This window comes from Felis catus, chromosome D2 (genome assembly GCF_018350175.1).
Source record: "Felis catus isolate Fca126 chromosome D2, F.catus_Fca126_mat1.0, whole genome shotgun sequence".
NCBI classification, from domain to species: domain Eukaryota; kingdom Metazoa; phylum Chordata; class Mammalia; order Carnivora; family Felidae; genus Felis; species Felis catus.
Genome location: NC_058378.1, coordinates 78858623 through 78981799, shown reverse-complemented (window position 1 = coordinate 78981799; position 123177 = coordinate 78858623). Strand labels below are relative to the sequence as shown.

Below are 123177 nucleotides of genomic sequence, written 5' to 3'. Positions count from 1 at the left end.
TTTCACTGAACCCCATGCGTGTCCCTGCCACTCGTTCCACGGAGACTAGCACATCGCCTGGCCCTCCCCTCCTTGGCCCCACTATTGGGTTTGTAGGATGATTTCTGAAATCACCTCTTGAAGGAAAGCCTCATTACCCAGTGACATGTTGTAATCCCAGCCAATGCTTCCAGAAAAGTTTCAATGTCCATTACATTAGCTAGCCTTAAAATGGAATACAAATCCATTTTAATCAATATGTTGTAATAAATAGATATTAAGGCGCCATAGCACTAATGCACAGGTAGACTAATTAAAGCGCCCACATGTGCAGAGCTCACATACCTCAATTTTCTCTACAAAATCCTTATTGAACCACTACTTTAAAAAAAAATAATTGCATTTGCAATTAGAAACACTGAAGTTACATTATCGATTTTCTGCTAAAAACCTTTTTAGTAAACAAGCACAAACTACATTCATTAAATGTAAGTGCTTGGAGCTATGGTGTGAAATTCAATTCAGCCATTATCATGAATTACGCTGATTATTGCTGTAATTATTTTCTCTTGGATACAACTGCATTTCTGTCCCTTGCTAGTTCTGTTGGACATATAACCATGTTCATTTTATAGCTAATAATACTCAACTGTAGTCCCGGCAATTACTATCACTTATACAAATCATTAAGTTAAGCTACGGGGTACCTAGTAAGATTCAAAAAAATTAAGTAAAACATCCTTTTTTACCCTTGAAATAACTAATAGCATTAGAGAACAAGGAAAATTACAGATGTTAACTGATTGACGTTGCAAGCTTTAATCACCTGTACTTGACTTGTCAGAAATGTCTGCTGTCCTAAGCACACATTTTGAGAAGAAATTCACCAATAGAGGTTTTGAGGCGGGGGGGGGGGGCAGTTTTTTGCTTTTGGTTTTGGTTTTTAGAAATGAAGAGTCGATGGACTGGATTCTGTGTCTGCGGCATTCTCAGGGAGGAAAAAAGCCAAGATCATCCGGCATGTTGCAAGAAAATAGATTCTATACTTTAATCAGAGAAAAAAAGACCCAACAGCCTTACATTTTATGCGTTTGTTTGCTTAAGACTCTTATTAACTAACCAGATTTTAAGAGAGAAAACTCACCTTTACTTTTTTTTTCCAGAGGCAGCTGCAGCTTTATACAGTCTTAAAAGTGAACCCTCTAGGGGAAGAAGGTATTTTCAAAGGAGACCTCCCTTTCTCCCCTGGGGAGAGGGCATTGCACAGATGGGGCAAGATGCCATGCATCTGGGCAATATTCCCTCAAAGCAGATGTCGTCTCCGAGGGTCCTGAGGAGGAACACCCTCAGTAGGAATAGTGGCAGGGTAGAAAGAGGGAGGGAAGGGATGGGGGAGTAGACTGTGACGTTTTCAAATTCGCGTGTACATGCATGTAAACGGAGATGGAAACAGCATAGGTTGTTGCCACAAGAGGGTTTGCAGACTGGGATCTACCCACGCTCGCCAGCCTGTAAGGCTCTTGTCCCATTTACCAAGGCCACGCTCCAGAAACCTCTAGAAGTTATAGCAGAAATCCTTCCTCCCATTAAGTTTAAGAGTCCTTTGGAAAGCGAGATTTCTGGGCCTCCTTGCTCAGCAGCCCTCAGGCTCCTTATCATCCGCCTGTATTTTTTTTTACTGTGCTCATCCCCGGGCACTGGAGGGCCCACCACTGGGCGAGGCCCGGAGACAAGATGTAAATGAAGCAGAGACCCCCAGGTGGGAGACTTCACCCCCGGGTAGAAATGGGAGTCACCTTCTGGGGAACTTCACCATTTTCTCAGTAAGCAAATTTGCAGGAACACACGCCATGTACCTCGTTCATTTTCTAAAATGTGGAGGAGAGAGGGAGGTGGCTTATAGAAATCCATAAACAAAATTTTAACGAATAAGAGTGAAGTTAAGGGGAAGTGGTGTGGATTGGAATCCAGAGGTGGGGTTCATACTCCTGGGTAAGCACCATAGGGTCCTACAAGTTGCTAAAAGCCAGCCACAATTTTGGCCCAGAGCTTCCTAGTGGCCAAAGCAAAATGGAAAGCACAACCTGACAGACATAAGACTCACTGTTTCCAAACAACGAAGACATATATTTAGAAATAAGTAAAAATCTGAAAAGTCTGAAAAGAAAAAAAGAAAAAAAAGTCTGAAAGGAAAAATGTGAACAAAACCCGATGTAAGATTCAGAAACCAAGAATTAAAGGCATCTTTTTAAGAGCCAGATATTACTTCTTTCCTAATTTTGCTTGGTGGTTTCATGTAATATAAACCTCTGAAGTGCATCAGTGGAAATTCCGATGCTATTTTTAACGATAAGGAGGATAAAAAGAAAGAAAATAGGACAAAATAGTGTTGTTGGCACATCTTAAAAGCTGAGCTTTAGTGTGTGTTCACAAGATTGCAGCAGATTTAAATAACTCAGAATTAACTGATTTATGCCACCATTTTGGACTAACTGGAATTTTTCCAAAGCAGATAAACGAATTTTCTGACCATTGTTGGTCATTTAAAGTATTAATTGGTATTACACGTTCAGTACAGAGAAGTCATCTTACATTCTTAAACATTTTTAAGAATATTTTTTTAAAGAATATTTCTTGCAGGGCGCCTGGGTGGCTCAGTCAGTTAAGTGTCTGACTCTTGATTTCTGTTCAGGTCATGATCTCACGGTTTGTTGAGATTAAGCCCCACGTCAGGTTCTGTGCCGTCAGCTCACAGCCTGCTTGGGATCCTCTCTCTCTGCCTCTCTCTCTCTGTCTCTCTCTCAAAAGAAATAAATAAACATTAAAAAAATATTTCTTGCTGCTTCTGCTATTTGAGGAACTACCTGCAATAACTGAATATAACTTTTAAATAATCAGAAGTCAGATTTTTCAGCACCCTCCTTTTATCAATTTTAAATGAATGGGCATTCTTTAATTAATGCGATTGAGAGCAATGATATACATATATCAAAGGAAGCAGTGAAAGGAAGAGACAGGCACCACTCGAACACAGGCAGGGGCGCGCACGTGTATCTTGCACCCCCAGGGAAAAAGGGATTTTTTTTTTAAATACTAACAATTTGGCTCCATCCGGTTATCTGTCTGGCTTTGGGCGTCTCCTGGGGAAACCACACTGAAGATTTCAATAGGTGGGCTTGAAAATTCAGAGCAGCAAAAATTAAATTCCTGGAGAGAGTCAAGAAGAACTTACTCATAAAGAGCCTTTTCCGCAGGAGCTCGGAAGCATGTAATATGACCTTCAAAGTAAAAACGGTTTGTTGCATTAGTTCTGCTCAGCTGACCATGAATACTAATTGCAGGAAGAATTGACTGTGCCCAATACCTGGGGGCAGGAACACACAAAAGTGGCTGGGCGAGGCAAACAATGAAGAAGGTAAAAAACCAGTATCCACACTCCTATTCAACTCCACGTGATCTGCACCCACACCCGGAATTACAATGAAGCCAGTATCTGCCTCTGGCCCCCCGGAGACTAGAGGAAAGAAGAGAGGCAGGCCGCAGAGGGACTGGGTTTGGGGGGATAAAAAATCATGCATGCTTTTGCTCCTGTATCTCTTGTTCAGACTTTCTTCTTTTACCCCCCTTTCTCTATTCGCTGTGAGGAGGGATTGTTGCAATTCCCACACAGGGTCAGGAGCTGGACTACTGCTGGCAAAGTTTTTTGGCACAGTTTATCTCCACATGAGAGACAACTGGTTGGTGGAAAGAAGCCTCGGGGTAAGATGGGCTTGAATATGAATTTCAGCACAGTAATTTAAATTGACACTGTAATTTACATCTGGAACCTGAGCCAGTCACTAAACCTCCCTGGGCCTCAGTTTCCTCATCTGTAATGTGGACACAAGAACGCCCAAGTCACAGAATTCTGAAGACAAGAAGAGAAGATGTGTTTACGGTGTCTGGCACATAGTAAGTCTTGAACAGACACTACCTTCTGAATATTTCCCACAGAAATATTCTGTGGAATATTCTGGCAACATCCCTGCCCCTTCCTGGAAAGAAGAGCCTCCAATCCACCCCCAGCCACAGCTGACTGGCCAAATTAGAACAGACTCAACCAACTAGATCCCGGCTTCCTGGAAGGTGGAATTGGGCTTGAGGTCCTTAAGGAGTCCTTGTAGGAGAGGGAACTGGGGGTGGGGGGCCGGGGGGGGGGACCGCTGCCTTGTGTTCCACAATAACGTGGAAAAAACCTGGCCGTGCGCTGGAATCAGTTCATACGTGCTAGCTCACGAGAGCTGATTATTAAATCATCGGGGATTTTGCGAGCAAAATTTGCTAACGCGACCACTATTAAAAATTAAATTATGGGGGCTCCTGGGTGGCTCGGTCAGTTGCACGTCCGACTCTCGATCTTGGCTCAGGTCATGATCTCGCAGTTCATGAGATCAAGCCCTGAGTCGGGCTCTGTGCTGACCGTGCAGAGCCTGCTTGGGATTCTCTCTCTCTCTCTGCCCCTCTCCCACTCTCTCTCTCTCTCTCTCTCAAAATAAACTTTAAAAAATTAAATTACGTAAACATACGATTAATAAGCCATATTAAAAACAAAGGTATTACTCAAAAAAACTCATCACTTCCTAATTACTTGACCTTATTATTACTTTACATTTCATTAGTATCTGTGCTCCCGAGAGCCCGGTGGAAATGCCGTGCATTTCCAAATGCTGTTGGACACCTTTGCCCAACACCGCCTTCGTGGGGGTGGCTGCAGATCAGCCGTGGTGGGAAGATTTGCGTAATGGGAACTGGCAAACGCTCCGAATCCGGGCTTTGTCCGCCCCAGAAAGCGGGTCGGTGGACATCAACCGGAACAGTGGAAACAAACTTGTACACAGAGGGAAAACGGTGAGGCAGCGGCTCCGTGGGGAAGTGAGACAGCAGATGCAGAGTGAAGGCGGCAAGCTCTCCTATTCCAGGGCAACTCCTTCCCAGGGATCCCGCGGCACCGTTCTTGGGTTCTAGAAAAGCAGCCCTTCGTGCTCACAGAGAATCCTTTGTGAGGCTGAAACTCGCTCAGGTTGGTTTCTGCATCCCAGTCTTAACCAATGAACAAGACATAAAATCAACGAGAACACTGCACTCTCTTTTGGGGTCATTTTAATCTGTCCTTGGCTAAGCATAATAATAAAGCCCTAATCACTAGTCAACCACTGTTGAGATATTTTTTTTTTTAAATCTCTGTATAATACACCACGTATCCTGGAGATATTCTTGCTATTTCTTCCTCATCGCCAAGAACAATCGTGCGAGAGTCTTGCTGGCTGGATCTCACAAGCCCTCTCTGACTTCCCAGCAGGACTTGGTGCTGCTCACACAGACATTTATGTGACTACTCCAAGCGGTGCGTTAATTATTGTGACACCACACCAATGATCCAATTAGGCCCTAAATGTTTACTTAAGAGAAAGCTCTGTTCCTCAAAGAAAGATTGGGTGGCTGGGGGGAAATCTGAACGTCTGGCATGCTAGGGGATCCAAGAGCTTCCTTTTTCACAGATCAGGTGGGCCAATTACATTTCCCAGGAAGAAACAAAACACACACACACACACACGCACATGCACACACACAAAGAAAGAAAAAACGCTTTTAATCTTCAATGTTTCCTTCAAAGAAGCAGGGGCATCAACAGCTTGCTTGTTTCTTCGTCTCTGCCTCCCCCACCCCAACTTTCCCCCTTTGCTAAATTTTTGCTCGCTTTTCATAATGGTTCCTTCAAGAGTGAAGTCTGCAGCCTTTCAAACCTGTTGGTTTTCAAGATATTGAAATGGCAGGTGCCCCCTAAATGGAAAAGAAATGGTGATGGCAGGAGCCCGTGCAGAGTGGTTCTCCTCATTGAGCATGGCGGGCGGGCTGTCTTGTGCCCGCACAAGGTAAACTTGAATACAAACAGCTCATGAAGGACACACAGAGATTGAAAAACGCATCGCCGCCTCTCACACATACCACACGCTCCTACCATTAACTAATGCCTTCTGAAGCAGGCAGAGGTAGGAATTGCTAAAAATGTACATCTCGGCGGCAAAGTCAAGTTCAACTTTCTATCTCATCAAAATCCTAAATACGTTCAAATTCCCATTTGCTCATACGCCTGAATTAAGATTTGGAAAACGAGCTATTTAACCTGCCGTTTGACCTATTCAGTCGTCTGAAAACAGGTGCGCCACCACGGAAATCATACATTAAGTATTTGGATTAATAGATGACAATCCATTTCTCAAGAGTCATTAGGGTGACCACAGTTAAAGGCAGCTCTGCTAAAGCTCACTTTTTCCCCCTGCAAGCTTATTATTTTTCATGTACGATTTCTATCCAGCTACAAGTTAGGGTTTTTCTTTATGACGAGGGTCAGTAAACCACAGCCCCAGGCCAAATCCGGACTTGCCACCTGGTTTTGTATGTCCTACGAGCGCAGAACGGGTTCTAGTTTTTGCCTTTTTTAAAAGCTTTCTAGGGGCGCCTGGGTGGCGCATTCGGTTAAGCATCCGACTTCAGCCAGGTCACGATCTCGCGGTCCGGGAGTTCGAGCCCCGCGTCGGGCTCTGGGCTGATGGCTCGGAGCCTGGAGCCTGTTTCCGATTCTGTGTCTCCCTCTCTCTCTGCCCCTCCCCCGTTCATGCTCTGTCTCTCTCTGTCCCAAAAATAAATAAAACGTTGAAAAAAAAAAATAATAAATAAATAAATAAATAAATAAAAGTTTTCTAACTACCAAAAGAGTTTCCGAGGACATATGGAAATCACATGAAATTCAATTCTCAGTATCCCTAAGCAATGTTTTATTGAAACACGATCCCATTCCCATTCGTTTATGCGTTATCTGTGGCTGCGTTCACACTTCAGTGGTAGAGTTGAGGAGTTGAGACAGAGATCGTATGGCCTGCCAAACCTAAAACACGGGTCATCTGCCCTTTACAGAAAAAAGGTTGCCAGCCCCCGCTTCAGGACATAGAGATTGGCCTGCACAAACCAAATTTGCACTCAAAGGGCCGATGACACCGTGAAAGCATTACATAGCTTTTCCGCATTTCTTTCTTTTCCTAGGCTAGACTTGTTTCTGAATGGAGGGGCAGAGGTAACTTTTTGTGTGAGGAGTCTTGAAACAGGGCCAGTGCACAGAGGGTACGAAATAAATACTCTCATGTGGCCCTCGCTCCCTGCCTTCCTTCACAAGGGGTCACCCGCACTTGTGTTTTACTCGTGTATTTTCGTGTTTGTCCTGAGCCAGCACTTCTGGTCATGAAGCCTGTCCCGACCCAAGATCTGATCGCTCTCAGCTTGGCAAAAGGACCTTGTCATGAGCCGGGCAAATATCACTGTAGAGATACCAACCAGTGTTTCTTTGAAACCTAACGTGGATCACAGAAGATTTGGGGGGAAAAACCCCAAAACACTCTGATTTTTATTGAGTGTAAGTATGTATGGTAACACACTTATTGGTCAGATTTTGACCAAATAAACCTCTGGAGTTGGGTAAACTCCTAAAGAGCTGACAAATGTTGAGCCCAGATACCTGCAGTAGTGAGAGGGAGCAGCTGATCCGTAAGAACTGGGAAGTTTTTTGAACTCGAGGCTTTTCTGAAGCCCACGGGATTTGCTGAGAATGACAACATTCCCACACTGGGAATGAGAACTCCTGAGCGCAAATGTATACAACAATGACAGATGGCAGACGGTGGTCTTCCGTGGCCTTAGGAAAATCACTTCGCTTCTCTGAGCCTCAGAGTCCCTGGATGTAAAATGGGGTAATGATGGTCCCCACCTCTTAGGGTTTCCTTGAGGATGAAAGGTAGTCACTCATACCCGTTAAACCCCAGAGCAGTGTCTGGCATAGAAGAAGCACTTAGTAAGTGTTGGCTGTCGTCACTGGAGTTGTTAGCGTTAAACTGAGGTCCAGGGATGAGCCCGCGTTACTGGGTCTGTCGTCCAGCGTGGCTCCCGTGCTAGACATAAAAAGATCGAGAGTGGAGCAAGGTTCATCTCAGCATCCCCAGTGCCTGGGACACCAGGGGACCCATTAATGTCTGGCGAACAAACGTAGGGGTGGTCAGAAAGTGTGTAACTGAACTGCAATAGATTTGTCTCCACCAGTAAGCCAGCAGGTAGTAGGGGTGAACTTCCTGCACCCAAGCAGAAACGGAGAGTTCACGGCCTTACCTGCAAAGGGCAGAGATGAATACACCTCACAAACATTAGTGAAGAGGGACGGCCACTCCCTCCGTTTCCTGGATACGCCACGTCACAGCTGCTATCCCTGTGGGGGGCATTCAACTCCCGGGCCGGACATCAAGTCAGACCTTGAGTGACCACTAGCTAGGGAGCGTACCAAGCTCACAGTAAGCCTGCAAGGTAAGAACTTGCATCAGCCCTGGTTTGCCAAGTGAGGAGACCGAAGCACAGAGAGGGTCAGTAACTTGCTTGCGGTCACACAGTGAATAAGTGGCCGAGGAAGGCTTCAAACTTGGAAGAGCCTGGCTTGAGAGCCCAAGACCTTGAAGATTACGTTACATGGGGCCACTTGTACAGCAAGTGCCTGGGGAGCTGGGTCATGTCTTAGTCATCGCTGTACGATCAGAGGCTGGCCCAGGGCCTGGAACACAGGAGGGTATCAACAACTGCTTATTGGTTAAGCAGGATCAGAGTATATTCACCTTCAGCCTAAAATGGGATCAGTTTCCCCCACCTCCACGCCTGTCCGCTGCCCACCACACCAGCTTCAGGTTCATGTGAGAGAGACAGCCCCCAGGCTCCAACACTACCCCTCACATCGTCTCATGTCTCGGCAAGCGTCTCTGAAAACAATTTGGCACAATATCCTGACCAGCCCTCGCTGGCGAGGACGGCGGGCATATCTGTCACCAACGAAAAAGCTGTATTTATGTCTTGGCAAAATCCATTAATTTCCTTTAAGTACCGGGAATGCTCCAGGGAGTGTCACAGAGCCACCTAATGCAGCCGGTTCTCAGCTTTGCAGCTGAGTCTCTGACTTGGCAGACAGATGTGGAAACTCACTGGTAATCCCAACAGCCAGGACAGGCAGATAAATCCCAAGTGGCCCATCGGAGGACCAAGGGTATAAGTTCTAGCGGTTGAGATCAGTGGAACTCAGACTCCCAAGGTCCCCCTGGAGGCCCTCTTTAGCTCTCCGTGGTAATCACGACTCCAACAATGCAGAAATGTTGGGGGTTTCACGGCTTCACCCCCTGGGTGTCTCACGCAAAGGAGCCCAACAGACCTCTTCCTTCCACGCGGACAGCTGTTAGGAGCCAAGCTCCTAGGCCCTATGGAATGAGAGTTGGCGCAAAGAACCACACGGCACTCCGACGTCGGCAGAGAGTCTTTACTGGTGCACCAGGGCTCCCCAGTGTTAGAAAGCGGGAGAGCCCCGATAAACGGGGTCACAGGTCTTTTATGCTATTTTGAGTCTTATTTGCATACAGGCTGGTGGTAGGCTCTCTGCTCGGTGATGGTTAGGGTTGTGGGTAGTTTCGTCCCGGGGAAGCTTGGGAAATGAAGTTTCTTTTGGCTGATGCAACTTGGAGCCCGGGCTGCGAAGCGGCTAGGGACCTTTCAGTTAGGGTTGGGCGCGTAAGCAAGATTACTATGGTTGGGCGTGTAAGCAAGATTACAGAAGCGAGAGGAAAGCGGTTATCTATGTAGCAGCCTGTACAGCTCCCCCGGTGTCCAGATGTCTAACCGCAGAAATCCTGTTTGTTAACTAGTGGGAGTACAGGCTCTGCGAGTGAGGCGTTTACAAAGTTGAAGGTAGGGTGGGGGTGTTTTAGTAAGCTAGACCAGGGGTCTCTCATTCCCCCATTTTCTTTTGGCATCGAATGAAACCTTTCATTCAATTGTATCTGGCCTTTCTGCGTCAAATTGTCTTAGTTGGTGGTACTGTTGGGTTAGAACCAAGGCCTGGATGACAGAGAGTCTTTCTCTTATGAACTGTACCAAGCGGTTAAGGATGCAGGGTCCGAACACCAGTATTAATAGTAGGAGTATTAAGGGGCCCATGAGGGAGGAGACTAAAGTGGTAAACCAGGGGGATTTGTTATACTACCCCTCAAACCAGCCTTGCTGAGATTCGAACAGCTTTTGCCTTTGTTTGAGTCTCTCCCTCAGCTTGGCCATGCTATCCCTTATTATCCCTGTGTGATCAGCATAGAAGCAGCACTCTTCTTTGAGGGCAGCACATAACCCGCCTTCTTGTAAGATCAACAGGTCAAGTCAAGGTGTAAACCTGATGTGGGTTCCCCTCTTTGACAATTTTAGCTCCAATTCCCGCCCCCAAGCTTGTGAGGACCCACAGAAAGACCATTCCCGCTGGGGGTTTCATTTTGGGTTCGGGCAGGGACAGGGTGGATTAGCAGTCAGACACGGGAGAGTCTTATCTTAAGAGGGTTCTCCGAACGGTGGAGCTTCCAGGTTTTGGGAGTTTCTGGTCCAGGGGTTTTTGGGGCTGCTTTGGCGTGCGATGCGTGAATCCAGGCGGCAATCCCGTCAACCTTTATGGCGGTGGGCGTGGTCAGCAGGACGATGTAAGGTCCCTTCCAACGAGGCTCCAATCCTTGAGAGCGGTGCCGCCGGACGTACACGGAGTCTCCTACCTGAAATGGGTGGCTAGTTTGTGGATGTCCTGGCCGGTACAGTTCGGCCAGGGGGGTCCAGATTTGGGCCTGCACCGCTTGCAGCCCTTTTAGTCGGGCTTGTAAATCAGTCTTAGGATCGGAGGGGGAGAAGGAATTGAGCAAGGTTGACAAAGGGGGGGTCCCCCATAAAGGATTTCATATGGGGTGAGCCCGAAACGGTTGGGTGTATTTCTGGCTCTTAACAAGGCCAGAGATAGGAGGCGTCTCCAATCTTTTAAGCCAGTCTCTAAGGTCAATTTAGTAAGGGTCTCTTTTATTGTTCTATTCATTCTTTCTACCTGTCCTGAGCTCTGGGGCCTATATGCACAGTGTAATTTCCAATTAATCCCCAGTGTCCTGGCGAGCCCCTGACTTACCTGGGAAACGAAGGCCGGCCCGTTATCTGACCCGATTACCTTGGGAAGTCCAAATCTGGGGAAGATTTCTTCTAAAATCTTCTTGGCTACCACGTGTGCCGTTTCTTGTTGGGTGGGGTAGGCTTCTACCCATCCTGAAAAGGTGTCTACAAACACTAATAGGTACTTATACCCCGCATAGTGAGGCTTTACTTCAGTAAAATCTATTTCCCAATAGACTCCTGGGCGGTTACCACGAGTCCGTTTTCCTTCCGGCACTCGGGTAGCCCCAGCGTTTACCTGTTGACAGACCTTACAGGCGGAGGTTACCTGTTCTATGAGGGTGCCTGCCTTAGGGATTAAGAAGTCAGTTTTTTCAATCAGTAACTTCAGCTTCTGATTACTTAAATGTGTCCAGGCGTGCATTTGTTGGATCATTGCCAGGGCTTCCTTTCGGGGAAGGACTATCTTTCCTTCTTTTTCCCAGTCTTTAGTGTCCTGATTCAGTACAGCCCCTATGGCCTTTGCCTCTTCCTGGTCATCTGGGGTGTAAGCATATTTGTTGGTCGTAAGATCGGTTTCTTCAAGTTTTGTGGTCAAGGTCAACGTTTCTGCCACAGCGACTTGCCTGGCTACTTGGTCTGCCTGTCTATTTCCTGTTGCAATTGGGCCTTGTCCTTTCTGATGCCCGGGGCAATGAATTATGGCTACTCTTCGAGGAAGAAAAAGGGCCTTTAATAATGCAATGATTTCAGCTTTGTTTTTAATTTCTTTTCCTTCTGAGGTTAGTAGGCCCCTTCTTTCATAAATATTCCCATGTGTATGAGCCGTTGCAAAGGCATATCGGCTATCTGTGTATATGTTAGCCTTTTTCCCTTCGGATAGCTCTAGGGCCTTGGTGAGCGCTATCAGCTCAGCCTTTTGTGCAGACGTGCCAGGAGGTAGTGATTGTGCCCATATGATGTGGTGGCCATCTACTACCGCTGCTCCCGCCCTCCGGGTACATGAGTCGATGTAACTGCTCCCGTCCGTATACCAAGAGTGATCCGCATCTGGGAGCTCTTGATCTTTAAGATCTTCCCGTGTCCCATGGGTCTCAGCCAGTACTTGCCGGCAATCGTGTGCGCTCTGTTGGTCTTCCAGTGCCGGTAGCAACGTGGCAGGGTTCAAGGTAACCGGAGGTCCAAATTGGATGCGGTCTGTGTCCAGTAGGAGGGCCTGGTAGTGAGTTAGGCGTGCGTTGGTTATCCATCGGTCCGGTGGCTGCCGCACTACGGCCTCTAAAGCATGCGGGGTGATAACAGTTAGTGGCTGTCCAAGGGTTAATTTGGCAGAGTCCTTGACCAGCATAGCAGTGGCTGCCATGATACGAAGACATGGGGGCCACCCCGCTGCCACAGGGTCCAACTTTTTGGACAGGTATGCTACTGGTCTCTTCCAGGGCCCTAGTTTTTGGGTTAGAACTCCTTTGGCAATTCCTTGTTTCTCGTCTATGAAGAGGGTAAAGGGCTTGGAGGTGTCTGGCAACCCGAGAGCCGGGGCGGAAAGGAGGGCCTCTTTTAGGGCCTCAAAGGCTGACTGATGTTTTTCCTGCCAGGTGAAGGGTGCACTCTCTTTTGTGAGGGCATAGAGGGGGGCGGCTAGCTCAGCGAACCCAGGTATCCATAAGCGACAGAACCCAGCAGTTCCCAGGAATTCACGTACCTCTCTGGGGCTCTGGGGTGGCGGAATGCGAGCCACAGTTTCTATTCGCCCAGGGGTGAGCCATCTTTTCCCCTCACTCAGTATGTACCCCAGGTAGGTTACCTTGGTTTGGCAAATCTGGGCCTTCTTGGCGGATGCCCGGTATCCTTTTTCTCCTAATTCCCGGAGCAGATGTCTGGTACCTAGTATGCAGGCTTCTTTTGTGGGGGCGGCCAGAAGAAGGTCATCCACATATTGGAGTAGAGTTACTTCTGGATGTTGAGTCCGGAAGTCAGTTAGGTCCCTGTGAAGAGCCTCATCAAAGAGAGTGGGGGAGTTTTTAAACCCTTGGGGTAAGCGGGTCCAGGTTAATTGGCCTGAGATTCCTCTTTTAGGGTCCCTCCATTCGAAAGCAAACAGTTCCTGGCTCTGGGGGGCCAAGGGTAAGCAAAAGAATGCATCTTTTAGGTCCAGTACTGTGTACCAGGTACGGTCTGGGCTCAGGGTGCTGAGCAAGTTATAGGGATTGGGGACCGTAGGATGGATATCCATAGTCCTTTTGTTGACCTCCCTTAAGTCTTGGACAGGCCTGTAGTCCCAAGTACCAGGTTTTCTCACTGGTAAGAGAGGGGTATTCCAAGGTGAGCGGCAAGGTCGCAGGACCCCAAGCTCTAGAAATCTGGTAATGTGTGGCTGAATGCCCATATGAGCCTCCTTGCTCATGGGATACTGCCTGATAGATACAGGCATTGCCGTGGGCTTTAGGTCAATTATGATTGGGGCCTGGCATTTGGCTCGACCGAGCCCTCCCGTTTCTGCCCAGGCCTGGGGAAAGTCCTGCAGCCAGGCTTCGAGGAGGTTAGTGGTGACCGGGGTTTCAAAAAGTCTGTGTTCGTCTTGTAAGGACACAGTTAAGACTTGGATAGGCTGGCCATCCCGGTTTAGCACTTGGGCCCCCGCTTTGGAGAAGTGGATCTGAACTCCAAGCTTGGTTAGGAGGTCTCGTCCTAAAAGGGGGTATGGGCATTCGGGTACTACCAGAAAAGAGTGTGTCACTGTCCCTTGCCCTAAATCAACCGTACGGTAGTTAGTCCATTTGTGAATTTTTCTTCCTGTCGCTCCTTGAACCCAAGAGGTACGAGAGGACAGAGGCCCGTTTGCCTTGGTTAGGACCGAGTGCTGAGCTCCTGTGTCCACCAGGAAGGTGGTGGGATGCCCCCCTACAGATAAAGTTAGCTGGGGCTTGGGGGGGGCTCCAGAGCCCTGACATCCCTACTCGCTCTCTTCGCCCAAGGTGAGTACGGGGGTAGATTTCTTTGAGTCTCTAGGGCGCTTAGGGCAGTCTTTGATCCAGTGCCTGCGCTCTTTGCAATAGGCACATTGGTCTTTTTTCTATTTTGGGCCGCCTCTTCGTTTCCCCTGACTTTCCTGTTCTATTTTCTGTCACTACAGCTGCCAGGATTTTTGTTAGATGTTTATCTCTCTTTCGATCTCTTCATTCCTCCCGTGCTTCCTGCTCTTTTGCTAGCCTAGCCTCCTTTTCTTCTGGAGTCTCCCTCTTGTTATATACCTTTTCTGCCTCCCTAACTAGTTCCTGCAACCCATAGGTTTGAATCCCATCTAGCCGTTGGAGCTTTCCTTTTATATCAGACGCTGCCTGATCTATGAACGACATGGCCACGGTAGCCTTATGTTCTGGAGCTTCGGGGTTAAATGGAGTATACATCCGAAACCCCTCTAGAAGCCGTTCCATAAAGGCTGCGGGGCTTTCCTCTTTTCCTTGAATTATGGTCCTTACCTTGGCCAAATTGGTGGGCCGTTTCCCTGCCCCCTTGAGACCCGCCAACAGAGCCTGGCGATAGATTCGGAGACTCTCCCTACCTGGAGCCGTTTCATAGTCCCAGTCCGGGCGGGTGAGGGGAAACCCCTCATCTATTTCGTTGGGGAGCTGGGTTGGAAACCCTCCAGGAGAACTTGTTGCCTTTCCTCTGTAGTCAAAAGGACCTGTAGGAGCTGCTGGCAGTCGTCCCAGGTGGGCTGGTGTGTGAGGAGGATAGATTCTATCAGTGAGGTTAGGGCCTGGGGTTCTTGGGAAAAGGAAGGGTTATGAGTTTTCCAATTGTAAAGATCAGATGCAGAAAATGGCCAATACTGGATAGTCCGGTTGACAGTCCGGAGAGGAAACAGGGAAGATTGCCAAGTGGGAGGGCCGTTCGGGTCGTCTGATCGCCGGAGACGGAGGCGGGGGAAGAAATTGGGGAGGGGGAGGAGGAACTGGAGGCAGGAGGGGAAGTAGGGGCCACCGGGGTCAAGGCGGGGGCCAGGGGCGGATTATAGGGTGGAGGCTGTAAGAGGGGGTTGTGGGGCGGCAAGGACAAAGCGTCTAGGAGAAGAGGGTCCTTTTGGGACTCATCAGGAAGAACTGGTTTGGGCGGGTCTGAAGCTTGGGTTGAGGCACGGTCTTTTGAGGTTTTCAGGGGAAGAAGGGTAGATTGAGATAGGGGGCAGGAAGGGAGGAAGGGTTTCACCCATGCCGGAGGATTCCGAATGAGATCCTCCCAAGTGAGGATATAGGCTACTTGATCTGGATGACCTTGTGGTCCGGGATCCATTACCTTCGTCTTAACCTGTAATATAATAGAGAGGTCAAAAGTCCCATCCCGGGGCCACCCTACGGATAGGGTGGGCCACTCTGATGAACAATAAGTTCGCCATCGACCTTTCCGAACCTCAAGGGAAAGATTGTGAGCTCTTGCTTGGACGTCCGAGAAATGAGTCAGAGTCAAAGTTAGAGGAGTAGTCAATGTCTGTCCCATGGCTGTGTCGTCCTGTCCTGTCCACGCGTCCACACCAGCACACTTACACACACATACACAAAGATGACTACAATGTCGACACAGACCAGACAACACAGACTAGACAACAACCAAGGAGCCGCGGCCAGTATTCAGATTCAGATGGCAGGGGAGGCCTGCCTACGGATTTGGGGAGTCTGACGAACTTGTCAGTTCTCCCCTACAAACACCACCGAGGCGTCCCTCGGGGCTGGGGTGTGAAGGTTCAGGACACGTCTGTCCTCCTTCAACACTCCTACTGAGGTGGCCGGCCGGCCTCAGAATTCACAGTTCAGAGACAAAACATAGAACACAATACCTGTGTGTAGACAAAGGCACAGAAGTCTGTCTTCAGTCAGTCCGTCAGTGGCCCGGGCCGGAGAGTCATCCACCGACGGGGCCGGGGTTCTCTTGCCTTCCCTCGGGTTCCCGGCCAATGCACCAAATGTTAGGAGCCAAGCTCCTAGGCCCTATGGAATGAGAGTTGGCGCAAAGAACCACACGGCACTCCGACGTCGGCAGAGAGTCTTTACTGGTGCACCAGGGCTCCCCAGTGTTAGAAAGCGGGAGAGCCCCGATAAACGGGGTCACAGGTCTTTTATGCTATTTTGAGTCTTATTTGCATACAGGCTGGTGGTAGGCTCTCTGCTCGGTGATGGTTAGGGTTGTGGGTAGTTTCGTCCCGGGGAAGCTTGGGAAATGAAGTTTCTTTTGGCTGATGCAACTTGGAGCCCGGGCTGCGAAGCGGCTAGGGACCTTTCGGTTAGGGTTGGGCGCGTAAGCAAGATTACTATGGTTGGGCGCGTAAGCAAGATTACAGAAGCGAGAGGAAAGCGGTTATCTATGTAGCAGCCTGTACAGCTCCCCCGGTGTCCAGATGTCTAACCGCAGAAATCCTGTTTGTTAACTAGTGGGAGTACAGGCTCTGCGAGTGAGGCGTTTACAAAGTTGAAGGTAGGGTGGGGGTGTTTTAGTAAGCTAGACCAGGGGTCTCTCACAGCCACTGCTTCCCAATCTGGCCACTGTTTCCACACTCCACATTTGGCTTTTCCTCCACACCCCGATCGTGCTGCTCACTCACTTAGAAGGTTCTTTGCTCTCTTCCTTCTCTTTTCTTGGGTGTTTCATGGCAGCACCTTTCCTAGACATCTGTTCGTAACCTCGATCAAAGGTCACCTCCTATGAGAAGCCTTCCTAGATTCCCAGAAACCTTACTAGAATTACTTTCTCAGATCATGGAGTATATACCTTTATTATAGCAGATATCAGTCCATTCTGTAATTATTGATTTACCTGCCCTTCCTCCCATCTGTGAGTCCAGCACCATAGCCCCAGAACCCAGGTTGGAGCCTGAAGCGGGGGTGGGGGGGGGCGTGCAACAAGTACATGCTGAGTGCATTAATGTCCACAGCTTCCCTGAACCTCACATGCATGCGGCTCCTTTATAAGCACTCACCATTCTCTTAAACGGCAGATGTGAATGCGTGCTGCCTCTTGGACTGGACCACAAATTCCTCAGAGAAACGATCAGGTCTTTCTTTTTCTTTTTCTTTTGTAATGTTTATTTATTTTTGAGAGAGGGTCAGAGTGCGAGTAGGGGAGGGGCAAGAGGGAGAGGGAGACGCAGAATCCGAAACAGGCTCCAGGCTCTGAGCTGGCAGCGCAGAGCCCCACGCGGGGGCTCGAACTCACGGACCGTGAGATCATGACCTGAGCCGAAGTCGGACGCTTAACCGACCGAGCCACCCAGGTGCCCCATTATTAGAGTGTTCTTAGGGTCACAGGGGATGGAGGTGGTTCCCAGGAAGCAGGAAAATACAGAGCACTCACCCTGATCCGTGCAGCAAGTCAGGGGTGGGGTCTGGCCAAAAAAAAAAAAAAAAAAAAAAGAAACAGAACAATTTTCCAAGGTTATTTTTTACCCATTCGATTATGCTGCCTGTTAAGAAAACATTGATCCCGGACAGACTGTTTAATTAATGACCTTTCTGTTAACTACCTTTGTTTCTCCTCAAACCACAGAGCCCTGAGGAATAGAAAGTGTTCGCTCTAAACTGTCTCTTTTGGAAACAAAAAGGATGCATTTCTTTGGAAATGTGCCTCCTTTGGAAAACTGGACCACGCTGATGGCAGTTGGGGTAAAGCACACGGGCGGTTAAACTCCACCTCAGGGACACCAAAGGACTCCACGCTGTGTGTCAGAATATGACACTCTGTCAGAAATCACTGCCAGATCTTCAGAATCTGAAGAAGTGTTGGCCTTGGGCTTCCGTGGACAGCAGCAAGGAGAGAGGAGGTCGTCATGCCCGCGTGACCCTAAACCCGCATCGTGTGGTGGGCCAGCGCTGTGCAGAGACTGCGGCGGAGGCTGGGTGGGCCGACCGCCCACCACGCATCCTCCAGGTTAGAGAGGCAAGTGGGACGAAACAGGCTCTCTGAAAAGAAACAAATAGGAATGGCCTGATGTACAGATTCCCGTGGTGTAAATAACTCCACTGTGCCAATTCACGCTGCCCACGTGGAGCCCCGGACTCGGAGCTGGGCAGGGGCGCTCAGGATCGGTTCTCACAAGCCAGTGTGAGCTGCGATGAGCCAGTACCAGCTGGGGGTGGGCGGACACGAGTGGCTCCCGACCCCACTGGATGCGCCCTGCAGCCCGACAAGGACTCTGAGCATGACAGAAGTCCCTTGAGAAAACATCAGACCCACACTTGGAGCAGCAGGGGCCCAGGGAGGTCTGTGGAAGGCAACTGAGTCCTGAAGGCCACACAGGAGGTAATCAAGGAAAGAAAAGCAAGGCGGTGAGGAAGGGCATTCCAGGCAAAGGGAACGGCATAGACGAAGACCACGTGCAGAGGTAACAGAGAGCGTCCGTGTGGATTTCGCCACCAGTCGGGAGGCACGAGAGAGAAGACCAAGGAGAAGCAGCTTGCAAGGTGAAGACGAGTTCCCCTCATCTTCGGACGGGTGAGGATAGCGGCGCCACCCAGACATTCAGGCGGAAATGTCTAGGAGGCATCTGGGTCTACATGTGGAGAACTCAAGAGAGGGACCCGAGCTGCAAGCACACAGGGGTAATTTAAGCGCCAGAGGAGAGCCACGGTGGCAGGGCAGGTGTGGAAGGGAGAAGAAAAGAGCAGAGGAGACACCCTGCAGAGCCAAGTGACAGAAAGAGGATGTGCATGTTGCTAAGGACCCATTTGGTTGGCGGCGACACAACAGTCAACTCAAACAATGAAGGAAAATCCATGAGGCCGAAAGAAATCCACGAGGCGCCAAGGCTTGACGAAGGGACTGGGCCGGGTCTGCGGCGACCCCTTTTCTTTCCATCACTCAGCTCGGCTTTCCTCGGTGTTGTTCCCCCAAAGGCTGGCTCCTGGAGCTACATCTTGCCTCAACAAAGAGAGAGCATCTCCGCCCCAGTGCAAGCCCTGAGTCCTTCCGTTTGAACGGGCTTGGATGGACGCCGACGCGTGAACCAGCCGCCCTGGCCGGCGGCACAGGAGGTGTTGATCGGCTTAACCTAGGTCATGGGCCCCACCCTTCAGGACTTGGGGTGGTATCGGCCTCTCCTGAATTTTAGGACTCCAAGGAAACTAGAGCTGGGAGAGAAAGGCAACTTGGTGCTCAGGGGCACAGAAAAGAGATCAGACTTCTAGATCCTAGAGGCCAGGGCAGAGAGGGGAAGGGGGAGGAAGGGGTCCAAAGGAGGTACGAACTTCCAGTTGTAAGATAAATGTAAGTACCAGGGATGCACTGTATAACATGACGGCATGCCCAGCTGGGTGGTACATAGGAAAGTCAAGAGGGGAGATCCCAGGGTGCCTGGGTAGCTCAGTGGGTTAAGCATCCGACTCTGGATTTCAGCTGAATCTCACAGTTCAAGGGTTCAAGCCCTATGTCGGGCTCTGCACTGACAGTGCAGGGCCTGCTTGGGATTCTTCCTCTCCCTCTCTCCTGCCCTCTCTCTCTCTCCCTCTCAAAATAAGTAAATAAACTTTAAAGAAAGAGAGTGGATCCCAAGAATTCTCATCACAAGGAGAATTTTTTTTCTTTTCTTTTTATTGTATCTGTATGAGATGATGGATGTTAACTAAATGTATTGTGGTGATCATTTCACAAACATGTATCAATCAAACCATCGTACTGGATGCCTTACGTATACAATGAGGCATGTTCATTATTTCTCAATAAAAGTAGGGGGGAAGTTATTAAAAATGCACAGGGAGCCCCCAACAAATGTCCATTGTCAGTGAACTAGCAGAAAGGAGGTTGGGATAGAAGACCCAAGGCCTAGCAAGAGAACCAGCCGAGAACAAAAAGTTCAGAAACCAGGGAGGAAAGGGTTTCAGGGAGAAAAGTTGTTACAAGGGCTCTGTGCCACCGAGAGGTCAAATAAGGAATAGGGATTAGAAGGTCTCCCGGGTCTGCTGATGAGGAAGGTAAGAACCTGCTTGCCAATCAGCAAATACTTCTCAAGACCCAACCCTTGCCCAACCCTGTACTAAATCCTGGGACAGAGTGGTGACCAAGACTAGAGTCTGGTGGGGAGGCAGACACGAACACGGAGGTAAGCACGGTCATCGAGGTGACGTGAAACATTTAGCAAGGACACCTAACACAAGCTGGAGGACGCGGGAGAGAGTTACCAGAAAAAAAGTAGCAGGTCAACTAACATGTGAGGGATAGTAGGAGTTGGGCGGGCAGAGGACAGAGAGTAGAGGGGTGGACTGGGAGTCAGGCTCGAGGCAGAAAAAGAGCGTGTGCAAAAAGCTCAGAGTCGAGAGGAAGGGTGTTATTGATAAGGAGCTGCATGAAGCTAGGTATGGCTGGTGCACAGAGGATGGGTCAACCGTGCCCCCATCCAACGCCCTGGATGGAAGAGACCAGAGCCTTTGGTACATCTCCAGAGGCCCGGCCCACCCAGGCCACAAATCATCTCTCCTCGTGTAGAGTTTCAAGTCAACCTGTGGTGCCAGTTGTCCCAGGGATCTCAAGGGAGGAGATGCAAGGCATTTGACGGTAACCTCCCCAGAGACAGGGGTCATCCTCTCTTTCGCCCATTGTCACATCCCTGGCACCTAGGAGGGTGCCAGAGACACAGTAGGCTCTCAGCAAAAAATAAAAAATAAATAAATAAAATAAAATAAAAATAGTGGGGTGAATAAAGGAAGCAAACAAGGAAGGAAGGATACCATTGACTTCCCTGCCTGGGTCACCCTTGCGGTCACCCTATCAAAAACAATAAATAACACAGGTTAGTGAACATACCTGGTGATCACGTTATTCCTAAAAGGTCCTAAGTTACCCTTGAGATCCTGTGTGGACGCTTTCATTTTGTTGGAAGTGTGGCCTTCGTTTGCCTGTCTCCCTTCATAACGAGGCCTCAGAGCAGGCAAGGATGGGGGTGGGAGAGGACGAAGATCTCATCTCCAAGCTCCACGTGATGCCTGCTATCTCCACGTGCTTTTTTCCACCTAATAAGAGTATTGTATCTTGAAATGGAGCTGGTCAGGATCTTTCCACCTTCCCTTTCAATGAGGCTGTAGTTTAATTAAAAGTAGAATAACATTTACATATATAATCATCACACCTCAACAAGAGGCAACTAAAAGCTTCTTGTGAGTGCACACGCTGCCACCTGGGCATAGGTTTCGAGAAGCATCCCTGAAGATTGGCTGGTTTTCTGTTTCGGTGGTATCGGTAGGCTAGATCACTACAAAACTTTGACGAATTCGCGTATGTGTCGGAGGATGAAAGGAGGTTATTTTCTAGTGTTGGTTTCTCGTATCTGCAACAAAATCGATCAGGATCCTCTGTATCGTAATCATTTATGTGCACACAAATGTTTAGCGTTCTTCGGGCTCTTCCAGGCAGCACTCTTCTGTTTGATTCCTAGAACAACTCAGCCAGGTGCGGAATGGGGAGGCATCGCCCCTCAACTATCAGTGAGGAAAAGAGAGGCCCTGCAAGGCAAGGTGACCCGTCCAAGGTTAACGGGGTGACCAAGGGCCAATTCTTACTCCAGTGCCCTTTCTACCACTTTCTGTCATAAGACAATACATCCTATAGTTTTCTGGAATCATTGTTTGCCAAAAGTTAGGTACGGAGTGATGTTCTTAGTGAAGAAGCCATAAGAGATGTGTATAAGATATTCATTACAGGACTTCAGGGAATGTTGGAAGGACCGTGGCTTAGAGAATGGGCTCTTGAGTAAGGCCGCCTGGGTTCAAATTCAGGCTTTGCCACAGAATTGCCTGCGTGAACCATGGACCAGTTACTTCATATCCCTATCCCTGGTGGACATCACCTGGGGTTGCTCCATTCCCTCAGGCTCCCAAGTCCTCCTGGATCCTGACTCCAATGCCCGCTTCCAGGGTGGCTAAAGCGATTTAAGCTAAGCCTATCAACTCGGTCCATCCCCCAGGCCGTGTCATTGATTCAGTCATGGCCATGTGACCCACGCTAGTCCACTCAGAGTGAGCCCCAGGATCTGGAGGGAATGCTGGGACAGAGACACCCCGCTGGGTGTGAAGAAGGAAGCACAGAATCCTGGGAGTCGCAGGCAGTCGTCTTGGGCTCCGGAAAAGAATCCACCCAGGAAGAAAGTGGCCCCTGTAGAAGGCAGAGCAGACACAGAAAAAAAGTGGGAGCCTAACAACACTGTTCACTGGCTGACTCAAACCTGCTATTAATTCTGGACCTTTCAGTTACTTGAAATAACAAATTAGTATGTGAGCCAATTTGGGTTGCATTGCAAGTGACCAAAAGCATCCTGACTGATTTACGTAGTCTCCAATGTAAAATAGCAATAAGTAATATTCATTCACCCCCACTAGTTTGTTGTGAGGCACAAATAAGGTAACACACGAGAATCCTCTGCACGGCCCCGTCCGTGGCGAGCCCTCTACTCCACCCACGGACAGCAGGAAACGTCTCGTCACCTTTTCCTCGCTGTGACATCTGGTTCTTTGTGCCAAAAAAGCCAAGCCTTTCCAATATAAATAGCACACGTAAGCCGAGGGCCCCAGACAGACTACACTTACCCACATTTTTACGCGTGGGCTCATTTAGGATGTGTTACTTTAAAATCGTGTCATATTAGAAACTGCCGTGGCAGGAGGGCAGGGCTATTTTGTCACAATCACATTGCTCGTCGTTTCCAGGCATTTGGTGATTTTACTACCTTTCCCCCCGTATCCCCTGGGTTGGTGTCCTTAACCTATTATGTAATGATATTTCAGGGTCTGGGAGATGAATTGCTCTCTGCGTAAAATACGGCAGTGGATCTATACCCCTAAGCTCTGATAATTAGTTTTTAATGTAACTCCAATTCTTTCGAGGAGATGTTTTTGCGCTCTAAAATCTTCTTAAAAGCATCCCTTAGGCTGAAATTAAGTTGGCAGGAGTGTCATGGAGGCCCGTGGCGAGGGGTGAGTCGCGCTCAGGTTACCAGCCAACCTGACATGATGCATGGGCCTTGGGCAGAGAGGGGCCGGCCCTCCTCTCGCCTCCGCGGCCAGGCCTGCTCCAGCCCGCAGCCGCCAAGGCAAAGGGCGAGAATGCACTTCATCACCCAACATGACACCCAAGTAATGGTTACAAATGGCTTTTCGAGAAGGGGGAGGCGGAGCGGGGGGGGGCGGCTTAGAGAGAGGATGGAAGTGAGCTGGGGGCGGGGCGGGGAGGTGGGCACCTACCAAGGCCTCCTTTTTCTCTGCATCGGAGGGCTCCTTTCTGTCTAAACGATTGTGGATTTCTCTTCTATTCGGTCAACGAATATTTATTTCAGTCAAGGCATTTAAAATTCATCAGGGACACAGCTGAGCTGTTCCTTAGGAGGAAATGCCAGATTCCTCCTACAAATGCTTAAGAGCTGCCGTGGCTTCCCAGCATCCTCCACTTCTTCCCCTCCTGGGCGAGCGGAAGCCCTCTCTCGCTTTGCCCCAGTATTCTCCAAATCCGGGTTTCTTGTTCTCTGCCAAGACCAACTGGCCGTTCTCTCTATACACAGGATCACGTACAGACCCAGGGGTCCCATAGCTGGGACATCATGTGTCACACTATTGCTGTTAGCAGCTCTGCAGGTAGTTCACCCATGATATGTTCAGTTGACTGCATAGACGAAAGCGAGCAGGAACCGGCATGAACATCAAGACCCAGAGGGGACGGGGTACCAGAGAAGGCCAAATTCTCTGTGAATTCCAAAGAAACTCCGAGTCCCCAAATGCCCAGCAAATCTGTGAAAACATTTCCTTGCCCTTTGCCTAAAGCTACTTGTAGAAAAAAAAAAAAAAACGCAAGGTGGTTTGAAAATAATACAAACTAGGGCACTTTTAGATCTTCAGACACTCACAGAGGCCCTTTCTCTCGGCAGGTCAGGGGATGCTTAGCGCTGACAGCTCTTGTCAAGATGGGCTGTGACTGTCCGGTCGGGGAGCCTGATGGGGGCAGGAGCCGCAGGACCACAGAGGCTTAGTCCGTCCTCGTGGGGTAAGGTCCCCACGACCGTGGACAGATTCCTAGAGAACCGGCCAGTCTTCCCTCTTCCTTGTCCTTTGCTTCATGCCTCGGGCAGAAGGCCGCTCGCCAGATAGCGAACGCTGAGGCTCAGGAAGGAGCCCCTGGGCTTCCCCTCCACACCGGCCCGGTCCTGGCTCTGTCCCCTGCCTTGTCCTCTGGCCTGCTTGGGGCAGCCACTCTCACCCCTCCCCTCCAGGGGAAGCCAGACAGGAGCACAACACCCCTTCGAGCATGCTCCAGTTTCAACACATGACAGCAGCAGGGAGAACACAGACTCTGGGCTGTGGCCAAATCTGCACCAGAAGGACTGACTGTCCACCACCTTTTCTCTGAATGGATGGCTCGGGGCGCCTGGGTGGCTCAATCCGTTAAGCGCCTGACTTCGGCTCAGGTCACGATCTCACAGTTGGCAAGTTCGAGCCCCGCGTCGGGCTCTGTGCTCAGAGCCTGGAGCCTGTTTCAGATTCTGAGTCTCCCTCTCTCTCTGCCCCTCCACCACCACCCCCCCACCACGCTCTGTCTCTCTCTCCTTCAAAAATAAACAAACATCAAAAAAAAATTAAAAAAAAAAAAAGAATTGATAACTCTACACTAGTCACTGAACTACACGAGTCACAGAATCACGAACCTCGAGTCCTAGACTAGCGGTTCTTACGCCTGGTGGCTTTAGAATCACTTGGGGAACTTTCAAACATCCCAATGTTCAGGCCACACCCTGAACAATTGATTCAAAAGTCCCGAGGATGGCCCCATGACATGCAGCGCTATTTTCCTTTTTTAAGTCCCCCAGATGATTCCAAGGGAAAGTTCAAAATTGAGAACCACTGGCCTAAAGCCAACGTCTCCGAGAAGAGTTCAGCATCAGTTCAGGACATATGGGAAGCTCTGAAGAAGTCACTTGTTTTATTATATATATAGGTATATATATATATATACACCTATATACCTATATATATATATACCTATATATATACCTATATATATAAAATATATATATAAAATACATATACAGACACATATACATATACATATACATATAAATAAAATACATATATATATAAAATATATATACATATATAAATACATATATATGTATATACATATATATAAAATATATATATAATACATATATATACATATACATAATATATATAATACATATATATACATATACATATACATATAAATAAAATACATATATATATAAAATATATATACATATATATAAATACATATATATGTATATACATATATATACATATATATACATATATAATATATATATAAAATACATATATATACATGTACATATACATATACATATACATATAAATAAAATACATATATATATATAAAATTTGTTGTCAAATTGGTTTCCATACAACACCCAGTGCTCATCCCAACAGGTGCCCTCCTCAATGCCCATCACCCATCACCCACTTTCCCCTCTATCAACCCTCAGTTTGTTCTCAGTATTCAAGAGTCTCTTATGGTTTGCCTCCTTCCCTCTCTGTAACTTTTTTCCCCCTTCCCCTCCCCGCTGCTTGCGATCAAATCGTTCCCAAAGAGAAGGGGAAAAAATTCACCACCACAACAAAAATCTACTGCCACCCACAGGGGGCTGTGAGAGAAACTAAAAGTTAGAGAAAAACTCCAGCAAAGGACGGGCACCTAGGTGGCTCAGTCAGTTAAGTGACCGACTCTTGATATCAGCTCAGGTCGCGATCTCATGGTTTCCGGGATTGACCCCAAGTCAGGCTCTGCGCTGATAGCACAGAGCCTGCTTGAGATTCTCTCTCTCTCTCTCTCTCTCTCTCTCTCTCTCTCTGCCCCTCCCCTGCTTGCAAAGGAGAAAAACATGCACATAATATATAAACTATGTCCTGAACTTATAAGAATCACTCCCAGGTCACTAAACAGACAACGGTGGTACTTATGAACCTGTTAGGGACCTTCTGTTGACGCCTGAGTGGGACAGAACGATGGACTTCCTCTAGTCCATCAGTTGAGGCCCATGCCATGTAACCCCACCCATGGGAGAACTCCCCTCCAAAAGAAGATACCATGGGTGGGTTTAGCTCTATTTGGAGTCTAAAGCAGGGAAGGAATATAGTTGCATCACTTGGGGACGATGGATGATATGACCCTTTTCCATCTCAAAAGAAAAGGTGATTTTCAAAAAAGGAAACAGCAGAGTATTCATGGTTAATAAGAAACCGGGGTTGTACAAAGGCTCGGGATCATTCAAATTGGTTCAAGCCTTTACGTGCAAATACATTCATCAGGACAGAAAGAGAACTTGTGGGTTTATTCTGAGAACGACTGTCAGTCAGTATTCACTGGAAAACAGGTCGAGATAGCATCGCCACTTTCAAATAAGTCGTACCCTGGAAACTCTGGGTTGATGAATTTGAATTTACAGCTTCCTAAAATTCTTATATGAATTAATTAATAAACAGCTGGCCCATCCAAATGGGGGCGGGGGGGGGGAAGCACTCACTGTCAGGAATCAACATGGAGTCACTCCAGAATTCACTCTAAACAAAAATGTTTTGTGCGGGGTTGCTAGACAAATAGATCAGGAAAAAACACAGAAATGGTACTGTGGCGTCACCAAGGCTACCTCCCTGGTAGCCTTGTGAACAAGGACACGGCATGTACCTTGAGGGTAATATCTGTACCTGGGGTGAGGTGAACCCCCAAAGCCACAACCCCGCTACCTGGTCAGTCCCCACCTCAAAAGACTGCTGCTAAATGTGAGAAGGCTCAAGTACCTGGGCCCATCCTAGTCACGGGGTGTCATCCTTCTTTCCCTTGTCTGTCTATCTACCTATCTACCTGAGGCAACTTACTTTAGAAGGTATGTGAGATAAGGTTATTAAAAACAGAATCAGGGGGCGCCTGGGTGGCGCAGTCGGTTAAGCGTCCGACTTCAGCCAGGTCACGATCTCGCGGTCCGTGAGTTCGAGCCCCGCGTCGGGCTCTGGGCTGATGGCTCCGAGCCTGGAGCCTGTTTCCGATTCTGTGTCTCCCTCGCTCTCTGCCCCTCCCCCGTTCATGCTCTGTCTCTCTCTGTCCCAAAAATAAATAAACGTTAAAAAAAAAATTAAAAAAAAACAGAATCAGAAAACCAAAACCACGACAAGGAAGAAGAAATGAATATGCCAACCAGAAACGTTTCTAAGAGTGACGATTAACTTTGACCCTGAGCTTCCCAGCAGCCAAGGCAAGAAGGGAAGCACGATTGGTTTCATTTGTGCCCACAGAAAGATGATCCACTTTTATCTTGGTACCAGATGTTGAGAAGAATCTGACAGTTGAAACCTCACACAGGGAATACAGAGTTTATCACAACAATGTCTTCAGTGAGGGTACCAGCAGTCACCGAGCCAACTCAGTATGGGACAGTTTGCAGGAAGTTTAATAAAAGACTACTTACAAAAGATTACTTACAAAGGGGCGGGGGTGGGGGGGTGCATGGAAGCCACGAGGAGTAGTGAACACTCCAGGGCCTGGTAGCAGTGAGGCTTGACCCCCTGGGCTGGAGGCAACTATAGAGGAATGCACCAGCCCAAGGCAACCTTGCAGAAATGGAGCTCACTCTCCTCCTGGCCTCCAGTCTCCTGCCAGGGCTCTCACGGAGCCCAACCGGAAGCCAGAAGGAGTCCCTCTGAGGCAGTCCGCACAGGCAGCCTCCTGGGGGTGAGGCAACTGGGACAAATGATTTCACAGAAAGTGCAAACAAGATTTGACAGCATTGCTTTTCAAATGAGAAAAGTGAGAAATGGATTTCCAACATAATTCAGAGAGGCCATTCTACAAGACCATATGCTAATGTGATGTGGGCAAGTCACTTGGTGATGATACAACACGATACAAAGAGTAGAATTTAGAATTCCCGGACTGTTGATGGACCACGTGTCCTTTGCACTATATGCTAAAATTGATACTTCCTGTTGTGGGGTGGGGGATGGTCCTGGTCATTGAGGAGCACCTGCTGGGATGATGTGTTCGGTTGGTGGCTGAAGATAGGTCTGTAAGCTTTAAGTGCCAAGGCAACAACTGGCAGGGTTCAGGAAACCTCTTTCAGAAAAAAGAGATTGGGGAGCCTGGGTGGCTCAGTCGGTGAAGCGTCCGACTTCAGCTCAGGTCACGATCTCACAGTCTGTGAGTTCGAGCCCCGCGTCGGGCCGTGTGCTGCCAGCTCGGAGCCTGGAGCCTGCTTTGGATTCTGCGTCTCCCTCTCTCTCCCTGCTCCTCCGCGCTCATGCGTGCGCGCGCTCTCTCTCTCTCTCTCTCAAAAACAAATAAACATCAAAAGAAAATTTTTTTTAATTTAAATTTAAAAAAGAGATTGTCTGGACTTCTGTGTCATTCGAGAGATGGAACAAGGGCCAGCGGTTTCAAGGTAGAAACAGATCAACTGCAGCTCCATAAAGGGAGAACCTTCTAAGGTTCTTTTGGGTCACCAAACTAAGGAATGGCCTTCTGAAAAATACAGATGGCCTCACAGCCTTCAAGTAGAGGCTGGAAGGAGACGACAATGGGATGAAGACAGTGGCCTGTGCTTGAGTGTTGACTTTTTCCCAAGCTCCTTGCTACACACTTGACAGGCATATATTCTTTTAATCTTCTAAGGATGCACTGATCTCCCCAATTTCAGAAGAGAACACCAAGGATTATGGCTGGTAAGTGACAGAGTCAAGGTTCTGTCCTGCTCATCCAACTGCAGAGCTCGCGTGTTCAACCAGGCTGCCTGTTCGTTCCCTCCTGCACAGAAGGGATTCCCACTTTCCATGGAAGGTTACACTAATCATCCCTCCTTAGTTCCTTCTGACTCCTGAACGGAATATAATTTTTTTAAGTTTATTCATTTATTTTGAGAGAGAGAAAGAGAGGGAATGTGCACGAGCGGAGGAGGGGCAGAGAGCGAGGGAGACAGAGAATCCCAAGTAGGCTCTGAGCGGTCGGCACAGAGCCTGACTCGGGGCTCGATCTAATGAACTATGAGATCAAGAGATGCTCAACTGACTCAGCCAGCCAGGTGCCCCTGAACTCAATATAATTGTGCTACAATTCAAGGATCATCTTGAGGGCATAAGGGCGAGATCCTTACAGGAAGAACTGATGTGGGTACAGGTGAAAGAGGAAGGACATTCTAGGTAAGGAACCAGGGACAGCTGAGGCAGAGCCACAAGGACCAGAGACAAAAACCGCAGCGGCAGGACGACTAATTTTGAGCCAGGGCACAGTAGGCCTTCACTTTGGAACAGGTGGCTGGGGCGAGACTATAGAGAGCACTGAATGCCAAGTCAGGATTTTAGATTTTATTGGTGGGTAAAAGAAAATCGTTGTAAGTTTTAGGGCAGAAGAGTGCCAGATAAAAGCACCATTTTAGAAAGATTAGGCTGGCAGTGGGGTGGAGGATAGGTTACAACAAAGATACTTGGGAAGGGGGAAGGCCATTCAGGAAGTAATGGAACAGTCTACCAATAAGGTGTGAAGGCGAGATAAGAAAGGAGTCAACAATAAGTACTCAGCATCATATCATGGTTGCATTTCAAGCTAGGGATTCGCCTCAGGGCTAAGAACAAGACGGCATATCTGTGCTGATCTCTGTGGTCAAGGAGGTGAGCTGGCTTTGCTATAGTTAGCACATGCACCGCACCCCTTCTTGGAGCAGCTGGTCAATTAAATAAAGTGGACCTGATCATCTTCTGTAGTAGATGCCCTTGGGATATCCTGATAAAGCCCAGCGAACCACACCTTCTAGTGTCCAAGTCTTAGCCCCCTCCCCTTAAATCTGGGCTGAGCCTGCAAGCATTCTAACCTATGAAATGCAGAGGTGACATCATGCCCGTTCTGAGCCTAAGCCTACAGACGGCTTGGAAGTTTCTGCTTTTTGCCTCTCGGGAGGCCTGTATCACCATGTGAGAAGTCTGGCTCGGCCACGCTGCTAGAGACACCAAGTGGAAAGGCCACATGGGGAGGTGCTGGGGACAGAGAAGCCCTGAGGCCCCCTGGAGGAGGAAGGAACCCAGATGCCAGGGAAGCTGGCACAGCACCAGAGCCTGCCTTTCTAGCTGAGCCACCAGCTATGAGTAAAGAAGCCGCTATGGCCATTCCAGCCCCGGTGGAAATTGAGTAGAAGACAGACAGGCGGACTCTCCTGTACTCTGTCCAAACTCTCAATCCACAGAACCATGAAGAGCGATTAAGTGGTTGTCCTTTCAACCTGCTAAGTTTGGGGGTAGTTTCCTGCACGGCAATAGGTAACTGAAACAAAAGCCTCCCAGGCTGCTTCTGTGAGAGCTACTTCTCTCAACCCAAGAGGAAGGGCCCCAGCACAGCCTTGTTGGTAACACTTAACTCCATCTCTCGCCATACGTGATTGGTCGTGGGATGAAATCTAGCATTAAAGCTGGGAGAGATCAGTCTTGGTCCCTGAGACCAGCAGGAATGGAGGCAGATCAAGTCTCAGAGTTGTGGGACAGCCATCTGCAGCCACGAGGAGACAGTGAGAGCAAAGTTGAAAAGGTGGTGGCCTCCCTGCACATGACAGTGTCCAGTTCCTGCTTCTCCTCCCTCACAAGGCCCCGCAGTAGTTCGGGGAACAGAATCACTGGGTTGTGAAACACAATCCTACTTTTAGCCACTCTAGTGTGTAGTAAGTTGCTCTGACTAGCAACCAAGAAAACAAATCTTAAAACTAAGCCATCCTCCCATCCACGCCTTCCTCACAAAAGCAGCCAGCTGTTCCCCTGAATTGCACCTGTTTGCACCAAACACAGCTCAATTGGGTTTTAAGGGTAGAGAAAGGGACCGATCCATAGGCCACGGGACTAAGGAGACCACCCCGCCTAGACCACCCTGAGAGGTTCTCCAATCAGAACCAGAAAAGGACCGCCTCAACCTGGAAATAGCCATTTCTTAGTCATGTCAGAGAATCCAGCAGCTCTAAGAAAGCAGCCACTTGGCCCTGTACTTCAAAGATGCTCCAGAAACACGTAAGCAGACAGAGCAGAAGGTTGTCATGACAGATGTGATCATAAAGTCCCCACCAAGTGGAACTTCAAGCAGATTAAACTTATCCAACCTGGCACAGAGGTGGAAGGTCGAGACCCATTCTTCACGCCAGTCTCATCACTGGCAGGTTAATGGAAGCTACTCGTTACTCTCAACTTTCACCCGGCAGCTTCGTCCCCTGAGTTGTTCTCAGGCAGTCAAGCCATGACCACAGGATCTGGGCAATTTGGTTAAACTGCCTGGACATTGCGAAGCGTGTCCTGATGTGTGACAAACGGGGAGAGACATCCGCATGATAAAGGTTTACTGTGCTCTAGGGTGTCTTTCCACTCTGAATGCCTGACCCTTCTGAGGAAATGACTGAAAGTTGATTTACTCATGAACTTTTGTTTGTTTGTTTCCATTCAGACCTTCTCCTCCAGGGAAGGATGTTAGTAGCAGAGCAGATGATATCAACGTCTCTTTCTCCCTATCCTATGCCTTGGTCATCCTGGAAGAGAGAGTTATCATGTGGCTGTTTCAAAGGCTGGAAACATGTACTTGATTGGCGATTAAATGACCTGCATTTATTTTTTTTTTTAATTTTTTAAAATGTTTATTTTTTTTAATGTTTATTTATTTTTGAGAGAGACAGAGATAGAATGTGAGTGGGTTGGGGCAGAGAGAGAGGGAGGCACAGAATCCGAAGCAGGCTCCAGGCTCTAGCCATCAGCACAGAGCCCGACGCGGGGCTCGAACTCACGAGCTATGAGATCATGACCTGAGCGAAGTCGGACGCTCAACCGACTGAGCCCCCCAGGCACCCCAAATGACCTGCATTTAAAGCAGCCTTGAGTCTCTCAATAGAACACCTCCTTCCTACAACTACTTTGTGTATAGAACCCCACAATTCCCAAAGTACTTTCACATATGATTGTTTTTGATGATGATAGCTAACACTTGGAGAGTAGACCCTCTTCAAATGCTTTTCATCCACGAGGGCATTTCGGCCTTACAGAAGCCTTATTAGGTAGGGATGTGATCATCCCAATGTGTAGATGAGAAAACTGAGGCTCAGGGTAGTTATTTGCCCTCAAGGCCATATGACTAGGAAATGGCAGAGACACCCTGCAGGTTTCCCCAACTCTAGAACCTCCTTCTTGAGCTGTTCCCTATCTACAGGTGGATGCTTCAGTTGAAGGATGGCAGGGAGACATCTGACCTCGCTGATGATAAGCTGGGAACTTCTCAGACCTTCTCTGCCGCTCCATCCTGCAGCACTTGCCCCATGGCTGGCCTACCCTGGGGGACTGGCAGGAGGAGGAAAAGGAGATTGGAGGTTACAGAGGAGCAGGGGACAAAATCCATGTCCCCATCCTGCTCCTCACCCCAGAGCACACTCTGAGCTTGAAACCTCTTCTGTAGGAAGGTGGAAAAGCCAAGAGGAACACCTGAGATTCTCTCTAATATACAAATAACTCCTGCCCTGTGCCCCATCTGAGGTCACAAAAGACTCTCTCCTCTGCTTTCCCAGCCCCTATGTCTCAGTAATTGGTCTACACTTGTGTTTCTCCATCGGGGTGATTTTGACCCCAGAGAGGGCATTTGACAAGATCAGGGACATTTTTAGTTGTCACCTCAAGGGAGTGGTGCTACTGGCACCTAGTAGGTAAAGACCAGGGATAATGTTAAACATCCTACAATGCACAGGACAGCCCCCACAGCAAAGAATTATCTGGTTCAAACCATCAGTAATGCCATGATGGAGAAAGACATCCCTACACCAATCTAGATCCCATTGGACCCTCCTCAACAGCTTCCAGGGCGTCCACAGCTCAAGTAAAAGCCCTTTAGTAGACTGCCCAATCAGGGGCACAGAAATGGATTAAGGGGGACACCCCTCATGTCAGACCCAGGAGTGGAATGGGACGATGGGTGGAACCATCTAAGACCAAGGGCCGGAAGAGGCAGCTCCAACCCATTTCCACTGTGGAGGGAAAGAATTAGCATCACTGATATCTTCATGGATGGTAAGACACTGTGCTCTGTGTTCCTTTCATCTCCTTTAATCTTCATAAAGAGGATTATCTCTGAGGCAGATTATATTTTTAGTTCCATTTTCCAGATGATCAAGCCAAGACCTAGAGATCTAGAAGTAACCAAATGAGGCCAAAGCACTTGTCCAAGGTCGTGCAGCTACGGGGATGCCTTCACAGGCATCTTGCCTGTTTCTCCCAGACAGGACAGCTGTCTACATGTTTGGCTCCCAGTGGGAACAAATGAGGACACTTTAACTTGCCCTTTTTTTAAAAAAAAAAAAAAAAAAAAAAAGCACCTGCCAGATCACCTACTGCTCACACCTCCTGACGGCTAGGTCACTCTCCTCTCCTCTTTTGCTCCTACATTCACATGCAGTCCCTTGGCAAGTGCAGCCAGTTCAGCTGTCAAGACAGATGTGGAGTCTCCCCGCTCCCACGATCCCCACTTGCATCATCCTGGCCCCAGCCACCACCTTTTCCCCCCGGGAAGTCCTGATTCCACCCTTCGCCTGTCTCACACCCAGTCCTTTTTCCACAAGGCAGTCCAGACGGAGTCTTCTAAACCTGCAGTCAGGTCTTGCCACACCTCTTCTCAAAGCCTTCCAATCCCCCCCCCACCCCCCACCCAAGGCCAACTGGGGAGCCTAGACATCCACCCTCACCAGGCTCTAACAGAGCATCCCAATACCCACCCCGGACAGTATCAAAGGAAGCCAGGTGGGAGCTGGAGCTTTCATCTTTCCCCACGCCCAGAAGGCACCTCCACATGTGTCGGTGAAGAGCACGTCGGGATTCTAGACTTCACCCCAACCCGAGTGTGAGAAAGCACCGTTTGACCCCTCACAGAGGTGGTATCAGAGGACGCAACAAGACCACCTCCATCCCAACACACACGCACACACACACACACAGTGGAGTCCATGTAGAGAGCAGAAACAAGGCATGAATGTCCATCCCAGCAAGTGTGATATCAGCAGAGCCCTAGTGGGACAGGGAACTCCTACCCCTGCCCAGCAATAATGAGAAGCCCCCCACTTTGGGTATCAGTGAAGGCTAAGTGGAGAACCTGGCCTTTCACCTCCATCTAGCAGTGACAAGGCAGCCCCCCTTTTATCCACTGGAGGGGTGTTAGAGGAAGCCTGCTAAAGCACAAGTATTAAGTAATACACAGAGTCTATAACATAATACCCGAAATACCTAGGGTTTTTTTTTTAATGTTTTTATTTATTTTTGAAGGAGAGAGAGACAGAGCATGAGCAGGGGAGGAGCAGAGAGAGAGGGAGACACAGAATCTGAAGCAGGCTCCAGGCTCGGAGCCGTCAGCACAGAGCCCGATGCGGGGCTCGAACTCACCAACTGCAAGATCATGACCTGAGCTGAAGTCAGACGCTTCACCGACGGATCCACCCAGGTGCCCCTCAAAATACCTAGATTTTAATCAAAGTCACTCATCATACCAAGAACCAGGAAGATCTCAAACTAAATGAGAAACAGACAATTGATGCGAACACCAAAATGACACGATGTTAAAATTATCGAACACAAACTTTTTTTTTTTTTATTTTATTTTCAACATTTTTTTATTTATTTTTGGGACAGAGAGAGACAGAGCATGAACGGGGGAGGGGCAGAGAGAGAGGGAGACACAGAATCGGAAACAGGCTCCAGGCTCTGAGCCATCAGCCCAGAGCCTGACGCGGGGCTCGAACTCCCAGACCGCGAGATCGTGGCCTGGCTGAAGTCGGACGCTTAACCGACTGCGCCACCCAGGCGCCCCTCGAACACAAACTTTAATGCAGTCATAATCAAAATGCTCCAATGAGCAATTAGAAACACACTGGAAATAAAGGAAAAAATAGGAAGTCTCAGCAAAGAAATAGAAAATATCGTCAAAGAAATAAAAGCCATAAACAAGAACCAAAAGGAAATTTTCGATGTAAAAAAAATACAGTAACCAAAATTAAAATTCAATGGATGGGCTCATCAGCAGAATAGAGAAGACAGGGAAAAGAATCTGTGAACTGGAAGAGAGAATAACACAAATTATTCAAACTGATCAGAGTGAAAAAAAAAAGACGAAAATAATGAACAAAATCGCAGAGACCTGTGGAACCATAACAAAAGATCAAAAATTTGTGTCACTGGAGTCCCAGGTGGAGAGGAAAAAGTGGATGGAGCTTCAAAAGTACTTACAAAAATAATGGTTGAAAACTTCCCAAATTTGGCAAGATACATAAGCCTAGAGATTCAAAAAGCTGAGTAAACTCCAACCAATTTTGATAAATTCAAAAAAAAATCTATTTCAAGGTACGTCAGAGTCAAACTTATAAGAAATAAGACAAAGAAAGTCTTAAAAATAGCCAGAGAAAACAACGCACTTATCAACACTTAAAGGGAAAAAAACAATTCGAATTACCACAGATTTGTCATCAGAAACCATGAAAGCCACAAAGAATTGGCACATTTTATAATACTGAAAGGAAAGAACTGTCACTCCAGATTTCTATATCCAGTGAAAAATATCCTTCAGAAATGAAGTGGAAATTAAGACATTCTCAGATGAGGAAAAACGAAGACAATCTGACACAATTTAAAATCCTACCTTAAAAGAAGGACTAAATAGGGGTGCCTGGGTGGCTCAGTTGGTTAAGTGTCTGACTTTGGCTCAGGTCACGATCTCAAGGTTGGCAAGTTCGAGCCCCACATCGGGCTCTGTGCTGACAGCTCGGAGCCTGGAGCCTGCTTCTGATTCTGTGTCTCCCTCTCTCTCTGCACCTCCCCTGCTTGCATTCTGTCTCTCTCTCTCTCCCCAAAATAAATAAACGTTAAAAAAATACATTAGGGGCACCTGTGTGGCTCAGTCATTTGAGCATACAACACTCACTCAGATCACGCTCTCACAGTTCGTGGGTTCGAGCCTCCTGTCGGGCTCTGTGCTGATAGTTCAGAGCCTGGAGCCTGCTTCAGATTCTGTGCCTCCCTCTTTCTCCGTCAGATAAGCTCTCTACACTTGAATTAATAAATGGTGACACCTCTAGACTTCGGAAAGTTCTGTATATAATGTAACATCTAGAGCAACCGCTTAAAATAAAAGCTATACAAAGAGGTACACTCAAAAGCACTATAGAGAAACCAAAATGGAATTCTAAAATATGTTCAAACAAACCACAAAGTGGCAGGCTTAAACTTAACATAGCAATAATTACATCAATGTAAATGCTCTAAACCCACCAATAAAAAGACAGAGATTGGTAAAGTGCATAGGAAAAAAAAAATGACCCAACTATATGCTATCTATAAAAATTTTGTTTTGAATTTAGTACATATATATGAAAACAAAAGGATGGACAAATGTATACCATCCAGGCATTAATCCAAAAAAAAAAAGGAGACTGGCTATATTAATATTAGAAAAATTAGATTTTTCAGGAAAAAAAAATTGCCAGGGACAGAGAGGGAGATTACATAATGATAAGAGGGCCAATCTACCATGCAAACATAGCAATCTTAAAAACTAAATAGACACCATACAACCCTGCAATTGTATTCCTGAGTGTTTATCCCATAGAAATAAAAGCTTAGAGGCAGCTGGGTGGCTCAGTCGGTTAAGTGTCCAACTCTTGGTTTTGGCTCAGGTCATGACCTCATGGCTTGTGAATTCGAGCCCTGCATCAGGCTCTGTTAGCACAGAGCCTGGGAGTCTCTCTCTCCCTCTCTCTCTACCTGTCCCCCATTTATGCACATGCTCATTCTCTCTCTGTCTCTCTCTCTTTCTCTCTCTCAAACTAAATAAATTTTTTTTTAAATTTTTTTTTAACGTTTATTTTTGAGACAGAGAGAGATAGAGCATGAACGGGGGAGGGTCAGAGAGAGGGAGACACAGAATCCGAAACAGGCTCCAGGCTCTGAGCTGTCAGCACAGAGCCTGATGCGGGGCTCAAACTCACGGACCGCGAGATCGTGACCTGAGCCGAAGTCAGTCACTTAACCGACTGAGCCACCCAGGCGCCCCATAAATAAATAAATTTTTAAAAAAGAAGTGAAAGCTTATGCATCACAAAAACCTGTACATGACTGTTCACAGCAGCCTTATTTGTAATAGCCAAAAACTGGAAACATTCAAAATGTCACTCAATAGGCAAAGAAACTGTCATACATTCATACTATGGCATACTACTCAGCAAAAAAAGGAATGAACCATCGATATGCACAGTTGAAAGGGCATTGTGCAGAGTGAAAAAAGCCAATCTCAGAAGTCACATAAAGCATAATTCCATTTGTAGAGAATTCATGAAACAAAACTGGAGAGAGAGAAATCAGTTTAGTGGTTACCAGGGGTTAGGAATGGGGGAGGGGAGAGAGACAGTGAGGACAGGATGAATAGGTGTGACTATAACGGGGAGATATTTGTGGCGATGGAATAGTTTTGTATCTAGATTGCGGTGGTGGATATAGAAGTGCTCCCTTGTGATAAGAGAGCATAGAGCTTTATACACACACTGTACTAATGGCATTTCCCAGTTTTTCTATTATATTGTAATTATGTAGGATATAATCATTGGGATAAACTGGGTGAAGGTATGTGGGACCTTTCTGTATGACCTTTAAAATTTTCATGAATTTATAATAATTTCAATATTAAAAAGTTCACAAACAGGTGACCTCGGTGAAGCAGTCTCCCCCAAAGCCTGCCCTCAAATCCACAGCCCTGTCCCCATACCGCCAACCTCCTGCCAGCCTCTGACACGGGGACTGGGTCTTCTTTTTGGCATCTTCTCAAACAGTACCTCACTCGCAACCGACTCTCAGTAGATGTCTGTTGAGGACCACAGGAGGGTATGATTTGCAACCTTAGTTCCATGACGGAATGAAATGAACCCAATGGGAGAAGAATCTCACTACGTAAGGCAAGAAAAGTAGAGCGAATCCCAAGTCACCCAGATTAACTGGCTTTTTTTCTGGCCTGGCTGGATCCACTTTAGCTGCTCAGAGACACATTAGTTCGCCCAATGCCTGCATCTCTAAACCTCCAGTTGTTGTGTCCCTCTCATTAGAAAAAACATGCATGAGAATCACCAACGGATGATAAAAGTACTGTTACCAGAGTGTGATGGGGAAACAGGATATTGACAAGTCTCGGATTATGTACTGATTACAAAGGAGAAAGGAATTCTTTGTCAGTGGCCGATGTCAACTAAGCAATCCAAGTCAACAGCACCTGTAGTGGAACAAATCGGCATCATACGGCACCCGAGAGGATGTTCTGAAAAGACAGTATCTGTGGTTTACTGCCAAAAACACATAACCTGAGTTTATAAGGAAACGTCAGACAAATCCAAATTGGCGGACATTCTACAAAATGCAACTGGCCTATATTCTCCAAAAATGTCAAGGTCATAAAAGGCAAAGAAAGGTTAAAGAACCATTCCAATTGAAGGAGATTAAGAAAGATAGGACAACGCATGTCGTGTACGATCCTTGATTGGATCGTGGATCCAAGCGGGGAGAGGGGCTCCGGATACTTGCCGTAAAAGGTATTACTGGGAGCAGTGCCTGGGTGGCTCATTTGGTTGAGCACCTGACTCTTGATTTCGGCTCAGGTCATGATCTCTCGGTTCGTGGGCTCGAGCCCCATGTCGGGCTCTGTGCTGACATTAAGGAGCCTGCTTGGGATTCTCTCTCTCACTCTCTTTCTGCCCCTCCCCTGCTCTCTTGCTCTCTCTCTCTCAAAATAAATAAAATGAACTTTTTTAAAAAAGACATTATTGGGAAACCGTAGTAATTTGAATATGGACTGTGGATTAGATAACGGCATGCATGTTATCAGTGTTCCGTCTCCCGATGTATACAACTATGGTTGTACAAGGGAATGTCCTTGTTCTCAGGGTACACACTGAGAAACTGTAGACATAAAGCCAATGTGGCAAAATGGTACTGGCTGGTGTATCTAGGAGTTCTTTTCTAGAAATTTTAAATTATTTCAAAATAAGCGTTTTGTAAAACACACACGTGGACATTTATAAGCCGAGAGGAAAGACAATTTTAGGACAGGCTTTGAGCTGCAGCATCCTGCAGCTGATCAAAAACAGAAGACGAAGAAGAAGGCTTCTTTAGATTTCCTCAAGGTATTCAAATGCATGCCCGCCCCTCTTTGCACCCCACCCACCGCCAGAGCCAGCGTGCTCCTGGGAGCAGGGAAGGAGGAGGCCTAGGAAGGCCCTGAGGCAGTGAGATAGACACAGCCCCTGCCTTAGCCATGGCAATTTGATCAAAATGGTCTCAGGATGCTCTCTCTCACCTCTCCTCACAACGCCATGATAGCCCTATTTGGCTCAAGACAACTCATAGATTTTGCTCATTACTTTTCCTGTTGAACTCCGTGGTCCACAGCGGAGATTATTTGCAAATAAAGCCCGTGGTTTCAAGAGGGTTTTATGAGGCAATCAACCAGACAGGAATGCTGTCTCCCGTGTCAAATCAGCCTCTGACTATCATTTTTTATTATTTTTTTAATATTGCTCTTCCCCCCCCCCCCCCCATAAAGTTGTTTCTATTCATCTCACTTTAGCATCGCCCAGGCAAATCTCCCTTAAATTAGCAGAGGCCTGCAGCACCCTGCATGGAGAAGGGAAGGGAAAAAAAAAAACAGACAGACAGACTGTCTGCTGCAAAACTATTTAATTTGAGTTGGTTGCCCTTCTGAGAAATGATGTCCACACCAGATAAGGAGACGGCCAGTTTAAATTGTTCTATCAGAACCAAGTTGCCTGTTTTTGAAGCTCATTCCAGACAATTGGAAACTGTTCTCTTCTCCTTTTTTTTTTTTTATAAGGCAATTGCCCAACTTGAAGTCTGTTTGTGATTGAACTACAGGCCACAATAATTTATACAGTAAAAGCCTCTATCTAGATCAAATTGTCTATTTGCTAGGTAACTATGCTGGGTAAATATTCCCTCTGTTTTATCTTTAATGCAATATCTTTATGCATTCTGTCAAGCTACCACTCCCTGGGGAATATTTTACACACGGGTACACAGGCAACTTGCTACTTATTACATTTAATGTGGTTTGTCTTTTCAAAGATGAGAATATTAAGTGTTATATCCTCCTTCCATAGAACCAGCTTGCCCTATGAATGTGCATTTGTTGCCCTAATGGGTCTCTTCCTGTTCTAATTAATATGACAACATAGTATTGTCATCGACCAATATTTATGGAGCAGCCCTCTAAGGCTTGGGGTCTGTGCTGGGGGCTTTAATTAAAAGGTCCTATCTTATTCTAGGGATCAATGAAACCGAGATACTCACACAGCTGTGCAAGGGCAGCTGTCCAAGGAGCTGGGCTGCAGCATCGTTTGCTATGGCAAAACAATGGAGCTGACTAAATAGATTATTATACAGCCATTAAAGAAGCAGACTGATGAATAGAACTGAAATGATATACTGGGGTGAGGGGGGTTGAAAAAAGTAAACTGAAAAACACTGCTGACAAAATGATCTCATTGTCAGGGGAAAACAATCTCAGTATATGCAGTGTGTGTACCTGTAGGTGTGCATGAAGCTCATGTTGACCTTTTTTAAGTCTATAATAATATCCACCAAACTGCTAACAATAAGAACCCTTGGGGCGCCTGGGTGGCTCAGTCGGTTAAGCACCCAACTTTGGCTCAGGTCACGATCTCACGGTTTGTGAGTTCGAGCCCCGCATTGGGCTCTGTGCTGACGGCTCAGAGCCTGGAGCCTGCGTCGGATTCTATGTCTCCCTCTCTCTCTGCGCCTCCCCCACTCGCTTTCTCTCTCTCTCTCTCTCTCTCAAAAATGGATAAAGCATTTAAAAATTTTTTTTAAAAACCAATAGTAACCCTTGATGAGTGGGACTAGAGCAGGAGACAAGGAGACACTTATACTTCATTTCGTACACTTGTATATCATTTGAACTTTCTACAAACAATATGAAACTATTGTAAATAAGAAAAATAAAAGAATTTTAAAAGACAGTGTTCATTCAACAGTCATGGATTGCATGCCTCGGACATGCTAGGCACCGTGCTATCTTTATAACCACAGAAACGAACAGCACAGAAATGAAAAGAATTAGATAGAAAACTTAGTCTTCACAAAGAAACAAAAACTCTTCAAGTTAGCGGTTTCACTTTATTTTAAGATGCCTCCTAGCAACATTAACTAATAGAACTCTAAGAGCTGAGAGATAATGGCGTTTCTCTAAAACAGAGCACACTGTGGGACCCCCCTGAACATTCAGGACGGGGCAACCGGCAACACCTAATGATAAAAATGATGCAACAGTGACACCTCCCTGCATCCAGGGGTCGCTGTTGTTTCCAATTCTTCCAATGGACACAGACTGCCAAGAGATTAGGGCTCCCTGAAAGGCTCAAGAGAGGCAGAGGATCCTAACAACGGGAAGTGGAAGAGAAATCTGGAGAAAAAATAGTAATGATGCAATTCTCTCAAAGGACTGAGGACTTCAAACTCTCAGTTATATAACAGATATGGAATTCAGGACACATTATATTCTGAAAACACCGTCCTGTGCAGACCATAAAAACCATCAAATTTCAGGAATCAATAGAACTGTGTGGAGCAGAGTGGGGGGAAGGCAAAAAGCCTGATCACAACCTTGACTATGCCCTGGACTATCATACAGAGGAGATCCCCAAAGCATCTGAGGGCACCAAGCCATCAACCTAAAGAGCAGTGGAAACACAAGGGCCTCTCAGGGTTTGTTTTCTTTTGTTTTGTTTTGTTTGTTGGAAAGGGGTAAGTTAAAGACACATAATGACTGAAATCCACACAATAATGAGTGGTATAAAGGGAATGTGGTAGAACCTCATATACAAATTTAACTTAGGAGCCTACTCTAGAACCTGACCCTCTGGGAAGAGAAAGTTCTCCTGGACATCCTGAGACCAGGGACCAAGGGCTCTAGAGGGGTGGCATTTTCTGTTACGGCTCCACTGATCAGCCAACCTGGAAAGGCAAGAAGCAAGCAGCCCTGGTCTTCTCTGTAACACTGTAACGAACCACCGCATGTGGAATTAAGCAAGTTTTAGATTCAAAACAAGCATTTATTGAGCGTGTATTATGTGTTGAACACTATGCATGGTGCTTTCACATTTCTCACCTCCTTGAGTCCTCAAAATTCAGTAATACTTCAATGTGCATTAGAGGTGATGATCAGAGAGAGTGATGCTGAATTAAATTAGTGTGAATCCTGCAGACAAGAAAGAGCCCTTTAGAACACCCAATTCCCATTTACCACCTGAGATTTCAGGGGGTTTTGTTTGTCTTTTGTTTTCTCGGTTTGTTTGTTTTTTGTTTTTTGTTTTTTTATTTTTGGGGTTTGTTTGTTTGTTTTTGAGAGAGAGAGAGCACAAGCAGGAAAGGGGCAGAGAAAAGAGAGTGAGAATCCTAAAAAGGCTCCACGGGCTTTTTTTTTTTTTTTTTTTTTTTTATCAAATCGACCCAGGGCTCCATCCCACAACCTTGAGATCATGCATGACCTGAGCCAAAATTGAGAGTCAGACGCCCAACGGACTGAGCCACCCAGACACCCCTCAGGTGATCTGAAGTGCAGAACGCTGAATACTCAAATATCTGAATATACATTCCCTTTCAGTCCTTCCTTTGGTCCACTCCATGTTCTCAGTATTTAGTGACTATGAGCATTATTGTACAGGATTATTTTCAAGAATGCTTCTCTTTTGGGGGGTGGAGAGCGATGAACTAACACCCAGCCTCCTCCCGGTCCTGGGAAGCAGTAGACTCCTCCCCACACAAAAGATAAGGGAGCCAGAGCCTCCCTCCCCCCAGCCCTCTGGCAGCCTGCTCAGTCGGTCAGACACCTCCACCCAGAGCTTTGAACTAAAACAAACGGGACAATACAAGGGAAAGTCAGAGTCCAAATGTGGTGGTAGCAATGGTGGTTATGTGGTGGAAACAGCAAGGTCATGGCCAAATGATTACGATGAAACATAGCTGCTCCACACCCCAACTCCTTAGACTAGCATAACGCTGATATGAAAACCTGATACAGACAGTGCAGTGAAGGAAAAATGCATCCCAATCTTTCTCATTCACATCGATATAGAAGTCCCAAATGACACATTAACATGCTAAGTCCAGAAATACATGAAAAGAATGTCATGACAGAGTTGAATTTTTAATAGGAATTCAAGGTTGGTGTAACTTTAGACACCCGGTGAATGGATTTTACCACATTCACAGACTAAAAAAGAAACATGGATTTTTTTCATAGATACAGAAGAAGCACTTGATGAAATGTATTGTCCCTCAGGGTGCCTGACTGGCGCGGTCGGTGGAGCGTGTGTGACTCTTGATCTCAGGGTTGCGAGTTCAAGCCCCACATTGGGTATAGAGATTACTTTAAAAAAATAAAATCTTGAAGAAAAAGTATTGGGGCATCTGGGTGGCTCAGTCAGTTAAGCATCTGACTCCCGACTTCGGCTCAGGTCATGATCGCAAGGTCTCAGGATCGAGCCCTGCATCGGGCTCCACTCGGCATGGACTCTGCTTGGGATTCTCTCTCCCTCTCCCTCTGCCCCTCCCCTGCTCGTGTGTGTGCACACTCTCTCTCTCTCTCTCTCTCTCTCTCAAAAAAAAAAATTATTGTTCCTTCTAGATGGAAAAAAAAAGTGGCAGTAAACAGGGAGCTTCCTCAAGCTGATAAAGGATACGTACATTCTCCAAATATTATACTTAATGGTGAAATGATGAAAGTTTCCTCTTTAAGGTCACAACGAAGATAATAACGTCTCTTATCACCCTTCTATTCAACATTTTAACAGAGGTCCTAGCCAGTGCCAGAAGGCAAATAAACAAATAAATAGAGTAAGGAACAGAAAGAAAGATATATAACTGTCACTATCTGTTATTGATGGTATTATTGTTTACATAAAAAAAATCTTTAAAAATCCTTAAATAAATTATTATGATTTACAAGGGAATTTGGCAAGTTTCCTTGATTTTAAAAAATCAATATGTAAAAAAAATAATTGTATTTCTGTATAGAACACAAATAATAAAAACGTTTTAATGATACAATTTTCAATAGCATCAAAACAGCAAGTACTTATAAACGTATCTAGCAAAAGATACTCAAGTCCTAGAGAAAGCTGTGTAACTATGAAAGAAATTAAAGAAGACTTAAGTAAAGGGAAAGACACATCATGCTCATGTATTGGGAGACCCAATCTTGCAAATATCAATTCTCCCCTGAAATAATCGAGAGATTCAGAGTAGTCCAAAATCTCAGGGCGCCTGGGTGGCTCAGTCGGTTGAGTGTCCGACTACGGCTGAGGTCATGATCTCGCAGTTCGTGGTTTTGAGCCCCATGTTGGGCTCTGCGCTAACAGCTCAGAGGCCTGGAGCCTGCTTCGGATTCTGTGTCTCCCTCTCTCTCTCTCTCTCTGTCCCTCTCCAACTTGTGCTCACTTTCTCTCTCCCTTCCTCCCTCCCTCTCTCAAAAATAAACATTTTTTTTCAAAAAGCAGAATCTCAACAGACCCTTTGTTGTAAATTGAAAGATGATTCAAAAATTTACATAGGAAAGCAAAGGGCCAACATCAGCCAAGAAACTCTTGAGAACAAGTCGGAGTGCGGGGGGGAGGTCATTATCCTGCCAGATATTAAAAGCAGAAAATAAAACGTACTAGGAAGCTGTCAATGCAGTGCTGTACTGGCTTAAGGAGAAAGAAACAGACCAAGGGAACAGAAGATAAAATCAAGAAACAAATCCATACATATATGGACACTCGGTCTACTTGGTTTATTGTAAGGTAGCTGCAAAGCAATGGATAAGGACAATAAACACAGGTGGGACAATTTGGTATCCATATGAAAAAAATTGTAATGGGACCTCTACTTCACACCACACTCAAAAATCAACTCTAGGCAGATTACAGACCTACATGCAAAAGGCAGAATATCTTTGTGGGAAAAATTATAAAATAAGACAAAATATTAACCATAAAGGAAGATGCTGGTAACACTGCCTACATTAAAAACTTCTGGGGGCGCCTGGGTGGCGCAGTCAGTTAAGCATCCGACTTCAGCCAGGTCACGATCTCGCGGTCCGGGAGTTCGAGCCCCGCGTCAGGCTCTGGGCTGATGGCTCGGAGCCTGGAGCCTGTTTCCGATTCTGTGTCTCCCTCTCTCTCTGCCCCTCCCCCGTTCATGCTCTGTCTCTCTCTGTCCCAAAAATAAATAAACGTTGAAAACTTCTGTTTATCAGAACGTGCTACTACGAAAACAAGGAGGCCCCAGGGCAGAAAAAAAAGGTGAAACACATAAAACCAAAAAAGCACTCATACCCAGAATATGTAAAGAAGGCTCAGAAATCAGTTTGATAAACTCAAACAATCCAATGGGTTTTTTTTTTAAGTTTATTTTTATTTATTTTGAAAGAGAGCAAGTGGGAGACGGACAGAGAGAGAGAGAGAAAGACCGAACCCCGAGCAGGCTCCACACTGCCAGCGCAGAGCCCAATGCAGGGCTCAAATTCCCGAACTGTGAGATTGTGACCTGGGCCAAAGAGTTGAACGCTTCACCGACTGAGCCACCCAGCCGCCCCTCCGATGGTTTTTAAAGGACAAAGAATTGGAATCGACATCTTCCAAAGAGGAAATCCAAATGCTCACCAACGTACGAAAAGGCAATTGACCACTTTTGTAATCAAGAAATTCTAATTAAAGCCAAAATGAACAACCCCTACATACCTACTACATAGGCCAAGGCTGCTAAGAGTTTTTGCTTTACTATGAAGCAGGGGGCCTGGGTTCCAGGCAGCAGGCCACCCTCACCCTTTGTCGTCAGTTCTGACAGTGATTGCCCGCACATGACTTGCAAAGAGTCCTAAGATAAGAAACTCATCCTTAGTATGAATGATCCTCCAGGGCCATTTTCTGTAGGCATTCTATTTAAGCTGATTTCCTACTCAAGTCACTAAGTCTCAGGATTGGAAGTACCACGCATAAAATCGTTTTTTCCCCCTATTTCTTCTTTGAAGCAATCCACCCCAGCACCCTGGCCCCCTCCAACCTCTTTCTCCCTATCAGTCCCGGACTTTGTTCAGGCTACCGTGAAACTGCATCTTTCAGACCTTGATCATGAAGGTCACCCGCGACAAGTACTAAGCCATTTGGTGCTGGGGGCCGATGTACACGGTGTCTCACGGCACATTTTCCAACAGAGCCTCCGCCTGGGCACCGAGGACCCTGCCTTTTCTCTCACGCTTGCTCCAGGGACCAAGGAAGGCCTGTGGCTTCAGGGAAGCAGGACGCGGCCTGGCCTCCCCTCCTCACATCAGTGGCTTCGTTTTTCCTCTTACTCTGGGCACTTGATTTTCAGATAAAGTACCCATCTCCCACGGCCAAGAAGAGGTCAAATTAAAAATGGTGCTCTCTTTAGCAACTACAAAAAGTTCTCATTTTCTCATCGAGTAAAGTTCCCTAATGGCTGGTATATGAGCCCAATTTCTAACCGGTCCTGAATTGGACCATTTCCCTCTTAGTGACTGGGGCTCCCTGAGGGGCAGATTGCCACGGGAGCCGCGGGTGCTGGGAGGAAGCAGCGGGAATCGTCATTTCTCCTTTCTAGCCTTCTTGCCTTTGGTGTTTTAATTCGTTCCAAGTCCTAAACCTTGTAAGAGAACTGAAGAATCACCAGGGTCCTTAGACTGCCCCTATTTGAATCAGATGCAGCAGCCCATATTTACTTAAGGAAAACCAGTTCCTTTCCAGGCTGGTCTAGAGATGACAAAGGGTAAAACCAGAGGGGGAGGGGTTCATGCTGTATAAACGACCTAAAAATATCACTGTCCATGAGGCTCTTAAACCAGGGCCTCTGTACTTACAGCTTTTAAAAGGCTCTGGAAATTCACCCCACCCACACGACAGCTTTTGTACTGAGATGCCTTCTGCCTCTGGGCCAACGAGTCCCCCAGATGAGGTTTCCGGGCCCCCCACTCTGGCCAGTGCATGCCATGCCTGGCCGTGCCTTTTCCTACCCAGTCTAAAGCCACGAACACATGACTCAAGAGCCTGTGTTCTCTAAGCAACAGCTCCAAGTCAACCAAGAAGCATCTGGAACACATAAGAAGCCTTAATTATAGGATTTTAACTTAGGGCATTAAGGCAGCTGCATGTGACCTCGCACTCCTGGCTCCTAAATCCAAGTCTCAGGACTCTTGGCTGTAGCCAATGCCGTCACCACTGGCCTGGCATCTCCTGACATCCGCTCAGGCCGCTGGATCAACACCACCCTTCTTCACACACTCCAGAATATCTGATGCCCACTCTGCACGGGCAGTGGGATGAAGCGGACGTCCTGGGCACTCACCTTTAGAGCTGCTTCCACTCACATCTTGCGGGGCAGGCACTAGGCTCCCTTCAGCCAAGGAGAGCTTTACCCCGTCCCTGAATCCTGGAGAAATCTGAAGTGACAGACTCTGATGTTAGACTCACCTGTGTGTCGCTTTTAACTGGGAACAACAGGCCCCACGTTTTTGGGGTTTTTTTAATGTTTTCTTTTATTTATTTTTGAGACAGAGAGAGACAAAGCATGAACGGGGGAGGGGCAGAGAGAGAGGGAGACACAGAATCGGAAGCAGGCTCCAGGCTCTGAGTCATCAGCCCAGAGCCTGACGCGGGGCTCCAACTCACGGACCGCGAGATCGTGACCTGAGCTGAAGTCGGACGCTCAACCGACTGAGCCACCCAGGCACCCCCAGGCCCCACGTTTTGAAGACCCACAGGCAGCGAGCACTTGCGATGTGCTTCCTGCAAGTGATTTTTAGCTCTTCCTCGTGCAAAAAATGAGGAACCCGAGGCTCAGAGGGGTCAAGTCACTGTGCACGGCCTTCGGTAGTGGGAGCAGGTGTTCTCTGAGGCCATTCCACTCTGCCCATCAGGACCCCCTTGTGGCCACAGCACAGGTCTCAACCCCACAGGAGGACAGAGGGGCCATCTGAGTTTTTCCAGCACAACCCGGCTCGGCAGCCTCTGACCTGGCTCTGACCTACTTGGCAACCTTCTGTGGCTCCCTATCACCCACACCACATACCATCCGTGCCCCTCAGCCTGACACTTCCTGGACCCTACAACTTGCTCCTGGAGCTTCACGGTCCAGGTCAAGCAGCACAAGCCCCCACACGCCGTGCTCTTGCTCGCCTCCACGCCTGGGCTTGTGCCACCCCGTCCACCAGACTCTTCCTTCCCCCCTTCTCTGGACTGCTACTCAGGCAACCCCTCCTCCAGGAAGCCCTCTCAGATTCCCACCCTCCCCCCCCAGCCCTTAGCCACTTGTCTCCCACACCCCACCAAAGTCCTTATCCGCTATTTAGTAGCAGTCTGGCTGTGTGTGTCTCACCCGGAAGCCCTGGAGTATGGGGACGACATCTGGTCACACCTATGTGTGACCCCAGCACCGCCCTCAGGTGTTATAGGCTGGGCCAAGCCTGCTCTGGGATCGCCTGGCGTCCAGGCTGGAGAGGTCACTGGCCCAAAACAAGCCACAGGCATCAGCTCTACTGAGGTCCCAAGTTCCTGCCCCTGGAGCTGCACACAGACGCCACACTCAGAGGCACAGAATGGTCGCCTCTCCTGGAGCCAGGAACAAAGGGACGACACGTGGGCATCACCCTCAGCAGAGATGGCCGCTCCGAGCCCAGCTCCCCGCACCAAGCTGGTTGCCATGGCATGTTTTAATTAAGTGTAAGGATTTTGTGTCTTGATAACAGAAAACGTATCTCCCTTCTGTTTGTCTCCCTCTCCCGTCCCTCTGGAACTGAGATACGGTATGGAGCTCAAAGCTGGTTCTTAGCGGGGAGGTAGAGGAGGGGAGGTCCCCCGGGGAGGGAGCCCTGGGGACAGGGGCTGTCCCTCTGACATGCCCTGGGATCAGTCTCCCCTGTCAAGAGACGCCTCCTCCAAGCTGTCTCCATGATGGGCTAAGGGGATGGTTCGGTGCTGGACAAGCTGATCCGCTGACGCCTGTCGGTAGTCTCTGCTTCCATCAGGGATCAAGACAAGCCCACAGTAGGGCACAGAAACAGAACGGGAAAATCAGAAATCGGAAGCCACTTCTGCCAACAGCCAGCATGTGGCTGGTGGTGCCGGGTGCAGGCCTGCACACAGGTCAGTCCACTCCTTAGCCTTCCGGTCACAAGCCCCAAGGTGCTTTCAGCCTGAGGCCCACAGGCATTTATAGTAAAGCACCTACACAATGAGCCTTCCCATCAGGGCAGAGCCACACTTCATTTGCATTTTCATCTGAACTGAGCAGAGAGGAAGGTAAGCAGACTGGCTGGCCCATTTCACAGATGTGGGATCTCCGGTCAAGGAAGTTAGGGACCCTGGGAATTTGCGTCAGGATTTGAATCCGGATTTGTATGACTCCAAAGACCCAGGAATTCCCTCTCCCCTAAGCTGCCGATTCACCATTCCTTGGATGCCCGCTGTGTTCCAGGCACTCACCCAGACATATGCGGACAGAACCATGCACTGGGCCTTTGGCAATTAGAGGCAGAAATGGATGAGGACACCAGTCCCAGGCGCATGGCCTAGGCCGGTACAACCTGATGCAATAAAATGCCAACCACATGCGCAATTTTAAAATTTCCAGTAGCCACATTAACAAATGAGAAGAAACAGGTGACATTAATTTTAATAAGAAATGTCTTTAGCACACTGTCCAAAATATCATTTCAACATTTAATGAGATCATTTACATTCTCTTTTTCATATTAAGTCTTAGAACCCCAGAGTGTGTTTTGCACTTACAGCTCATCTTAATTCAGACGCCTCGTGCCCCAAGCCCAAGATTCCCACACTTCTAACCCTTCCCATGTTCTCACTTCTCCTAGCTCTTTTCCATACAGGGCCTACTTTTATCCTCACAGTAGGGCAGCTGGGGAGACACAGTTGCTCTCTGAAGCCAGGTGGAACTGCCAGCCACCAAGCTGGTCCCCAGTGATCCTTACCTCTGGGTATTTACATCCTTATTCGGTCCCCTCTATCTGAAAGAGGGCTGTCCTGTGAAACCAACAGCGTATCTTAAAATGTAGAGTGTGACCTCTGAGGCTGGTCCTGGAAGTCAATGCTTTCACCCTGTTCTCTCTTGAATAGCTCACTCTCAAGAGAAGCCGGCCACCATATTGTGAGGACACTCAGGCAGCCCCATGGAGAGGTCCCCGTAGTGAGGAGCAGAAACCTCCCGCCAACAGCCAGCACCAACTTGCCGGGCAGGCAAGCAAAGTCACCTCAGAGGTAAATTCTCCAGCCCCTGTGCAGCCTTGAGACAACTGGACAAGCCACCAACAGCTTGGCTGTGGCCTCCTGAGGGACCTTCAGCCTGAACCATCCAACTAAGCCACTCCTAGATCCCTGGTCCACAGGCCGTTTGAAATCATCGTTTTATGTTTGAAGCCACTGACTTTTGGGGTGATGTGTTATCTGGCAACAGATAATTAATACACCAAGACATCAAGGACACCTACACAAGCTGACCTTCCTCAGAAATCATGAAACTGAGCAAACCCAACTCAGTATTGGAGAACCCCAGCTGTGATCCGGGCCCCAAGGACCCCAGACAGGCGGCCCTCACGAACCATATGGGCCTTCCCCAACTTCTCTGTCTCTAGCTGACACTCCTTCATACACCGGGCATCACACTGCTTTGGGACAGATTCCTTCTCTCTCTCACCCTCACGGAATCGTGATTTGGCCCATCTTAAGGCCCAGTTAAGGCCAGGAGGAGTGCCAGAGGCAAATGCTGAGCAAGCAGGACAGGTGCATCTCACCACCGAGGCCTCCAAGTGATAAAAGAGTAACCTTCACCTTGGCAAACTGCTGCTGCCTCTTGCCAATCCCTCTCCTGCTGATGACTTCCGCCGGGTTGCTACCAGCAAAACCAAGCCTCCCTCTTAAACTCTACTGGTCTGCCTCCAGTTCTGATACGGCAGGTGTTAAGCAGCAGCCCTCCTGGAGCACGCCATGGAAACCCCAGGGAGATGGGGCACACGTGTGTGACACGGGAGGGCGCCCACGCCCACCCCCACCCTCTGATTCCCTCTGCTTTAGAGGGACCCCGAGTCTTTACTGGTACAGGCTCCACCCTTCATTCCCCATTCCCGTAACATGGCCCTAATGGCCCTAACCCTTCTCCCCCACTATGTGTCGTAACCCGCCTCACTTCCTGCTTTCAGCCCCAACACCATGGTCCCTTGTAGCTGACCCAAGGGAGCTCAGGCTTCCCTTCCCCATTAGTCTCCTTTCTAGTCCTTCATCACTTCCTCAGGGAAGCTCCCCCAGTGGCCTTTTCTAGCCCCTCATTCTATCACGCGTCTGTTATTTACTGGAGCTTTTGCCTCCCCAGCGCAGCTCAGCTACACATCTCCTTCGTGCGGGACTCTTTGTTTCACCTCCTTCACAGCCCAAGAGCCCCAGGAGGGCCTGGAACTGTATGCGATTTTGTTCGCCAAAGCACCCAGGCCAGTCCCTGGGACATAGCAACTGCTCAACAAACATTTCTTAAATAAATGAATGAATTACGGATTCTAGACCCTAGCACCGGAAAGTAAATATCCTCAAACTCTTCTCCCAGCATGATTTCTAGATGTATCAGGCCCTCCCTCTAAGCCTCAGTCTCCCCATCTTTTAAGGGGGTTATTAATTCCCTCCTGGCCTGCTGAACAGTGTGATTTTGAGACTCACGCAAGTTAACGGGGGCTCTGCAGTGTGGTGCTTAAGGACGTGGGCTTTCATCTCTGAAGGACGAGGGTTTGAATCCCCACGACTGGCTGTGGTGACTCTGCAGCTCCTTTAGTATTTGCACCGAAAAATGTAAGATATTCCCAGTTTTCCTTATGCGTTGGTGCATCTCTTAATGTCTTCATGAGTTCTTTTGGCAACACAGCTTTGTGACACTGTAATTTTGTGCCCTGTATAGCACGAACAACTAAAACACGGGTTTTTTTTTTTCCTTTAGAGAGTACTTTCACATTTCATCTCCCAGTGAGGATCATTACCCCCACTTCTCAGATGAAGAAACTGAGGCTCAGAGAGGTAAACGGACTTGCCCAAGGTCACTCAACTGGGAAATGTCATAGTCACAACTCAAGTCACCCTGCAAATTGAAGACGGTAAGGGGTCTGTCGAGTGCATGGCATAATGCCTCGCACACAGAAAGCATTCAATAAATGACAGACACCAGCCGCTGCCCGAGGAAGAGCCCAGGAAGGCAAAGGTGGTGGCTCTATACCCACCACCCCTCCCCGAGCATTGAGTCCAGCGTGTTCAGAAGATATTGGTCACTGACACATACTCTGTCTCTGTCTCTCTCCGTTTACCTTCACTTAAGGGCCCAACCCCTGTCCCTGCAGGTCAATCCCGTGCCCCAGAGAAGCATGCCACAGGCCCATTCACCAGCCACCTGCAGCTGTCCTGACCTGCAGACAGACTTTGCAGCACTGTGAGGCTCCTGCCAGCCTCGGCTCACCAAGGGAAGGCAGCGGGCTACACCAATGAAGAGAAGTCCCTCCTCTGCGCCTTGGTCACTGCCTCGGGACAGCTCGGGATCTCTAGCAGATCCAGAGGGGCTCTCTGTGCTGGGGAACTAGAACCTTCAGGTTCCCTCCAGGCCTTTTGCCTTCAGAGAGGCCTTTTGCTACAGAGAGAGGGTTTTGTGGGCTGGACCCTGTGTCTTCTGGAACCCCCGGCCACCATTTCCACGCAGGACCCCCCAACTGACACCCCAGGCCCCATCTGAAGGGCAGGTGTTGTTGGATGGCTTGCTGTCCTCATGAGTTTCATGGATGGCTAAAACAACTCATTGCAAATCCGAACTGCCCGGTTCCTCAGACACAGCACTTGGTATATTCAACCTGCTCGTCGGGGACCCCGTCCCACACCATGCCCACACCTCTGCCCAGAGAACAGTTCATTACTTGTCACAGCGGGTCATATGGAGACAAACTTACATTCCATTCTTCGGTCAGAATTAACCAAGAAAGGCATCAGAAGGCCGCCACCTTCACCTACATCATGCCCTCCACTTCCCTAATGCTCTGATCACTGGAACGTGAGCACTCGGCTTCAGAGATTTCCTGACTATTTACTAAAGAGCAGGACCGTGGTCAGCATCATCATGGAGCAAAGGTAAAGGACTGCGTCGCTCCTAGGCCTTTCCTTTCCTTCTTCCCCGGCTTGGAATGAAAGTCTTCGTTAAGCCAAGGTGCCTGTGTTATTTATGGGAAGAATGAGATTATTTGCCTAGTGGTTAAAAGTGCTATCTAAAAATGGGGCACCTGGGTGGCTTAGCCGGTGGAGCGTCAACTCTTGATTTCCACTCAGGTCATGATCTCACGATTGTGAAACTACGCAGGGCATGGAGCCTGCTTAAGATATATCCTCTCTCTCTCTCTCTCTCTCTCTCTCTCTCTCTCTCTCTCTCTCCACCCCCCCCTTAGCGTCTCCCCCTACCCTGCTCACACGTGAGTGTGCTCTCTCTCTCTCAAAAAAAAAAAAAAAAAAGCACAGTCTAAAACAACAAGTGTTGGCAAGGATATAGAGAAAGTGAGGCCTCGTACATTGCCGGCGGGGTTGTAAAATGTTGCGGCCACTGTGGAACAGTTTGGCGGTCCCTCAAAAAGTCAAACAGAATTATCATACGACCAGCAATCCCATCCCTAGGGATGTGTCCAAAAGAATTGAAAGTAGGTACTCTGGGCGCCTGGGTGGCTCAGTTGGTTGAGCGTCCGACTTCAGCTCAGGTCATGATCTCGCAGTCCGTGAGTTCGAGCCCCGTGTCGGGCTCTGTGCTGACTGCTCAGAGCCTGGAGGCTCTTTCCGATTCTATGTTTCCCTCTCTCTCTGACCCTCCCCCGTTCATGCTCTGTCTCTCTCTGTCTCAAAAATAAATAAATGTTAAAAAATTTTTTAAAAAAAAGAAAAAAAAATGAAAGTAGGTTCTCAAAGAGATACATGCACATCCGTGTTCTTGATAGCTCTATTTGCAATAGCCAAAAAGTAGATACCACCCAAACAACCCCATCTGTCCACTGATTAATGAATCAGTCCACTGATTAATGTCCACTGATTAATGATTAACCAAATGGTGGTCTATCCATACAATGGAATATCATTCAGCCATAAAAAGGAATGAATTTCGGAAACCTGCCACGGTAGGGATGAAACTTAAAAACACGCTAAGGGAAAGCAGCCAGATACAGCAGGACACACACTGTATGATTCCACTTAGATGCCATACGGAGAATCAGCAAATTCATAAAGCCAGGAAGGAGAAAGGAGGTGGCCAGGGGCTGGGGGAAGGAGGAGAGGGGAGTTAGTGTTTAATGACTACAGCTTCAGTAGGGGATGATGAAAAGTTCTGGAAATGGAGAGGGTGATGGTTGCACAACACGGTGGGTATGTGTAATGCCACAGAACTGTACGCTTAAAAATGGTTAAAATGGGGGCGCCCGGGTGGCTCAGTTGGTTGAGGATCCGACTTCGGCTCAGGTCATGATCTCGCGGTCTGTGAGTTCAAGCCCCGCGTCGGGCTCTGGGCTGATGGCTCAGAGCCTGGAGCCTGCTTCTGACTCTGTGTCTCCCTCTCTCTCTGCCCCTCCCCTGTTCATGCTCTGTCTCTCTCTGTCTCAAAAATAAATAAACGTTGGAAAAAAAAAGGTTAAAATGGATCGGGGCACGTGGGTGGCTCAGTCAGTTGGGCGTCTGAATTCGGCTCAGGTCATGATCTCCCCATTGGTGGGTTCAAGCCCCACGCTGGGCTCTGTGCTGACAGCTCGGAGCGTGGAGCCTGCTTCGGATTCTGTGTCTCCCTCTTTCTCTCTGCCCCTCCCGCGCTTGCAACTCACTCTCTCTCTCTCTCATTAAAAAAAAAAAAAAAAAAGGTTACAATGGGGGATCTGGGTGGCTCAATCGGTTAAGTGGCCGACTAAGGCTCGGGTCATGATCTCACGGCTCATGAGTTCGAGCCCTGCACCAGGCTCTCTGCTGTCCTAGAAGAAACCCATGCTTTGGATCCTCTGTCTCCCTCGCTCTCTGCCCTTCCCGCACTAGCACGCATGCACACACTTTCTCTCTCGCTCTCAAAAATAAATAAACATTTATAAAAAATGGTTAAAAAGGTGAAAAAAAGTGCTGTCTGTAATTAGAAGGTCCTTTCCTTTCAAGGTTTGGTTTCATTGTTTATTCACCAGCCGCTCATTGGGAATCAGCCTCAGGGCGACCCCTGCTCCGCTGGGCTAGGCACGGCTCAGGTGTGCAGAATGCAGCGCGCGGTAAAGTGTTCGGTCTCCTTAACGAGCTCATCTTCACGCAGATTCTGGGTATAGACGCTTAAATCACAACGCTAGTGCAGCGAGATCACGAAGATGCGTCTGAGGGTCAAAATCAAGGTTCAGGGAAGAAGGAAGCTGCAGTGTGGTCACCCAGCTCCTGCCGGCAAGTTCTCCCAGGTCTGGGGACAGAGGCTCAGAGGGGCTCAAAAAGAACTCTGGACCGAAGTCTCTCTGCTGCCTCATTCTGGAGAAACTCCAGCTCATGTTCACTCCAGTGAGAGCTGGAAGCTGCAGATGGGGGAGAAGACAATCTCTAATAGAAATCCCCGGCATTGGCCTTGGGCTTTAGAATTTATAAGGCATTCACGGGCATGCTCTCATTTAATCCCCTCAAGAATCTTATGAAGTGAAATATCTTATCCCCACTTCACAGATGAAGAGTTGAGGCTCAGAGAGGCAAAATAATTGCCTCAGATTTCCAGAGAGACTGCAGAACCGGCTACATAATTTTCCGGGCCAGGGCATCGTGAAACTGCACAGTCCCTTGTTCAAAAGTTATTAAGGCCGCGCCTGGGTGGCTCAGTAAAGTGTCCGACCCTTGACTTCGGCTCGGGTCATGATCTCACAGTTTGTGAGTTCGAGTCCCACATCAGGACTCTGTGCTGACAGTGCAGAGCCTGCTTGGAATTCTCTCTCTCCCTGTCTGCCCCTCCCCTGCTAGTGCTCTGCTCTCTCTAAATAAATAAACTTTTTTAAAAAAGAAATGGGATTAAAAAAATTATTAAGAATTTCAAGATGGAGAGAACAGAACACTAAACTGAACTTGGGCCCTTTGTCAATGTGGGAGCAGGTCACATGCCCATGATGTCAGCCCTGGGACTTAGGGACTGAGCCGGGACTGCTGGGGGCATGTTCCAGCACCCACAGCTGCCTCTCCTGCCCCCTGAACACAGCTGCCCTCTGGTCCGCCGTCTGCAGCCTCCAGAATGGGGAAGGATCCTCTGAAGCGAGACAATGACTGAAGGCCTCGACAAGCCGGGTCACAGACTCCAGCCCCTTGTCGCTGATCACATTAGCTCAATTCAATTGTGATTCTCTCCAATTACAATCCTTTTCTAGGAACAAGAGGCCCAAACTGAATTAGGAGGGGGAAACAGTCCATACTTTCATTCAGGAAAAAAAAAAAAAAAAAAAAAAAAACTGGAATAAACGCAAAATGAGATTTCACTCCGCGGGTCCTGGATTTGGGAGCCAGAGGACCCAGGGTTGTGTCTTGCCCCTGCCACTTCCAACTTGCATACGACTTAGAGCCAAGATTTCTCTCTGAGCCTCGGTTTCCTTATCTGTGAAATGGGAATAAAAATAACCTTCTTTTTAAAAAAGAAACTTCTATGAAGATTAAATTAGGTGATATGGTGGTAATCTTCTGGAGGACGCTGGCAGAAACCGCATCCTCCTGTTTAATTTCAGGGAATTTCATGGTCCCCTGAAGTACAGGCTCAGCATTCCTGGAAGCGCCTGGAAGTCGAGTGAAGAACTGCTAAAAATCATGAAGGCACAATGCAATTACGATGTTTTTTGTTGTTGCTGTTATTTTGTGGGATTTCCAAACACTATAATATGAATGCACCGAATTAGAAAAGCTTTGTTGAAATATTCAGACTTTTGAACAAATAAGCCAGAGGACCTATGCATTACTTTACTCTGCTCTAGCATAAATATTTCATAAATTACATGCAATTATTAACAACATCAACACTAGCAAATTAATTACTGTCAATTCATATTAATAAAATTGCATTTTGTGATAAATAAAGTTAGTTTACTGGGCCTCATCAGTCTCAGAGGTATTTACATTTGTCAATTGTCCTCTACTTCAGGCTAAAACAAAAGTAATCAAATAACTAATTATTGTACTAAATGTAGCTCCGCTTACACATCAATGAAAACTCACATTATTTATAACCCTTAGGACTGCATATTCAAATCTGTGTTGATTCCTCTGCTAAGAAGAACTTTCCAACCCTCTCCGCTGTTACCTGCTCCCTCAGCCTCCACTGCTGGCTACCTGAGGCCCAAGAGGAGGGCACCTGAACCTTGGTGAAGATGTTTCAGGGAACAGAGAGTCCATGGAGGCTGCGGTGAACACAAGAACTCAGGCAAAGGTTACAGAATCTTTCAGGATGTCCCCGTCACCAGCGGCCAGCTGCTCTATTTCTTGAATTCAGTGCCACATAGGCCTCCTCTACCATTTTTCATTCTTACAGACAGAAAACTTCCTTCTCCTTTAATAACGGCTCCTGGGTTGTGGCTTGAGATTGCAACGCCAATTTTGTCTCCGCGTAGATTTCAAAACTTGCCAAGAGTCGGCTCGCCAGAGTAAAATAAAAATAACAGCAACGAAAACCATCCACACAGCCCAGCACAGCAGAGTTGAAACCACACCGTCTTGATTTCGTCTCATGCTCACTCACAATTCCGCGGGTAAGCAGTTCCATTTCAGAAGTGGAAAAACTGAGCCGGCACGAGCTCAGGAGCCTGCCCTACTGACCTCCCCTCCCCCTGAGATGTCCACTGAGCATCCCCGAGGTTCCTTCAAGGTAGCAACAAGCAACTGGAAGCCTGCGTCCGGCCAGGCCGGACGCTGGCTTCTTCCCTCGGGATGCTCAGACCTGCCTGGGCAGACGCGGGACCTGAGATCTGGCCAGTCCCCCACATGGCCAAGAGGCATCTCGTACCTTCAGTATCGAACCGTAAGTTTTAAAAATGTGTCGGCACAAGTGCCAACAGACACATAAAAAAGATGCTCAACATCTCTATTGATGAGGGGAAAGTGCAAATCAAAATCACAATGAGATACACCCCCTCTCACCTGTTAGAATGGCCGTCATCAAAAAGATAAGAGACGACAAGTGTTGGTGAGGACACAGAGAAAAGGGAAGCCTCATGCGCTGTCTGTCGGTAGGAATGCAACCCGCTGCCGCCACTGCGGAGGGTCCTCAAAACATTAAAAAGAGAACGACCGTACGATCCGGCAATCCCACTTCTGGTCATACACGCAGAGGAAAGGAGATCAGGACCTCAGAGGGACATCCGCAGTCCCAGGCTCACTGCGGCATGATTCGTAACAGCCAACACACAGAAACAACCTAAGTGTCTGTCAACTGATGAAGGGATAAAGATGTGGTGCAAATACACGTTGGAACGTTACTCGGCCACGGAAAGGAGGAAATCCTGCCATTTGCAACAACATGGAAGGAGCTCGAGGGCATGATGCTAAGGAAAATCAGCCAGAGAAAGACAAATACTGCGCGATCTCACCTACATGTGGAACTGAAAAATGCCAAACTCGGGGCACCGGGGTGGCTCTTAATTTCGGCTCAGGTCATGATCCCAGGGCCATGTCAGGCTCCGTCTTGAGCGTGCTTGAGATGCTCTCTGTCTCTCTCTCTCTCTGTCTCCCTCTGCCCCTTTCCCCCGCTCGTGCTGTCTCTCAAATGAGCAGATAAAGATTTAAAAACCAAACTCCTAGAAACAGAGAGTACAACGGTGGTTCCCAGGGTTTGAGTGTGGGGAAAATGGAGAGAGAGATATTGGTCAAAGCGTACAGACTTTGAGCTTAAGTAAGTTTTGGGATGGAATGTACCGCATGGTGGCTATAGTTAATACTGTGTTATTTACTTGAAAGTTGCTGAGAGTAGATCTTAAATGTTTTCACTACAAAAAAAGACATGCTAATTATGTGAGGTGATGGGAGGTGTTACCTAATGCTAAGGTGGGCATCATTTCATAATCTATAAATGTATCAAATTAACACGTTGTATAGCTTAAACTTATATATGTTATGTGGCAATTATATCTCAATAAAGCTAAAGCAGACAAAAAATTAAATTAAAAAAACTAAAACGTGTCAAGACCATTTTCCCCTAGAGAGAAATTCTTTTCTAAGGTTTATATGGATGTTTGGGTTTATAGATACCAGAAATATGTCAAACTATTCACAAAATCAGCCTCATCAGCAGAGTTTCTGCCTTTCTGCCTTGATGCAGGATTATCAAAATGTGACTCAGAGCCCGTATTAGTTTCCTATTGCTGCTATCACAAATTACCATGAACTTGGTGGCTTCAAACAACAGAAATTTATTTTCACAGTTCTGGAGGCCAGAAGTTTAAGGCCACAGTCAAGGTGTTGGTAGGGCTGTGCATCCTCCAAAGCCCCTGGGGAAGCATCCTTGCTTCGTCCAGGTTCCAGTGACCCCAGGCGTTCGTTGGCTTGTGGCTGCCTCACTCCAATCTCTGCCTCCGCCTTCCCTCTGTGTGTGCCTCCGTGTCCAAATTGCCCTCTTATAAGGACACCAGTTACACTGGATTTTAGAGTCCACCGTAATCCAATATGGCCACATCTTAACTCGACTACACCTACACCTGACCCTACTTCCAAACACGGTCACGTTCACGGGTTCTGGTTGGGCATCGATTTGGTGGGGACATATCCAACCCAGTATAGAGTGCACTTCATAATGTAACACAGCGGCTCTGACCCCACAGAACACAGGCACCTGCCAGTGCCAGAGGCATGCCCCTCACGATTTCCCAGGCGAGGCACCAGACCCATCCAATGAGCACAAGGCAAACACATGCCCAAGATCCATCTTGGCAGTTCTGACTCAGGAGGTCAAGGAAGGACCCAGAAGTCTATGTTTAAGAGCTGTCCATGAGATGGGTAGCAGCCAGGTTTGAGAATCTCTCTTGTAGAAAAACCAGCAATTGTAATAATGACAAGGGCAGCTCACACTCAGGGAGCCTTTCCTGTGTGCCATGTTCGAAGCCAAATGCCTTACCTGCTCCACTCCATCCTCCCACAAGTGCTCCATGAGAGATGTGGTCAGGTCAATTGTGCGAAATTGACAGTGCAGAGGGGCTCTGTGACTCACCCAACACCACATGCTAAGTGGGAACTGGCCGGAAGCCTGTGTTTGATCATTTCACCATGTACCCAGCCATGGGACCAGCAGTGAGGCCCAAGAACCATCATAGGGAGTCTCAGTGCCAAGGGAGTTCAGAAAAGGGAACTCCGTTGGCAAGACAGCTCATGCTCCAGACAGGCCTGGGGGCAGTGTTGGGGTTCCTAAAGTGATTCCGTTCACTTTAGTCCTTGCTCCCACAGCACCGCCAATGGAGCCACCGTGCTAGCACTGAGTCAGGGAAAGTAAGGACAGGAGTGACAGAGAGAGGGCCCCTCCCACCAGGGTAGTCAACAAAGGCACGTCTGAGATTGGCTACCACAGACAAGTAGGACTGGCACACACTGGGCGCTCCATAAATATCTGATGAATACATGAACGAGAGTATGAATGAGTTAATGGCACAAGAAGAAAGAAAAGGATGCTAGATAGAGGAACCCATAGAGACAGAAGCACAAGGACTGGTGAGCTTGGGGTGAGTGAGGGGAACAGGGGCTGGAATGTAGCATTCAAACATCCAAGCATCTACACATCTAAGCCAACAGTACAAGGTGAGATCGTAATATTAACAACGATAATAGCAGCTCACATAACTCAGCAGTTAAGTCCCAGGCTCTGTCCTAAGTACTTCAGATGTATGATCTCATTTTATCCTGTTAGGTATCACTACGATACCCATTTTGCAGATGAGGACACTGAGGCTCAGAGAAGTTAAGCAATTTGCTCACGATCACAGAGCTTGTCAATGTTAGATCGAGACCCTTGTCCACCTAACTCCAAAGCCCACCATCTGGTCCACGCTGGGATGTGGAGTGTAGACTGTTCTGGGGTCAACAGGTAGCTCTTATGGGTTCTAAGTTGCAAAAGCACATGCCTGAGGAGGATCCATCAGGAAACAGCACGGGAGCCTCCTCAGTGATCCCAAGGGCAAGAGTGAAGTAAGCAACACAAATATCCTAAAACAGAATTACCCCAAACAGCAGTTTCTTAAAATAAAAACTCCAGATGGGAGGTTTTTATTGCTGGCTGATTGCACAAGCAAGAAAGACTCATCATTTTGGTAAACATCCCCATTCCCAAAACATGCAGGAGGCAGCCCACATCAGACAGGCTCCTTCTATTTATCTGAAAAAGATAATGTTGTTTTCAGTGCACTGCTGTTGATTTCAGACATGCAAACAAAGAGTCTTTGGTCATTCTTATGAAGAAGAAAATACTGGAACACCGGTCAAAAGCCACAGGGACACATTCCTGTTGCAGGTAAACAATGCTGAAGGATCCTGGGTTCCCTGGCAGGTGAACTTGTCCTGTGTGGACTCGCATGAGGCTGCATCCCTCTGCTTTCCAGGACCACAGTTTACCACGCACCAGACAGGTACTGCTGGGACACTGGGAACCAGGCTCACTGTCAAGGTCTGGTGACGGAGCAGAGGACAGCCACAACACACACACACACACAGACACGCACCCTCCAATGTAGGCTGCTTTGGAATGACCCCAGCGCATGATCCTTTCACTAAAGTGATTTGAAGACCTTCTGAGTTTCTAAACACTTGGCGGTCATCTGCTGGAACCCGTGCACTTTCCAGGGGAGGAAACTGAGGTTCAAATAGTTGTCTTGCCCAAACCACACAGCTAGGTAGGGGTGGCCAGGGTCTGCCCTAAACCTCGAGTCCCTTGACTCCCAATCCTACCTCTCTTTTCTTCTTTGCAGCCCATTCTACTGCTGCGTTCTAAGATATGTTTCTTCTTCAGAAACAAAAACCCAAACAGCGGCAGACACACACACACACACACACACACACACACACACACACACACACAGATGGACGTGCACGCACGCACACACTTTTCTTAAAATTTAGTAGAAAATCATTGAATCCGGGGAACCGAAGTGCAACATGACATTGTACTTAATTAATGATGCTCTCTTCATATTTTTCTCTCTTCAAATTTGCCTTTTAACAACAGCAAGAGTTAAGTCGAGTGACTGTATTAACTCTGAATTTCTTGCCTTTCAATAGTTGGTGTCACCACCTTCATGTGATTCAAATTTAGTTGCTTTGCATCTAATTGAAGCATTGCACAAAAAAAGGTAATTTGACATCCAAAGAAGGAGTGAGGGGAGAGCAGAGAAAGGAGGGGACATATTACTTAACTTTGTGATGATAATTACCCGAACACAAAGACGCTTACAAGAACATTCTACATTGGATATCAGCCAGAAAAATTAAATCTATGTTGCTGCTTCCATCCATCTGAATACTAGGAATTGGCAGAAAAACATCTATTCTATGAATAATAGCCTCTACAGTCCCAGAGGACAGCAGTACATGAATTATATTAAAAAAAAAAAAAAAGGAAGAAAGAAAGAAAGAAAAGAAAAGCAAAAGAAAAATAGTCTCGAGCTTTTTCCAAAATGGTGCTAATGCGCCACTGAAACTTAATTTTATAATTTACTGGCAGTCAAGATGGCAGGAAATAAAATAATTTGCTATATTCTGCACAACAAACCCTGCTTTTCCTGGGAAGGGGTAATTATCCCCATGGAAAAAAAAAAAAGAGAAAAACTACGCCATCTCATATTAGGCTAAAGTCTCATCAAGAAGAGAAAAAGTGCCTCATTACACGTAATTACCAGGGAATTAGAAACATCATTTAACTAAATGAGCGAATAATGCTCAGGATATTGAAGAAACTTGCCTGCACTTCTGCAAAGCACTCTAAGTCCCATTACAAAAATTGCCCCTCTTTAATGGAATAATTTTAGGCCTTGTCTGCCTTGCTTTAAAAATAAAGAGGCTCCGAGAGGCAGAAAGAGGCCAAAGCTGCCATAAACAACTGTTGAAAGGGACTGAAGAGAAGGCGCTGTCTCTCCTGGAGACCGAGACTCAGAATGACTCATAATCTACCGTAATCATGAAAATTAAACCAGAGGGCTCAAAAAAAGGATTACCCCCTTTTTAATTGTGCTTCCTCCAGACTGCGACGTACTTGTGAGTGTGTATTAAGGGATGACGGATGAAAGATCTTCGGGTTCGGGTACAGCTTCCCTGCTCCAATACAAAAGCAGTTACAGCCATTCCATGTTCTCTTAAAAAACAGAAAATTATAACATACCTGCAGATTGATGTCACTGTGGCTTAATACAGTGATTTTTCTAGGCTTTCAAAAGCCTCCAGGCTTGGGTTGGGGTCCCCTCCCCCTTTTCTGTTCACTTTTAATATTTGTCAAATTTTAGCATCGAAGCAGTGAATTTAGCGCAACTACAGCCCCCCCCCCCCCGCCCCCGCCGCCACTGCAATAACACCCGTTATTCACACAGGAACCAGGAAAGGAGGGGGCACTGATCCCGCTGCTTTGTCAGTTTCTTGACTTTAGAGCAAGCACAATCAGAAAGGAATTGGTACCGGTCAGATTCTTAGCAAATGGTCAGAAGAAGGAACTGGAAGAAGCCACTTTAAAGAAGAAACAGGAGTCAGGGCAGACTGCAGGATCATCCTGAGCGTCCTGCCCCAAGACCCATCCAGGGGCCATCCCCAACCTTGAGCGAGAACAAGTCCCCTTCCCTGGGAGAGGCACAGCCAGAGCAACAAAAGGTGCCATTCCCTTTGCCATGGACTTCCAGCCATTGGCAACTGCAACCCCCATTTCAGGGGCGAGGAAGCTAAACCCAGCCCAAGGCTCCAGGGCTCCCTGTTCGGGTCCTTTGTGTCCAAGTCCAGGTTCTTACACATAAACCAGTTGCCTTTCAGTAGGGCAGGAACGCTGTTCCTGCTTACACACCATGTCTGAATTCCCTGTTGCCTCAGAGATCCTGTGGTCCACACGCATCCCTTCCTGGTGAACGACCTCAGAAGAGAACCGACAGAGGGCCGGCACTGTGGGTGTGCCCTTCACAAGCGCCTGCCCTTGGAAAGCTTGCAGATGGCGAGCAAGGGAGGCAGGGGTGCTAGGGTGGGAAAGAGCCAAGGCTGCTCTTTCCTCTACCTCCCAGAGCCCTTGGATATGGCCCTCTGGACCACTTTCAAGTTCTAGGTCCTGTACCCAAGAAATCAAAAAGTAATGAAAGGCAACTGGTTGGGGATGAGAAGAGTTTTGTACAGATAAAGCCCTGGAAAGAGAACCCACTTTGGGGGATGATAGAGGGCAAAATGCCCTGGGCTTCTTTAGTCCCCTCATTTAATTCCAACATGGAGCTTGGCACTACTGAAGTTTCCAGATGAGAGGAAACAAGAGAGAAGTTGGCCTCCCGTCCCAAGCCAATGGAGCAAAAGTCGAGGGGCACAGTGGTGACGGCTACTGCTTCTCTCGTTTAAGGAACAAGAGTCTGGTTAACTGATTTACCCACTAGGATCACACGGCTAATGAGGGTGGACCCAGAATCAGAACACAGATCCGTCCACCTGCTTCCGAAATCCTTCCCCTGGGCCACACCACACCATCTTCTGCAACAAGAACCGCCAAGGAGTATTAATAATACCACTCACTGTGGCAGAGGACTTCCAGATGTCTTTCGAAGGGCTTTCACACCTACGACCTCCAGTGAAGCAAGCCAGGACAGCACGATATCCACGTCACACCAAACCACAGGATGATCTGGAGAAAGTCATCTTGCCAGCAGGAACCAAGACAAGTGACACTTGCTCCTGACCTGGTGGTCCTATCGGTAGTGGTGGGAAAAGGAATTCCAAGAGGAGATAACACCTGGCTTAAGATCTGTAAATCCAACTCCTTGGTTCAGCTCATCAACCAAAATTAACTCTCTCAAGGCAGACAATACCAGGAGACTGCTTGGGATTCTCTGTCTCCCTCTTTCTCTGCCCCTTCCCTTCCCCTCAAAAATAAACATTTGAAAAAAAATGCAAGAAATTATGTAACAAAAATAGGCAACATATAAAACAAGAAGGGGCAGATATTTAAAAAAAAAAAAATAGAAACCCTAGAAATAAAAAACATTTGCTGGGTGGAATAAATTCTCCACTAAATACAAAGAGAAAATTAGGATATTGGAAGAGAGTTCTGAGGAACTCACCCAGGACATAGCATGGAGAGAAAACACAACATCCATCATGCACAAGTGCCAGACCAAGGGGATGTAACGAATTTGGGCAAGCAAGAGTCACAAACATAAATGCTGAAAATCTTCAAGAATTTTAAATGTGCACACCTTGAGTACTAAGCAGGGATATATATATAAAGATAAATTACAGTGAAACCACAGAATATAAACAGATGATCTTAACAGCTTCAGGAGTGTGACGGTTAATTTTATGTGTCAAATTGGCTGGGCATGGTAGCCAGATACCTGGCCAAACATTTTCTGGATGTTTCTGTGAAGGTGTTTTTGGATGAGATTTACATTTAAATTGGTCGACATTCAGTAAAGCGGATTACCCTCCATAAAGTGGGTGGACCTCACCCACTTCAATCAGTAGAAGGGCTGACTAGAACAAAAGGTTGACCTTCCCCAAGCAAGAGAGGATTCTACCAGCAGACCTCCTGCAGATTTCATGTGCAACATCAGCACTTTCTGGCTCACCAGAAGACTGCCTTTGGATTCGAAGTGCATTCTCCTGAGCGTCCAGCCTGCCGGCCTCCCCTTATCGGATTTTAGACTCACAAACCTCCACAAGCACATGAGCCAATTCCTTAAAATAAATCTCTTTATTTATACATATACACTTACTCTGTTTTTCTGGAGAACGCTGACTAACATACAGAAGAAAAAAAGATAATTCTATAAAGAAACAGTACTAAGACTCATAGCAGGCCTCTCAACAGGAAAGTACACATGCTAACACAAAGCAGGCTAAGGGAAAAGTAACTGTCAACTTAGAATTTTATACACAGCTAAACCACACTTCAAGAGCAAGAACAAAATACAGACATTATCTATGAAACATTATCAAATACAGACTTTTTCTAGAACACAAAGATACACTCGTTCTCACTATGGGCAAGGATTTTTTAAAAAGTTAATACACACTATTAACTGCTGAACTATAAAAACAAAATAACTACCTTTGATATTTTAAAACTGAATAAAACCAAAACTTAAACAACAGTTATAAGATAGTGGAAAGGAGTGTTCAGTGAACAGGTAATATGGGTGAGACCACTGTTGTTGGGAGGCGGCAGCATAACTATAGAGTTTTATACTTAATTTATGAGTGTTTGAACTTTCGGGGTACCTATCAATCCATGGCCTTCACACTGGAAGTGAGGTGGGAGGGCGAGAGGAATACGAAAAACTTTATCAATCCAACAAAGAGCAGAGAAAGAGGAAAGAAAAAACAAGCATGGTAAATAAAAATAATCAATCAAATAATAGAAACTGTGGGAATGAACTCCTATAAATGCAATCATAATTTCAATCTTTTAATTGACGAGCTTAATCTATGATTATATAAACATCTAAATCGCCGATTAAGCTCATCAATTAAAAGCCTGAAATTGTAAGATTGCATTTGTAGTTTTTTAACATTTTTAAAATTTTTTTAATGTTTTATTTATTTTTGAGAGAGAGACAAAGTGTGAGTGGGGAAGGGGCAGCGAGAGAGGAGAGAAGACGACACAGAATCCAAAGCAGGCTCCAGGCTCCGAGCTGTCAGCACAGAGCCCGACGCGGGGCTTGAACTCACAAACTGTGAGATCATGACCTGAGCCGAAGTCTGATGCTTAACTGACGGGAGCCACCCAGGTAACCCTGTATTTGCATTTTTTATTTATTCAGTTTATGATGCTTACAATGAACATACATAAAACCCACAAGGCTGAAAATACTGAAATATAAATATATATCCCATGCAAATGCTAGCCAAAATAAGCCCACAGAGTAATCTTACATCAGATAATGCTTAAAGGAAAAAAAAAATGTATTCACAGGGATGAAGAGCCATGCTTTATAATAATCAAAGGGAAAAAAATCCACCTAGAAAATATAATTATAAACTTGTACATACATAATAACAAAGCCTCAAAATAATGTAATTCGTAAAACATATAAAAATATATAAAGAAAGAAATTACACAAAAGCAAAAACAGAATTACAAGCAGAACCTGACAAATCAACTTAGTGGGAGAGCTTAACACATCAGAAAATTGATAGCTAAAGTGGTTCAAAATTTAATAAGAACATAACAAATTCGAACAACAAAATTAACAATCTAATAAATATAAAAACTGAACTCTGCACCTGACAAACAGAACATTCTTTGCAGATGTACATGAGTCATTTATAAAACCAATTTGTGTCACAGTGGAAAACATAACAAATCACAAAACCTGGTATCATTCAGACCACTCTCCTTGACTACACTGTCATTAACTAATAAATCAACAAATAGCCCACATGTTTGGAATTTAAAACATACATCTAAATAAGTCATGACTAGAAGAGGAAGTCTCAGTGGAAATGATAAAGTATGTGGAACAAAAAACTACGAAATAACTCCTTTCAAAACTGGTGAGATCTAGCCAAGATTGTACTTAACAGTAAATAGAATACAGCTTTATGTTAATTTATTTTACAATCAGAAAGACTGCTTATTAGTGAGCTCTGTGTTCAACTCAAGGAGCAAGAAGGAGGACCAGGGAGAAAACCTACAGAAGATAGAAGAAAGGAGAAATTAATGGAAGAGGAGAGCAGCAGCGGGCAGGAGCAACGAAACCAAACATGTTCTTTGGTGAGAGGCAGGAATGAAACAGAGAATCTCCAATCAGGACCGGTCAATAAAAGTCACAACCAATATGAGGAATAATAAAATAGGCAGTAAAGATTTTTTACACATCCTAAGAGAAGGCTGCAAATGATAAATTTGGAAATGTACACGAAACAAAGTGTGTGTGTATATATAACCAAAACTGACACAAGAAGAAACAGAAAACTGAAGAAATCAAACTGAATTGCTAATCAAGTCTCCCCACCATCCCGAACACTTAAAACCGACAAGGTCCAGATGATTTTCTAGGCAGCTAGAAAAACGGAAAGCTAGCCACTTTGCTTTTCAGGACGAACAACAAACTGCATGGTACAACTGGACAAGATCCGTGCGGAAAAGGAATCCCAGAGCACACAGGAACAGCACATTCTAGAATAGAGAGAAAGCAGTGCCACCCAGCAGCACCAGAGCACCCCAACTCCAGGCCAGAGAGGCTACACCCTACCAGCTTCGAGAAAACTTCAAGTAGAAATCCGGCAAGAGTGAAAATTCTTTTTTTTTCCTCCTGTTCAATCTAGAAGCTGTGTTTTCTTGCTCTTCAGTACAACGGGGTGAATTCAGGTGGTTGTGAAATCAGCCAAACTCTACTCAGACACTACCTCTGGTCTCATGCACACCCAAAGGGCCTTTTTCATTTTCTAACAGCCAGCGTTGATTCAGACTGTGCGCTGGGCACTCAACAAAGACTTGTGTGTGGGGTGTGATTGTGGTAAAACACACATAAAATTTACTACTTTAGCCATCTGTAAGCATACAGGGCAGTGGCAGTAAGTACATTTTCCCGTAGTTGTGCAATCATCACCAGCATCTCCAGAACTCTTTTCATCTTCCCAAATTCGGCTTCCGTTAAACAACAGATCCCAAACTCCCCCTCCACCCAGCCCAGGCAGCCGCCATTCTACTTTCTGTCTCTGTGTATCTGACCAGTCGAGGTGCTTCACATTAAGTAGAGTCACAGAGTACTTGTCCTTCTGTGCCTGGTATATTTCTCTTAGGATAAGTCTTCAAGCTTCAACCATGTTGAGCAAGGTCAGAACCTCCTTCCTTTTCAAGACTGAATAGTATTCCATTGTGTGAACTGACCACATTCTGTTTATCCTCTCACCCACTGATGGATGCTTAGCTGCTTCCACCTTCTGGCTGCTGTGAACATAAGTGTACAAATGTGTCTTCAAGTCTCTGCTCCCAACTCTTTTGGGTGGATACCCAGAAATCAGTTTGCCAGACCATGTGATAATGCTAGATTTCATTTTTTGAGGAACGAACCATACCGTTTTTCGCAGAGGCTGCACATTTTCCATTCTACTAGTAGTGCACGAGGGCTCCGACTTCTCCACATCCTCATCAACACTTGTTATTTTCTGGGTCTTTTATAACTGCCATTCTACGGGGTGTGCAGCAGCATCGCACTGCGGTCAGAGAGATTTTAATTGCAACAGACAGCATGGCAGGCATCTGTGGAAGAGGGCTGCTGCTCCCCCAGTAACAGCTCAGACTTTAGAGCTCAATTTGTTTAAAAAAGACTGGGGAATAGGGCAGGGGTTGGGGGGAGGGCTGTAGTTATAAAATGCACTCCCTGAAATAAAAGTCCTTGTGGATCAGAAAGACTACTAGATTATTGAGTCCCATGAGAGTCTAACACTACAGAATGATACTCCTGTAGACCATAAGCAAACAAATGAGTGAATGAATGAATGAATGAATGAATGAATGGAATTTATTTTTGGCTTTGTTGGTCAAAGATCACCTTCAAAACATATATATTCTGGGAATGCAAGCTGGTGCAGCCACTCTGGAAAACAGTACGGAGGTTCCTCAAAAAACTAAAAATAGAACCACCCAACGACCCAGCAATTGCACTACTAGGCATTTATCCACGGGATACGGGTGTGCTGTTTCGAAGGGACACATGCACCCCCATGTTTATAGCAGCACTATTGACAATAGCCAAAGGATGGAAAGAGCCAAAAATGTCCATCGATGGATGAATGGATAAAGAAGATGTGGTATCTATATACAATGGAGTATTACTCGGCAATCAAAAAGAATGAAACCTTGCCATTTGCAACTATATGGATGGAACTGCAGGGTATTATTATGCTAAGTGAAATTAGCCAGTCATAGAAAGACAAAGATCATATGATTTCACTCATATGAGGACTTTAAGAGACAAAACACATGAACATAAGGGAAAAGAAACACAACTAATATAAAAACAGGGAGGGGGACAAAGCATAAGAGACTCACAAATATGGAGACCAAACTGAGGGTTACCAGAGGGGAGGTGGGAGGGGGGATGGGCTAAATGGGTAAGGGGCATCAAGGAATCCACTCCTGAAATCATTGTTGCACTATACGCTAACCAATTTGGATGTAAATTTAAAAAATAAAATAAAAAAACAAAAACAAAAAGCATATACATTCAATCTAATAGCCAGTGTAACATATTATCATCATATATTATGTAACATATTAGCATATATAGCAAACATAGTTCTCACTATATTTCAGGCACTAGGCTAGGTAATTTTCCTACATTTTCATTTCATTCTCCTAACGACCACCCTTGCGGATGAGGCAGCTGAAGCCTGGGACCTAGGAAACTTACCCAGGCTCACACAGCTAGTCATTTGCAAAGCCAGGATTTGAGTCACAGGCAGTCTGTTTAGAGTTTCCGAGTCCGTAAGTCCTAAGACTTCGAGATCTTTTTCTACTGTTCCAATTTTCTCTCTTGTAAAATTTAAGTTGAAGCTCTGCCCTGCTCACCAAGTTAGCTCCCACGCACTTCAGAAAACGGGAGCTCCTCTGAAGAGGAAGGACTCCGATCCGCCACACTGCAGTTCTCACATGACCTCGCTGCGCTTCCCAGTTATTGACAACGCTCTTTCCTCAGTGGAGACTATGGACAGCAGGCACCCAACCGCTTCCCTTTGGATTGTGGCACACGTTAAATGCTGAAGGCTCAGGACTGGACTACCTTAACAAACTCACAGGACAGCTGGATAGGGTCTGAAGCTCCAAAAATAAAGCTCCCAATTTTGAAACGCAATAGCAGACATCTGGCAATCAATAGTCAACCGATTCATAACTACACTGCAGGACAGGAAAAAAGGCCTACATGTGGCCTGTGGAACTTCATCCCAGAGACCCCAACAAGAAAACCAAGAAATGCGACAGCAGACACAGCCTAGATGCCACTGCAAAAAAATACACCTAGACCCAATGTCTCAACGGAAGCCAGATCTCCATTTCTCAGGGGCTCCATGGTTCTGCTCCTCAACGTACCTCTCTGCCTCTTTCTCCCCAACTCACTTGCCCGCTTGCACGTGCACCAGAAGGGGCTTTTTCCCAGCCATCAAACGAACAAGAGGCTCCAGCCAGCTTCAGAGCCCACCACCAACTGGCCCAGTCTGGTCAGGGCCCCAGGAATGAATTCCAGTTGACGGGCTCCTCTTCCCTGAGCAGGACAATGGAAGTCTACGGTTGCCACCCTATCTCCAATCAGAAAATCTGATGCTCTTAGGTCAAGTATCCTTCTCAAGCCCATTTACCTGTGCCAGGGAGGAGGGGGAGGCGGTGCATATAGTTCTGCGCCTTTAGACACCATCCTAAGGAAGAGGACTTGGTCCAGGACTGAAAGAGCAATTGTGCAGAAGATATGTTGGGGAGGTGATAATTTGGGAGACTTTTTCTAACAAGGATTATGACTATATATTTAAATTCGTACGTATCCCCATACTGCTTATCTACCTATACTTCCGATATCTCTAGGCTTAAGAACAAAATACCTAATTCGTGCCTCCTTCCTCTTAGCCTCAGGCCACTTTGCTGGCTCAGGTGTCTGTCCCTGCCCCACCCCAATAAACTGTAAGCTCCTTGAAGACAATGATTTTATGTGATCCATATAATTGACTAATAATAGTTACATATCAATAAGGCTGGAAAAAAGAACAGCAGTTGACAACGTGTACTATCAATATGCCATATACGGGTGGGAATCACTTTACACCCATTAGCTCATCTAATCCCTAGGCTGTTATCACCACATAGATTAAGGACACACAACTCAAGTTATTTAGCAACCATAGTTACTCATAGTTAGTGAGTCCTAGCGTCTGCATTCAAACCTGACAGGTCTACTGCACAGCCCATCCTTCTAAACCCAATGCTATGTCCAAGGCCGGTCATTCAGCAGTGTGAAGATCGGGGATGGATGGATAGACGGATGAATGCATGCATGGATGGATAGATGGATGGATGAATAAGCAGGAGGGTGGGTGGATGAAAATGTTAGGAAAACAAAAACAGTGACCCACAAAGGGAATACTTTGGTGGCCAGTGGGCTTAGCAGCATTAAGGCATGTTCCCGAGTGAGGTTAAGGCCATGGGTTTGCTGTATTCCTAGTCTTGCTAAAACCTAAAATCCCCACCACTGGTCCTAAAAGCGTAAGAGGTCATATGAGAAGGAAAGGATGAAGGACAGACATAAACATGTGAGTGTCTATTCTCTTTTATGAGCTTTCACAAATCCAAACTTGTCTGGATCAGCATGAACCCACCTTCACAAATGGTAGGGAGTCAGAAGGGTCATCTTCATATAAAAAAGGACATCTCATTATGTCCCAGAGACCATGGAAGCAAGGCAAAAAGGTTTTAGCACTTTTGTCCACCACTAAACACTTGCCCTTCACAACTTTAAAAGCAAGAGGCTTTGAAAGAATGAGAGCCCTTTCGAAAAAAAGATTTCACACTTGCTTCTAATTCTCTTACTTCTTGTGTTAGTCAGGGTTCAGGCGGAGAGCAGAGACCCCACGAGAAAATGGAACGGGACTTTCTTGTAGGAATCTGACTGTATACATACAGTTAGGAGAGGAGCTGGGAGAGGGGTATGAAGATCCAAACAGGTGCTGGAAGATCAGCAGTCACCTGTCAATCAGAGAGGGCAGGCATGTCCAGCTACAAAAGGGACCACAAAGGGGAGCTGGACAAAGGCCTCTGCGTAGCTGCTGTCCTGTGGGTCTGCAGCCACACAACTGGAGGCGGGTCTTAGGCTCTAGCTGGGCATCAGGGCTTCGGGGCTTCGGGTCAAGAAGAAACGCTGGATGCAGATGAGAAGACGGCAAGGATAAGAAGGGCACCCATTACACACTTCTGCAGCCATCCATCTCTGCACCTGACAGCCAACAAACCTTGAAGAATAATGGCCATGTTTCTGGTCTGTGTATATTCCTCTTTGGGCCAACTTTAACCCGGAACCATACAGGCAAGGGGATGCTGGGAAACGTAGTTCTCAGCTTCAGCAAGGCAACCCAGCCTAGTCCACCAGACTCCTTTAATTAAATATAGAATACTTAACGTTATTATTCATATCTTTGGGGAGACTGTACATTTTAATCATAATTACGTGATAAATATTTCATGGTATATATCTTTGTCATATAATTAGGAATAAAAAATGTAATCTCAAAAAGATTCTAAATAATTCAACTGGCTGAGGATGTGATTAAAGCCATGATTGAAATATGGTCAGAGGTAACTCAAGGTCTTCAAGCATGATCTCCCAAGAAACATGTCACAGCTAGGTGTTTTACAAAGGGCACTGAAACGGAAATGACGCAAAAGGAAAAAATCCGGGTGCTTTAAGTGTGGGGTAAAAACCTAAAGAACGTATCCAGCTCATGTTATAATCTGGCAAGAAATAATCTAGTCAGTTTTATGAAATCAACATCCATTCTTCTCTGGCCATTGTTGAGGCAGGGGCATTCATTTTACTCATTCATTTTGAAGATTATCTTCTTTTTTTTCCAAACCCCTTGAGGTTAGGGGCTGTGCTGTTACTTCTAAAGGCCCTCACAGCACCTAGTACCAGGACGACTGGCATTTAGAAAACATGTCCTGACAAATTTCGATCTAATTCCGTATTTACTGCGTCCTACTTCGCGCAAAGCACTATGTTTGGTGATGGAGAGCTGTGAACCAGTGGGGTTCCTGACCTCTAGGGGCTCATTAGCCAGTACAAGAGGCAAGAGACTACTCGTGCACAAAATATACTCTGAAACAGAAGTAAACTGGACTTTGAAAAGTACAAGGAAACATGCTTTGGGGAATACGGGAAGAGGTGAGATCAATGTGATGTGAGAAATCTGGGAAGGCTTCTTACAGGAGGTGGCAGGAGCAAGGCCTTGAAGATTAAAACTTCAAAAAAAGGTTACACATGTGTATGAGAGACAGACTGGCAGAGAGACGAGAGGGAGAGGAGGTAAGGAGGGAGGAGGGAGACTGAAGAACCTGTTTGGGGGTAATTTGGGGCCTGACTTATCAGTGGATCACCTAAAACATTCTCCATGTGTCTCCCTTAACCTACAGCAAAGTGCGTGCCCATGGCTTCCCCCACTAGATCCCAAACATAGTAATAAACACTTCTATCAAGTGTTACACCCTGGGTTTAAAGAACTCATGCCCTATGGAGGAAACTAGAAACTCTTAGGTGGGTCAAGCAAACTCATGTACCATCCAACGACATCCACCGTTTCGGGCAGTCATTCATGCAGCATACATGTATTTACTGAGCACCTACTCTAGTCCAGGCACTATAGAAAAAATAAAAATCAAGACACAGTCCTCGTCCCAAAAGAACTCACTACCTAGCAATCTGGAACTTAGTATGGGTCAATAAATATATAGAAAATGAATGAATGAGTGAATGAACAAATGAATGAAAGGGAAATAATACACGTCAGCATCAACTATTTAGATACAGAGAAACAAAATGGTGTAGTGGGTTAAGTGCTCAGGCTCCAGAGTGAGGCCAGGTATGAATCCTGGTCTTACAGACAGTAGCTGTATGACCCGGAGGATGTTAATTTCTTGTTGACTTGGGGGGTTATTAATATCATCCTCAGGGCGCTTGGGTGGCTAAGTGGGTTGAGCGTCCGACTTCAGCTCAGGTCATGATGTCTCGATTCATGAGTTCAAGCCCCATGTCAGGCTCTGTGCTGTCAGTGCAGAGCCCACTTTGGATCCTCTGTGCCCCTCTCTCTCAAAAATAAACATTTAAAAATATATATTTGTTAAAAAAAAAATAGTAATAACATCATCCTCATTGATTTGAGAGGTAACACTATGCAAGGAAAAAAAATGATCCAGTGTCATTTAGGAAAGATGGATAAAATCATTTAAGGGCTCTGAGCAGGTAGAGGTAAATCATTTCGGTTTTTAACTTTCAAGCTACTCAAACATTTAAGAAACACTACAAGTCCGTATTTGTAGAAGCTGAGAACCCCTGCCTTCCAAAGGCAAAGGGACAGCGTGTTAGGCCATGCCAGCATGGAGAGGAGCCTGAGAGAGCCAGAGAACAAGTTACAGCCTCAGGTGCCCCCCGCACCCCAGGGCACCCAGCTGAGTGGGCCAGAAGCATGTTCTGTTCTATGTGAGCCATGCAGAGAAGCAGGGATGAGAGTACCTCCTAAGCGATTGCCTGGAAGAATCCTTCCACGATGCATGTTGTTTTTTTGTGTTTTCGTGCACTGAAGATAAAATGTGCTATTTCACGGTTCCCTCAGATAGCCCAGTTATTTCATGGCGTCACATATGCCAGACTGGATCCAACACTTGGTCTCATGGGCATACACTGGGCTGACTGTCCATTGCCACCCACCAGCGCCTGGACCAAACGGCACAGTGGGGTCTTGAGCACCTACTGCAGAAATCCACCAATGGCCTCACTTTCCTAAGCCAACTTTTACACAACTGCCGCTTTTTGTTTTTAATCTTATTTATTTTGAGAGAGAGCACGAACAAGCAGGGGAGGGGCAGAGAGAGGGGGAGAGAAATCCCAAGCAGGCCACGCTGTCAGCGCAGACCGTGACATGGGGCTCAATCTCATGAACCGTGAGATCATGACCTGAGCTGAAATCGAGAGTCACATAACCGACTGAGCCACCCAGGTGCCCCACAAATGCGTTTTATGATCTTGCCCGTGGATTGAAGGGAAGGGAAAAAGAGAAGGAAGAGAGGAACAGAGGGAGAAAAAAAGAAAAGTAAAGGACTGTGACCCCTGAATTACAGATCTGCAAGATTAGCCCTAAGCAGTAGCCAAGAGACCTTGAATCCTGTGCTATGAATCATTCAGCCTGGCGCAGGCTTCTGATCTCTGAGGATGAGGAGGCTCTTGTGAAAGACCCCTGTTATTCTTTCCAGCAAGCACTTGGCAGTAATGGAGAGTTCCATGAGAAAAATGGCCACGACTTCATGTTTTCTGTCAGGCCCTCAACATTCAGTAAGAGGCCAGGCCTTCAGAAGCTTTTCAGATCTCTGTTCTCCAGATGTCCAAGGCTTTGGGTACCCCTCGCTCAGCAAGGGTTGAAGAGGTTGAAGGCGGCTTGTTTCAAACTGATTTCTTCAGTTTCTAGTTCCTGACCTTTGTATTTCTGGAGGGCTAAGAACAACAAAGAGGAATCCCCTTCTGCCAAAAGTAATGACAATCCCACCCACAAATATTATAGGCATAGGCTCTGGTACATGGTCGCCCCTTCCAACGCGTCCACTTCTCTCTCTCGCCAGGTTCGTCTCCCAAGTTGCCAAAACAGAACCTTTTACAGGCATTTTTGTCTCTTTAACTCCAAATCTACAATTAGGTGCTCAAGGCAACAAGAATTAAAAATAACTTTCCCTAATTTTATTTCTTCTTCTCCGCTAAGAAGCTCTAGTCAAGGAAAAACCCTTAAAAAGGTGAAGTCAACCAAGAAATTTGCTGAGAGAGATCTAAACACTGTCCAAAAGGAAATAGAAATCATCTTCCCTTCTGGTTTTTACCTTTTCTAAAATAGTCACTTGGTGGCCAAATTAAAATTTTGCTTACAGAGCCCAATTTAAATTTCAGGTTAGTCCTACTGTTTCCCAATGAATCCCAAGAAGTTAGTCTCTGCAAGTTTCCCCAGGTTAGTGCCCACTCACCAGCTGAGAGGTCTGGGGTATATCAAACTGTTTCACTATTTTCACCCAAAAAGTGTTTCTTTAGAAATATTAAACATGCCCAGCCTCAGTAACAGAGATGGCTACCAAGTGTTTCCAGGCAGTAGCCCTGTTTGATGCACAGATCAAATTATTACTATTACCAATAATGTGTTCATCGCCATGAAGAATCCACCTTTCAAGAGTTCAGTATATTTCCTCTGATCTCATTTGCTTTTTCTCCTGTTGACTTACCACAAATTCTCTGTGAGTCCCACTGAGTGATATTTCTCTTCCTCTTCAACAGCTTCAGATCTGAGTCAAAAGTAAACCTCCGGGGGTGCCTGGGTGGCCCAGTTGGTTAAGCGTCCCACTAGTGATCTCAGCTCAGGTCATTTCACGGTTTGTGAGTTCGAGTCCCACATCCAGCTCTGCATTGAGAGCACAGAGCCTGCTTGGGATTCTCTTTTCCTCTCTGCCCCTCCCTCGCTCGCATGCACACGTGTGTGTATTCTAAGTAAATAGACATTTTTTTTTTTAAATAAAAGTAAATAAGAGCGCCTGGGTGGCTCAGTTGGGCAGCCAACTTCAACTTCGGCTCAGGTCACGATCTCACGATTCAGGAGTTCGAGCCCCACATCTGGCTGGTTGCTCTCAACGCCAAGCCTGCTTCAGATCCTCTGTCCCCCCTCTCTCTTTACCCCTCCCCCATGTGCGCTCTCTCTCCCTCTCCCTCTCTCTCAAAATTAAATAAACCTTTAGCAGCGCCTGAGTGGTTCAGTCGGTCAAGCCTCCAACTGTGGCTCAGGACATGATCTTGCAGTTTGAGTTCAAACCCTGTCTTGGGCTCTGTGCTAACATCTCAGAGCCTGGAGCCACTTCAGACTCTGCATCTCCCTCTCTCTCTGCCCCTCCCCCGCTCGCTCGCTCTCAAAAATAAACAAAAAAACATTCAAAACAATTTTTAATCAAAAATTTTTTTAAATAATAAACCTTTAAAAAAATGAAATAAAAATAAAGCAAATCCTGGATAATGATGGACAGCACAAGCACAGGATGTTTTGAAACAGTACATATTACTGCAAAGCAAAGAGGAAGTCCAGCATTGACCAGTACGCGTGCTTGTGACAAGCAGAAAGCCGAGCCGCCAAGGAAGGACCGAGCTCTCAACGAACAGTACCCATTCTAGGCTTCGGCTAGGAGCTGAGGTCAACGTTCACCTGCTGGACTAGAGCAACAAAGGGCAACGTGCTGAGAGCCTACGTGTTAACACACTTGTCCTCCACGTGTAGGACCAGCTACGTCAGTCACATCCGGGAGGCTGTGCTTCTCCATGATATCGCCAGCAATCTGGGTGAACTAAGAGTGAACCCGGCCACAGAGCTGCTTCCACATCCGAAGCCTGAAGGTGCACGCTGCCATTATTCTGACCAAGGGTATTTCTGTAAATGGAGAATGCTAATAACTGACTGCCATGTTAAGCTGTGAAATAATGAAAGAATTGAGTGATTTTTGTCAGGTGATTCAATAAGAATGTTAGGCCTTACCGGCTGAGGGGGTATGGCTAATAAAACACCAAAGACAAATCGTCTGGGCTCTTTAAGAATACATGGCTGGTACTAAGAAAATCTTCGAGAGCCAAGTATTTTGAGAATTATAAAGTGATGTTATAACAAGGTCAGGAGTCTAGGTACATAGGTTTTAAATTACTGCAATAGCCTGTAACAGAGTCCTATAAACGGGATGAAAGGTACTTCATTACAACATTGGGAAAGCAAAGTTCGGTGCTTCTGAGACCAGTAGGTATAATTTGTACGGCGTCTTCGGGTGTGTTGGCTAGGATGGTCAGAGGTCAAAGAATACTTCTTGGGAAATTAGCTAATGAAATAAACCACTGGAAATGAGCCTTCACGCACTCTGGTCCAACGCCCTGCTACATTAAAGCGAAGGAAGGCAAAACATCTCTCTTGCCACGTCTCTATTCAAGTCAGGGGATTCAGAAAGTCATTCCCCCAGCGGTGTATTCAAGGAAAGCAAAACAACAAAATAAAACCAATTGCTTTTCATTGAAAATAAGTTCTGAAAGCCAGCTGCCAAACCCTGAGTTACACTAAACGGCCAAGCTAACTTGTGTTGTATTCTCTCAATGACCACTCTCTGCCCAGTCAGTCACAGCACAGTCTAGTCTTTACCTGCAGATTTCTTTCCATCGGGATACAAAATTCTTCCCAGCTAAGAAGCCAACGCCCCACAACCCCACAAGTTCTGTGGGTATCCTTTGAAAACGAAAGCATTGTTGCAACGCGCCTCTTCTCAGGGGAAAAGTGCCCTTGTGCCACCAGTCCGACGGGCATTTGGGGGCAGCGGGCTAAGCAGCTTTCGTTCCTCCTTGCGCTAGTTCCAAAGCAATATGGCCAGTCAGGTGCCATTGCTTTAAGGAAAGTGCTAGAAGTAGGCCTAACAGCTTAAATAAGTTCTTTCCCAGGTGAAAGATGGTGGCTGATCTCATAGGAGAAAGTGGGCACTTGGCTCAGGCACTCCACTGTATAACCTGGCTCGGCTGTTTCCCTACGAATGATCCTGTCTTTGTCCCTTTCCTGCTACATAGTAACCACTTGATGTAGAATAGGGTTGGGCTCATTCCGGGATAGAAACAGTATACCATCTCTGCACCTTTTAAAAACAGGAGCATTACCACAGGAGCATGAAGACATAAGTGAGTACACTTCAGAAGAATGGAAAATGGGAATGCGGTGAGAGAGGGCTACAGATGAGGCCTCAAGTGTGTGCAAAGCTTTATTTTAAAGATAAGCAATTAAGTAAATATGGCAATATTAACATGGCAAAATCTGGATGGTTCTGAGTATTTCTGAAGGCTTGAAAAAGCTTGTCAGTGTTTTTAAAAAGATACATATACTGACAAACTTAAGAACTAGGAATCTTGCTCAACGTCACTCATCATCAGGGAAATACAAATCAAGGCCACACTGAGATACCACCTCACGCCGGTCAGAGTGACTAAAATGAACAACTCAGGAGACTACAGATGCTGGAGAGGATGTGGAGAAACAGGAACCTTCTTGCACTGTTGGTGGGAATGCAAACTGGTGCATCCACTGTGGAAAACAGTGTGGGGGGTCTTCAAAAAATTAAAAACAGAACCACCCTATGACCCAGCAATAGCACTGCTAGGAATTTCCCCAAGGGATACAGGAGTGCTGATGCATAGGGGCACGTGTACCCCAATGTTTACAGCAGCACTTTCAACAATCGCCAAATTATGGGAAGAGCCTAAATGTCCATCAACTGACGAATGGATAAAGAAATTGTGGTTTATATACACAATGGAATACTCCTTGGCAGTGGGAAAGAATGAAATCTGGCCATTTGCAGTAACGTGGATGGAACTGGAAGGTATTATGTTAAGTGAAATAAGACAGAGAAAGACAGATATCATATGTTTTCACTCACATGTGGATCTTGAGAAACTTAACAGAAGACCATGGGGGGAAGGGAAGGGGAGAAAATAGTTACAGAGAGGGAGGGAGGCAAACCATAAGAGACTCTTAAATACAGAGAACTGAGGGTTGATTGGGGGGGGGGGGGAGAGGGGAAACTGAGGGATGGGTATTGAGGGGGGCACTTGTTGGGATGAGCACTGGGTGTTGTATGTAACCGATGAACCACGGGAATCTACCCCCAAAACCAAGAGCACGCTGTACACACTGTATGTTAGCCAATTTGACAATAAATTATATTTTAAAAAATAACAAAAAATAAAAAACTAAAAGCAAAACCAATATAAAATCCTTACTATGCACACACACACAAACACACACACACACACACACACAAGAACTAGGAATCTTATAGATAACCTGAGAACTACATTAGTGTATTAATGAAAAAAAAAAACTTAAAAGTCAATTATTAAGACGTGAGAGCCATGAATTGAATATTTTTTATCCAAGGAGAGCAAGGATTTGCTATTCATGGACACTGTCAGGCAAACTTTCTGCCATATACTCATTTGTAACTCCATGAATTAGGGGTTTTCTCCATTTTCTGGCTCAGAGATTACCTGACCACAGGGGCACCTGGGTGGCTCAGTCCGCTGAGGGTCCGACTTTGGCTCAGGTCATGATCTCACAGTTCGTGAGCCCAGCCCAGAGCCTGGAGCCTGCTTCAGATTCTGTGTGTCTCTCTCTGCCCCTCCCCACCTCATGCTCGGTCTCTCTCAAAAATGAACAAACATTAAAAAAAAAAAAAAAAAAAGGAAAAGAAAGGAAGAAATTGACCTGACCACTGTTACTCAAGGGGTCAAGCAGAAAAGTGAGGATTCAGAGTCAGGTTCGAAGGCTGGACTCAAGCTGTCTCATCACACTTCCCAAAAAAAAACAAGCAGGCACAATTCTGGAGGAATAACAGGCCAAACAGGTGAGGGGGCTCTAAGACTACAGGAGCTCGCAACACTCTTTGCTCTTTAAAGTACTAACCAGAAAGTTCTTGAACACGGGCTCTCTGTCCACACTGCTCTTCCTGGTATACCCAGGTTGTTACAGTGTCTGCGTTATTAATGAGTTCAGGTTTAAGAGCAATCACCAAACCTAACTCCCCCCTTCACTAACAGGATAGGTGTGAGGACCAAAGGTCAGCCAAGGGCTTGAAAGCAAAACTTAGCCACACTATGGCGTCACAGCACTACTTGCGAGCCAGAATTGCCTGCGTGCTCATCACTGCCCGCCACAATCCCTGCCCCGGACTGGAAACCCAGCAAGAGCAGGTACTTTATCCTACTTCCCACCGGAGCCTCGACACATAGCAGTGCCTGGCATACAGCAGGCATTAAATATTTGTTCAATATTCCTACTAGGTGGTAATTAAAAATAAGGCAAGAAACAAACTATGAGAAAATTTCCCCCATTTAAGTGTATAAAGCAGGGTTCTTCTATATGACCCAAGTTTTATCAAATGATATATACCAAAGCCCCCCCCACCTCTCCCCCACCGTATCGCTCAGGAGCATCTTAGATGTAGGTAAAGTAGGCACCTGCAGCCTCTCTGGAAAAGCCGAAAGAGTGAGGCCATGTGAGAAGCAGCTCATTTACCAACTGTCACCAGCCATTTGCAACACCTGCCCAATATGACACTTGGGGGTGCAGATTTGAAATCTGTGTCTTGAGTTCGCCAGGGCCAGACTCCTCTCGGCCACCGCCGTAAGATCGCTCGCACCCAGGCTTCAAATGCTCTAGGGGCTGACCAGCCACCGACGACTTCAAAGCACGCCTAGGACGCCTCCTCAAAGTAAATGTCACAAAGACGCATGGCACGTACCATAAATCAAACCATCTCAAAGAAAATCTCCAAACACGTTCACCCAGGCATTTTCATTTGATGTGGTTAACAAAAACACTTATTTACAGGAAGATGTGCACAGAAAATTCTGAAGGATGGATATTCTGAGTAACCAAACTGTCATCTCCTATTGTAGGACCAGGTGATAGTACAATTTGTTTTTTGCATGCAGTTATCCAAATTTGTCTACCATAAACGTTAATTCTGTACCAGTTGTCAAGTGCTTATTGAATTAACAAAGCTAAAGATCACATGTCCAGCGCAATGGACACCGAAGGGCTATTCCAAAATTACACTGAAAATTGTTCTGAAAAAGAGATCACCCCGATCATTCAACAACACCGAAGTGGTGCAGCGCTCATGTGCCAGAGCATACAAAACCGTGCGCTCCCCACTTCTGATGGAACATAACAGGTGAGGTAAGGTGCAGACATACAAAACAGGTACAATGCCAGGCAGCATATGCTAAAGGTATAGAGACAGGAGGTGCTTCCCGCAAGCTTCGAGGAATATACTCTCGCGAGCTGCAGTGACGAGGGTTTCATGGAAAAAGGGATCTCGAACAGGACCTTACAGAAGGATTCAAATGAAAACCCAAAGAGCAATTCAGAAAAGGGAAAAGTCTGAGCAACACTGTGAAATCTGGCAGTCAGCACGTGTATCTGAGTAACAGTAAAGCAAACAGCCCAGCACGGAGTACAAAATCCTGATCTTTTTTCTGGGGAACGGTAAAATGTACAGTGTTGGGGGGATGGGGAAGGGGGTGTGGGAACAAGGGACAAGGGGAAAGAACAGAGGCTCAGGGGCAAAGAAATTTGGGAAAACTAGGTTTAACAAAGTTAACAGGCACATCTTCGTTGCTGGAGTTCTCCAAGCTCTTAACAGGATAATGTGCATTGAGCTTCCGCCCCCGGAGAAGAAATCTGAAATCTAGTCGTATTTGACCGCACAATCCTTTTTCACTGAAGAGATTAATGGACAGCAAAACACCTTGGGAAACACGTTTAACAGATAACAAACGCAAAACAATACAGGGCTTGAATGCCAGAGGCCAAGTGTGTCGTCTGGCCTCGGTCCTTCCAACAGGGCCAGGATTTTCCCCAGAACAGAGGAGGAACTGATGTACCCCTAAGTTTCTACACAGAACTCAGAAGCAGGTGTCGCTGCCACCACATCTCCATCCACTTGTCAGAGTCCCCAGCGGTCAGCCCCCTTCTTCTGCGAGCACCGGGACAGTCAGCAGTGGCTTCCTGGTGATCTGCGGGCCTCGGACACACACCTTCCCGTAAAGTGACGCAGGGACGTCTATGAGCAACGGGGAGCACTTGACAATCCCAAGCACAGCATGAGAAAAAAAGCAAGTGTGTTTAAAGTCTTGAGTGGTATAGAGCAGCTTTTTCAAATTAGAGGTGGCAAGGCATTTGTTACACAAACAGTTCAAGGGGCCGTAACCAGCATTTCTTTAGAAAAAGAAAAAAGACAAGCAGATGCGTCCCAGGCACAAAGGGCAAGTTTATGAAACTTGTGTCTGTTACACATACTGTATCGACCTCTGTGTTCCGGACTGCGGTTCAAATAGATTTCCTCCTGGGATCACAGCTAAAAGGTCTGTAAGTCACTGCTCCACAAGACGGGAGAACTTAGGACAGAGACCAAAGGCTGCTGCACGCCCCCAGATGGGCGGAAGACCCTTTTAAGACAGTGGGAGAGCAGCAGCACAAAGAATCATCGGAATTGGGGCACCTGGGTGGCTCAGTCGGTTGAGCGCCCGACACCTGACTGCGTGCGGCTCAGGCCACGATCTCCCGGTTCGTGGGATCGAGCCCCAGGTCAAGCTCTGTGCAGAGCTTGCTGGGGATTCTCTCGCTCCCTCTCTCTCTGCCTCTCCCCAGCTTGTGCACACACACTCTCTTTTCTCAAAATAAACAAATACACTTAAAAAAAAAAAAAACAGAAGAGAAACTTAAAAACCATGACGAGACTGTGGAGAAGGGAAATCACTGAAAACACTAAGGAATTACACTGGGTCATTTGGGGGGGAAGCAGCTGTCATCATAAGGAGGCAAACCGCCAAGTGGCTAACGGTCCACAGGGGAGGCAAGGAGACACATCAGGCTGAGACGAGTTTCAGGAGAGAGGAGAGGACATCCACACAGAAGTACCAAAAAAAAGCTCTCCCACACCACCTACTTGAAACAGGTCCCAAACGTTGCTTTAATTTCAGTCACCTCTGACAATACCATATTAATTCTCTTTCAGTTAAACAATGGTTTAAATTTCTGCTCTGTCCACGACCAAGTGGTTATGACTCTAAAAAGCACATAATCACACTAAAGAACCAATACCGTCAGTTAGTCTCTGGCTGTTACATTATTGACCATCCCAAGGGCTTCACTTTGATTTAGCATCTGATGGAGAAGTACAGCCGGGTCTGTCATCTGGCTCTGCGTGCGCGTGTACGGGGACCACGCCAGCCCAGGGATGTATGGGCCACATGTGCCCTCCCGCACCAGCACCAGGAGAGCGCCACGCCAAAGGGCGTCCGTCAGCCGTGCACGGTCCGTGCCCCCCCCCCCCCCCCCCCCCGTGACGCAGCCCAGTCGGCTCAGGGGCCCCGCCGATCCAGAAGAGGGCACCAGGGAAATGGCACAACTCCAACAGATCACTTTAGCCAGGACTGAATCCCCAACGTACACCAGAGTAGGCATAATTAAACGAGGCAGTGTGGACTTAGAGGTACAATGTCATCCCCACCAGGCCCTTGATGGAGGGAGTTTTGCTTTACAGAAGCCTTTTTATGAAGTAAATTACATTAATTACCAACGTTTAAAAACATCCAACATTTAAGGGTTCTGAATCTCTGATTTATTAGGCAGCACGGAAGTAACAGGTTTAGATTATTTTACAAAAAAGAGCTCAAGCTGCTCATAAACAACCACGGGGCTTGCTGGGGTGGGGACAATTCTTCAGACCACCGCACGAGGACACAAAGACTCCTCACCCTACACAAAGTCAGCATGAAAGGGCACACAGACAAGTTGTTTTAAGACAGAAAACTGGGAAATCCACATACTAAATAAGGTGTCCACAATGACTATAACGCATCCCTTAGGGGATAAGTATGCATTTGTAGGAAGCAAAACAAAGCTTTCCACAGAGAAACCACTTTCACGAGATGATTACGTGGACCTGCAATGAAGAAAATACATTTCAAAAGACGGGTTCAGACTTGCACTAAGTTGCCACTGAAACACTTAAAAATAAGACCTTTCTCTGTTATCAAAAGAATTTTTTTAAAAACACGTCATGGATCAATTTCAGTAGACGTCCAAGTCCCATTCAAAAACGTACATGTGCAAAGAATACATATGAAACACCAAAAGTTTGACCACAGAAATACTATCTGGAACCAGCTAGAACAGGCCACGCCAAGTTCGTGTTCTGCTTCAGGGCATTACATTAAAGTGAATCTCATTCTCACTATAATTTTTTTTCTTTTTAACCTTAATCACCAGCGGCTGGGCAACTGAAATGGACATGAGAACTATATAAATGTCAGAGAAATATGTAAACCTCATTAATGTTTCCAAAAATTCATTTAGAGATAGAAACAGGTCCAAATAGATGCCTGTCTAAATGTACTGCAATTACGTTACAATTATTTTTCCAAATACACAGATATGCTCTGTCTTTTCTCAGCTCATTACTGACTCAAACAATTTGCCCTTCTGGGATCAATTGTTTGCTAATAAATAATTGTTTACAGTCACAAAATGAAGTTAGGAGGTTTTCTTATTAGTTTTCCTTCTGCACCCTAATAAGATTGAAAACTAGCTGATTCCCAGGAGTCTAACCTTAACCTCGCTTTGTTGAACAGCCCAGGAAACGATGAACCATCTGCTTCGGAAAATAATGGACGGCCAAGAGGAAATACTGTTTAATTGTAGATTAACCTCCTCATGAGGCAGTCTGAAGCAGCTTCAGAATTAGCAACTACAACCAGCAAAAGAAACAAATGGCTCAAGAGCCTTTTCCTCCACCATTTAAGGTCCAGAAAGAATGCAAAGGGGTTTTTATTACCTGTGTTTATTTACAAACATGTTATTTCCACAGTGGAAACAAAAATTATCAAGGTCAAAACTGACTCTCAAAAGTGCAATCACTGCCCTCCAATTTTGTTTGCCCGAATACCTTTAATGCAGCAAACCATCAACCGTCTCATGCACTTAAGAGTGTTCGGTTTAAAAGAAAAAAAAAAAAAAATCAATAAAAACCACTTTTCCATTATTTTCAGGTTCTTATAATATTAAGATTAATATATTTCCCTGGTTTCTTTGTTATTAGTAATAAATCCACCATTAGGCAGTACGAATTGTTTTATTATCATCAACATGGCACTTAAGTAAATGAAATCTTGTCAAGTACATGGTGACCTACAAGTTCAAAAGAAAAAAAGAACAGCATGAGATCAAAATGGCCGGCCAGGACAAGAAACACAAAAGTGAGAGATTAAATGCAAACACAGCCCTTTATCCAACAGGCTTCACATACTAAGTCTTTTCTAAAGTCAAATCTGTAAAAATATGCATCATATGAAATATTTAACACTCTGCCCCTTCTCTGGGACTCAACCAATTTAGCAAGGGTGTTAAACCATTTTAACTCAGAAAAGTAGAAGAATCTTGAAAACATTCAGTCATTCTATATTTACTGAGGCCTGGGTAGAGAGGGACAGAGAACAGGGACAAAGATCCGCGGGGGCAGGTATTTTACGGTTTAACAAGCGCCTAAGTATCAGTTTTCCCTTAGGCCTGGTACAGGTAATTAAGTAAAGAGCTCTGCCCTGTTGGTACCAAAAAAAATGTCAATTGTTCCTCTCTGTCAACAGTTACAACCAAGAGCCAAAGACAGCTATGAAAATTTCAAAACTACGGAAATCTGCTATTCCAGGCAAGGCCATATTATTCTGGGTTTCCAGTAAGACCTGAAGGTCATTCACTTTGTGTAAATATTAAAGGAACAACCTCGGTGGAGAGGAAAGATTTTTGGTGGTTCAAATTCTCAAATATCTTAAACAGATTCGCTAAAATAAATTATTCTTGAATTCCTCAACTTAATTTTGAAGCAATGTGCTAGTAATAACTCCAGAGATTCAAATAATAGTGCCTATTCAAGAAGAATGAGAGTTTGACATTCTTCTCTACCAAACAACTGGGCACAATTTTATCCATCAGACGTCTATCAACCTACGGATATTGAAAGCTTGGGAGAACAAGATAAAATCAACTCCAACCCTACAGTCAGCTGTAATATCGAGCAGGCATCAACAATGCTATTCGTGAATTTAGAAAAATTAATAAATCCTGGCTTGAATGCAAGAAAAGGCTCAAATACAGGTGAAGCATACTCACTTGGGTTTTGTTTCGGCATCTGTCACTTGGCGAATGAAGATACCATCTTCAGGATGTTCCGTGTCATCCATTTCATACATATACGATGATGCTATTGCGAGCGTGGTCCCGTCGTTACTGAAGGCAAGCGATGCGATGCTGGTGGGGTACCGATGGAACTGGCACAATCGCTTTTTGTTAAACGGATCCCAAATGTTGACAAATCCATCAGAGCCGCCTAGAAGTCATTTCAAAAGAGGTAAAAGGGTTCTTAAAAAGCAGACACAGAAAAAAAAAAAAAAAAAAACAAACAAACCAGGACCTTTAACGGTTAATTTTTAAGGTCACATGAGTTACATTTTCCCCACAGAGGATCACATAAAATTTCTGCTCCCTAAATATCAGAAAAAGCAAGCACAATTTTTTTTTAAACTCTGCCTAAGTATAAATGCCTCATGTTCAATTACAGCAAAATCTGTTATCTCAGTGATGCGATGCAGGTTCACCTGCCATCCCGTACCTGTGGCAAATGTATTATGGATGTTGTGAAAGGAAATGGCATTGACCGGGTAAATCTGCTCAATGTTATTCTCCTTTAGTCTGTGACACTTGAAGGCATACTTCTTCTTCTGCACTTCAGGGCTCGGGTCCAAGTACTCAACTGCCACTCGACCTTCGATGGAGCTTAATACATAACCCTGCCAAGAGGGAAGCACAGAAGGACAAAACTGGTGACTCCAGCTTCCCAAAACAAAGCACTGATTCCCAAATTCAACCTGTGCTAAAGACGGTTATTTCAGAAATGAAAGGTAAGTACAGCCAGGTTTTAACCAGGTGTAGGTTTTAAGCTGTACTAACAAAGCTATGACCATTCCAGAACTTAAAGAACATGAATACCTGTTCTATAGAAAAAGAACAATAAAGCTATCACATCTAGTAACTTTTTAAAATATAGACAAGAATCCTAAAGGGCTTCAGTATCATTTATTCGTCCTGTCCAGAGGGGGCTCAAATGGGGCTCAAATGTGTTCCATCAGTTGGATATAATCTGCTATGCCCTGGGCCTCTCTACCTCCAACAACTGTAAGAAGGGGGATTCCATCAGTGGGGGGATCAAAGATCCAAATGAGCTAGAATGCCAGCCTTCCATCTCAGGCATCCTGCCCCTTGCACTGAACTACAGCAAGCTGAGCTCACACATAAACGACACAGATTTTCAACAATGTTCAAAAGTGGGTTACCATTTCAAACCTTTTCTCACCTTTCCTTGAAATGACAGTATGTCAAAGAAACTGAAACATAAGATAAATAAGGAGTCTGTATTTGATTTTTTTTTTTTTAATTCTTCAAGGTATGAAAACAAATTATTCCTGAAGAACTACTTAGGGAGGAAAAAAAAAAAAAAATCAGTGAAATCTGAAACTTCCATGACCCACTAGAGATAGCCTAACGAAGTTTTAGATGTGACCTAAAAATGAGATTGATAAATGCAAGGATATTTTAATCACATGCTTAGATCTAGAAAAGTTTCACATAACTGCCATTCCTTATCTTCAATGGAAATTTACAATTTCCTGAGAAAAAGAACAGTGATCACCATTTGAGGCACTAGCCTTTTGAGATAAAGGGCCAAGAGAATAACTAGCATAACTGCATTCAGCTCCTCAACCACGAAAGGACAGCAGAAGATTCCAAAGATAACTGCCGTTTTTAATGACTTTTCCTCTTGTAAAATTCTTACAGCAGCTGACCACACCACCAACTCTCCTTCAAACTTTCAGGATCTGAGGGGAGAAGGGGCTCAGTAATAAACAGGGCAGTCTTGTTTAGCAGTGATGACAAGGGAGGAGAACGTGTATATCAAGAGTAAGTCATTACGTAAAGAGCATGGCCTCTCTAACTTCAGTGGCTTTTTTTTTTTTTTTTAAATCCAAGTGCTGCTGTCAGACCTGCTAAAGAACTCCATTCGTGTTAGGGTTAAAAAGAGGCCAAAAAAAAAAAAAAAAAAGAGAGAAAAGCCAATTCCATAATCCTGAGTTTCCAGACCTAAGTCCGAATTCATGGGTTTGGTGAATGGAAATGTCTGCAAAACCCTCTTGGATTACCGTATACCTGTCAAGCATCCTGGACCAAGGAATCAGAAGACCTCTGTTCCAACCATGGTAGATGATTTGATTTCTCTGAACGTCAAGATCTTCTCTGAAACTGGGTTAACACACTACTCTGTAACACAAGGCTGCTGAAAACGTAACAGCAAATTCTAAACCACTACTGATTACAAACAAAAGCGAAGCGAAGCTTTAAAAGGCAATGACCAGTGAGATCCTCTTATTTTCAAACTGAAGGAAGGTGGGGGGGGGGGGGGGACAGGTGCGCACCTGCTTGTTGGGAAAAGCCCGTATGCAGCGGGTCTGGTACTTGAGGCTGGACTCCCGGCGCTGCTGTACGTAGCCCATGTTCCGCAAGTCCCACACCAACACCCTGCGGCCTGCAGTGCCCACAATCAGCCGGTCTCCAGACACTGAGAGGGTATACACCTTTCAAGAAAGACCAAAACTCACTAAAATCCACCTATTTGCCAGAAAATATATTTGGTCCCCCAAAAGTCCACTAATCATAAAACCATAAAAAAGTTAGCCGATCAGGTTCTCAAACACCGTATTAAATTCTAAATATTACAGCTTTACAAACCAAGTAATTTGCACAAAATCCTCAACCCAATATATTCTTAATACTCAGCGAAGTATTGTATTATGTACATTCTAACTCTGCAAAAACACTTTGGAAGATTTAATTCTCTTGGTGATAAGACAAATTATTTAACAATTTTTCCAGACTTCTTGTTTCATTTAGTGACAGTATAAAACTGTAAAAACTACTCAAAAAGGAAACAATAAAGCCATAAAACAATTCAAGAAACCTCTCTACGGGCATCTAACTTTTCATAAGATAATCATTTTCAAAGTTATTTTTCTATGACCACCTTTTGAAAAAAGATTTCATGTTTGACTCTAAAAATCTTGATTTTTCTCAGCTGTCACACTGAATAAAATTAGGCCTTTCTAAGAAGAATGAAGAAGCCATCGTTAATTAGCTGCTTAGTTGCTTTTTGTGGCATATGAACTCAAAAGACGAGGACAGTGGTCTGGCATGTGACAAAGCACATTCTTGTGCCCTGATGTCATACTAAACACTCAAGACAAAGTTCATCATTAGTGAAAATTTAAAAAGCATTTTCTCCCCTAAAAGCATCTATCCCCCGCCCCCATCATGCCCTTTTTGCAGTATTACAACGACTTTCGCAAAAAATTCCTTTATAACAAGTTACAGGATTTCCTGCAAGCAAGCATTTCAAGTGGTTTATTTTCAAACATGCTATTTGGGGACCAAACAGATAGCAAACTGATGAAAAAGGCGGCACAATGTATTTTCCTGATCACGTTAAATAATTTTTTTAAATCTAGACTTCAGATATATAATTGTACTCTGGTTATTACTTTCAACTAATAAGCAACTCTAATTGAACCTGATTTAGTATTTTAAAACCTGAAGAAACACTATTAAAAAATGAAGAGAACCCAGGCCCTGCAACGTAAGACACCTCTTTAACGTTCAGTGGTTAAAACACAAGGTTAGTAGCCACCAGTGTGTTAACTGCATACCACCAACCAAAAATACCAAGTTAGGTTTAACAATTATCAAATCATCTCCACAATCTGGCCTTCAAATTCAACCAACTAATCTAAGGGAAATTACGAGGAATTAGAAAGATTCCAAACACAGTGGATTTAGTTAAGCACATTTAAATAAGAAAGATGTAAAGCTTTACCAGTTTCTTCAAAAAACACATTTGCAGAAAACCAGAAATTAACCTAAGACATGTGAAACGCCAAACTTAAACAACACAGAATCCAGAAAGAGATCGATTTATACTAGCACGATCAGATTGGGAATTTTCTCTTAAATCTTTACTATACAGGTGACACACAAGCTTCTAATAGGGCTTTCTATCCCCACTGATCGTAAATCAAGTGAAACCACTGTCATGCCACTGACTAGGTCTATACATTTATCAAAGAAAGTATTAAAAAAAGTGACATAATGAACCTTGCTGAACCAATAAGCAGCTTGATTCAGTGTGGCTGTCCATTATACGATATTCTGTCTGCAATTTATCACAGCTCTTAACATGTTACATACAACCATAAATCAAAACTAGAAACAATGCAATTATTTTATTCTGAACAAAGGTCTTGCCAGGAGTAGATTCGACTGTGATGTGACAAAAATAATGGCTCTTTGGATGCACTACAGTATATAATGATGGCTAGCAGGAACTGAATAGTATATTTACACTAAGGAAATAGATTCAAGTGAAGGATACCTTTAAACTGCTAAAACAATCAATCTTTAAAATCAACTACCACCTGATAAAGGCTGATGAGGATACAGCAAGAATGCTCAATTACTTTCATTGTCCAGATGAAAAGGTTAGAATAATACACAGAGTTTCAGTTTTAAAAAGCTTCCCTCAGTACAGCCTTCAAACTACATCGATCAATAATAAAAATAAATACACAAATGGCAAAAACCAAGGAATGCAGGACACCTTTCTCACCTCAAGTGATAACCCATTTCACCCTCTTAACAGTCTACTCAAATGAAACCTCGGGTCCTAAGTGAAAATGAGTGACACTCCATCCTACTCCCTGGTTTGGGCATGTCAAACCCAATTTAAGGCAATCCAACAGTCTCTGCTAAATGACTTCTCTGAAAAGGCACGGAGTTGCTCCTCAGTCCTGGGATTTAAAGCATTAATAATACACAGCAGTGGGTTTATTTACTAGTGCCATCTAGCACAAAGAGGACAACAGAAAAAAAAAAAAAGTTAACCCACACACCAAAATTCATTTCCTTTTGCTTCAAAACACCTGTGTTGTAAAACAGACTCAATTAAGTATTCTATATGCCCAGCATGGGGCTTGAACTCACGACCCTGAGATCAAGAGTCGCCTGCTCTACTCACTGAGCCAGCCAGGCGCTCCTCATCAACTGGTAGTTAACCTTCAAGTTCAACACCACCTTCAGCAAACGTGTACCAAGTCAAATCACCCGTGAGACTAAAATTCCTGTTATGAATGGAAAGAGCCTACCTTTTCAGGCTGAGAGAAGGTTCCTGCATTACAAGGAGTTCTGGGATCCCACAATTTAACCGTCTGATCCCAGCTCCCTGTAACCATCACATTCACTTCTGGACAGTATTCAACACATCTGATAGGGGCATCATGGGTTCCAACAAGATTTTCTACAGTGGGGGGGGAGAAAAAGAAGAAAAAAAAAAATCACCCACCTTTACTACCTCTCCTGAACAAAGATTCCTCAAGTGAATAGAAGGAAACATTCATTAAACTGTAATGAATCCGCTTCCACCAACTCGATGAAAACGTCCGCACACAGAAAAATGTCTCCATGACTACAGTCATCCATTCCTCTGTTCACCTTACAATGCATAGTTTGATTCACTGGCATGACACATACCAAAGGCTGACTTGAATTTCACATTGCATTAAATGGGTGGCATAGCTGTTATTTTCCTCACTTGATTCTAGATTCCTTAAAAATCAGAAACCTTGTCAAACGCTACAGTTCTGACTTTATCTATTGCAGGTTCTGGTACATGGAGGTACTCAAATATCTGCTGAATGAATGAATGAATGAGTAGAAAACTCTGGTCTTCTGGAACTGGATAAAACTTGCTGCATTAGATTAATATTTGTAAGAAACTTATTTACGTGGTAACACTATCATCTGAAAGCTAGGGGATAAGGAAGGCAGAGAGTCTCAGGATGAGTCCCCTGGCTTTCAAATGGTGGATCAAGTTTCCAATACACAATTTCTTTCCTTTCAATTTCAACTCTTCACCCAATCTCATTCATTCATTCAACTAACATCTGCTAAATGTCTAGTATGTGCCAAAATCTATACCACATGCTAAGGACACAACAAAGATTATGTGGTCCTGATCCTCAAACAGAAAAACCACCTATTTAAAAACGTATCACTGACACACACAAAAAAATTCCTCATGAAGTTCGGCAATGACCTCCTGCAAATAAGCAGCTAATTCCCTTAATTATAGTCTCCATATCAAAAATCTTTGTATTTCAGTGTGTTTTTTCTCCGAAGTTTTCCAACAAAGAGGACCCAAACCTGCAAGCTAACTTACTGTGTGGAATAAGCTGCTAACAAACAAAACCAAACATCTGCAGTTCTAAGTTACATGACAAGGGGACTTTCATGAAATATCCTCTTCTGAGTTGTTTGGGTTTTTTTGACTCAATATTGTGCCCATCCTCTTTCCATCCTCCCACTGTCCAGCTCACCCTCATGTAGCCATATCTTTGTACCTTGCCAACTGCTTCAAGTACAACTCTACCTAATAGAAGCATATACAAAAAAGACATTTTTTTAATGCTCCAAGAGCTCTGTGCATTTAAGTTCCATTGCACTTCTGCTCTGCTCCGAAGTTACCATAAAAATTGAGTAAGTCATTTCCTATCTGCACCTTAATTTCTTAATTTATTCAGTTAATTTCTGAAATTAACTATAAGAAAATGTGTCATTTTATTACTCATTCAATAAATGCAACTCAGGCATATTCTAGGCTAAATAATCACACAAGTGGAATTAATATAGAAGCTGGAGATGACTGGCTATTTTTACATCTAGTTTTTAAAAACCTATCTTCCTTCAGTCTGAACCAAAATAGCTTCAGAACAAAGAACACTCAAACATCACCACTTTCCTGGAAAATCCCAATGTACAGGGGACTACTGTGGAATCCAGTCCACTTCTGAGGACAGGTTAAAGTCATATCCTTAAGGGCAACTTCATGTAAAGACTTAGAATGGAGATCCTAATGGAACTGAATTTACTGACAAAGTAAATGCATGGTATTTTGTGATCAGTAACTTACGGTTATCATTTTTAAAAAAATTCCTAAATTTAAGCCACTTTTACTTGTACCTAAACAACTTGGGAACTAAGCAATTCAGAAGCCACTTTTCCTAAATAAACATTTACACTTTAGTACCTGAGCTGAGAAAACAATAAACTAGTAGAAATGTGGCCATATTACCTTGATCCGTGTTCAAATCATGCATTTTCAATTGATGGTCTAACCCCCCACTCCAAGCATGCGTTGGATCCTACAAAATAAAAGTTTCAAGACATTTAAAAGTTATTATAGACATTTACACAGCGTTTCAAAATTCCGGTTCCTACAGCCATCTGTTCACTTTATGTTCAGGATGTGAGCTCTCTCACATACACACACACACACACACACACACACACAACCCCAAGCGCACAAAAGAAAGCAAAAACTACATCAGCAAACTAAGGAGAACTGTTTCAGCACACTGGCTGAGAGAAAAACAGGCATTTCATTTCTATCTCCTAGTGGGGGGAAAAAAAAAAAAACCCTTCCTTTTTATAAGGCAACCAAAATTTACCGTCTGGTGGCAAATTTCAAATACAAGTGTCATGTATCCAAAAAGTTTGCAGGGTTACCCCACTGGAAAGGAGACCGAGTTTCCGACTTCTACATAACCCCAACGCCAAAAGTTAAAGTAAAAAACGGTATTTGGCTCAAGACGGGTGTTCAGGAAAACGTTAAAGAGCTACCCGAATGCCTACGGACAAAAGCCTCTACCCAATGCTGTTAGAAGGACGCTATGAACACAGGATCCCCGAAAACAAAGAGGGCAGGTGCGCGAACTGAGAACACGTACGTAGAAGGCACAGTCCAGGACGGCGCCGGTGTGCTGGTACTTGAGCCGCATGGAGTTGGCCGGCACATCGTAGAGGCGCACCGACGTGTCCCAGGAGGAGACCAGCAGGAACTGGGACGTGTTGGGGCTGAACTTCACCGAGGAGATGCCGTCCTCGGGTGGCTGGTTCAGTTTGAACTCGTTAGAACCGGTCATCTACGGAACAAGCGACCAGTCAGTCCCCAAAGGTCCAGGACGGGGTGCGGGGCTGGCCGAGCACTGGGGGGAGGGGGGCGGGGGGGTCACGGTGAAGGGGTGCCTTCCCGGCAAGGGGCTGTCTCACCGGGGAGGGAACTAGCGAACGTAGGCTACCGGGCGTCTGCGCCTGCGCGGAGCGTGCGCGCCCACCGCGGTCGGGACTCACCCGCTCCTCCCCCGCCGCCCCTGCTCAGCGCCCCAACCGGCCCGACCCGTACCGGCGCACCCCTAACTCCAGCCCCCAGCATAGCCCGCCGCGGGCTCCCGCAACCCGGCCCTTCCGCCGGGCCTAGCGCCCCAGACGCTCCGAAAATAAAGAGCGATGGAAGCGAAACGAGCTCCCTGCGGACGGCTCTGGCAGCTCCGGACCTGGGGAGTCCCCGACGGGTCCGTCCCTGCGCCCAGTGGCCTCGCCCCGCTACCTTGGGCTCCCTTCAGAAGCAACTTGGCCGCCGCTCGCGGACGCGCCACCTCCTCGCTTCCCTCCGAGCACTCGCGGGCTGGGCGAAAGAGGCGGAGAGGAAGCTCCAGCGCATGGCTGCAATTGGCTAATTTCAAACGCCAACGTCTCATTCGAGGCCGCCAATTGGTCCGCTCCGAGGCCCGGCGTCGGTCAACCCAGTCATCTTGTTCCGGCTCAAAGGCAAACCACGGTTTTTCCGATCACGTGGTCTCCCTTTATCACAAGGCTGAGCCCCCCGGCCCGTGAGGAAGGAGTGGAAACTACAATTCCCAAAGAGCATCGCGCCAAGGCTGAGCTCACGCTCTCTCCCGCCCGTGTGCGGCACGCTGGGAAATGTAGTTTCCCTGGGGCCGACGCCCTGCCGGTTTTCTGGATAGTAAGTGGGATAGATGCGCTTTCCAGTTTGACCCTTAGGGCCCCCCCTCCCGACTCGGTCTTTCAGACAAAAAAAAAAAAAAAAAAAATCCCATTTTGGTCAATACATCTATAGAAATAAATTATTCTCCCTTTCACTGGACATGCATATAGCCATGAAGTTAACCAAGAATTGGAGTGGAGAAGGAAATATTTGCCCTAAGCATTTGCATTATTTTGCCCTGATTTGTTCTCATTGTCCTGGAGTTTCCACCTGTGAACGAGGGTCTCACATTTCCCATTGTCTTAAGATCTATCGATATCACAGAAATTCACCCTTATTTATACTAGGCTTTATCCCTCCATTCCATCTTTTTTGCAAACAATTATTGAGCAGGCCTGGTGAGGGACTCTGGGAAGATGCATCAGCCACACAGTTCTTGTCCTTGGGGGACTCTGTCCAGAAGGGTGGACAGACTGGAAAACAAACAATTACTCTGCAGTGCATTAAAGTTCAAAAGCCTCTTTTAGACATATGTTTCAGCAGAGTCCGAAAACGACAGCTACAATGACAGCTTCTCCCATTCCACCTCCACCCCAAAAACTCCCTAGAGTTTCTGTTTCTAGACTCCTCCAGAAATAGGAGAATCGAGAAGGTTGCTTCTGTAACTGACATAATATCCATGAAAGAAAAGTAATTCTTAATTTATACCTAGAATGCTGTGACTCGATTACTCTTGAATATCAAAAACTCACTGGCAATATTTACTTTAATCCATGCTGCGACCGCTTTTTCACTGCCTTTTATGACACACACAAAAAACTTACTTTCTTGTGTGATTTTCTATGAAGTGGAAGGAAATTGTTGGAGTTAAAGTGTTTAACTTTTAAGGTACACTAATAGAGAAAAAAATGTTGTTGGCCTTTACACATTCACATACACTATTCAGGTGCACTTCTTTTTATGATTCTCAGCACAATAAACACACTCACAGTAACCACCCTTCTGCCCACTGTGCTGATATTACTCCTAAAAGAACAGATTCTTGCCCTCCCTCCTCACCAGTCCTCATACTTGGTTCTCTATCTGTTCTCTCTCAACAAGTTAATGGTGAGGTTAAGAATTTTAAAATGCAGTGCCTTGCCCCCATTCTAACTTTGGCTAAATAATTTTATCTCCAAATAATTCTATTTGGTTCCCTCTTCCAGTTGTTTATTTAATTCTATTAGAGTTTCGAGATTCTGAACATGAATTATCTGCTAATAAAATCTAAGTGTATTTCATTATACAGTGTGTGTATGATTCAGGTCCCTCTGGGCAGGCAGTTGCAGCTGAACTCTATTTGAGTTTTAAGAACCGTCAATCTTTTAAATCCAGTTTACAGCCTGAAAGGAGGCTGATGATTTTGCTGATTATTCAAATGAATTGATAGTCTCGAGATAGGAGATCTGGCCACAATGGAGTCTTGAACATTTTAAATCCAAATTCAAGTCGTGTGTGTGTGTGTGTGTGTGTGTGTGTGTGTGTGTGTGTATTGACAATCAGTTACCTGTAAGAGAGAGGAATTCCTAGAAACTAATTACACTGTTGGATCACCTTGGACTGCTAATTTCTGGGTTAGTAAAAAGATTGAAATATCCACTATATGACAAACTTGAAAAGTGTCATCCTTGATATTTTAAGGGCAAAATCACTGCCATTAAGAGCCTAGAGTGGCTAGAGAAAGCCACTTCCTATAAGAGTAGTAAGCATAAGGAGGATATAGTGAGCCAATGCTGTTAAAACCATCATTGCTTGACGAACACATAATCTATTGAAATGCAGACAATAATGATATGGATGGAATATTCCTATACAGGTAGTTCCTGGAGAAAATGGGTTATTTCTCCATGGAATATTCAAATAACAACTTTAAAGGAAAAGAATAATTTAAAGGGGGTCATCTGGAAAGAAAAACTTCATGGAAATAAAATATGTGGACCAAATAAATTAGAAGAAAACGGATCCAGTGTCTCTTTTGTTTTCCCTCTCTGACTATACAATAGTCAGCAGAGTTCTCAGCAAGTTCTAGGGCTCAGTAAATATTTACTGTATTTAACTAAGCTGAAATGAAATAAGCGGACTAGAACAAACTTAGAATAGGCGGATGTATTCTTGGATAACAGCCTTCTGACGTCATCTTGAAAGAGATTGTAATTTTCATGAGAGCTTAGGTGAGAGGAAAACAATGACCTCAAAATGTGGACAAGAGACCCAGCACTTCAGGCAGAATACTGCGGGTCACATAGACGGTTAATAGGTATCCTATATTTTCATAAAACGCTGATGAATTTCGATGCCTCTCGGCTCAGAGACCAGTCTATCACGCAAATGTTTTCCTTCCAGAGGGTGAGGTCCTACTTCCGCGTTGCGCACTTCCAGCACCCTTGCACCGACTAAGAGGACCTCGGGACCAGAGGCTGGAGGGCCGGGGAGTTCTCCCCACGTGACACCGAGCCACCCTCCTCCTCTAAGGTCCAGCCATCTTTTCCGACGTTTCACAAGGAACAGGCGGCTGCGGTCAAACATTGCAAAACTCTGCGATTTACATGCCGCTCGCGCTGCTATTCTCTGGGCGCCTCGCCCTCCCATCCCGTGGCGCAAAAGCCTGTGGGCGTGCAGGCGGCGCGCCGCGATCCCTTTCAGCGCGACCGGCCAAGTGCTTGCCCTTGACCCCGCCGTTCGGCCACGCACAATGAAAACTATAAACAACAACAATTTTTGAAAGTGCGGGGAAGCGCCTCTGCCTCCCGCGCTTTCTTTGCCGAGTCTCCAGCCTCAGATCCCTGCTCAGCCGAATCGTCTCTTTTCCGCGCCGGGTTCCCGCGCCGCGAGGGACGCTCAAGTGTGCCACTGGCTTCGGAACTGTGAGCGGCTGCAAGCCTGTCGCGCCAGGCTAAGGGACGAGCAAAGCGGGCTCTTTACCTGGTTCAGGCAGCGCCACCCCACCTGACCTTCGCCCTCGGAAGGAGGCTCCTGGCACGGGTTGCACGACGTCGCAGGGCGCCCTGTTGCGGACCAGCCCAAGGCGCTCCTAGTGCTGGGTAGATACTGAGTCCCGGGAGGCAGCGCTTCAGCAGTGAGGCTCCCGGCCTTTGTCCCTCTCCGCGCGGGCTCCGGAGCTGGATTCCCGTCCAGGTGCACCGTGGCCTGAGCCAGGACTCTGGGCATCAAGGGAGTGGAAGGGGGTGCATGCAGCTCCAGCCCACGTGCCGCCTCGGCGGCGCCAAGGTCACCACCTTTAACCCCTGACCCCGGTCCCACCCTCCACGTGGGGAGAACCGGCCTCTGCTGTCGCACGCTTCCACCAAAAACGAAGAAAAGCCGCGCGTCAGCACGCTGGGCAATCAATCTCACCGAAGTTGGCAACGATGCTTAAAATGTTTTATTTTTTTTCCTCTTTAAAAATATTTACAGATCTGAAATCTCCCCCTTTCGCCCCTACCCATCCTCGGGACGAGGGAAACGAAAAGGGGCGTTGAGCTCATTGTCCAAAGCCCCCCGCTGGCTTGGCCGGCTGCGTGTGCATGTACCTACATACAGGTGTCTATATGGGGTGAGGAGTGTACCTGGCTTGGTTGGCGTTTTTCTGATATTTCTTTTCTACCGGTCACTGTCGATCTGGCCGAAACCCCCTTTCCCACCACCACCCGAGGACATCCCCTCCGACATGGTTTTCAAAGCGTACTGGTTTTGGGGGGCGGGGTGGGGGGGAGGCGAGAGCAGGCGACGTGGCTGGAGAAAAGGCCGATAAATACCCGAAACGCTCGAAACGAAAAGTAGGGCAGAGGCCATAAATAAGAGATAACGAATACACATGGTGTATTTCTTAATATTTCCGGCCGCAGCCCGCCCCGCGCCGGGGCCCCGGGGAGCGCGGCGCGGGGCCGGCGGCCGCTCAGTAGTCGAGCTTGTTGTAGAGGTTGTAGAGAGGTAAGGCCGAGAGGTTGCCGCCGGGGTAGTAGAGCGGCGCCGGGAAGGCGAGCGAGCGCGGCACCGGCACCCGCAGCAGCGAGCTGTCCCGGAACACCAGCGGCATCCCCACCAGAGTCTGCGCCGACGCGTGCGCCATGTTGGCCGCCTCCAGCTCGGCCGAGAGCTGCCGCTTCCACTTGTTGCGGCGGTTCTGGAACCAAGTCTTGACCTGGGTCTCGGTGAGCTGCAGGCTGGAGGCGAGGCAGGCGCGCTCCGAGCTGCTCAGGTAGCGCTTCATGTCGAAGGTGGACTCGAGCTGGTACACCTGGCTGCGCGAGAAGACCGTGCGCGTCTTCTTCTTGGCGGCGCCCGCCTGCCGCTCGGCGCCGCCGTCCCGCGGCCGCTCGGGCCCTGGCGACGGCGAGCCCGCGGGCAGGAGCCTCTCTTTCTCTTCCTTAAAGTCCGGGTGCGAAGGAGAGAGGAAAGGCGTGCGCTCCGAGCTCGCGGGCCCCGCGCCTCCGCTGCCCTTGGGGGTACCTGGGGAGTGAGAACAGACAGGAGGGCATGGAGTTGGGGAGCCTCAGAAAGCCCCAGCTCTGGCCAGGACCCGGGGTGGGAGGGCGGGGGTGGTGATGGGGGCGGGGGGGGGGTGCGGCCGGCGGCTGCAGCCTTGGTCCCAACCCCTTTCTCTTCTCCCTCTCGCCGGAACCCGAAGCCCAGCACCCTGGCCTTGGAAAGCAGCGGGAGAGGGATCCAGCCGCTTCGAGTCTGGGGTCTCGGTGCCCCCAGCTTCGTGAAAGGACGTGTGGCAACAGGGGGAGGAGGTCTGGACGGTGGGGGGGGGAAGGGGGACATTAGCATCATTTTAAAAGGTGATTTTGCCTTGTAATAACTGAGCTGGCAGAGTTCCCCGAGCTTTATAGTATGGCATCATTTCACAGGCCGTTTGTTCGGAAATCACGCTAAGGACTAACGCGGGGCTCCCCTCCGTCAGATGTTGTAAAGAGGAACCGTCTCTGAAAGGCACCATTGTCAATCATCTTGGAGTGGTAATCAGGCCCAGGGTGGGGGGCGGGGAGGGAGGGAGAGGAGAAAAAAGACGCTGGAAGAGATTGCGGTAGAGACAGACGGACCGCTGGCACCCGACTTCCAGACCTCTTGCTCGGAGAGTATCCGACCGATGTACGAGGGGGATGTTGAGGGCAGAGCCGTGTGTGCGGCCGGCCCTGTACCCAGCCCGCTGTGCTACACTCTCCCTCCAACCCAACCTTCTCCAAGACCGCGCCGCGCGAGGTCTGTGTTCCCAGTCACCTCCCGGGCCCCCTCCGGGAGGAGGAGACAACAACGCGCGCGTCCCCTCCCCTCCTCCCTCGACCCTGGGCGGCCGGGGCTCTGGCCAGAGGGGGCCTGGACCCCGGCACAGCTTCCCGCCCCTAGAGCTTGCTCGCGGCCGACCCGGCGGCGTGAGATCCTTACCCAGGCAAGGAAAGGGGATGGGGGGGTGATGCTTGGAGCCCGGCTCCTTGGGGCCGTGCGGGTCTGGGCAGAAGCAGGCAGGTGCCTTCCAGCCGTCGTCCGGCTCCTCCTCCTCCGAGGACACGGACAGGCTGCGCTTCCTGGCCGGCCAGCCGGCGGGCTCCCGTGGCACCTCGGAGGGGCCCCCGCCCAGGATGGACTGAATGGTGAAGCTGGAGACGCCGCCGGCCGCCGGACACCCCTTGCCTGCATCTTCCTTGCTGCCCATCCTGGGTTCATAAGAAATCGGAGGAAACCAAGAACTCCCTTTAGAGACGATCTGGGTGGAAGGTGGTGCAGGCAGGCAGGCGGGGGGAGGGGCGGGGAGGGGAGCCAGGGGGAGGGGGCGGCGAAGCTGGTGAGGCGTCCCCTTTGCGCGGGGGACACGCGGGCACAGGATGGCTGCGCGGGGATCCTTGCCCGCCCGACTCTGGGTGCGCCCGCCCAGCCCCGGCGCGAATGCCCCTTCCTTGCCCGCCAGCTCGCGGGGTCTCCGCCGGCGCGGAGGTGGCGCGGCCTCATTTGCATAGAGGTTACCCCGACGCGGCCAATCGCAGCGCCGCCGAGCGGCCCCGGAAATTTTCAAAAAGCCCAGGCCGGGCACGCAGCGACTGTGCGCCCCGGAGCGCGCCGAGAACCCGGAGGGCATCAGCTGTGTGCATCCAGGGACAGCCGGGCGGAGAGCAGCATAGATTCCAGCCCCAGGTTCCTGGCCGCTCTGGCGACTCTGACCGCTCGGACTCCGGCCCTCTTGAGGGGCAGGGGCAGCGCGGGGCTCCGAGCTGGAGCGGCCCGACGCCTCCCTCAGGCCACGGTCCTCGCACCGCCGGAGGAGCTGGTACAGGCTGCTCCAAGATCCTCCCTACCCTCCCACCCCTCCGGCCCCGGACCAGCAGGCAGAGCCGGCGCCCCGCAGACCACTGCGCCCGGCGCGGGAGGGAGGGGGGTTAAGAGCATGCGCTTCCGAACTGATGCCCTTCCTGGGACCCTAACTGGCAGGCCCGGGGCAGACAACTTCTGACCATCCCAGCCTAAGGTCCCACCCCTGTCGCAGGCCCAACAGGGCTGCAAGATCCTTGGGGGTGTGGAAGAGAGACCTAGATGTTGTGGCAACACATCCTGGTTCACGTCCCAGCCCCACCATTTACAGACTGCGAACCAGGACGAGTCAGAGCCTCACTGCCCTCCCTGGCGGAATGAACTGCTCATTAGCATCTCCCCCTTTCTCCTGTTTCGAGGATGTCCTTAGATAGGGATGGAAAGCTGCAGAAAGCCCAGGAGACCTAGGAGCTCATAGTAGGGACTCAGTAAACTTTTGCTGAATAGCCCACAGCCCACTCTCTATTTCACAAGTTTCTGGGTTTGTTTGTTTGTTTGTTTGGCAAATATTGCAGGTCACAGAATTGCTGCAGAGATAGAGGCGCTTTGATGCTGGGAAAAGGAGAAAGAGGTGAGAACGGGTCATGATTTTAGAATTCGGCAAAGTCCATTCAAATCTCATCTGGGTGACCTTGAACATGACACTAAAACCTTCCGAGCCTGGATTTCCTCCTTTCCTAAACTTGGGGGAAGAAATGCCTACCTGGAAGAAGTTATAGTTAGGTCTGCATGGCCAACTCCGAGGCGGCGAGGGGTAAGTGCTCAATAAACCGTGGTTCCTTCCCTCCTCCTGGCGACCTCTGAGCCCTGGTTCTTGCCCCTTTAATTCCCTATCAGCTGTTATTGGACCTCGAAGCAGCCAGGCGCAGGCAAAACATTACAGGGGCACAGTTGTCTACACAAGCTGAGAGGAAAGGAAGGTGAAGTAAGGCCCCGAGGCACTCAGGCAACACCAGCTCGGTTTGCGACCCTAGGACCGCTCCACCAAGAGCTCTTGGGAGCCCCCTGCCCCTAAGATATCCCCCCAAATGCCACCAAGATGATAGGAGACTCTGGAATCTGTCCCCACAAATGTCCAGACGCTGCACCATGACGGTGCAGTTCCCTCCTCGCCCGCGCCGCGCGGGGTTATTGAGTAAAGCGCTTATAATATCATTAGCCTCGGTGAGTTACCGACTGCAGCCCTACCCGTGGCAGAACCTCTCGCTACTTAACTCCTCGAAGGGCTCGTTAATGGGCTAATTGATTAGGAGTCGGCGGAGCAGCCGAGCAGGGGCAGGCGAGGGGGTGGAGGCTAGGGGCTGTGCGCCACGGCCCGGGAGGCCGGCGAGGGGCAGGTGCCGGCCTCCGTCACCGCATTAACCTCTTCAGGGCTCGGCGGCGGGGTCGAGACACATTACAAATGGTCAGCTTTAATCATGGTGTCAGCTCATTAACCCGGAAGGACCCGGCGCTGAAATACAATTTGTGCGTCCTCTGCGCGGCCGCGGCACAAGCTCCAGGGCCATGTCGCGGCCTGTCCCGCGCGCTCCCGCATGGCTGGGGGACAGAGGGGAGGTTCCTGGAAAGACACAGCCGACTCTCAGCCGCCTGTGGCCTTTCTGCCTCCTCAAACACCCTGAGTGGGCGTTATCTCCTGGCCTTAGCCAAGGCTATCCCAAGGGAAATTGGCCAGCCCAGGGAGTAGAACCCACCACCCTCTGGGGAAGAAAGCAGAGTTGGGGGGGGGGGTGCGGGTGTTGATTGGACCCTTCCAAATTAGTAAATACCTGGTGCCAGCAACCTGGAACACGCCGGGAGCCTCCCATCATTCTTCACGTTAATCCTCATAGCCAACCTGTGGTGCAGATTATTAACCCCATTGTACAGGTGGTGAAACTGAGGCTCCCGGGGAAAAAGTGACCAGCCCAGGCAGAGTAACCAAGATTGAAGCTCAAGGTTGTTCCACTGCCAATACCAGGCCCTTGGGAGGGGGCGAGGGGTGGAGCAGACGTTGGTATGGAGTTTGGCATGGAGTCCGTGAGGACCTCAGCTATCTTCCAGCACGGGGTCAAGGGCCCACGGGGTTGGCCTCTGCCAGGGCGGGGGCCCTAAGAGGTGGCGGCATGGCTCTGGGGTAGGCTTCAGAGATGCAACTCCAAGACCGGAAGCAGCGAGGGACTGAGCTCAGGTGGGGAGGGGTGTGAGCTGACCCATGCAGCCTGGTTTGAAGACTCAAAACTAGGAAACCACGCAGCCCCGTGACCCCACAACTTTGCCCCCACCTCCACCCCCACCCCAGGCTAATTTGGGAGGTCAAAAGGAGGCATCTGGCCTCGTACTCTGCTTGCACCCTACTTTCTCTCGCATTGACCGTCTGGTCTACACAGAGGTGCGCTACAACTGAGTCCTGCCTAGCTTCTATCACCTGCACACCCCACACTTCTTCACGCGCACGCACTGACCTGTACGCACGCGCTTGCATAAACGCTTAGGCGTTCACACGCATTGAGGCAGCAAACGTTCTCTGAGCTCTGACTAGTGCGCGCGCGCACACTCACACTCTCCACTTAGCCAAGGAAATGATGGTGGCAGCAGGACAGAGGCGGGGAGGCCGTGGGGGAGACCAGCGGACTCCCAGCTCTGCTACCCGAAGGACTCTCCTCTGGGCTCTCCTCTGCTATTGTGAACGGGTCACGTGCGTTGTCTTCCGCCTCCCCCCCCCCCCCCGCCCCCTGCACTGACCGCAGTCACACCATAGGGGCCGGAAGGCCAAGACTAGATCTTTCCACCATCCCTTTGGGGGCATCCGGGGGTCCCCGAGACATCACCCAGAGCTCAAAGGCCCAGACGCCCTCTCCTGGGCCCAGCACAGCTGTAAAACACACTCCCAGGAACCCTTAGCTCCAGGAACCAGCACCCACAGACACCCATTCTCTCTGCCCTCGAGTGTAGCAATCGTTCAACTCCGCACCACCTCCCACCCCACCCTTCGGAGTCTCGGGATAGCTCCGCCCCTCTCTGCTCCATTCAGATTAACCGCGGAAACTCTGGGCTCTGGCCCCTCCTCATTTTGGGGATCGCTCCCTCCCTAGGAATTAGACACAACCGGGTTCCAAGGAATGATAAACTTTCCGAGATTGAAAGGACGCTTAAAGTTTAGGTCTCGAGATTATGCCACTGCTCAATATTAAAGCGGCCCAGAGCAAACTTGCCGAGCCTAATAAAAATTGATCCTCTCTGCTCTGCAGCAGTTGGGAAATAGGCTGGCTGAGCCGAGTAATAGTGGAAGAAGGCTCCCTCCGAAATGACAGATGAAGTCATAAACAAGTTTGATCTTGGAATCAAGCTTCGATAAATATTAAACACAGTCTGCCCCCCCACCTTTACGGGACTGGATTATGATATATGGCGCGTCCAAACTTTAAAATAAGGAAATACCAGAGAAAATGATCTCAATAAATTTTCTAAGTATAAACGTTGATTATGTTTCGATTTTCATTCAAGGACCTCTGCTGTTCGTTCTTTGGTGCAAATGACATCTCGCAATAGGCTTTTGGGGAAAAGGGCTCCCTATTTGAAAAAGAGAGCCCCAGAGGTGTACAATTTATGTAATCTGCGGCTGGAAAATGAATTGTGTAATTTATTGGAAAACAGAAAGTCATGAAGATTGGATCAGCATAGCCGAGCCCCGACACCGCCCCCCCCCCCCCACATCCATCAAGTTCCAATTAACAGCCTAACCAGAGAGCTTTAATGGGTTTCCAATCTAGTGGCCTGATAGACTCATCAATTCCTCTGGGAGAAATTAAGAAAATCGACCGCCCCTTGGCGACGCAGTGTCATTCCTTTCTGCAACTATATGTCAAATTAAAAACACAATTAAAATTTAAACTGTTTCAATCAAAGGGTGCCCTGCAACCTATGTTTCACTTAATAGAACTTTGATGAAAATCTGATGCGTGCACTCCATCACCACGGGGGCGAGGGCGGCGAAGGAGCTCAGGAGAGAAGGGGATTCTTTCTATTTCTTTAAGACATTTGCGCTCGGGTGAGGCACACCAGGTGACTCCACCTGACCGCTCCCAAGTGATGGGCGCAACGCGCTCTCCGGGGCGCTAGCTCGGTCGCTCTACACCTCAACCCCAGCTCTTTTTCCTCTTCTTCCACCGCAGCCAGAAGGAATCCTTCTGGAACCCCAGAAGGGACCCAGATTGTGGGCAGCTTCTCCCGGCAGATTCGTCTGGAGGAGCAGCCAAGGAAGGGTTTGGGCGAGTACAACCCGTGTGCACCTCCTGGGAACTCTCCAACGAGGCACGCAGCCTCCAGCTATCCCTTGCCTCAGGTCTCCGAAACTGCCCGACGCTTGCATGAAGGTCTACCGGAAAGTAGAGGCACGACGAGGGTGGGAAGAAATCCCAGGCGGTTAAATGGACCCCGGGGAGAGCTAGGACTGCGCTGCCGTCTGAGACCAGGTTCTCCAGAAGCTGCCGCTCCCCACCTTTAGGGCAGCCTTTAGGGTACTTCCACAGGAGGGGCTCACACTCCGGGACAAGCGCACCCAAATCTCAACTCGAGATCCGGGTCCGAGCACCAGGCAGGGCTCCAAAGTACAGCCGGCCTAGCTATCTTTTGCGACCTTTTCCTCTCTTTCGTCACCCATCCAACCCCCAGTTGTTTATAGATCAAAGGGTCAACACCCGCCCGGCACACCTCGACCGGGGCACGTGCACCCTGGCGCGCACACTTCCAGAGGCGTACGCCGGGACGCACGGATCGCTCGCACCCAGGAGCCTGGGAGAGCGGGCTGGCAGGGCGAGGTGGTGGGCAGAGAGTGGGCGGGAAGCCTGGAGGAGGAGCCTGGCGGATTGCCTCCTCGGGGCCACGTGTCCGCGCCCCGGCAGGAGCAGTCCCCCGAGCTTGCCCAGCTGCGCTCCGGATCCCAAGAGGGGATTTCTATGGAGCCCAGGGTTCTTGCACCCTGACTCCATCTTGGCGACCCAGTGGAGGCATCTTTTCCTAGCTGCTTTGCAGAGTCTGGTTTTAGATAGCTGAGGGGAGAGGCCCTCTGGATGGGTCACTGGGCCGCGGGGCGTGGAAAACCGAGAGAGGTGGGGCAAAATGGAGTCTCGGAGGCGGGCAGTTAAGTCTGCACCCCGCAACGCCCCTCGAGGGACGTTGAGGTGCCCCGCGCACACGCAAGGGCGCGTCGCGCCGGCTTGGGAAGCCCAACAACGCGAGGCCTCGCCAAAGCTCCCAAAGGCCAAAGGCTGCGCAGCCCTCGGACCCTGCTCCCATCGCCCAGGCCCTAGCTGGCCCAGCGTGCGCCCGCCCGCAGAAGAGAAAGCACAGCTCACCGACCTTGCCTTCTCTTCCTTTCTTCGGGCTCTACCCTCCAGACGCGCGCTCTGGGAGCGAGGAGAGGACGGCGCTCTGGGGTTCTTGCGGGGGTGCCTCTGGCTCTGGCGTGCCGGGAGCCTGCCAGGAGGACGTCCCGGCTCAGAATGAGCGCCCAGTGGCGGGTGGGGGGGCAGTTTATATCTGTCCCGCTATTGTTTGATGTACACACACCCGCTCTATTTACTACCAAATAAAAGAAATACATCTGTGTTGCCAACAGAAACAGCTCGCGCGCTGGCTGTGCCGTCTCCCAGGGCCCGGAGGCGATCGAGGGCGCTCAGAGTGGCAGAGCCCCACATTGTGGGGACCTCGGCTCCGAGTTCGGTCCCAGCCCATAGGAGTATGGGAGTCCGTGGTGGGTGTTGGCAGCCTCCGCTAGTTTGTCCCAGATGGGAGAGCAGGAATGCACGAGGAATTCCTGCTGGAAGGATTTCAGGCTTGCCTTACGTAGCAAGGGATTCTACCCAGCTTGCCTTACTTAGCCTGAGGCTGTAGAGAAAACCAGCTTCCCAGGGTCCCCTCAAACAAGGTGTGCCTGACTTTGTGTGTTAGCGATAGCTGTGATGATGAACACATATGTGGGTGGGTGTACCGCAAGCACCTGGGTATGGTGTTCATTAGGGTCTATCTAATGTGTTCGTGTGTGGGGCGAGTGTTTATATCACACGGGAGTGTCCCCTATGTGTGGTTTGCTGGTGTGTCTATTTGGGTGATGCAGAAAGACAGTGTCATTTGCACTGATTTGAGGACTGACAGGGAGTGCAGATAGGGAAGGGTCTGAAGTTAGGGTAGGTGGAGAGAAGGCTAGGTTCTGCGATGGGGGGGGGGGGGATCGAATGGATAAAATCCGGAGTGTTGGTTCAGTGTCCTAGGGTAGGGGACAGGGGCTGCCTTGGCATCCTGCAATGGAATGTCCTGGAGGAATTGGGTAGATGCACGGTGGCTCCTTCAGACACCCCCCCCCCCCCCCGCTGAGGGGTTCCAGCAACTCCCGGCAATCCCTGCGGAGGCAGGGGTGGGGAGGGGCATTCTTTGTAGGGGAAGATGACCCCAACAAGCTCTTGGGGTGTGACAGTCCCACCAAGAGCTTTCTTGGACTCTGGGGACACTAAGGCCTCAGAAAGCCCTGCAGTAGAGCCGAGGATGCTTCCTGTGTAGAGCGATGCATGGTGCCCCCACACTGTGGCACAATTCTTTCTCTTGCATTGGGAGAAATACCACCACTCCGACTTGACAGGAGGGAGGTGGAAGTTTCCCGCCTGGGCCAGCTTCAGGCTCACACAGCGGCCAGTCCCTGGAGGTGGCCAGATGACCCTTCTCCCTTAGGGCAGGCACGGTGGCTGGGGGGGGGGGGGTAGGGGGCGGGAACACATGGGTGCAGGGCAGCGGAGCTCCCCCGATAGGAGGGAGAGAGAGAGAGACGGGGAGAGCAGGACAAAGGATAAACGCTGCATGTGGGGAACCAGTTATTTCTCGACTTTGTAAAGACTGGGTCAGTCAAGAACCGTTTTCTAGAATCCAAACACAAATAAAGAAGTATTTTCTTGGCATTTGATAGCATCGTGTTCTGGCTGTAAAAATCTAAGGATGTGTTTGCTATTGCAACATTATTTTTAATGAGCTGTTATTGGCCTGTCCCACAGTTAGTATTGCCAACAGTAAAAGGCATCACTGTGTTTTCAGGTAACACAAGGAACAACATATTTTGACCCTGAATTTCTGTTTATTTTTCATTTACGACACATGCCCTCGTTTTTATTCCAAACCACAGGGAAATAAAGGGAGATCTATCTTCACTGAGGTTCAGGCTAAAATTGTGCCATAAATACGCATGCCAGTTTATTTGGGGGCAGTTTCCCATCAATAGAAAACGACACCCAACATTTCAGCCACAGCAGACTCAACTGTGTGGATTGGGTTTGAAGAACCCAGCAAAGCGCTGGGAGAGGGAATGCGAGCGCGTGCAGGCGCTCCCCAGCGGACGCGCCGGGCGGTGTGCTCTTCGGCATCTTGACCGTCTACAGGTTCTTCATCTCCCCCTTCTGGCTCCCCAGCTTCAGACTTGCCCTGCCTGCAGTCGGGCGTACGGACCCCACGCTCTAAGGCAGGCAGCCGCGCGGTCGGCGAGGAGCGCGCAGGCACCTGCTTCCGCCCGCAGACACGCGCTGCGCTGGGGCTCCCCGCGCGCCGCGCCTCCGCTGGCCGCCCACCGAGCGCGTGGGAACCGCCAGCGCTGCGCTTTCTGGCATGGGCCGGGGTGGGGGCAGAAGACCAGAGAGGCCGCCGCTGAGGTGTCGGGCGCCCGTGGACAGAAAAGGGTCTGGCCGGGAGGAGACAAGGTCCTTTCAGTGGCCGCGGCCACAGTTGGGTGGTCTCTGTTCCCCGACCGGGACCGCGCGCATACCCGAGCCGCCCCGAGAGCCGCAGCTCCTCAAGGCTGGCGGAGGCCTCCCTGTCCGGGAGCTGGCAGCCGCCTTCTCTAGGGCCCTCTCGCGATCCGGCCTCTCCCAGCTGGACTTCGCGACCCGCCTCCGGCCACAGCTAAATTCTAAGTCCACTCCCTTCTTTCCTCCCCCCGGCCCCCCGCCCCTGGCTGCAACCGAGCCCACCGCGTTGCAGGCCCGCTGACGAATGCCTAGGAATGTCCTGCCCAGAATCTCGGGGCTTCTGAAGGGACCGTGGCCTGGGAACGGAACACGAGGCTGTAGCACAGCGTTCAGAAATTTATCAGCCATCTCGGAGCTGGCGGCGGCCGCTTCGCTCAATTTCTCAAACTAGATAAGCCTAGGTCCTCGCCCCGCGTTACCCTCTGAGCGCAGGGCTCTGCAGGCTTCGAAAAACACTGGGGAGAGCGCAGCCCTGGTCGGGAACAAAGCCGCCTCTGTCTCTGCCGCCTCCTGGATTACGGGGATGTGCGTCCAGCTCGGACTGGGCAGAGGCAGCCAGAGAGCGAGGCAGAAAAGGCTTCCAGAGACACCTGCCCTGCGGAAAATCGTCCGAAGTTTACACACTCTAGCGACACGAAACGCTTCGCTTTTCTTTTCTTTTTAATTAATTCGATTTCACGACAACAGTAAATGTAACAATATTTTGTGGGCTTTTTTTCTCTTTTTCTTAAAAAGGGACTGAACCCGGGTAGTGCCGAGGGAGATGGGGGGCAGGGCGGGGAGAACACCAAGCTATCGCAGAACAACAGGTGTAGCCGACAAAAAGAAAACAGATTGGGGGGCAGAGCCAGGAGCCCTGTGGAATTGAGGGTGAACTTTACAAGAAATCTGTACATATATCAAATAAGTTAAAATTCTCCTAAGTTGATTGTCCTTCACTTAAAGCGCTCCAGTATGCGTATCTCACTCCTTTGAGCATTGCTACCTATCTCTGTTTCTTTCCTCCCCTCCCTTTCCCCTTTTTAATTTTCTCCTAAACCAATGACCAAGATTACACAGTGAAAACGTCTGCTTCTCTCCCTGGAGAAAGAGGCAGGGCTCTCAGGAAATTTTGTACAATATTGCACAGCTCGAAAGTACAACAGTTACAGCAGAACAAAAAGGTAGGGGGAGAGGCTAAAAGACAGATTTTTTTTTTTTAAATATTGGATGGACTTTCTCGAAACAGGGCACAAAGCAATACTAGTAATAATAATAATTTACCAACAAATGAAATCCCCAAAATAAATGCTACTAATAAATAAGACCACTCACACCGGGCCAGATGTGGAGCTGTTTCAACACTCAGAAGTCTGCTTGAGGCCTGTCTTATCTTTTCCCTTTAAACATTTAGAGAATCGTTCAGTCACGAAGCGGGACAGATAAAGAGGTCACCTGTGACACACCTCTGCCGGAAAAGTGGCCTGAGTCGGGGTTCCTCCCAGAGGCTGCTCAGATTCTGAAAATTAGGGAGGCTAACTGGAGGTGGAGAGGAAGAACCACACCCAGAAATCCAGGAATAAAAGTACCACAAGTTGAATTCTCTCTCTCTCTCTCTCTCTCTCTCTCTCTCTCTCTCTCTCTGGACTTCTGAAAATAGTTCTATATATATATATAAAAAAGAATAAGCCAAGGGGGTTACGTTTCTGGGGCTTATTTCTCTAAAAATAAAACCAAAAAACCACAGCGCAATGCAAATTTGGGGAGAAGTGCTGCACCTTTTACATCTTTCAGCCAGCCGAAATCTTCGACCCGGGAATTTTGTCTTTTTCCTGCTCTTTCTTAATATAACCAAAACCAAAAGTAAGAGGAGAAGCGCCTCAAATCCATTAGGGGTGAATTGCACGAAAATGCATTGCAAATACTTACAAAACGCTACCGATTGGGGGAGGGGAGGCCGGGGCCGCGCGCCCAAGCCCCGGTTCCCGAAGGCCGCTGGACGTCTCGGCGCCCTCGGCCCGGCCCAGTCTCCTCCGGGATCTGGGAAGGCGGCCGGGCGCTCCCTCCCCCTCCCCTGTCGGGCCTCAGACTGGCCTTAGCAGCGGCACGGACGAGACCACCGGGTGCGAGTAGTATACGGGGTGCGGGAAGGTGAGCAGCGGCTGGCTGACGGGCACCGGGGCCCCCGCGGCCGCGGCCGCCGCGCCGTCGGCCGCCGAGTTCTCGTGGTAGAGGATGGGCACCCGCACGATGCGCTGCGCCGCCGCGTGGCTCAGGTTGGCCGCCTCCAGCTCGGCCGCCAGCTGCCGCTTCCACTTGTTGCGGCGGTTCTGGAACCAGATCTTGACCTGCGTCTCGGTGAGGTGCAGCGACGCGGCCAGGCCGGCGCGCTCCGAGCTGCTCAGGTAGCGCTTCATGTCGAAGGTGGACTCGAGCTGGAAGACCTGGCTGCGCGAGAAGACCGTGCGCGTCTTCTTTTTGCGGCACGCGGGCTTCTTCTCGGGGCTCTCGGCGCCCTTCTTCCAGTCCTCCGCGCCCGGCGTCGCTGCCGCCGCCCCCACGCTCGCCCCGGCCGCTCCTGGAGCGGCCTCGCCTTCCTTCTTGCCTTCCTCCGAGTCGCTCTCCTCCAAAATGATCTCGTCCGGGCTCTTGGAGTCTAGCTCCTTGTGGTCGGGGTCGGCCTTGAGCAGTGGCTCCGGGGAGTCGCGATCGGTTCCCGAGGCGGGGGAGGAGTCTCGCAGGAGGGCCTTCTCCGAAGCTGGGGAGAGACAGACAGACGGACGCGCACACACGCACACCGAAACAGCCTTCAGAGAGGCCTGGCGCCTGGGGGCCGCAGGCTCAATCCGCGGTAGCCTCTGGGCCCCAGGCCTCGAGGCCTCTCCGTTCCCATGGGCCTCCTTCCCGGCTGGGCCAGGGCAGGGGCTCCGCGCCCTGGGATCCCCTTCCTCCCGAGGGCAGGCGACAGACCCGGACAGACCCGGTGGCGGCGCAGCCACTTCCTTTCTTTCCCTCAGCTCCCCCGCCAGGGGCCCACGGAGAGATTCTCCTCTGGCTTGGGCCCCACCGGCTCACTCCCTCCATCCAGGCCCTGTCCCCAGTCGCAGCCGGCTGAAGCCTCCGCGTTCATACCCCAGGCCACTTGTCCCGGGAAGCGCCGCGCCCCCGGCTCCAATTCCACCTCTTTTCTCACCAAGTGGGATTGGATTCCCTGGCAGCGCAACAGAGCGCGCGGGCGGTAGGTGCAAGCCCGGGGCCGGAGGAAGTTGGCCAAACAGCGGGTTGGAGGGTGCAGGGGTCCCAGGGTTGCGGTGGGAGGCAGCGCGGGGCGGGGATGGTACTGGCGCGCAGGGAGGACAACGAAAGTTCAAAGAGAGGTCGGTACCTTCAGGTCTCGAGAGGTGGCCGCCGGCGGGGGTCAGGGTGTAGGGGTACCACCAGGCCGGGGAGCGCTCCAGGTAGTGCGCGGGCAGGGCAAACCTCTGCGCCGGGATCTCAAAGCGGGGGAAAGCCAGGTCGCCCACCTGCGAGAGCGCGAAGCCCGCGGCGCCCTCCAGAGCCCCCTTGGCCGCAGCGGCGGCGGCGGCGGCGGCCGCGGCGGCGGCGGCGGAGGCCGGCGCGAAGAGCGTCCGTGGGGGCGGCTGCGGCTTAGGGGGTGGCCGGTGGTGGTCTCCGTTGAGCAGGTTCTTGATGGAGAACGGGGACTCCTTGGGCGCGGGAGGTGGGGGCGGCGGCGGCGGGGGCTGCGCGCTAGCCGTGCCAGGGGCGTCCGGCCCGGGCTCCGGCATGGTCCCCTCTCCTCCGGGTCCCGGGGAGGGAGGGATCGGGACGGGCGGGCGGCCGGGCGAGCAGGCGGGCGGCCGGAAATCAGACCATAAACGGAACTCAACTACGGGGCGCAAAGTCGGGGGCCGCCCCAGGCGCAAATCCAGCGGCGGGAGGGCGGGGTGAGGACCCGGCCGGGGCGGGCTCGCATGTGGGAGGGGTGCTGAGGGGCGGGGAGCGGCCCAGCCGCGGCACAGAGGGAGCGAGGCGGCTCGGCGGCGGCTGCAGCTCCCGGGGAGGAGGCGGCGGGAGCAGTCCCCGGCTCGGGGCTGCGTCAATCCGGCGCCGGATGCTAATGATGAAATCAAAATGTCATCCAAGTTAAATGCGGGGAGTATACGGCGATTGGGCGCGTACAATGGCAAATGGGATTAGGCAGGCGAAGGCGCAGCCGAGCCCGGGCCCCGCAGCCGCCTCCACCACCGCCCCCTCCTCGCCTTCGCTCGGATTTTGGCGCTTTGGCTTCGGGCTATAAGAGCCTGCCTGTTATTGGCTTTATATAGTCCAATTAGGCAGCAAATGAGGACAAGCCTATTAGCACAAAAGGATATTGGCTCCCGCTAAAGAGGCACTCGGAGCGCTCGGGCGAGCGCAGGAGGCGAGCGAGGGACGCAGAGCCGGCGGCGCCCCCCGGCCCGGAGCGCACTGACAGCCAAGGCGCCGGGAGCCCGAGCCTTCCTCTGCCCCCTGCAGTTCGGGGACCCGCTTCCAGCCGCCAGGCCTGCGGGAGGGGGAAGGGGCGGGCCCGGCCCGCCCGGGTCACCTCGGGGTTATCCGCGCTCGCAGCTGCGGATCCCCCCTCCCCCAGGGGCTTGACAGGGTCCCGCCGCCCCCACGCAGCTGGAGAGCCACGCAGCCCCGACCTGGGAGGCAGGACACGACCTCCCGCCCTCGGCAAAGTCAGCACTTTCCTACCCTTTGGGGTCCGGCGGCCTCAGCATACTCCCCAAAGCCTGCTAAGGGCGCGGCCACGAAGAGGGGGATTTGGGTTCCCGTCTAATCGTTAGGGAAGGAATCAGGGTGTAAGTCCTTCGACTGCATCAGCGGGCTCAGGAATCAGCGTGGCCTTGGCCTTTGGCCCTGGGAAACCGAAGAGTGAGCCTTTGCTCTGGAGCAGGAGTGGGTGTGAGTGTCTGTGCACCTGCGGGTGCGCGCAAAACGGGCCGACACTCGCGCGTCACTTGGTGGGGCTACTGGGGCAGCAGCGCCGCGGCACCGACGGCTACGCTCCGAAGGGCGCTCCTCTTCTCTGGCCCGGGGCCCAGAAGACAGCACTTTCTCCCGGGAAGTCTCTCCCGCCGGCGCTTAACAGCGGCAATGCGAACCGAAGGCACAGCGGCGCACCTTGCTCAGCCCTGGCGGTGGCAGCGGCACCGCAGCGTGTCCCCCAGGACCGCCGAGTCCCTAGAGAACCCTGCTGGGCCTCTGAGGGACAGCTGGGGGAAGATCACTCTACTCCATCGGTTTAAAAAGCAACTCCCCAGGTTGCACAAGAAGCCTGTAAGGCAGGCATTTAAGACTCTAGATTTAAGCATCAAATAAAGTAGAATTGCTTGTGGGGTCCCTTCCCGAGAGACAGCTCTCTGGTCAGAGAAAGGCGGCGAAGTGGCCATCACTCCCCTCCAACCATCGTGCGCTTTCATGCACCCAAGGTGTTTTCATGGCCCCTTCGCTTCCCCATTGCCTTATTGGCAGATGCATTGGCCAGATGCAACCGCTTTGGTTCCGCTGTTGAGAACTGGGTTTGTATTATTATTTTCTGATCCGGGGCTTCAGACCCCGCACCGCCCCCCAAATCTCGATGGGCGCATTTAATGCTTCTTTCAGCAAACATTCATCTACCGTAGTGAACCCAATTTTTGCTTTGGGAACCTGGAAGCATTGTAAATGGTACTTCCGTAAACAATCATTATTCTCATTATTATTACTCCCTTGAGTTGGTACAGAGCGTTAATGGAATGCAAAACGCCATACCGTCCAAAATCTGAGTTTGAAAGCAATCACCGCCCTGATTGCCCGCCAAGCAGGGTGGGTCTCACACTTGGGTTTTACAGATGGAACGGGGCTCCCGGAGAGACTGGGTCAAGGTCACCCAACTGGTGCCGGACACCCAGAAGTCCCTTTTTCCCCAGCTGCAGAAAAAGCTCGTTGCGCGCAGCGCCTACGCAGGTTGGGTGGGCTGGGCTGGGATCGGCCCGCCACGCGGCGGAGCCTGTGACAGAGAGGCCCCTGCGTGTCCTCGCGAGTGTCGTGGGAGCTCTCCTATCCGAAGCGAACGCGTGCAAAGTTGGCTAAAGTTCTGACTCGCGGAAGCCGCCTTTAGACTGAGACGAACAGAAAAGCTGCTCATCCCCCGGGGAAAAAAAGAAGCGACCGGCAGACATCGCTGAGAAGTTCTGGCGGGGGGGAGTGGGCTCTTGGCTGATGGCAACTTGAAGACTAGACCCAGATGGGAAGGGGTCCAGGCTGGCAGGAGAAGAGTCTGGACAGCCGCCCCCGCACTCAGTGAGGCCGCTACCGGAGCCTCACTCCCTCTAGTCCTCCCAAGTTCTCCCGGTGTCTCCCTCCCAGGGGGCGCGCAGGTGCGCGGGTGTGCGTGTGTGTGTGTGTGTGTGTGTGTGTTCACCGGAAAGAGGAGTTTCTTGGGTATCAGCACCTTCGGCCCATACTCTGAATTTCAGGGATGCTGGGCTTGAATAGCCTGTTGCAGAGAGTAAATCTTTCTTTCCTTTCCGCTTCCAGAAAGCTCTCGGATGTGGGGCCGCTGGCGCGGACACAGCCCTTCATTCGCTCCCTGGCGAGGGGTGTGGCCTCTGCTTACTCGCGCGCAGGACTCGATTCAATGGCAGGCGAACAGCGCCCTCTATGGGACATCCTCTAGGCCAAACGGCAGTCTCGGCGGGAGAAACCTCAGCCCCTGCGAAAAGGAAAAGCATTTAAAAGCCATCGCTGTCTAACCCTTCCGGGCCAAGGCTAGAGAACAAAAGCATCCCGCCCCCCCACCCCCCCACCCCCTGCCGGATTCCTGAAAAAGCAGAGTGTAATCGCTTGATCTTTACCCGGCCACCATAAGAAGTGGTCTCACCTTCATCCCACCCTCCTTCCCTCCTTTCCTGCCCCTGTTTTGGGGCCCATTTTCTGTTCCTGCTAGTAACTGATCGCTGAGGTGCCCATCCTGACTGCAGGCTAGATGTGACCCCCTGGGAGGGCCAGTGGTGTTCGGTAAGCGCTTGTGTTCCTATCTGAATGCCTGAGTGAATGAATGAATTCATAGTTCCCATTTCAGAGGATTTGTCCAGTTGATTATAGTTCTTCCGGTAGCCTGATCATATCCAATAGCATTTTCCAAAAAGTTTAGTGAGAACCTGAGGTCTTTTGATGACACGTTTTACAACATCTAAAGAGCCCCAGCAATAGGACTATTGGAGGGGTCTTTCCCGGGCTGATCAAAGGTGGGTGAACGTTTAGAACAGGGTCTCTGCAGCCCAGTGGGACAAGGGCAGAAGGGGCCTGGAGAATGCTAGTGATTAGCACCCAGCTTTCACAAAAAAAGAATGAGGCCTGGCAAAGGAGTGTTTAGAATGGTGTTCTCACCTGCCTCCCCCCACTCCCACCACACATACAAAGCACAGCTATACATATGCACACTTAGAAGTCAGTAAGTACTGAGCTCCCAAGGGGAACATTTCCGTATTCTTCAAAACTTCACCTGCTTTCCTCCAAGGGTCCTCCTTGGAACAGTTTCCTAGGATAGCCCACCTGCTTACCCATGGAGTGGGGTGGGACCGCTCAGGCCTTTCGCCAAGGCGTCCAAGCTCACAGGCACGGAGTCTCCCCACAGAACGGGCACGGATCCTGCTGACCGCATGAGCACTTAGCTCTTCTGACCGGCAGGTCCTTGATTTGTAGGCAGGATGGGTAATAGCTTGGAGTTATGATCCTGGGGAAACTGTGCCCCAGCCAGCATGTGCTTTGGCCCTCTTTCCTGGAAAGTTCCCTTATCTGTTCCAACACTGCCAGGAATGCTACCAAAGACCCCTCCCTTTGGCTCCTGATTGTGACTCTGAGACGCATCCCGAGTCAAAATAGAATTTCCTTATAGTGGCCGAAGGTCTAGCCCTTTCCTGAGAGTTAAGGGTGATAATTACTGGAGGAAATGTCTGCTAGCAGTTTTTGGGTCCCCCCTATATGCCAGGCACTATAATCTGGTGAGGAAGATGCTGTTATTATCCCTGTTTGACAGATGAGGAAACTGAGGCACAGGGGGTGTGACAAAGGGAAGGTAGTCTCAGAGCTTTGTTACAAGGACCGTGCAGGCATTCAGGAAGTGCTACGTAAGCAGTGTCCCTTACTGTTCTTATTCTTTATTCAGTTTTTCGGATGAGCCCGGAACAGGCCAGAAATCCATTCTTACAGGGTTTCTCCAAGAAAGCTAGCAGTCTTCCAAGGGAAAGATGCCCCAGGAATTGTTGCCTTGCCCCAAGGAGGTCTTACTCACTATCAAGGAGCAAGCTAGCTCTCCCATCCCTGACGCCTGTTCTCTTCCTGGTTCCCTCTTTGTCTTCTCAAAAAAGCCTTTCTTCCCAAAAAGAATCTCTCACCCGTTCTCACTGGGGGAAAACAAATGCTTTTTTTTTTTTTTTTTTTTGCATTTTGCTCGCCCATATCTTTTAAATTTTTTTTTTCAACGTTTATTCATTTTTGGGACAGAGAGAGACAGAGCATGAATGGGGGAGGGGCAGAGAGAGAGGGAGACACAGAATCGGAAACAGGCTCCAGGCTCCGAGCCATCAGCCCAGAGCCCGACGCGGGGCTCGAACTCACGGACCGCGAGATCGTGACCTGGCTGAAGTCGGACGCTTAACCGACTGCGCCACCCAGGCGCCCCTTGCTCTCCCATATCTTACCATTTGTAAGTGTCTGGATACCCTCTGGGCTCTGGCTAATAATTTACTATGACTTTTTTTTTTAAGTTTTTTAAAAACTTATTTATATTGAGAGAGAGAGAATTCCAAGCAGGCTCCACACCATCGGCACAGAGCCCCATTCGGGGCTCGAACTCACCAACCGTGAGATCGTGACCTGCATCGAAATCCAGAGTCGGACGCTTAACCAACTGAGCCACCCAGGTGCCCCAATTTGCTCTGACCTCTGATGAGACTCTGAACTTCTCTGTGTCCCAGCCTCTCCATATGAAATACAATGGGGTGCACCAAAACCACTCTGTTAGGCAAGCAAGGCACCCGTCAAGTCTTGGAAGAAGATACTCTTTGTAGGGGCACCTGGGTGGCTCAGTCGCTTAAGCTTGTGACTCCGGCTCAGGTCATGATCTCGCAGTTGGTGAGTTTGAGCCCTGCGTCGGGCTCTGTGCTGACAGCTCAGAGCCTGGAGCCTGCTTCAAAATCCGTGTCTCCCTCTCTCTCTGCCCCTTCCTTGTTCGCACTCTGTCTCTCTCTCTCCAAAATAAATAAACATTAATTAAAAAAAAAAAAAAACGAGCTACTCATTGTAGAAAAGGCTTCACAAGCTGTTAGACTTCATCCCTGGATCTTCACTCTAGGTTCCAGCCTTTTGAGAACTGTTGTGCTCTCCACCCCTCTGCTCAGCGGGGGCTGCTATCCCTGAAGTGCATTAAGCCCCACTGTGGACACAGACACCCTTCTTTGCTTTCGCATACACTGCTGAGACAGGCTGGGATTTCCAAAGCAAGGCTTTCTAGATATCAAGAATATCACCATAATGTATCCAATAAACCTTGAGCACCTAATATGTGCCAGACTCTGTTTTGGGCACTTGAGATGCCTCAGGGAAGGCATTGTATTGAGATGCCTCAGGGAAGGCTGAGTATTACTCAGCAATCTTTATTACTGCCTCTCAGAAAACAAAACAAAAATTCGAAGTCTTGGGAAAGTGGACACCTTGCTTTCCTCTTCCTCGTGCAACACAAAGTTCCCCGTCCTCCCTGGGAGGCTTCCATTCTGGCGGAGGGAGCAAGTAAATGATAAGGTACGTTAGGGGGTGATAAATATAATAGGTAAAACTTAAAGGGGGACAGAGCACTGAGGTTGGAGGGGTGCTATAGCATCACATCAGGTGGTCAAGTGAGGCTGCGTGAGAAGAAGGTGAGGTTTAAGCAAAGACTCTGAGCAGGTGCATTAGGCTGAGTGTTCCAGGCAGAAGGAAGTGCTTAAGGGCTCAAGGCAGAAGGGTGTCTGGTGTGTCGAAGGAGCTATAAGGAGGTGCGACCAAAGGGAATGTAGCAGGAGAGATGGGAAAGGTGGGAGTGCAGCACACGGGACTCTGGAGACCTCGATAGGAATTTGTCTTTATTCTGAGCAAAATGGAGGATCACGGCAGAGTTGTAAGTTTTACAAAATCAGCTTTTTTTGAGGGTAGTGTACTGCACAAAAGAAATGCACACAGTCTGCTCCCCAGTGTTTATAGCAGCACTATCAACAATAGCCAAAGTATGGCAAGAGCCCAAATGTCCATGGATGGATGAATGGATAAAGAAGATGTGGTATATATATATATACAATGGGGTATTACTCGGCAATCAAAAAGAATGAAATCTTGCCATTTGCAACTGGATGGAACCGGAGGGTATTATGCTAAGTGAAATTAGTCAATCAGAGAAAGACAAAAATCATAGGACTTCACTCATATGAGGACTTTAAGAGACAAAACAGATGAACATGAGGGAAGGGAAACAAAAAGAATATAAAAACAGGGAGGGGGACAAAACAGAAGAGACTCTTAAATATGGAGAACAAACAGAGGGTTACTGGAGGGGGTGTGGGAGGCCGGATGGGCTAAAGGGGTCAGGGGCACTGAGGAATCTACTCCTGACATCATTGTTGCTCTATATGCTAACTAACTTGGATATAAATTTTAAAAAGAAATTAAAAAAAAAAAAAGAAGTGTGCACATTCTGAGAGTATGGTTAGATGGGCTTTGACAAACTAATTCAGTCTAGTGGTATGCTATGGTCAGTGGAGGCTTCCTGGAGGAGGTGTTCAGCCAGAGTCTTGATGAGGACGTTATCAGGTAGAGCAGAGAGAAGGACAAAGAGACAGAGGAAACAGCCGGGATGTGGCCGTAGAGGTTGGAAAAGGGCTTCGCATGGTGGGGAGGATGCACAGGAGGCTAGAGGAACAAGCTGAAACCTGGACAGAGAAGCTGTTTCCCTTGCGTGGGCCCTTGACTTCCTGCATCAAAATCAACAAGACTCCGCCAAACCCACCGAATCACATGGTGGTGGTGGTGGTGGTGGTGGTGGTGAGTCACGGGCTCAGGAATCTGCCGTTCCTGTCACCTGGGATCGGCAGACTTCTAGCCGTGTACTCATCTGCTACGGCTGCTGGAACAGAATGCAACAGAGTTGGGGCTTAAAATAATGGAAATCTCTTCTTTCACAGTTCTGGAGGCTATACATCTGAAGTCAGGGGGTTGGCAGGACCATGCTGTGAGGTCCTAGAGAAGAATCTGTCCTAGGGAAGGATGCCTCTCTCCTGGTGTCTGGTGGAATCTCGAAGTCCTGGTCATTCCTTGGCCTGTAGCTTTATCACTCCCCTTTCTGCCTCTGTCCTCACATGGCCGTTCTTCCCTCTATGTGTGTCCCCGGGTCTTTACAGGGCTTTCTTACTAGCACCCCAGTCATTGGATTGGGGCCTCCTCTAACCCAACATAATCTGGTTTAACTTGACTCATATCTTACATCTGCAAAGACCTTAGTTCCAAATGAGGTCACATTCACAAGTACGCGGAATTAGGACTCCAACATGTCTTTTTGGGGGACACAGTTCAGCTCACAGCGCCCAGTGATCCCTCCTCCCCTTGAGTATGGGCTGGGCCTAGTAACTTGATTCTAACCAATAGAATAGAACAAAGGGGACACATGTCACTTCCATGGTTAGGTTACAGAAGACTCGAACATCTGTCTTATTCACTGATTAACTCTCTCACCTTCTCAGCTTGTCTGCTTTCAGGAACTAAGGGCAGCCTCTTGAAGATGTAGGCAATGGGGAGCGATGGAAGGATTTTTCAATCAGAAGCAAGAGGGTGTGCTTGGGTTTCAGTTCTGGAAAGGTCGCTTGAATGAGTTGAAGGATTTGTCAGAGGAGGGAGGAACAGAGAGCTGGGAAGGCCAAGGTCAAAGTACCAAGATCAAGAGCCCTCTTTCTGGTTGGCAGAAGGCTGCCTTCTTGCTGTGTCCTCACGTGGAAGAGAGAGGTCTCATGTCCATTATGAGGGCTTCATTCTAAGGGGCGCAAAGGCCCCCATCTCCAAATATAATCACACTGGGGACTGGGGCTTCAACATATGACTTTGGGGGTGGGGGAGAAGGACACTATTCAGTCCACAGTAATAAGGAAGCAAGGATCCAGGTAGGGTCAGAGTTGAGGTACCACAGAGCTCCTGGTGCACCCAGAGATCTCCAGATCACCCTGGCCAGGCCTCACATGTGCTGCACTTTAAAAAGCACGTTTTGGGGCACCTGGGTGGCTCAGTCCGTTGAATACCCGACTCTTGATTTCACCTCAGGTCATGATCCCAAGGTCATGGGCCTGCAAACCCTGCATCAGGCTCTGAGCTGAGCATGG

The 123177-nt window shown here is 48.1% G+C and overlaps 3 protein-coding genes and 1 long non-coding RNA gene across 8 annotated transcripts; all 4 read right to left on the bottom strand.

Annotated features, from left to right (window-relative positions):
* Positions 1–9341: 9341 nt before the first annotated feature.
* Positions 9342–17168, bottom strand: LOC111561417. The gene is made up of 2 exons (XR_006587396.1): positions 14564–17168; positions 9342–10622 (listed from the first exon to the last, which is right to left on the bottom strand). It is a non-coding gene; the product is annotated as an uncharacterized LOC111561417 (long non-coding RNA).
* A 4725-nt stretch (positions 17169–21893) lies between these two features.
* Positions 21894–96398, bottom strand: BUB3 (BUB3 mitotic checkpoint protein). Of its 5 annotated transcripts, none has more exons than XM_045040790.1 (8): positions 96261–96398; positions 95602–95796; positions 94947–95016; positions 92962–93113; positions 90187–90345; positions 88329–88506; positions 87830–88046; positions 21894–22131 (listed from the first exon to the last, which is right to left on the bottom strand). In XM_045040790.1, the coding sequence occupies exons 2-8, from the start codon at positions 95794–95796 to the stop codon at positions 21909–21911; spliced, it is 1194 nt and encodes a 397-aa protein (XP_044896725.1). In that variant the 5' UTR covers positions 96261–96398; the 3' UTR covers positions 21894–21908. The 5 variants fall into 5 exon arrangements, with proteins under 5 accessions (XP_044896725.1, XP_044896723.1, XP_044896724.1 ...); XM_045040788.1 differs by having other exon boundaries at positions 96208–96357; XM_045040789.1 differs by lacking the exon at positions 21894–22131 and adding an exon at positions 78011–78505 and having other exon boundaries at positions 96208–96355.
* A 3664-nt stretch (positions 96399–100062) lies between these two features.
* On the bottom strand, positions 100063–108475 carry HMX2 (H6 family homeobox 2). The gene is made up of 3 exons (XM_023241047.2): positions 108345–108475; positions 102087–102355; positions 100063–101147 (listed from the first exon to the last, which is right to left on the bottom strand). Exons 2-3 carry the CDS (start codon positions 102352–102354, stop codon positions 100594–100596), a joined length of 822 nt encoding a protein of 273 aa, XP_023096815.1. The 5' UTR covers position 102355; positions 108345–108475; the 3' UTR covers positions 100063–100593.
* Positions 108476–111412: 2937 nt separating this feature from the next.
* HMX3 (H6 family homeobox 3) lies at positions 111413–114537 on the bottom strand. The gene is made up of 2 exons (XM_019814102.3): positions 114135–114537; positions 111413–113507 (listed from the first exon to the last, which is right to left on the bottom strand). Exons 1-2 carry the CDS (start codon positions 114535–114537, stop codon positions 112834–112836), a joined length of 1077 nt encoding a protein of 358 aa, XP_019669661.3. The 3' UTR covers positions 111413–112833.
* Positions 114538–123177: the final 8640 nt, after the last annotated feature.

Coding starts and splice junctions, on each gene's coding strand:
- BUB3 (XM_045040790.1), bottom strand. CDS start 95,796: ATGACCGGTTCTAACGAGTTCAAACTGAACCAGCCACCCGAGGACGGC. Junction 93,114..94,946: donor TGATTTGAACACGGATCAAG/GTAATATGGCCA, acceptor CCCCCACTGTAG/AAAATCTTGTTGGAACCCAT. Junction 88,047..88,328: donor CCATAATACATTTGCCACAG/GTACGGGATGGC, acceptor AATGACTTCTAG/GCGGCTCTGATGGATTTGTC.
- HMX2 (XM_023241047.2), bottom strand. CDS start 102,354: ATGGGCAGCAAGGAAGATGCAGGCAAGGGGTGTCCGGCGGCCGGCGGC. Junction 101,148..102,086: donor CATCCCCTTTCCTTGCCTGG/GTAAGGATCTCA, acceptor CTCACTCCCCAG/GTACCCCCAAGGGCAGCGGA.
- HMX3 (XM_019814102.3), bottom strand. CDS start 114,537: ATGCCGGAGCCCGGGCCGGACGCCCCTGGCACGGCTAGCGCGCAGCCC. Junction 113,508..114,134: donor CCACCTCTCGAGACCTGAAG/GTACCGACCTCT, acceptor GTCTCTCCCCAG/CTTCGGAGAAGGCCCTCCTG.